We start from the raw sequence: 144,179 nt of genomic DNA, 5'->3' as shown, positions 1-144,179 counted from the left end.
GATACCGGCTGCCAACTAGACATGGAGCCATTGATCACTACCCGCTGAGCCCAACAATCTAGCCAACTTTCTACCCACCTTATAGTGCATTCATCCAGCCCATACTTCTTTAACTTGCTGACAAGAATACTGGGAGACCGTGTCGAAAGCTTTGCTAAAGTCAAGAAACAATACATCCACTGCTTTCCCTTCATCCACAGAACCAGTAATCTCATCAGAGAAGGCGATTAGATTAGTCAGACATGACCTTCCCTTGGTGAATCCATGCTGACAGTTCCTGATCACTTTCCTCTCATGTAAGTGCTTCAGGATAGATTCCTTGAGGACCTGCTCCATGATTTTTCCGGGGACTGAGGTGAGGCTGACTGGCCTGTAGTTCCCAGGATCCTCCTTCTTCCCTTTTTTAAAGATTGGCACTACATTAGCCTTTTTCCAGTCATCCGGGACTTCCCCCGTTCGTCACAAGTTTTGAAAGATAATGGCCAATGGCTCTGCAATCACAGCCGCCAATTCCTTCAGCACTCTCGGATGCAACACATCCGGCCCCATGGACTTGTGCACGTCCAGCTTTTCTAAATAGTCCCTTACCACCTCTTTCTCCACAGAGGGCTGGCCAGCTACTCCCCATGCTGTGTTGCCCAGTCTGGGAGCTGACCTTGTTCGTGAAGACAGAGGCAAAGAAAGCATTGAGTACATTAGCTTTTTCCACATCCTCTGTGACTAGGTTGCCTCCCTCATTCAGTAAGGGGCCCACACTTTCCTTGGCTTTCTTCTTGTTGCCAACATACCTGAAGAAACCCTTCTTGTTACTCTTGACATCTCTTGCTAGCTGCAACTCCAGGTGTGATTTGGCCCTCCTGATTTCATTCCTACATGCCCAAGCAATATTTTTATACTCTTCCCTGGTCATCTGTCCAATCTTCCACTTCTTGTAAGCTTCTTTTTTATATTTAAGATCTGCAAGGATTTCACCGTTAAGCCAAGCTGGTCTCCTGCCATATTTACTATTCTTTCTACACATCGGGATGGTTTGTCCCTGTAACCTCAATAGGGATTCCTTGAAATACAGCCAGCTCTCCTGGACTCCTTTCCCCCTCATATTATTCCCCCAGGGGATCCTACCCATCAGTTCCCTGAGGGAGTCAAAGTCTGCTTTCCTGAAGTCCAGGGTCCGTATTCTGGTACTTACCTTTCTTCCCTGTGTCAGGATCCTGAACTCGACCAACTCATGGTCACTGCCTCCCAGATTCCCATCCCACTCAATGAATTGTCAATAATTAGTATATGCTAGTTAACTTTTATTGCTCTGTCCATTTGCAAAGGCAGTTTTGGTCCAGTCCCATTAAATATTACACAGTCTTCAGAACAATGAAGGCTGTGACAAAGATACTGCAGAAGCTCTAACTAGCATACCTCAGCTGACAGACAGAGGCACTTGTCTTTTGCGTTTCAGGGGATGACTCTATACATCTTTTATTTTTATGACACCTTTTATGATTGGGCATTTATTTAAATATCTAGAGGTGCATCCATCCCCAGGTCATTAGTGATCAAAAGCTGTTGCCATCTTGGTGTCAGACCAGCTCTCAATGGAAGTGTTCGCACCATAAAAAAAACACCAGCACTATGAACACCAACTGGAAAGCTTGGTGTCAGTCTCCAGAGAGAGGCCATGGCATGAAGAGATCCTTGAGAATGAGCCACCCTCCACATTTAGAGGCAATTGGGCAGGGGTAGGGGCGGGGCGGGGAGGAAGGATGTCTACAGGAAGGCTGTATTGCTGTCGCACATGCTGTAGCTGTTCTGAAGATAAACAGAAAACTAGTTTCCTGGGCCCTCAGCCCACCACCACTGTCTGCCTGTCTCTTGACATATTACAACAGGATTAAAGCGGTGCTGTACTTGGAATCTAACTGTATGCCCACAACAGGGTCAGCATCCTGGAAGTCCATTTACAGGGACACAGTTAGGCCCCACCCAAAGTTTGACTGGATCTCCTGACTTGGCTATAGTTGTATTTTAGATGGGGCCTTAAGAGAAGATGCTTTAAGTTGCTGTGCTCATTAGGTTTGTGCATTAGCAGAAAGGCCTGTTACAGTTTCCAGAGGGCTCAGCTCTTTTATTTAGCGTCATGTGGAGGCCAGCCTTCTCCTGTGGCCTACAGGACAGGCTATTTTGGCAGCAACTGCAGTCTGAAGCCCATGATCCTATTAGAATGACATCACTTGGGATGTCAAGCAGTCACCTGTGTTCAGTTATATTACCTGAGCCATTTGTAAAGGAAATCAAGCCTTGACAGAGGCATCTCTATTACTGTGGCAACAGTGTTGCCAGCTGGAATGAATGGGGCTAACCTGTGTGTGTGTGTGTGTGTGTGTGTGTGTGTGTGTGTGTGTGAGAGTGAGAGAGTGAGAGAGAGACACACACGGAGCGAGCATGAGCATGTGTGTTTGTGAAGTCATATTTAGATAGACTTGAGACATGCTGGAGGAACAGTGCGGGGTGGTTGTTAAAGTTGTCCGAGGTGTAAAGGCCGCCCTCCAGAGAAGAATGCAGGGCTCAGTGAACACTGAGCAGAACAGAGACTTGCTTACTGCAGCTGAGAGAAACTCTGGGTTCAACAGCCAGAATGAAAATATAACTGATGTACCCACGCTCATTTTTTGTTGTCACCACCACCACCAGGGCAGAGTCGGAATGTTTGCTTTAGCTCTGCCCATGCCATACCTGGCCAGTGGTGACAGCCAGACATTTTCCAGAACTGACATGAGTTCCCAGCACTAAATTTACACAGAAAAATTGTGTTGAGGGGGGAGGGGGAAGAGGGCTGAAAAGGATAAATTAATTAATTAAATAAATAAATAAATAACTCCACCGTATTTCTCTGTGTTCCTGAACAGGGTAAGGAAAGAAAACTTTTTGTTTCCAGTCTTTTTTAATTGTCTTATGAACCTGACAGAGCTTTTCAGGCATGCATGGTACCGCCCTTTACCAGACTTGGAGTCTAGGGAGCGCAGTTTCATAACCTAACTACTACATTTGAGCCATCACTTTTGTTCTTTGTTCTCGAGTCTTTGTTTGCCTGGGTACTGCAGCAAGCAAGCGCCTTTGTTTCTCCCCAAAAGGTCTTGTCTTGTCAGGGCCGGGGGGAGGAGCAGCAGAGTAAAAATAGACAAAAACAGGACCATAGATTCGACTGGGAAAACAAATAAATATGTCGCTAGGCCTGGAAGCTTGTCAGATAATCACTGTTAACTCCTTGAGTGGGAGCCTAAACTACCTGATGCCTGTGCGTTTATTAATATTTTGTGGCAAGGAACAACAAAAAGGAGAAATCTTCTCCAAAGCACAGAGGTGCTGATGGCTGGCGAGTTTCACAGGCATGTCCCCATATCTGCGGCTGCCCCTCACGCTCCCCTTCTGCCATCCTCAATCCCCACTTTGGAGGCAGTACACAATAATAGCCGGTCTTTCTCTTCTCTAGCAAACATAGATCTCACCATGACAAGAGCTTGTTAATCCACATGCTTCAGGGCAAAAGCTGATCACCAAAAACTGCCAGGGGAACAAGATCCCCTCATTCTCCCATCACACCAACAAGAGCCATCTTCTGTATTTGGTATAGTATTGGGACATGATGGCTATTCCAATGGACCAGAGGCTGTAACTGCAATGCATGTGGGAGACCCACTAATGTCAACTGGAGCCGTGTGGAGGAGTTCCGGTCAGATATTAGCTTGCTGCAGCAGGTGCTCTCTCCCCCCACAAAAGGGTCCAATTCTTACTATTCTACAGAGACTAATATCCCTTGGCAGCCTGTGTGAAGTACTTTGCATTGGGAGAGGTGACGATTTGGTTCCCATGGGCCCCTGGGACAGCAGCAGCCTGCTTCAGTTCTTTGGCACCTCTAGTGACCTCTTTGGCTGAACAAGGAATAATGCTGAACTCCAGAGATTGTCCTATGGACCCCATTTCAGCCAGAGGACATTGGCTGGCAGAAGAGGGAGAAAGTGAGAAGACTCTTCTCCAGAGGACGCTTCTATGAACAGTCAGGCTACTCACTCTCTGTGTCATGGAGGTATTTGATATGTGGGATTTTTAAAAGATTTTTAAAGGGACTTTGTCAAATTTAAAATCATGATGGGTCACAGCGTATTACCTTTTCTTGGGCAAATGGTCCCACTGGCTTCAATGGGACTATTCACATGAGCTAGAGGTGCTCATCTGAACAAGGGCTGCAGACTCAGGCCCACAGGTGTTGGGGTTTTTTTCTTTTACGCAAATGCTCCTACCTGTAACTAAGAGCATCTTCAGATTGTTAAAACTGAGGGAATTTTAAACAGCTAGTTTATGTTTCACCAGTTACACTGGTTGCTTCCTTTGTGGGGTTTTTTCAGCTCCAAAATTGAAAATAAACTCCTCAGTTTCACTTTTGTTTGTAGTTTAGTTCCCAGTCCAACCTCAACTTCCCATGCACTAACGTATTAGTTGTTTGGGATACAAAACTGCCTATGAATGTTTATTTTAAAACTTCTTTCCAGTGGATTTTATTATTGGGTTTTACAGAAATATTTTTATGGGTCTTGTGTTTTGTAAAAGCTTATTTTTGCAAAGCCTAAATTTTAGACCTAATTTGACATAACTATGTCCCTTTTGTTTTATTAATTAAATAGCCAGACTAGAACAGTCCCATAGTTCATTCAGCCCAGTGTCCTGCCTCTGACAGTGGCTAATGCCTTAACTGTCAGAGGAAGATGTACGTCTCATATTGAGCAATTAGGAAGCACCCCCATTTTTAGTTTGTATGTATAACTTGATTATTCTAACTCCTACTAAGCTAAGTAAAATTTCTCCAAAGAGTCAGAGAAATCATAGAACTGGAAGGGACCTCAAGAAGTCATCTAGTCTAGTCCCCTGCACTCAAGGCAGGACTAAGTATTATCTAGACCATCCCTGAAAACGTGTGTGTCCAACCAGCTCTTAAAAATCTCCAATGATGAAGATTCCACAACCTCCCTAGGCAATGTATTCCAGTGCTGGACAGTTAGGAAGTTTTTCCTAATGTCCAACCTAAACCGCCCTAGCTACAATTTAAGCCCATTGCTTCTTGTCCTGTCCTCAGAGGTTAAGAATAACAATTTTTCTCCCTCCTCCTTGTATCAACCTTTTATGTACTTGAAAACTGTTATCTTGTCCCCTCTCAGTCTTCTCTTCTTCAGACTAAACAAACCCAGTTTTTTCAATCTTCCCTGATAGGTCATGTTTTCTAGACCTTTAATCACTTTTGTTGCTCTTCTCTGGACTTTCTTCAGTTTGTCCACATCTTTCCTGAAATGTGGTGCCCAGAACTGGACAAAATACTCCAGTTGAGGCATAATCAGTACAGAATAGAGTAGAAGAATTACTTCTCGTGTCTTACTTACAGTACTCCTGCTAATACATCCCAGAACAACGTTTGCTTTTTTTGCAACAGCATTACACTGTTGACTCATATTTAGTTTGTGAACCACAATGACCCGCAGATCCCTTTCCACAATGACTTCCTGGGCAGTCATTTCCCATTTTGTATGTGTGCAACTGATTGTTCCTTCCTAAGCGGAGTACTTTGCATTTGTCCTTATTGAATTTCATCCTATTTACTTTAGACCATTTCGAATTTTAATCCTATCCTCCAAAGTACTTGCAACCCCTCCCAGCTTGGTATCATCCACAAATTTTATAAGTGTACTCTCTATGCCATTGTCTAAATCATTGATGAAGATATTGAACAGAATCAGGCCCAGAACCGATCCCTGCGGGACCCCACTTATTATGTCCTTCCAGCATGACTGTGAACCACTGATGACTACTCTCTGGGGATGATTTTCCAACCAGCTATGCACCCACCTGATAGTAGCGCATCATACAGCTTTTGCAGTGGCTTTCCAAAGCTGTTTGTGATAGCAACAACCAGCTCCTCTGCACAGCTTTGTGGTATCCAGACTAATTAAATACAGGTGCAAGCTAAAACACTGGTTACAACAATCTGTCACCTTACATTGTTGCCAGGCATATCTAGGCAACAGATATACAGCAACTCATATGGACTCCAAGTTAGCCCATGTTCATACACTCAGCTAATTAACCTGCTTAGTAATGGCATTAACAGGTTGCACAAATCATCTAATCATCAGTGTAAAATATTTCTGTACTGCCACAAGGCAAGTTTTTTTCTGACCCCAGTTGTGATTAACTTATGCCTTGAGCCAGGAGAAATGAGAAGCCTTGTAATTTTATCTTGTAACTGCACATGCTATTCTTATGCACATCCGTGTCCTAAGCCCTTTTTATATCTCACTAGGCAAGTCACACATGACAGAATGTCTTAGGAGTTATTAAAAGCTTTGCCAAGTTCAGACCCTTCTATTCCTCTCACATTCTAGGCTCTGTTTTCTTTTCCTCTGACTTCCTTCTAATTGAAAGCAGCTTTAGCCCTGGAAGACAGTTCTGAAAGGGCAGGAATAATTGTGTGTGCCTGTACCAGAAAGGCTCATTGGTGCCAGTTGGCAAAGGGTTCACTGCTCTGTGTCAGCAACTCTTCTCAGGCCTGACAAACTCACTACACCTAACACATAGTATTTATCTATAAAGAGCCACATGAGATCTTAAGTGAAAGCCAGGATCACGCTGATCATTAATGTCATTGTGAAATGTATGTCCTGATGGAATTTAAAAGGTTATGTCTGTGCACTGAAAATATGGCCTTATAGCGGGTGTCAAGGTGGTACTCCACAGCAGAGGTGAAAAACTGGTCTCCTGCCAGACCAGGGAGCTGACTTCCAGCTAAGCACAAGCAAGTCTCTATCTCATTGGTGGGGGGAGCAGTAAGAAGGTGACTCAGTCTTGGGCACCCTGAGAAGCCAACAGAGTGCTCCAGGACACTGTACTGTCACCAATGGGAGAAAACAGAAGGTCCTTGACATTTCTGGTGGAATCCCCCTTGTCATAGTTTGGTGGCTGTGGCCCCTGCATCCTCATGTCCCCCCAGCCCGTGCCCAGACACAGTTCCCGCTGTCCCTCTTTTTCTCCCCGCTCTCATCTTATTTCCATGTTGTCTGAGTTTCTTTCTCCAATTTTTGGCTCTTTTTCTTGTTTTGCTCCCCATCCTCCACCTACTGCTTCTAGCCCCACTCTCCTGCTCACCTGGGGCCATATGCTGCTAGGCTTACCAACTTTCTAGTCCCACAAAACTGAACACCCTCGCCCCGCCCTTTCCCCTAGGTCCCGCTCCTTCCCCACCCTTTCCCTGAGGTCCCGCCCCTGCTCACTACATTCCCCCTCCCTTGGTGGCTAGCTCTCCCCCACCCTCACTCACTTTCACTGGGCTGGGGCTGGGGCAGGGGGTTGGCGTGCGGGAGGGGATGAGGGCTCTAACTGGGGGTGTGGGCTCTGGGGTGGGGCCAGAAATGAGGGGTTCAGGGTGTGGGAGGAGGCTCCAGGCTGGGGCAGGGAGTTGGGGTGCAGAAGGGGGTGAGGGCTCTGGCTGGGGGTGCGGGCTCTGGGGTGGGGCTGGGGATGAGGGGTTTGGAGTGCATGAGGGGGTTCCAAGCTGGGGGGGGGCAGAGGGATTTGGATTGTGGGAGGGGCTGCAGTTGAGGCAGGGGGTTGGGGTGTGGGAGGTGATGAGGGCTCTGGGGTGGGGCCGGGGATGAGGGGTTTGGGGTGCAGGAGGGTGCTCCAGGCTTGGGGGGCTCAGGGCTGGGGCAGGTGGTTGGGGCTCAGGGTTGGGGTATGGGCTTATCTTGGGCGGCTCCCAATCAGCGGCACAGTGGGGGGGCTAGGGCAGGCTGCCTACCTGTCCTGGCACCACGCAGCACATGCCCCGGAAGCAGCCAGCAGGTCTGGGTCCTAGGCAGGGGGCCAGGAGACTCCACACAGTGCTCTTGCCCACAGGGACCGCCCACCCCAGCTCCCATTGGACTGCAGAGCCAGTACACGGGGTGGGGGCAGCGCACGGAGCCCCGTGGTCCCCCTGCTTAGGAGCTGGACCTGCTGGCCGCTTCCAGGGCACAGCATGGTGCCAGCCAGGACAGGTAGGGAATAGCCTGCCTTAGCACCGCAGCACCGCCGACCGGACTTTTAACCAACCCAGATTGAAAACCGGACACCTGCCCACCATGCCCACCATGGACTATCCAACAGCGGCTCCATGGGGAGGTCAACATGCACATGCTCCTGTGACTGGGCTGAGGGTTGAAGTGAAGCAAAGTTTGGGCTGGCAGATTGAGCCTGAGCCTTGTACCCTTGAGGTGATGCTGTTGGCCACAGTGCTAGGTACTGTCACAGAGTAACACATCCCTGTGCTGCAGACAGACACAATTACTAGATAAATCTCACACCTGCAGACACCTGCAGAGGTAGGACAAGAAAACTGACCTTCAACTCCAAAAGCAGAGGTCTGTACATTTAGTCCCCTAAGTGACCTACTAATATTGTTAGTTATTTATGGGCCAGCCACCAGAAGACACCATGTCTCTCCCCCCTGGTGTACATCAGAGCAGGAGCAAGGCCTGCAACTTAACCCACATGATAGGGCATGGTCACAACGGGCATGGATTAGATCCAGTATCAATCAGCTTTCCTCAGCCCTCACTGCTGCTTTTCTGCCCTTCCCCCCATAAGTCCCACACAGACCTGCAGGCACAGCCTGTCCCACATCCAGCTCCGCATCCAGCTCCTGAGGGTTCCTCTCGGCATGCAGCCTCTCAGTGGTTCTTGACTAGCTGTGAGGCTGCTGCTTCCCCACAGAGTCTGGCCACCTCCTGGGTCAGGCTCCTTCCCCTGACCTGGCTAAGGAAAGGGATATGCAGTGAGGAGGGAGCAGATGGGAGTTGTAGTTCCTTGCTTAGCAGATCCATCACACATCAATGGCCCAGTGTTATAGGTGTGCACTGCACATTCTGCTCACTAAAAGCAGAGGTTCCCTCACATCCAGGTCACTCTGGCCCCGATTCCACCGAAACCAAGGGGAGGAGTTTTGCCATTGACTTTGACAGGACTGAGATTTGGCCCGATTAGTCAGTTCCACTGTAAAATCACTGAACCCCAAATTCACTCAGCTCCCATGGACTTCATTTAACTCCCCCACAGCTTTCACTTTCTATTCCACCAAGGTTTCCCCTTGGGGCAGAGGCCTGTGTACAGCAAAACCATCCTCAAGAAGCCACCACTAAACCGGCATCAACCTTGCACATCCTCTCCCTTTAAAATGATGCCCTGACCCAACCCCCAGATGTTGTCAGCAAGTGGAGCGCATGCCAATTCCAGCCCTAACTTGTAGCTTTCGGAGATGGCTCTTTTTTCGTTTCAGACGATGTTGGTTTAACTCTCGCATACATCACTGACAGGCCTTTAAACAAGAAATATTTGTATGTTTTTTGGGGAAAAAATGCATGAGAATAAAGGGCCTCCAAGCTTTCTGAATTCCCACAGACCATCCAGAGCTAACCATAGGGCTTCAGCAGTTGCCTTTGGAGGGATCATTTCCCTTAGGATCAGAACCTGAAAAAAATCACTCCTAACCTCAGCACAACCTATTTATTGGCAGTACATGGGGGAGTTGGTATCTGAGAGAGAGACGAGGCTTTGGCTTTAGGGCGTATGCTTCTAAAGAAGCCAAAAGCTGCATCTGGATGGCATGGGAAAGGTGGAGCAGGGAGTGGGGAGGAGAGGAAGAAGGTAAGAGAAGAAAAAACATTGTTGTTTTTTTCCTTCTCTTGCACTTTCAGATGTTCAATGGCTGTTCATTTTCTGCCCCCTCACCCGCGTGTGGGATCTTTAGTCCTCCCTGCAGCAAATACCTTGGGCAGGTAGCGTAAGCCTCAGCAGACTGCAGTTCCAAGAGCATCTAAAGCTCTTTTTTCTTTCCATATCTGCCTCCGTTTGGTTCACTCCTGAAACATCTTATTTTAAAGTCAAGATTACAAATAGAACATATCGGTCGTTCTCATAATTAAAGCTATTGTAGGCCACCCACAAGGAGTTACCTCCCTTCAGGAGATCTGCTAGAGTGGAAACAATCACGCCAGCACCATGCAGAGCCAGTCACAGGAGAACTTTCTTTCCCACTCCCTTTTTATAATGCACAGATATAATGCTGGTGACAGGTGCTGCACGGACAGTGCCAGAGAGTAATGTCCTTTTGTTAGCCCGAGAGTTCCTCTTTGCTAAGGAGAGACACACATCGCGTTCTTTCACCCTCCCTCCCTCAGACCTTAATTTTGTTCCTTCTTATTTTCTTTTGAAAAGGAAGGATCTTGTTGCTTTCTGTGTTAATAGAATATTATATAGAAATCTATAATAATATATAAAGAAATACAGTATATTTCTAGTTATCCAAAAGTAATCCTACTTACCCAGATCCACAGTATGTTGCCCACATTGGCTGAGACACTTCCATTTATCCACATGCCCAGTTTTGGATCTCCCCCAGGCCTGTCAGATAAACAGCAGTGTAACAAGAGGGGAATTCAGAGATTCCAAGTCTACCATTCAAATCAGCATTCAAAGCACATTAGTGAGGCAGTGTGATCTAACGGAGAAGACAAATTGAACTGGGAATCAGGAGACCTAGTTTTTCCCCCCAGCTTTACCACTGGTCTGCTGTGTGACCTGGGGCAAGTCGTTTAACCTCGCTGAACCTCTGTGTCACTTTCCACTCTTTGTCTGAGATTGTAAGCGCTTAGGGGCAAGGCCTCTCACTGTGTGTTTGTACAGCATCTAGCACAATGGGGTTCTGATCTCACTTAGGGCCTCTAGGCATTACTGGAATAAATTACAGGAGACAGGACAAAGCACTAGAAAATTAAAAGCATCAATTGTGTCCTGGCAAAGGTGGCAGGGTTATGGAATAGCTCGGTGGTGCCCAACCTTATTACCCAGGAGGGCCACATAAATCTAAACGCAACCTTGAGTGGGCCAAACAGATTCTACCTATTTTAATAAGCTTTAAAGTCACCTGTATTGATTTATATTTATATTTTAAACTGAAGCCTGAGCCCCACTGGCCGGGACTGACAGCTGGAGTCCAGCTGCCTCGGGTTGACAGCCAGAGCCCCATGAAATACTCTGGTGGGCTGTGTACAACCCATGGGCCCTAGGTTGGGCACCCCTGGATGAGATGATGCAAGAGGCTGATAGATACCTCCTCAGTTGTTTTCTCCAGTCCTTCCCATGATGGAATTTCCGCACACGCCTCTTAAGAAATTGCTCCATAATGAGCACAACTTTTAAAATGTTTCTTCTGGGTCCAACCTGACCTTCCACATTTCCCCATCACTAACGGAAACCTACCTCAACTTGCATTCCCTGGGCCCTTGCTAGGAACTTACACCAAATATTGTCCGGAGTTGACGTTTGTGTTCCACAACCCTGTTATTTGTTCCCCCTCCCCTCTACAGGGCTGGTTTCTGACTGGGATCAGAAGCAGAAGGGCCATGACACTACCAGGAAGGCTGAAATTTTCATTTTTAATACTTTTTTGACCCAAAAAAACCCATCAAATTTCTGGAGGAAGTGTCAGGTTTTAATTACATTTTTTCAGATATTTCCATAGCTTTGTTTCTGTTTTCAGTAGTCTGGTTGTTGTGGGAGGCAGCCGCCATTTTGTGTTCAGTTCAGAACTAGCCTGACCCACTGGTGAGAGATACCATGCTCTTATGGAAATGTTGGTTCTTTTTCCTTGACTTAAAATTAAACAGTCAGATAGACAGACAGTAGGGCCCAGTTCCTCAAAGGGGTTTAGGCATCTAACTCCCACTGAAATCAATGGGAGTTAGGCACCTAAATACCTTTGAGGACCTGGGTCTAGCTACCTGCTGAATGAGTGAGGGCCTGTGTGTGTAAACACCAGTTCACAGCCCCATGCCTCTCTAGTGGCCCTCAATTGAAGCACTTACAGTATACCCTTGTTGCCAAGAAAGCCAATGGCATTTTGGGCTGTATAAGTAGGGACATTGCCAGCAGATCGAGGGACGTGATCATTCACCTCTATTTGACATTGGTGAGGCCTCATCTGGAGCACTGTGTCCAGTTTTAGGCCCCACACTACAAGAAGGATGTGAAAAAATTGGAACGCGTCCAGCAGAGTGCAACAAAAATGATTAGGGGACTGGAACACATGACTTATGAGGAGAGGCTGAGGGAACTGGGATTGTTTAGTCTGCGGAAGAGAAGAATGAGGGGGGATTTGAAAGCTGCTTTCAACTACCTGAAAGGGGGTTCCAAAAAGGATAGAGCTAGACTGTTCTCAGTGGTAGCAGATGAGAGAACAAGGAGTAATGGTCTCAAGTTGCAGTGGGGGAGGTTTAGGTTGGATATTAGGAAAAACTTTTTCACTAGGAGGGTGGTGAAACACTGGAATGCGTTACCTAGGGAGGTGGTGGAATCTCCTTCCTGAGAAGTTTTTAAGGTCAGGCTTGACAAAGCCCTGGCTGGGATGATTTAATTGGGGATTGGTCCTGCTTTGAGCAGGGGGTTGGACTAGATGAGGTCCTTTACAACCCTGATATTCTATGATTCTATGAAGATTAAAGAACATCTTGTAGGTTCATGTGAGACCGGGAAGTCCAATCATCTCCGTTCACAAGAGTCACTGGCATGCCACATGTACTTAGATACTGTAAAGCTGTGTAAGGAGAATACCACTGTGGAGCCCACGGGTATCCCATGGGTAAAGGTCTGTGACAGGGTGAACTCACCCTGCACTGGACAGGGAAGGGTTAATTCCTCACTGTGGACAGGGAAGGGTTAATTCCTCACCACACCCCCACATCCTACCGGGCATGTTCCAGGTGTAGCAGCAGTATAAGAGGGAGCAGCCCGGCTCAATCTGGGCTGACCTCTGGAGAGGAATGATGCTCCTTGCTGGCTTCTGCCCAGAAACCACTGGAGCCCTGGGCCGGAGAAGCCAGAGGCGCCGAGGCCCACACGGACACCCACCTACCTGCGGACACCTCAGGGAGGTCCGAGCTACAAGGAATTGCACCGGCCAAAGAACCCAGAGACACCGAAGATGCCCAGATCACAGACTGGAGTGACAACGTAGGAAGTAGCCCGGGCGGGATAAGCCATTGTCCCAAGGCCAGTCAGCGTCTTGCGGAGGGATCCCCACCGAACCAGTGGTGGGCTCACTCGCCACTGCAAGAGCCCTGGGCTGGGATCCAATGGAGCATGGAGGGCCCGGGTCCCCCTACCTGGCCGCCACCCCACTTCCCCCCGGGTGGCAGCCCACACCTCCCGCCCCCCAAGCGGCCACTAGACCCTATAGCCCCGCCCAGAGGGCTACCCTACTGACTCTTTTCAAAGTAGCAGCCATGTTAGTCTGTATTCACAAAAAGAAAAGGAGGACTTGTGGCACCTTAGAGACTAACAAATTTATTTGAGCATAAGCTTTCGTGAGCTACAGCTCATTCATCGGATGCATTCCACATACTGACTCTGGCAGCTAGGCCATGTAACTGTGCCTAGAAGGTGACCCTATTGGCTCCAGCTGCTAGGCCATACAGCCCCACCTGGAGGGCAACTTTATAGACTCTGGCTGCTAGGCCATACAGCCATGCCTGGAGCGGTATCTCCATTGACTCGGGCCGCTAGACCTGGCTGCCAGTGAACCTAGTGGATCATTGATGACTCTGGCCACCAGCCCTTACTGCTCTGTAGCCTCGGAATATCTCTATTGACTTTGGCCATTGGACCTTCTGCCTTGCAAACCCCAGGGTACCCCTATGGACTCTGGCCGCTAGGCCTTGCTACCTGGCAGAGAAGGGCTACCCCCCTCCCCCCCCACGTCCCCGGACATGGGTCATGTGCCCCTATTGTCCTGTGGAGCAAGGCGATTCCATAGACTCCAGCCAGTGGGCCTTAAAGCCCTGCAGATCAGGCATCTCTATGGACTCCTGCCCTTAGGTCTCATGGCCTGGAGATTGAGGGCAGCTTGAAGGACAGGGTGAACTCAGGACAATTGCTTCTTTTGATGCAGTGAAGTACGTTCACAAAACCTGTGATGCAAAAATAGTCCACCTGAGGGTGGAGGGAGAAGTGTAAGTCTGAAGATAAAACCTGCCTGTAGAAAATAGACACACCCACACACATCAGCAGGTTGCTCAGACAATAAAGAAGACTAAAATAACCCCACCTTGTAAATCTGTGGAGCCTGGTGTTCAGAGAGCTCTGCACCAGCTGGGATCGCTCAGCCCGGCAGTGTCTGGGCTGCAAGCATAGTGCCTCAGTGCATCTTGAGCTAGGAAAAGGTGAGAGCGCAGCTGCGGCAGCCACTTGTCCTACGGGAAGGTCTCATACTTTCCTGCACCAGGTGTTGCCAAAGTGCAGCTCACAAGCGAAATGCACCCTGTGTTCTACATGTGGCCGCCACAGCTTTGTCATGAAATATGGCCTGTGGGAGACGACAGGTCCTGACCTGCAGTACTGCCAACTCCAGGGGTTTAAACAAAAATTTGGAGTTTGGCTTAAAAAACCCAACGTTAGAAAAACTTTTGGGGCTCTATTTGATTTCTGGTTTGAGCCCTTAGGCATCTCATTACAAGCTTTTTCTAGCCTTCATGACTGTAGAGAACTTCCTTTTTTAAAGAAAATGAAAGATGAGAGTCTCACACAGTCACATGACTCCAGGCCCTGGGGCTTTAAGAAACACACCAAATAAATAGAGTGTGCTTTGCAATAAAATGGTGAGGGCTGGCACCACTGACACCACAATGCTTCAGCAGGACTGGAACAGATGAGGCTGTGCTCTGCTCCATATGATGTAGCCAGCAGGCTTCTGGGAAGCTGCCAGCATCACCATCAGTTGGGCAAAACAGCCTAGCTGCAGGGGAAGGACACCACCCTCCAGACTACTCAGAAGTGACCTTGACAAGCCCCAGGTCAGAGCCAGATTCAGCCCGTTACAGACTGGAGGATGAGTTTGCCCAAGTAGCAGCCGCCCATCATTTTGATCTACCCTTATTTTGCTACTGATGGGCTAGAAAGATCCACACATCACACAAACAGCATTTCAGAGACTAGAGAAAGTCAGGCTTCCAATCTGAGGCTGGACTAGAGTGCAGAGTCACAAAAGGAGGGAATACAAGTTATGAGCGCAAGAGGGTCACTCCGACCCCCATGTCTCAGATGGCTGTGGTAGCTCTACCAAGCTAGGTATTGCACAGTAGACAGCAAGCTCCAGATAGAGTGGACGTTCTTGCTCTCTCTATTGCCTCCAACTGGTACAGCACAGCAAAACAGCATCACCTCCCAAAGTACGGCACATGTGTGCTCATCACAGCTCTAGCAGGAAGCCAGGCAGGATGGGGGTGGAGGTTGGTTTTGTACTAGGCAGAAGCTCTCTAGGGAAGCAGGAAGGTGCTCTCGGGATAATATCTATTCTAGTACAGTGCCTTGTTCAGAAGCAACTGTGAGTCCTTAAAAAGAAAAGGAGGACTTGTGGCACCTTAGAGACTAACCAATTTATTTGAGCATAAGCTTTCATGAGCTACAGCTCACTTCATTGGATGAGTCCTTGTCACTATCACATGACACCTTCCATTGTGGCCTCTGAGGCCAACTAATGTGCTTAAATTGAGTGGAAGGGAGCACCTCTATGGGCAGGAGGACAGCTTAGTATTGTTAGTCACTCAGGCCCAAATCCTCAGAGGTATTCAGGCTCCTAACGCCCATAGAAATCAATGGGAATTAAGCATCTAACGACCCTGGAGGATCTGGGCCTCAGCTCTTGGTCTCTTACAGAGCACTTAGCAGCTGTAATCACATTTGGCCATTACTACCCTAGTCAGGATATGAGCTGGGGCCTTGACAGTTCCACCCTCCAATGCCAGCCCCTAAACCATCCATCCCCATCCCTTTATTTTATAGGGACTTAAAATACCAAACTCATGCTCTCTCTCTTTGGAGGTTCACTCCTCTTAGCTGGCCACTCCAAAGGTGCTCTCTGGGCAATCCTAGCCCACTAGAGACTGCACTCAAACCTGATATAGGGGGAGGGAAAGAACAGAATGGCGGTTGATGAGAGGGGAATGTGGAACATAGAAGGGAGAGCTGCTGACTAGATAGAGAATAGGAAAGTGGGAAGAGAAGGTGGGAGAAAGGCAATATACCGTTAGAATGAGAAATTCAGCCTCTCCCTTCCCCGAACTGGCAAGGGCCATCTGCCACTTTCCAGATATCTGAGAGCTTGTGTATAGCAGGTGTGGTTCATGCATTTCTGAGGAGGCTAGGACTCCTTTTAGTCCAGAACTATGAGTTTATCTCAGCCAGGTGAATTCCATCATCATTTCTTTCAGCCCAGGGCCCAGAGTAAGGGATGAATGTTTCAGATCACAATGCCTTGGTAGATATTTTTCATAGATTAATAGGAATGAAGCATTGCCATCTCTTGGCTTTACTGTGCAACAGCAGACATCTGGGAAGAGGTGTGCTTTAAGCCAGCAGGGATTATGGCTCACTGAAAACACATCATGGGTCAAAAATGCCATAGGCTGGTGGACGTTTGATTCTATTGCAGATGGAACAAAATGCCCAAGTCTATCCTACTCAGTTGGGAAAGTGATTATTTTTAACATGTGCTTTTGTAGGGTTTTTGCAGGGGGAGGCGGCGGAGGGTGGGGGGACGGAAATGGCGAAGAGTGCCAAGCCTCCCCCAAGCCTCTGGTCTGCTGTGAGTGTTCTATCTCATCAGCCCAGTCATAAGAGGCTCAGGCCCACTGTCTGCCCCTTCCTGGATTGTCGACAGACCCAAACAAGCTGTCGCATAGGTGGACTAAGGTTCTGTTCCTTTGGCGGGCTTCTGTTAAGCTGCAGCCCCAACTAGGCTTACAGGCTAAAGTGGTTTCAGAGTAACAGCCGTGTTAGTCTGTATTCGCAAAAAGAAAAGGAGTACTTGTGGCACCTTAGAGACTAACCAATTTATTTGAGCATGAGCTTTCGTGAGCTATAGCTCACTTCATCGGATGCATACCGTGGAAACTGCAGCAGACTTTATATATACACAGAGAATATGAAACAATACCTCCTCCCACCCCACTGTCCTGCTGGTAATAGCTTATCTAAAGTGATCAACAGGTTAGGCCATTTCCAGCACGAATCCAGGTTTTCTCACCCTCCACCCCCCCACACAAATTCACTCTCCTGCTGGTGATAGCCCATCCAAAGTGACAACTCTTTACACAATGTGCATGATAATCAAGTTAGGCCATTTCCTGCACAAATCCAGGTTCTCTCACTCCCTCACCCCCCTCCAAAAACCCACCCCCATACACACACAAACTCACTCTCCTGCTGGTAATAGCTCATCCAAACTGACCACTCTCCAAGTTTAAATCCAAGTTAAACCAGAACATCTGGGGGGGGGGGTAGGAAAAAACAAGAGGAAATAGGCTACCTTGCATAATGACTTAGCCACTCCCAGTCTCTATTTAAGCCTAAATTAATAGTATCCAATTTGCAAATGAATTCCAATTCAGCAGTTTCTCGCTGGAGTCTGGATTTGAAGTTTTTTTGTTTTAAGATAGCGACCTTCATGTCTGTGATTGCGTGACCAGAGAGATTGAAGTGTTCTCCGACTGGTTTATGAATGTTATAATTCTTGACATCTGATTTGTGTCCATTTATTCTTTTACGTAGAGACTGTCCAGTTTGACCAATGTACATGGCAGAGGGGCATTGCTGGCACATGATGGCATATATCACATTGGTGGATGTGCAGGTGAACGAGCCTCTGATAGTGTGGCTGATGTTATTAGGCCCTGTGATGGTGTCCCCTGAATAGATATGTGGGCACAATTGGCAACGGGCTTTGTTGCAAGGATAAGTTCCTGGGTTAGTGGTTCTGTTGTGTGGTATGTGGTTGTTGGTGAGTATTTGCTTCAGGTTGCGGGGCTGTCTGTAGGCAAGGACTGGCCTGTCTCCCAAGATTTGTGAGAGTGTTGGGTCATCCTTTAGGATAGGTTGTAGATCCTTAATAATGCGTTGGAGGGGTTTTAGTTGGGGGCTGAAGGTGACGGCTAGTGGCGTTCTGTTATTTTCTTTGTTAGAGCCAGAAGAGTTCCCAGAAGTTACTTACTACAGGACAGGCCTATCAATCTGTTTCTTTACTTCTGCAGGTGGGTATTGTAGTTGTAAGAAAGCTTGACAGAGTTCTTGTAGGTGTTTGTCTCTGTCTGAGGGGTTGGAGCAAATGCGGTTGTATCGCAGAGCTTGGCTGTAGACGATGGATTGTGTGGTGTGGTCAGGGTGAAAGCTGGAGGCATGCAGGTAGGAATAGCGGTCAGTAGGTTTCCGGTATAGGGTGGTGCTTATGTGACCATTGTTTATTAGCACTGTAGTGTCCAGGAAGTGGATCTCTTGTGTGGACTGGACCAGGCTGAGGTTGGTGGTGGGATGGAAATTGTTGAAATCATGGTGGAATTCCTCAAGGGCTTCTTTTCCATGGGTCCAGATGATGAAGATGTCATCAATATAGCACAAGTAGAGTAGGGGCTTTAGGGGACGAGAGCTGAGGAAGCGTTGTTCTAAATCAGCCATAAAAATGTTGGCATACTGTGGGGCCATGCGGGTACCCATAGCAGTGCCGCTGATCTGAAGGTATACATTGTCCCCAAATGTGAAATAGTTATGGGTAAGGACAAAGTCACAAAGTTCAGCCACCAGGTTTGCCGTGACATTATCGGCGATAGTGTTCCTGACGGCTTGTAGTCCATCTTTGTGTGGAATGTTGGTGTAGAGGGCTTCTACATCCATAGTGGCCAGGATGGTGTTATCAGGAAGATCACCGATGGATTGAAGTTTCCTCAGGAAGTCAGTGGTGTCTCGAAGGTAGCTGGGAGTGCTGGTAGCGTAGGGCCTGAGGAGGGAGTCTACATAGCCAGACAATCCTGCTGTCAGGGTGCCAATGCCTGAAATGATGGGGCGCCCAGGATTTCCAGGTTTATGGAGTAGTCTCACTAAAGGTTAGTCAGCAGCATCAGGCCCACCCTTCAGGCAGGGGCCAGCAGGCAGCAGTCACCCAAGGACCTCTTTCCTTTAGCCAGCCATCTTACCAGAAGCAGAAAACTAGTGGTCTAGTCCCCCACCAACTTTGCTGTTTCCCCCTCTTTTTCAGCTCCTCCCTCCATTTCTGTGTGACAGGGTGGGGCCACCTGTGCCCCCATTAACCCTGTGTTACCCAGTGTGCGGTTTATATACTCCAACACAGGGGGGAGTTGTGAAATGTGTCATGATAGCTCGGCACATTATTAGGAGGCCAGGGGAAGGAATACCACACTTGGCTCAAAACCAAAGAGCATAACTGTAGTGTTACCCCCATGCTGGTCACACATGCCAGGAACCAAAAGGTTAAATAATAAGGCTTTGCCAAGCTTGCTAAAGTCCTCGTATGGAAGGTGCCTTAGGAGCCCTAATCCCTCCGCTAAACAGTTAAGTGTCCTCCCTGCTTTACAGATCACAAAATGGAGACACAAAGGTTAAGGCCCTGTCCCATGTCGCCAAATGGCAGAGTCAGGAATAGCGCTCAGATCTCCCAACGCCTATGCTGACGCTGTCCGCTTGGTTTTAAACATCCTACCAGCACCTTAATGAAAAGGTCTGAATATTAAAATAATCTGAAAAACCCCTATATACCACATGTCTAAGGGTGTTTTCTTCCTGGCCGTGGCTGAAGGCTTTTGGTTGGGGCCACCACCCAAATCTGCTCAGACCCGCACCTTACCCCCATCCCTTTCTCTGTGCATGCGTGTGCCTAGGAGCAGCCAGCACTCAGCCCTTCTGAAAAGCCAAGTCAAGGCCCAGCGCTTTCCGATGGCAGCGTGACGCCCACATTCAAGGCACTACTGAAAAGCCATCAGAGTTCCCATCTCCCCACTCCAGCCACGCCCCAAAGAGAGAGGGGTTTCTGGGATAAGACTGATTACAGGCTGCACAATGCCATTCCTCACCAGGTACAGCAGCTGCACTGGAGACACAAGTGACTGATGACATTTCATCGAACAGTGGCTTGAGTGAAAGCATTAAAGGCACTGTAACCCACGCCTCAACCAAGGCACGAGGTGCCTCTATGCCACAATGCTTCGACCATCATGTCTACACATCAGCCCCTGAGGAATTTGCAGTGTTACACACCTTCTTGACAACTGTTTGAAATAGGCCATCCTGATTATCACTACAAACGTTTTTTTTCTCCTGCTGATAATAGCCCACCTTAATTGATTAGTCTCCATACAGTTGGTATGGCAACACCCATTTTTTTCATCTTCTCTGTGTATATATATCTTCCACTGCATTCATCCAATGAAGTGAGCTGTAGCTCACAAAAGCTTTTGCCCAAATAAATTTGTTAGTCTCTAAGGTACCACAAGTACTCCTTGTTTTTTTAGCATGAGATGCTGGAGCAGCTGGTTCCTCCATGGGTAATTACAAGTGACAAGGTAAACGTCACCTTGTCAGCTTCAATATCCAAGTAAGATGCTGCTGACCAAGAGAGTCAGGGGCTCTCTAGGCTATTCTACACTCTCAGCTTTCAGTTAGCCTGACTCAAGGCTCAGACAAGGCAGACCACTACAGATAAGCCCTGCATTTCCACGGGGAGGGGGGAGAGTGATTAACACATCCTAGTTATATCACTTAGCGCATCACTCACATTCTCACAAGATTTTAACATATATCACATGCTAACCTGCTATCTTCTCCCCCTTCTCTCTTACACTCTGAGTGAGTGCCTGGTGCCAGCCTCAGGCCTGTTCAAGAGCTGGGAGGAGAGGGTTAAAAAAGCATTTGTTTCAGCTTTCTAACTAGGGAGGGGGGCTAAGAGAGACTGTAAAATTTGCCTGTTAGTGGAAATGTAGAGCAATACCCTCAGTTTGCAGGAACGTACTCGATAAGTCTTCCCAAAAAGAAAAGGAGTACTTGTGGCACCTTAGAGACTAACCAATTTATTTGAGCATGAGCTTTCGTGAGCTACGGCTCACTTCATCGGATGCATACCGTGGAAACTGCAGAAGACATTATATACACACAGAGACCATGAAACAATACCTCCTCCCACCCCACTGTCCTGCTGGTAATAGCTTATCTAAAATGATCATCAAGTTGGGCCATTTCCAGCACAAATCCAGATTTTCTCACCCTCAGAGTGAGTTTGGGGGGGGGCGGCGGAGGGTGAGAAAACCTGGATTTGTGTTGGAAATGGCCCAACTTGATGATCACTTTAGATAAGCTATTACCAGCAGGACAGTGGGATGGGAGGAGGTATTGTTTCATGGTCTCTGTGTGTATATAATGTCTTCTGCAGTTTCCACGGTATGCATCCGATGAAGTGAGCCGTAGCTCACGAAAGCTCATGCTCAAATAAATTGGTTAGTCTCTAAGGTGCCACAAGTACTCCTTTTCTTTTTGCGAATACAGACTAACATGGCTGTTACTCTGAAACCTGAGATAAGTCTTCCAGTATACTAGCCCAGAATTTAACAAGGTGTATGAAGTGTTCAGGCAGGTTGGAGATTTGAGACTCAGAGGGCTGGAACGTCCATTTGGAGAATGCAGCAGATCAAGGCAGACTACAGGTAGGCATGTTTTCTGCCCTGCCCTGCTCTAAACTGAAGCGTGGGCGTCAGATTTGTACGTAGCACTTTGCATTTTCAACTCCCGGTAAAGCTGCCAGCATTACCAATCCGACCTGAATCAACTCCTCCCCTCCTTCAAAACAATCATGATGGAAAAAAATCTCTCACAATGTAGTAAAACATAGATTTACGGTGTTTTATTTGCCATCTGGTTTGAGCCTTTAGGGTGCTCTTCACGTCCATTTCCAAGCTCCTCTCTACAACTATGAGGTCTAGAAAGTTTTTTTTTTAAATGAAAGCCGAGATTCTCACCTGTCTCCAGGAGCTACGGTTATAAATAGAGCATCAAATATCCCCAGACTTGCGATAAAGAGTTGGCAATACTGATATATTAGTAATTCTCAGGGTCTACATGATGTAGTTAAGTATTGTTATACCAGAGTTCACTCTATGGTGTGTTACACATAGTCTTACAAGTTTCTTCTTAGCATGCAAGCAAGTTTGCAGTTGGAATAGAATGCTGTGTTAATTTTCTGATACAATTTCTTTTGGGGACCTTGGCAACCAGCAAGGGAGTTTGAGCTCTCAGTCTTTTGAACTCAGTCCTTAAGGCAGAATTGCTTCCAGGGAACTGAGTATTGGTGTTTTGGCCAAGAGTCCTAAAAGGCAACAGCCTGCATGCTGTTTATGATCAACTCTATTCAAAGACTGGTGTATATCAAACAAGTTCTACTAAGGATACACCCAGACTCTACATCACTGATTTCTCCTCCAATGGGAACACTTGGCAGAGCAACAGTATTTTTACCACCATTGCCTAGATGGGGAAAGAGAAGGGGTAAGGGCTTTGTGTAAGGGCATTGCGATCTCCTAATGGATTGAGGTTGGAGCTAGGAGTCAGCAGATTGGGCAATCATCCTACTTCTGATGCTGACCGCCTGGGAGACCCTGATCACTGGTGCCTCATCTACATAGAGAGGCTAGTTCTGCTTACCTACTGCAAATCGGTTGTGTGTGTATGTACAGAGGGGAAGTGAGAAGACAGACTGATGTGAACATGTTAGAGTATGTGGCCTACAAAGGAACGCTTGGTTATCCATGGTTTCTCCTTGTCCAAAGCAGAGATCAGAGACAAGGGTATAAAGAGGGGCTTGACAGGAGCCGCAACACATTGGGAAACAGCTTGAGTGGCGGTTTCTTTGATTAGGATCTTTCCAGACAAGCAATACTGGGAGGTTGTGAGTGCAGTACCCATTGTCCCTGACCGTGGGCAAATGAAAGCTCTACTCCCCACAACCACAGACATCTGGCAGCCAAGATCCCTACCGGTTTGGCTTTGGTTTGCCTCCCAGATGAAGTCTGATTTCCGTTTCATGTAAGTTCTCCCCCACCCACCCCTAGTTTAGGATCCGATTCTCCTCTTACTTACACCCAGTTTTACTCCTGGTACAGGTGTATCCAGGGACAGAATCAGGCCCTTAATGAGCGGGTGCTCACAGCAGGACAGGTCCCCTTGAGTTACTCCAAGGTTTGATGACCTGGAATGAACTCTTCCTTTGCAACCAAACATAGCTGGTTTTCATATGCCTTTATTTGGAAGTTATAGGCTCTTTACAGGCACTGTGCGTTGGTGTTTCAGTACAGTTCAGATTTACTATGCATCACCCAATGACTGAGGGGGGCAGGGCGGGAGGAATACCTCACAGCAACAGTTCCAGCCTCCAGGTAGGCATAAGACATCTGGGGAAACAATGTGCTTCTTTCGAAGCCACGAAGCAAGGAATTGGGTTTACAAAACAGACTTTAAAATAATATACATATACAGGAGCAATGCAAAGCTAAACTGCAGCTAAAATTGGTACATATCTAGGCTGCTGCTCAAAGCCCTTTCCCCAAAGCTGGAAAAGGACATTTTAAAAACTAAAAAGACAGGGTTTTTTTTTTAAAAAAAAAAGATTCCATGCATTAAGTCGTAGTGTTTTGTGCAATTAAGAAGGAATGAAAATAAATATAACTTAAAAACCTTTTCCATGACACTAATGGAATAGGGGCAAGTTCGTAAGGCACTTCCACAGGGGCTACTCTATGCAGCATAGGAAACCTGGGCAAAAAGCTGAACAGTGCAACCATTTACAACTATATGCTCAGAACTACAGACCTGTGCCTGGTGAGATATGAACTGAGAAAGTCTGACGAGATTTTAATCTCCACGAGAGAGACTTGTGCACGGCTAGGGAACAACAGATGGCTGAGTGGGCCCCTCCCCTCCCCACACACACCTAGCGCCGCAGTGAGGGTACCTTCCTGACGCAGGAAAGTTGCACCCATCTAACTATTGCAGAGCGGGCTGATAGCATCGCTGTTGGGGAAAGAGATGAGACAATGGTCTTTCGGAGTTGGGGGTGGGGAGGAGAAAGGTTCATAACTTCTGCCAGACTCCTGGCTAGCTTGTATTATTCATGGAACAAAAGCTGCAGGATTGTTCATGACCCAAGCTCAATACTGTCCTTATGTCCTAAGTTCTGGAGAACTCCAAGCTCTCCAGGAAGAGCAAGAGGCACCAACAGCCTTCCCCTCCCACATCAATAGCTGACCTTTAGCAAGCTAGCTCTGCTAAAAGCATGCTGCTTAGTTCAAATGTTCCAGGAAGTTAAAAATTAGCCTCCACCCTAAATAGAGAACTGGTTGTTTTCACAAGCCTTGAAGCAGAAAGGCCACGTATACATCCAATTTAGGCAGAGCCAATTAGGGAACAATTTGTGAAAACCAGAGCTGGATTTAGTGAGCTACATGGGTAACTGGGGGGGGGGGGGGGGGGAATTGCCTTAAATCCCTTTGTCTTACCCAGTAAAACTGAGGTGATAACCTTGAGAGCTGCCTCCCTGCCCTAACCTCCTCCATATACCCCTGTAGATATGAGAGCTCTCAACGCACACCACTAGGGGTAGGTTGTTTGCGCATATGAAAGAACCTTTTTAGACCAATTAATGCAATTCTGTTTGAGATGTAGCCAGGACTGGTTCTAAAAGAACCCATAAGTACGCCTGGCATTTGCTAATCGTAAGGGCTCGTAACAAGGATACTACAAAAGACGCTCAAAGGCATTGAAAAGTACTGGAGACCGCTCCCCCTGTGAACTCCCTTCTGACCCAGATTTACCAGGGGTTCCCATCCCCTTTTGCACACCTGGCAGTATTAACCTTACACAGCACGGAGGACTGCTTATCTGATTATTGCTAGGAAATACCCACCAACACTGAAGCCTTTTTAAAGTTTCATAATGGTCCCATAGCCACTTTTGCTCTCCTTCAGCCTCATCTGAGGCTTCAAGCCACATGGTAGGCCACCATCCCAGCTTAGGAGGGTTGGCAGTTGCTCCTATAATGGGAGCAGGATCGCTGGAGACAGAAGAGTAATCTCTTCCTTGTTGTCTAGGTTCAGACTATTGGTTCCACAGCATTCTCAGCCAGTGCTGGCCTACAAGGTCTGAGCATCAGCCTCAGATCGTCACGTGCCAGCACACTGCCCTACTGCTAAATTGCTCAAAGGCAATTTCAATTCGAAGACAGGCCGATGGTAAACATCTACAGCTGACAACGCCAGCCCACCTCAGTGGTTAGAGGGAAGCTCATCAACCAGCACTAAACAGGTTAGTAAGAGCCACAGTTATACTACGCTTAGTTATTGACAAGAACAGACTTTGCAATTCCAATGGCCACTCAAAAATAACGGAACAATCACAAGTGGGTAACAAGGTTGCTCGAAGAGAGAGAGAGAGAAACCTAGATCTCCTAAGGAGTCTACACCTCTAGCTTCCTAGGACGAAGGATGTTATTAAATGTAACTAAACCTCTCCCAACCTGGTGTCCCTGCCTTCACCTTCTCCAGAACACTTAAAATGGCAATCTAAAAGCTATGGAGTCTTGCCGGCTTGGAGGATGGTGTGTTACCAGCACCAGCCACTAGAGGGCAGATGCTCCTCACAGATGAATACGTTCTGTCATTCGCTTAGCTGGAAGGGCTTTAATTACACAGTTCAGGAGCAACATAACTCAGGGTTCGGACACCATCTTCGTTCAACTGGAGGGCATGTCAGCTGCACAACTGCTCACTACATAAGTTCTTGTTAAAGAGAGATGGACTAAGAACCAGAAATGCTATGGAAAGAGCATGCGTTCGCCTAGCCAACCAGACCACAGCTGCTTGCTGCTCAGGCACCCGCGATGAGCAACACGATCTGCTCCCATCTACTGAGCAAAGCCAAGGCTTCAAGTTCAGCGTTTGTTCTGGCAGGCGATCTACATATGTACAAAAACTAAAAACCACCTTAAATAGGGAAGTGATAGCTTTAACATGGGCGGGGGGCTGGAAAGTGTCTTGTAGTGCAGTTCAGAAGAGTCAGTTTGAGGGGCGGGATGCTGGGTAGTGGTGGAATTGGACATATGGCTTTAATGCAGGTCCTCGCTCTGTGACAGTTCCATTAGGATCTTAATGAGGTTGTCCAGCCCCCAGAGGTAGCCATCCTCTCTGTTCCCTTCCACCCATGGCACGTTGTGCTGGAGGAATTGTCCCTCTGGCAGTGGTGTGGTTTTCCCGAAGTCGATCATCCAGACTTTGGCCTGTTCCTTTTGGTCGTGAATGAAGAGGAGGGAGCTCCCAATTACCTGCAGAGAGAAAAGACCCCAGTAGTCATGCTTCCAGTTTTAGACAGACACATATGCCAGTCAGGGTATAGCTGCTTTTGCGGTCCCACTCCCATTATCTAAAATTGCACCTGCAATATTTTACGCTCCAGTTTTTGCATGTGCAAAAACTTGGATTTGTGCACACCAGCTGCATTTGCACATGCAAATCAAACATCTAAACTCCCTGATTTACTCACAAGGCACGGATTTTGTGCATGCAAGGAGCTTTGCCGAAGAGAGGAGCATGAAACTTTGGGCATATAAAATTGCAGCTGCAAACTTCAGAAGCCAAGTGGAGGTTCGGGGGGGTAGGGGGAGGGAGTGGGAAGACATAGGGCTTGTCTTCATGGGGACCCTCAGGAAAGTTAAGACTAAAGGTATGAAGTTAATGAACATCAGTTAAAGCACATAAAAGCACTGAGTGAACGCTGCCATTCAGAAGTAAAGTGGCCTTACTGGACCTTAATCCTCCTATTTCTAGAGTCTTCAAAGGAGGATAAAGATACAGCAAACGTAGGCCACTTTAAACGAGAGCATCTGCTCAGGAATTCATGTGCCTTCACTTACACCCATTAACGTCATACTTGCATTTGATCTGTCTTAATTTTGGGGTGTCCCTGCATAGCCAAGCCCTTTGCATCAGCATTTAGAATAAAGCTCTTCACAAGCCAAGTTCCTTATGGATGATCAATGCCTGGAATTAAGCTACACTCACTGGGTCTGCATCCTTTGCTATACAAACACTGCCTCAGCAATTGTGCTTAAATTCTTGAATACAAGTTACACACAGACAAAATGTTCCCTCCCTGGCTGATGCTTCATCCAGTAACACTCAGAAGAGAGCCTGGGATAGGTTTCACCAAGGCTCATGGCCCCTGTCAGTCTACCAGGAGGTGACAGGACAGTAGGGTAACAGCCATCCCTTCCGTGAGCTGCTGCCACCACTACAAGGGGCTGTTTCACACTGTGATAAGCCTGTAGACAATGACACCCTGTCCGTCCCCAGTGCGTGCACATGCACCTCTCCCACTGAATCCAACAAGCGTTTGGGAGGGCATCCGTGTGTAGAGTTTGGCTGTGTATTACTTTAAGAAAGCTTTCCTGAAGAAGGTAATCCTTCTGCTGCAGCTTCCCCTCCTGGAGGAATCCCTACCAGGACAGCCAAGGAGAAGGTGGAACAGAGCTCACACAAACTCATGCAGAGAAGGGCCCCCTTTGCACTTCTCCTTCCTTTAATACCTGGCCTTATTTCCAGTTTGGCCCGGTGCTGAATATCCACAGAGCTCACTGACTCCAGTGGGAGCTGTGGGTGCTCAGCGCCTCTGAAGAGCCTGTGATATTTGCTTCCCCTGCTGGGCCAAGACAGCCCAGGTATGCGGACTTTCAGATCCCACTGCCTGGCCTGCCTAAGGTGTTCCCCAAGGTTCTTACCCGGTGCTGGGTTTGAGTCAGTCTTTGCATCAATACTGTGTTTCAGTTGTGCACATGGATGCCTGGATCACATTTCATAATCCTCACTGCATAGTTTTGCCTCACATAGCTTCTGCTTCCCCAGTTAAAAAAGAATTCAGTCAGCGCATAGGCCTCAATTCAGGAAAACACTCAAGTAAGCTTCCCACACAGAAGCCTTTTACAGAGTCAGGGCCATAATAATGTCTCCCAGGTACAGTAGTTTGATGGACTCTATACTGATTTGCACTATTGCTATTCATGGTAGCAACGGTTAGCGCAACCCCTACAGGAGCAGCGAAAGTGGGCACTTCAGCTAGCCCCTCGAATAAGGGCCTAGGAATGCAGATGAGACTTGGAAGCTAGCAGAGAAAGACTCAGCCAATTGTAGGAAGCCGTTCTTGAACCATGAAAGGGACTGAAGAGCAATTTGTTAGCTGGAAGGGATCCTAACAGGAGAAATTAGACTAACAAGACCATCTGACCAGTCACCAGACTGGTCAGAAGATGTTCCATGTTAATCACCAGTTCAAGACAGCATGGGGGAAGTGCTGGAGCCTAGCCCGTCCCCTGAAGCAGTCCCCAGGAAAGAATAGTGATGTAGCTCTAGAAGAATTCAACCAATGTCAGCATTTCAAAACAGAAGTGCTACCGTGTTTGAAGCATCACCCATTTTAGGTCTGCCTATAGAAAAAAAGTTTTTAAATGGAAGCATGTAGCGTTTGCACAAGTTGTTATAAATTTACATTTGTGAGGAGGCTTTCTCCCTCAGTGCATTGGAGCTTTCCCAGAGACAGACAGGTCTGGGAATGAATGCACGTCGGAAGCACTCCTTTCCACTCTGATAGCCCCCCTTTGCCCTGAAGGACCAGTTTCGCTTTAAAGAAATTACTCCTGCATAACTGCTTCATTCTCATCTCTTTGGTAACTGAGTTCTGAAAAAGCCTGCTCTTCCCACTCTCCAGAGGAGAACCCCAGCAACAGAACTCAGCAAAATTCGGAGTTTCTATCCCATGGAAAATGCTGACTTTTCAATATTTATTTTAGTCCCAAACCAGACTGAAAAGTTGTTATTTTGAAGTTTCCTGTGGAATGGAAATTCCAAAAGATTTCCATTTGGAAATGTCAAAATGCTTTGTTTCAACATTGGCTCGAAAAACAAAACAACCCCTCCTCCCCCCAACCCTGACATTGCTGCAATCTAAATGTTTAATTTTGGTTTGTTGAACTGACCCAAAATCCTTTGTTTCGAGTAATTTCAACATTTCAATTGCCCTGAGACCTGTGATTTAGGCACAAAAACATGTAGGGAAAAATATGGAAACTATTTTCTGACAGAAAGTAATTCTGACAGAAGATCCCTGACCAGCTCTTCCCAGCAAGCTCTATAAGTGCTGTTTTGAGATACCTCAAAGGATGCTGGAGAGTATCTGGAAGCATGTTTGAATAGCTCATGATGATGGATGCCAACCATTATCTGGAATTTGCACTTATGTAGACTTTAGTACATATATATATGATAGAATAGCTAGAAATATTCCTGAAGTCATATATAAGCATAAGCATTCTGAACAAACGTTTAAACATGAGCTCCTGGACTAATAAAAATTGATGGTCATACAATTTAAAGATAGCTGTCACTTAGTGTCAGATGTGACAAGGTTATATCAAAGTCGTAAGTCATATGATCTCCCTGCAGGTACTAAGCAGACAAACCTATGAAAATACACATTTGAGAATAAACTCAAGTTTTAGAAATGTATGAGTTCTAATATTGACTATATCCCTTTCTTGGACAGAAACTACACAGTACACATAGAGACAGATCTAGCTAAGCATCATCTCAAGGGAGAAAGGCAAGTTTTACCTCATGGCATTTAAAGAATGGCGATGTCTCCAGGGTTTCACGGATCCCCTTCAACCGATTAAGGTAACCGTTCTGGAATGATAAAGAAAATAAGCTATAAGCACTACTGCGAATTCCAGTCTTTTCAAGCAGGCCATTGGTAAGACTTAGAGAGGGGTGTGTTAGACTAGTAACCTAGCGAATTTCTGGAATCCTTCAAAATCCCCTTGCTAATCACACCAATGTTCCTGGTCTAATCCAAAAAGCAGGCTAAATTATAAATATTCAAATACATACAGTACTGGCTAACTGTGCTTCCAGCCCCTCTTCTAAGAGGAGTCAAATCAACTGCTCAAACTCTGGCTCTGGTGGGAGGTTGCAGAGGGGTGGACTTCAGGAGGTTAGCAGTTTGACTGATTAGATTCACCTCTCATTAGCCCTAGCCTTAAACAGTGTCAAAGTGGTTTGAAAGGACTCCCAAGTCAGTCTGCGTACATAGGAGCAATTTGGCCAAACCAGAGCTGGGCAGCGTCATTTACAGAACCGAGAATAAACCCCAGTTAGCTAACATCAAAGTAAACAGGCAGGTATGAAATTGGCAGTGCTAAGAGTCAGGTCATTTAGAGTCATTCGCTAGTAGGCTTTATATGGTAGGGCCTAAAACGGAGCTAGTTTATCAAATTGCATATTTCACCCAGTCTATGTAAAACATTTATAGCTAACCAGCTAGTTCACCTAGCAATGCGCAGCAGCACCATTTGGCATGTGGAGGATACATGGGTTTGCAGCGCTCAGGCCCAGGAGAGGGATGGCTACAGACAAGATGTTCCCCTCCCCTCCCCCCCCCCCCCCCCCAGCGCCCCTGGATGGCTGGGACACTGGGCACCCTTACAGCCTGCATTATGAGGCAGCCCACAGTATAGGAAGGAAATCTTCTCCAGCCAAGCATCCAGAGATCAGAGGTAAGAGAACAAATGGAAAGGTCCGGTCTTTCTTCACCAGCCCCAGCCAGTACTGATGGGAGCCTGCAGCCTCTTCTCCATCTCTACAGCAGACTTCCCCTCCCCTGGTTTAGCCGACCAAGCCTACCCTTCCGCGTCTGTCCTCCAGCAGTGGATGGTTTCGTAATCCTACTAGCTGCCTGATATAATCAGTTGCCTAGCGCGAAGTCTGAGTGTCGCCATTACAGCGAACAGCGTGTTCTCTCCTAGCCTCTGCTTACCCCTGCACCATCTCCAGGCTAGGAAGTGGTCTCTACTTTGCCCTTTTGGTGCTATTTTCCAATAGGCTCGGCACAGCAGCAGCAAGGTTAATTCTGTGGTCCTTGACATTAGGCAATGCACCAGCAAGGCAAGAGTCTAGAGGAGGAAGGAGCCCATCCTCGCACCTGGCAGGCATTTGGGCAATGTCGTCCTAATGCAACTGCTGACTCACCAAAATGTTACGGTTTCCTTTAGTGAATTCTCTGAAGGCCTCTGTGACCTGTTCCTTTGTTCTTGTCTTCTTGAAATCCCGGTTCACTGAGCCATCTTCTTTCTTAAAAAGGGAGAGAAATCCAGACACATTGTCATGAGAGCGGGCAGTTAGAGGTGACTTATGTTTGAAATGCTGCTGGGCATGTCATGAACCAGAATGCAGACTGGCCTCCTTGAGGGCAAGGGGACAGGTGGCCAAGATTCAAGTAAGTGCCATGAAATAATAATAAATAATACCTACTCTTCCATAGTGCTTTTCAGCTCAAAGTGCTTTACAGCAGGAAGTAATATCACTATCCCTATTTTACAGATGGGAAAACAGAGGTACTGAGAAGTCACACAGCAGGGCCAGTGACAGAGCCAGGATTTGAACCCAGGTCTCCCGAGTTCCAGTCTAGTGCTCTATTCTCTAGGGGGTGACAGTCCTCTGCTTATGGAGGGTCAGATGCAGTGGCTATTTGCCTTACTGAAGATGTCAGAAGATAGACTGACCTGCCATTCAGCTCTTGCAGCCAACTTCAGTATTGCCCATTACTTAATAAAGAATCTTATCAGAAACTGCCCAGTGTCACAGAGACCTGCCAAGGCCACTAACGACATGGGCAAGTTACTGTCCAGGGACATAGCACTGACTGACCCCAAACGCAGGTCCTAGAAGTAAGTACCACTCATTTTTTTGCCATGTAGTTCCTGAATTTCTTCTCCCTGCTTTCTCTGACCAGAATGTTTAATAGCCAGTGGCTGCCTCTTATTGTATTCTTGCATCAAGAAGAAGCAAGCGTAAAAGTTGTGCTAGAAAACATCTGAGGATGGAGGGAAGGGAAAGGTAGACATTTCCCAGAAGGGGACACAAAAATCCCTGGGTAGCCAGTCTGATTTGAAACACTAGGGCAGCTTTTGGATGGGAAGGCATAATGCAGGCTGCAGCAGTTCACACATAGGCCCTGGGCATACCCGCTTTACTCCCTACTGAAAACTGCAAAAAATGGTGAGTCTGCAGGAAACCCAGGTCTCCAGCCCATTGATAATGGCCAAGAGTCGTAAAAAACGCCTGCCTGTCGGCTGTTTATGATCACCTCTATGTTCAAGGACCGGGTCACGCAGTGTAAAAACTCAGCAAGTTGTGCACACTCTTCCCTCCCGCTCCAGTTGAGCAGCATTGCTATCTGAACATCTCACCTGCTCAGGCTGCACCCAGCCTAGCCCTCAAAGGGACCCAGCACACCCTCCCAGCTGAACCGGCCTGCTTTCATCTGCTCCTGCTCAGCAGAGGAAACAGCCAAATGGCTCAAGGCCAGATTCCCATCACTTGGCAGCGAGCGGTACTTCGCTCCAGGAAGGGTCCCCTTGAAGTCAGCTACTCCACATGAGCAAGGATGTCAGAATCTGCCCTGGAAGGATTTATTTAAGCATCACTGTCAGACGAAGATCCACAGTGGAGGCTTTGTGACCTATGTAGGTTGACCATAGATTGAAGAGTCAGGTCAGGTCTATCATTAAATATCTTCTCTCCTCCCAAAAGCCACAGAGCAGGCAATAAAAGGAATTGCAAGAAAAAAAAAAGATGCAGTGGTCATGAATAGGCATCTCTAGCTTTTACCCTTGACCTAAACAAAGTCTGATGTAGTGAAGAGGTAAGCGTTAGGCCTTTTCTCCTTAAATTTCTCACCATTGCTAGGAATGGTGCAGCTCCACAGTGGTAGGAGGTAGACAGATTGCCAGCATGTTTCTCATTCGGTCATCTAGGCCTGTTCTGAGTGAGGTGGCTGTGGGGCACCCATGGCTGAGCTACTCTATTGAGATTATGGAATCCTCATCACTGGAGGCTTTTAAGAACAGGTTGGACAAATACCTGTGAGGGATGGTCTCAGTATACTAGGTCCTGCCTCCGTGCAGGGAGCTGGACTAGATGGCCTCTCAAAGTCCCTTCCAGCCCTACATTTCTGTGTTCTATCAATAGCAATGGTGGGAAATTTTAAGAGAAAAGACATAGCCCAAGAGATTACATCCCAGGATTAGAGTTAACCACGGTTAAGTGCTCAATTTAATGGAGCTCTGTGCACAGCATGACAGAAATAGCAAGAAGCCTCTGCTCCAAGGAGCTTACAGGCTACCAGGCAGCACAGATACATGCAATGCCAGACTGACAGTAAGGCAAATGTCAGATGTCAGGCACCAGCAGTGAATCAGCACAATACCCTTGCATGTCTGCGTCAGCACACTTCCCAGTAGAACTTTGTCCCAAAAAGGCACTCTTCTCCTACTATTCTGTTCCCAAAGGTCTTAGGGAAGGAAGTATGCGAACATCTGGAAGTCAAAAGATTGGGGTTCCATTCCTGCTCTTCCATGGACTTCCTATGGGATCTTTGCCAAGTCACTTAACCTGTCTCTGCTTCCATCCCTTAGCTACAAAATGGGGGTGATGAAGAGTCTCCCAAACAAATTAAGAAAGCTATTGTGATGCTAAATCACTTTGAGAGCCTCAGATGCTGTAGAAATGAAGAGCATAGATCAGGTTCTTTCATCGTTTGTTCAGATTCTATAAACCACTGGGTAACCAGAATTCCCTTTGGGACCCGCACTTCCTGGATGTAGAGGCTAGTTTTAAAGTGTGTCCTATACACACAGCTTTGTTTCCATAGTCTAGCGCTCCATGAAGGATGACTTGTTTGCCCACAACACTCTGAAAGGATGGGAGCCGGAAAGACATCCTGTTATGCTGGGGAAGATGAAGTAAGAATGAAGAACTGGATCAGAGGATGAGGGAAGGAACAGAGTACAATGAATATCCTGTCCTGTAGCTTTAGATGTCCTTATAAAGTCTTCCCAGGGGCGTTCCGAGTATTCAACTGAGCACCATTCCCACAGAGTAAGGTACTGACTGCGGACAAGACAGTAAACTCTGAAATCAATCAGAAATGGCAGGTGAAATATGTGTGTGTACAATGCATGAATTGTTGGGGTGTGTAGACTGATCACGTAAATCAGTGTGCCAAATTTAGTCAGTAAATGATATGCAAATGTAACCCAAGATTATGCACATTATGTAAATGGCCTTAAGCAATAGTAAAACCTATAACTAAAGATGATGAACAATCTCTCTTGCTAAAGTATGCTCAGTGGAGTGGATCTGTGCGATGTTCCACCTGTGCAGGAAAACTGCTGTTTGTGTGCGTGCAATTGGGAGCCATTTATAATGCATAAAGCCCTCTGTGGTTTGGGACATGACAGCCTGAGATCATCTCAGGGCCTGTGCACCGTTGCAGGTGGCCAAGATCAGAAAAGTCATGCTGACAGAATGTGTGTTCTCAGAGAGTGGGGAAGTACCTTCAGAGGACGTTTGCTTGCTCAGCAACTTGCTCACTCTTGTTTTCCAGAGGGAGAGTTCCCTGGCTACTATGCATCAGTCATATGAGCCCTTATACCAAGGTTTGGAAACCTCCCCCCACCCTGCCCCTTGGAGATGACAGATACCAACCTGGAGAAGGGCTATCACACTAGTTTCACATGTAAACTCCAGTACAGCCTTGCACAAAGCACTCAAGAAGGGAGGTGTATGATTATGAGTGAAGTCTTACATGCAGCAAGAAATAAATGGAACTGTGGATGGGCTTTGAGATAAGGCATTAGCTCAGTTTCAGAAAAGCCAGCTACAATATTTATAATGCTGCTCCTATAATTACTCCCCTCCTGAAGTTTTCTCTGAGCTGCCAGGCACTGCTGTGGTGTTTTCAATAGGCTTGACATTTACAGGTGTTTTAGCCCCAGGGAGTTAATCTTTACAAAGAAGAAATATAGAGCTGGTTGACGGGCCACAGCAACTGGGCTTTCCCTGCCAGCACCCCCACTTTAGCACCAGTTTTAGCCTACAGTAACTTTCGCGTTAAGGCTAACTTCTTCTGTGAAATCCTAGAACTTGCAGTCAGCAAGATAGGGTTGCCACGTTCTTTCTTGAAGGGTGTTTGGGTGGGATTTTCAGGAGCCTAAGGAAGTTAAGTCAATGGAGTTTGTGTGACTATATAAATGTGTATACATCAATACAGCAGTGCACTATGCAGAGCATATCCTTCTGAGAGTGACTAATGCCTCAGGGTAGTTTTAACTACCAGTAGAAATGGGATCCATCTTGAGGTTTACCCTGGTTATTTTGGTAAAATCTGGCATTCCTAGCCTTTTCAATGCAGGAAAGCACCACTGTCCCCACTGTACAGACAGAGAAATGCAGAGCCAGTAAGTGACTTACGGTCACCCAGCAAGCTGGGGACGGAGCTAAGAATGGGACAGGAACTGGGTTCCCAAGTCCCAGTCTTGTGGTCTGCCTACTAGACTCCGTTGCCTTCCTTTTGAAACTTGATACATTGACTAAGGGTATGTCTTCACTACCCGCTGGATCGGCGGGCAGCGATTGATCCAGCGGGGTTCGATTTATCGTGTCTAGTCCTGTACCTGAGCACCACAAGAAGCACAGGCAGAGTCCACGGGGGAGAGGCAGCAGTTGACTCACTGCGGTGAAGACACCACAGTAAGTCCATCTAAGTACGTCGACTTCAGCTATGTTATTCACGTAGCTGACGTTGCGTAACTTAGATCAATCCCCCACCCCCTAGTGTAGACCAGGGCTCTCTTCATGCAAATCTCCACCCCACAACACTCGGCCTATTGATACTGGCACACAGTTCTCAGTTACTTCAGTGGGAGCTGCTCGTGCCGATCGGAAAACAAGATTTAGCACAAGATCTTCTGTATCAAGATATCCACTACAGACAACTTAAAGACAATCCTAACAATCCTGTTTTTCCAGGAAGATGTCCATAGTGAGAAAGTAGGGAGGGAAAAAACAAGAACTGTCTCTCAGTAAAACTTTCCTAAGTTTCCCCATGAGGCTTCGATAGCAGCTTCAAGATACTGAATGCCTGTTCTGAGCAGGGGATGCTTATCCAGCTATGAAACAAGCAAAGTAATACAATTCAGCAACATTTGCTCTGTGTAACACTTCAGCTTATAGGCAGGGGAAAAGATCTATGCCAGTAACCAAAGCGAAATATCAGTGCTATAGATTGGAGGGGGGGCGAAATCTAGGAACTGAGGAATTAAGGAGTATTACAGTAATTAGAGGCAAAAGACTCAATTAGATGAGTCCATCCCCTTGCGGTATTTCTATATATAATCCTTTAGACCACGCATGCAGCCCAGAAAACTATGAACAGACAAATACACTTGATCTTAGCAAGAGGACAGAGAGAAGCAACAGACGAATCACCATGTACAAGATTTAGTCCTAATTGATCCAGCTACTTTTTAGTTTTAGTCGGGGGGTGAAAGTAACTGAGGCGACTTACCGGTACAGGGCGGGGCAGCTCCAGCCTCCAGAAGGGGCAGGGCCTCAGGTGGAAGGGGCGGGGCTGGGCGATCAGCATCCCCCAGCCAGCCCTTCCAGTCCGGCTGGCCTGTGCCACCCAGGGCTCCCGTGTTGATTTAAAGGGCCGGGGCTCTGCACACCGCTGCTGCTACAGCGGCAGTGGCGTCCGGAGCCCCAGGCCCTTTTAAATCGCCAGCCCCAGGGCAGCTGCTCCCTTTGCGCCCCCTCCCCCGCCCGTCGGCGGCTGGGGGGGCCAAAAGGGGTAGGATCATTAAAGCGCCAATGGGGGGGGGGGGGCAGCAACATTAAAGCGCTGCAGCGGCAAAGGACCATCCCTGTCCCTTTTGCTTCCCCTGTCGGCAGCCCTGCCGGTACGGACCCTACCAGCAGGGCCGCCGACAGGGGAGGCAAAAGGGGCAGGGACATTAAAGCGCTCCCACGGCAACGCTTTAATGTGGGCTGGGTACGGGCTGGTGCGGCTTCTTCCCGGTACGCAGGACCGGCCCCTACCAGCTCACATTCACCCCTGGTTTTAGATTCATAACGTGCACCAGCCAAAGAGTGACAGTTACAGCAATGGGAAATGGGTGAAGGGTTGTTCAGATTAAGGGCTGATATAGGGAACTGTCTGAGTGGGTGGAGGGAGCAAAGAGGAGGGGATTTAGTGGTGTTTTGAAGAGGGCTGGGAAAATCAGTCAAATGGGACAGTTCTCCACAGCCAGTAAGAATCAGCCTCCAATAGAACTGGAGAGGAAGGGGGAAACTGAGCAGTGGTCAGAACTGGTGGAACAGATGAGGGAGTGTGAATTATGGCAAGACGATAAAGGTTTTGCAGGGGGAAGGTAGCCACTGGTGGAGGCCTCTCAGGAGAGCAACTATGCTGCAGCACACCAACCATGCTGAAAAAATGATTATTCTTACTTTAGCCCCTTTCAGCAAGTCCCTGAGTTACACAGACAGATACAAATGCAATACCGCCCGCTGGTCATGAATCTTGTTGCATCAATTCAACCTCAGAAAGGCCCACTCTTCTCACAATGGGATCGCCTTCATTGCTCGGCATTTGTCCAATAAAAAACATTTGCTAGGAGCATGGGTTGAAGTGGTCCAGTCACAGCAGTTCAATAAGAAGGTGCTTTTCAATGGGGCACCGTCTTTGCACCAGAATGTATGCTTGCATTTAGCCCCCCACTTTCCAAGTCTCTCAACCTTGTGGTTGTGAAGCCCTCCCTAACGTAAATGGATGCAGTGACGCCTGCCCAGTTATGCAGACAGCCTGAAACAGCAGCTGTGAGAATGCTGACTGAGTTTTAAATCCGATGCCTAGTGACAATACAAATAATCTCTATGTCAGCCATTTTCCCGTTGATCAAAGAGTGTTAAGAAAACAGGGCTGTGATTACGAGGATCTCCACAGAATACTGAAGGAGCAGCTGGGGTTGCGGGTGTCAGTTGGAGCGAGTGCCATTACTCGTTTTAACCACCACTTACCATTTGTTTTAACCTCAGCTTGTTTTAATCCGTCTGACCACTGGTTAGTGGATCTGAACTCTTAATCCCTTCTGCCCTTCTCCCCAGTTCAAAGCAGGGTTTCCTTCATTTTAATTCAGTTCTACAGCTATTGGATGTTTATCTCTAGTAAAGGGTTTGAAAGCGCCTAAGACCCATTAACTTGCAATGAGACTTATGTTTCTAAGGCCTGATCTACACCTAAAAATGTGATCAATCTAGCGGCATCGCTAAAGGCTGTGAAAAATTTTGTGCCCTGTGCCACATAGTTAGAGTGACATAACCCCCACCGTAGAACTCTTCCATTAGCCTAGCTACCACCTTTTCGGAGAGGTGGATTACCTACACTGATTACCTACCCCTTCTGTTGAGGTAGGACGCATCTACACTACGGTGCTACGGCGGCACAGCTGCAGTGCTTTAGGGGTCCCGCTGTAGTGTGGACATACCCTCGGTCACTTAGGGCTTGTCTTCACTGCAAAGTTGTAACTTGTTCCCCATTCACACATACAAACCCTTCACTCGAGTGTGGTGCTTGTAAATCAAGTTGGCTGGCCCATAAGGGGGCTCAGGCTGCAGCTCGAGTTAGCACAACTCATTAGCTGCTCACATGACCATCCTGTAGTGTGGATGAAGGCTAGTTCCACTTATGTGCCACTAGTCCTCCAATGCCTTCCCATAATTCCTCTCCCCCACCCAACCGTCCTCATGAAGGGACAGACAAGCTCCTCCACAATTCACTGGGAGATAATTCATAGAGTGGCTCTGCTTAACTGCAGTGCCAAGAACTGTGGGACGGCCCCCAGAATTCTTAGACCCACACACGAGTGAGTGCAGCACCTGAGTGGACAGAGCAGCTCGCATGCTATTTTGCAGGGTGGCTGCTCTCACTCAAGCTAGGCTAAAATTGAGAGAAGTAACTCAAGCGTAGATAACTCAAGTTAATTCTGCAGTGAAGACACGTCCTTCAGCACTTTTGCAAGAGTTACCCATTGTGTTTAAATGAGAGACAGAGCATCCTGTTACGTGGGAGAAGAATCTCCATAGCCCCTGATAATGATCATGCCTTGATACTGCAATCTGAGATGGGCACAAACTAAAACCCACATTCTGGTTTGGATCAAGGTTTCAGCTCAGAACTTTAGCATGACCATTCCAGACACCAAAACAGACACCCTGAGCTTTGGTAAAGTTCAGCTCCATTTAGGCTTTTGCTTCCCTCCATTATAGAGACTGGCTCATGTACTAAAAGGATTGGATCATGTTTTTGTCTGGGGGAGAGGGGAGGAGAGGAACAATCTACTACAGTTGTAATTTCATAGATGCAATTAGGATCCCAGCCTCTGCATTCCAAGAAGTGCTGCAAAGTCAATTAGACAAGCTGCCTCTAGAGGGCAATTTTAAGCTGCTAGGATGTTACACAGCAGCTATTACTCTAGGGCCTGGTCTACACTTACAAGTTGGGTCCACATAACTACGGCACTCAGGGACGTGAAAAATCCACACTCCTGAGCGCCGTAGTTAAGCCGAACTAAGCCCCAGCATAGACACAGCTATGGCGATGGAAGAATTCTTCTGTCAATCTAGCTACTGCTATTTGGGAAGGTGGATTACCCACATAGACAGAAAAAATCTCTTCCATCACTATAGGAAGGGTCTACACTACGGCGCTCCTGTGGCAAAGCTACATGGCCTAGCTTTTCAGTAGTTAGAGCTGCTAGCTCTCTAGTGCCATCAGGGACGGTGGCAGTCAGTGAAACATGAGTCAAATGTGCAGAGCTTTTACAGAGGACTTATTTGTCATGCAGACTTTCCCCAGTTTACTTGTGCCTTTATCACAACATTTCACTCCTCTCTTCTACAACCATATCTCGAGAGACTGGAAGGGGAAGGAGCACAAACAAATGCTGCTTTGAATTTTCAGGTCACAGAGGTGGATCACGATTTTTTAAAAAATATCTCTAAAGTTTGGAACGGGCTCAGTTCTCTGTTAGTGGGGCAAGTTAGGACCCAAAAGTTTAGTCAAAGCTTTGCCTGCTGTTTTGGGTGGAAAGTGCAGTTTTCCAAGGTTCCCCTCAGAAGCCATAAGATGGCATAGGACATCTTGAAATGCCATGAGCCTGGTTCAGAGAGATTGTTCTGTGTGCACATTTAACCAAGATTGGCTACAGAAATTTCATGCTACTAATAGGGATTGTAGGAACTTAATACTTCTCCCAGGCTAGTTTTCCCAAGAATCCTGCCAGTGACCAGTGTTATTGCATGGAGATGGGTCAAGCAGACTCACCTTTATCCCCTCGATTCTGAATCCCAGTGTTGCTGTAGAACTAATGGTCTCCCTCCACTGCATGTATCGGGGCTTGGTTACTGCATGCAGGGCATTCTCCTCCTCGGTTGGGGCATTGGGATCTACTTCAATCATCTTCTGATACATGTCCTTCCGCAGGTTTGGCTTCTTTCTAGCCTTTGTTAGCTCTTCCTCCAAATACGTTCTGCAAAGGAGGCAGAAAGATTATTAGCAGTTGACGTTAATAGCACTGAGGAGGGATGGCACTCCTTACTAAGGGACTGATCCCCCAATATAGTCTGTAACAGGAAGTCCAAGTGCCTTCAACTCCCATTGGCTTCACTTGGAAGCGAAGGCACTCAAGGTCCTCACAGGACTAAGACCTAAAAAGGCAGTGTCATACGGGCAATTTCAAAGAACAAGAACCCCCAACACCTGGGGTTGCAATAAATGTGTATACAGGCCTCCCATGCCCAGGAGCCTCAGGTCATGTAACTCATGAACAGGTTCTGCAAACAAAAACTCAACATTAGCAACCTGAGACGCGGTACAGGAAAAGTCCATCTGCTACCTTCAGTTACACCAAGAAAGCAGATACTAAAGGCAAATGCAGCATACACAGAAAAGCTTTTTTATTTCCAGCACACCTGCCATCATTCAGAGCTCAGCCCACAGACAGACATTACAATTCAGGAGCAACCCCAAAATGGTCCAATTTATAACATGTTCCAAGGGCTGGCTCAGTAGGAGCTGCTCTGCCATTTGCAGAGAGGGGCCAAGAGAAACACAAGACACTTGTACTACAGTAGTGCCTAGAGGCTACAGTCAGAATCAGAGCCCTGCTGTGTCAGGCACTGCATAGTTAGCAACAGTCCTTGCCCCAGAAAGCATGTACCTGAGATAACAGAAGATATCCAGGGAGTAGCTGCCTATAGAGAAATGTGAAGACATTAACCTACATAAGACTTGTTTAACTGATCCTGCACAGTTTAGTACCCCAACCTTTCACCCTGTTGCAAATACTTCAGACATTCTGAATTTACTCAGGATTCAAAATTAATATGGCTAAAATCAGATTAGTTCCTCCACTCAGCCTATCCTTGGGGCCCCACAGTTCCCTCCTGACAGGTATGCGTGAGCTATGGGGACTGAGGCAGGCCAGTAATAACTCTGCCAGATCTATTCCAACACAGCTACCCTCCTCTCACTGCGAAATATCTAACAGGACTCCGGTACATTAGATGGTGTCATCTTCTCATCAATGGGTAGAGTTGACATAACTGAGAGGTAACTCTATGGGGATTTGCTGAAGCAAGTCAAAGATATCAGGGAAACAGATGACCATGTTCGGTCCTGGATAAATACTGGATAAGCTTAGGATGCCGCTGATGTGGTATTTAAGAGCTGTAGGTTTTCTCCACCAACGGACCGGTCCTGTGAGGTAGAAAGCACCTCTCCTGCACAGTGCCATGTCCAAGTCCTGCCACATCTTCCTCTCCCTCATTCCAAAGATCAGCCTTCAGCTAAAACTGTCTGGGCCCTAGGGTGACCAGACAGCAAATGTGAAAAATCGGGACAGGGGGTGGGGGGTAATAGGAGTCAATATAAGAAAAAAGACCCAAAAATCAGGACTGTCCCTTTAAAATCGGGACATCTGGTCACCCTACTGGGCCCTCACCACTCCAGTTACTGTAACCTCTTCTGAGGACCCCCACAACACCCCCTCCAGCACATACAGAAACTCAGTCAGTGGGATCATTTTCCATGACCACTGATCTGGCCACTGCGCAACTGCATCAGGTTTTTGCAATCACCTTCAAGGCCCTACTTCCACTCAAGCCTCAGACCCTTAACGTGCACCAAATCAGTGTCATCAACGACAGGGGGGAGGATTTCTCTCTCACCCAACCCTTCTCCTCTGGAATAAGTTAGGAGCAGATTACTCAAGGTTTGTCTTGGATAACCAGTTTGGAACGCTGAGCAAACCTAAACAAGGAGTTATTCTCCCGAGCTAAATGAAGCTTTCAAAATGTGCTCTGTCAACAGACCATGTGCCATGGAAACTGGCACAATTCAAAAAGAGAGAGAGAGAAGTTTCTACATCCCAACATTTGACTGTTAACAGCATCTGATGTTCCCTTTGAGAATCAGCTGACATGCTTTGATTTTTGTTGAAGTCTGTCTTGTGCTTTTTGGTACATGACCCTTCCCCCTCACCACACACCACGTTGTGCTGCAGCAAACAGGGTATTAAACAGGATGTTTTCATACAAAGCTGTTTCAAGATAGCTTAGTTCATCTGGCATTAGTCTGTTTCAGTTGGACTATCAAGGAGGCATAACCCTGTTCCCACTCCTGTAAAATGCAGAGCAGAGTGAAGAGGTGTAACTTTGAACAGGTCTGTAGGATTCATAGTGGAAAACAATGAGACAACTGGGAGGGGCTGGAGTGTGTGTTCCTCCCTTGGACATATATGTCCTTTTCCATAGATTTTATTGTTCTGGGTCCCATTTATCTGAAATTCTGTTCTCTGAAGAAGACATACAGAGTGTTTATTACCCTTGCTGTGGATTTTGGCCAGTCATCTCACAGTGATAACTGTGATAAATCGGGGAATTGGCAACAAAGTCTTACAGCTGTTTTCAGTCAGCCTCCAGACAGATGTAAGCTGCCACTTCCTAGAGAAACCCGCGGGTGGAGAAAGGGCAGGCGCCTCTAGGACAGGGTGAAAATGCTGAGATAGGATCTGCTCAGTCACAAGCAACAGCTAAGACCTGCCTTTGGATAAGTCCCTCTCAGAGCAAACACTTTTGCCATCATCTGTTGAACTAACAAGATCTGCTAAGGAATAAACTCTGTGCAGGGTTTGGCTTCTCCGCTGCTCTTTACGAAGGCCCTGTTGTCACAGTTCACAGCACTGGTTTGGGCTCTACAGGTGGGCTTGGAAGGATTTGATTTTTATCTGCAAATGTCCAGTTTCACTGTACACACACACACACGCGCAAAGTGACACAAAAAATCTTTCCATCGATGATCAACAACATTTATAGCTCGGCCAAGTAAAAAAACTGCCGCTTGAGAACTTACTAAAGTCTGATTTAAGGATATTTACTTCACATATTTTGACGTGTGATGTTGACAATTTGTGTTTTAATGGTTATGAAGGTTGAACTTTCTGTATCTTAATGTCTATTATCATGAAATAATTATTTCTAACACCTCCATTGTTGCTCCCACCCCCCGCCCCAGCCCCAGAATTTCCCACCTCTGTGAAAATTTAAATAGCTAACAATAGAAAAAATGCTTACAAATACACATTGGTGATATTATCTATCGAAATTATAAATACATACAAATCAAATTCTACCCCTTCCTCTGGTAGCAGAGACATTCAATAACCTTCACCATTTGCTGCTTCCTAAACAGAGGACTTGTTCATGATATCTGGCCTTAATCTTCCAACTCATGGTTCCCCCATCCTTCCCCCCAGGACTTGACCCAATGGTAAGTTTCACTCTAGAAACACATGTGAATCAGTATTTCACAAGCTATAATCCTCAAAGCCCACTTGAAGTAGTAAAGATTCTAAAAAAATCATTTAACCTACCCGTGAAAATGCATCTTGTTCTGGGGCAGCCATTTAAGAGTTTAGGAGAGCAGATGGAAAGCCACCCAGTTGAAATGCAGCGGGAAATCAGGAAGGCAGAATGTAATTACCACAATGTGAATCTGGCCAGAACACAGAGGTTATTCATAAAGTCCAACCATATCTAATAGCTACAAGGGATCAAAACCTTGATTTTACATCTCCAGAATAGCAGAACAGGGCCTTCTAACACAATTGTAGGAAAATTGCTTTGACACTGACTGAGCAAAAGCATCATCTACTGAAATTCCACTCCCTATAGCAGAGGTGGGCAAACTTTTTGGACCAAGGGCCACATCAGGATATGGAAATTGTATGGCAGGCCATGAATGTTCATGAAATTGCAGGCTCTGGGGTGGGGCCAGAAATGAGGAGTGCAGGGTGCGGGAGGGGGCTCCGGGCTGGGACAGGTGGGGTGGGGTGCAGCGGGGGAGGAGGAGGGCTCCAGATGGTGGTGCAGGCTCTGGGGTGGACTCGGGGATGATGGGTTTGGGGTGCAGGAGGGTGCTCCAGGTTGGGACCACAGGTTCGGAGGGCAGGAGGGAGATCAGGGCTGGGGAAGGAGGTTGGGGTACAGGGGTGTGTGGCTCAGGGGTGCAGGCTCCGGGAGGCACTTACCTCAAGCAGCTCCCAAAAGCAGCAGCATGTCCCCCTCTGGCTCTTACATGGAGGTGCAGCCAGGCGGCTCTGCTGCGTGCTGCCCCATCTGCAGGCACCGCCCCTGCATCTCCCATTGGCCGTGGTTCCCAGCCAATGGGAGCTGCGGAGGTGGTGCTTAGGGCAGGGGCAGCATGTGGAGCAGAGCCCCCTGGCTGCCCCTATGCGTAGGAGCCGGAGGGAGGTCATGCCGCTGCTTCCGGGAGCCGCGCAGAGCGGCCCCCGACCTTGTGCCCTGGCTGGAGCGCCGGAGCGGGGCAAGCCCCAGACCCCGCTCCCCAGCGGGAGCTCGAGGGCTGGATTAAAATGGCTGGTGGGCCGGATGCGACCTGTGGGCCATAGTTTGCCCACCTCTGCCCTATAGCATGGTTTTTTGAAGTCTCTCTGCCAGCTACTGTCTCAGTTCAATCCTGTTTTGTACTGGGATCCTGTCAGAGTCGAAGTAGTTTGGTATGGCAGATTGGATACACCAGCAAGACACAATGAAGCAAATAACCCTGCTGTATCCCTTCACATCCAAAGACCAGTTACAACAAAGCTATTCTCTTAGGTAGCTAAGGACTAGCTCTCTGCAGATGGGCCATGCTTTCTTTCTGTTTTGTCTATGCCTAGGAAGTGGTGCTCAATGGGTGCTTTACTTCCACATCTCAAGTAGAACGCAAGGGGGCGTGTGCTAGACAGAATATGTGGGACGGGGTTTATGCCTATTTCTCATGGGACCTTGCTAGGCTAGCTTATATCTGTTTCAGAACCAAGGCATCTGATCACATGGCAGGACATTACCAGAGCCTCCTCTCTTTTAAAACCTCACCTGAAACGAAGTGGCGAAGGGCTGTGGCTTCAGTTAGCATGTGACTTTTGGGTGGGAGGAGGGAGTGAACAGTATGGTCTGAAATACTCCCCCTCCGAGCATAGTGAGGAGTCCAGAGTCTCTTAATCTGTGGATACCCTTCCCTCCCCCTCTCAGTCTCCCCTAGGCTTTATCCATCACTTTATCCTGTGCCCCAACGAATTTGATTTTAGGTTGAAGGTAACTGGAGGAGGCCACTGCCTTCCAAAGCAAGGCAGTATTGCTTCTCACTTGGAAAGAAGAAGGGTGGTAAGGCGTAAACAAGCAGTCTCTTCCTGCACCCACAACACTGCATGGTTTGAGAGTAGCAGCTGTGTTAGTCTGTATCCGCAAAAAGAAAAGGAGTACTTGTGGCACCTTAGAGACTAACAAATTTATTTGAGCATAAACTTTCATGAGCTATAGCTCACTTCATCAGATGCATGCAGTAGGGAGTACACTATCTTCACAGCACTGCTAGAGTGGGAAAACCCACAGCTCCTGCTTGGCTGGGAATAGCCAACAGCTCAGCTCAGAGGAATGCTTTAACCTTCTGTGGTGCAACATATTTGAGGAGATAAGCCTGAACCAAAATCCCATTTCTGACAAGCCAGAGTATATGTCTCAATCCTTTGGTTTGGACCCTTGCTATCTAGATTCTGAAATCCTCTGCTAGCCACTGAACATTGTAAACTTCATGTAGCTGCAATTATGGGTATAAGCCTTATTTTGTATTGTGGTAACACCTAGGGACCCTGAGCAGCTATTGTGTTAGGAGCTGTACACAGCTGGAAGTAGACAGTTCTCTCTTTATTTTGCTAGCATGTGGAGGCCGCAGTCAGCAAGCCAGGTCCAGTGCAGATGCAGCCACAGCACCGCAGCTGCCTAGCCACTGTGGAGATACTGACCCAGAGGCATTAAGAGTTGAAAATGCAATTTGCTTTCCTCATTGAGCCTCCATTGGTAAGCTTTAGTGTGCACCTTTTTGCACCATTATGTATATTTTAACACAAATGCTGTTTTGACTCCACTGTATTGCAGATCTCCCCTGAAAGTCAAGCTCTAGCTACCTGCTCGGCAATCACATACAGATGATTTTGCCTAATTCCACCCACTGATAACAGTGTGGCAAAGGGATATACAGCCCCTTTCACAACTTCCTGCACTGCTGTAGCCTCCTGGCTTGTCAACGACACCAGCACAGACCAGGCTTACAGGTCTTACTGCCAGTGCAAGCAAATTTTAAGGAAATGATCTTCCGTAACCTCCTTGACGAGGATGTGCTCTTTTGGGCAAAGCATTGGTTAACCCTGCTCAGAATATTTTTCTACTTGTTCATGCAGTAACTTGAACTTCATTCCCCTTCTGTGAAGCAGAGGCCAAGCAAAACAGTGCAGCAGAACAGCCTGCCTCCTTTCAGAGATACAAAGAACAGCACACAGGCAGAGATACTAGGACAGTGGGTTTTCTTGTGGGGGCGTGTGAACAAGATTTAATTAAAAAGAAAAGGAGTACTTGTGGCACCTTAGAGACTAACCAATTTATTTGAGTATAAGCTTTCGTGAGCTACAGCTCACTTCATCGGATGCATACTGTGGAAAGTGTAGAAGATCTTGTTATACACACAAAGCATGAAAAAATACCTCCCCCCACCCCACTCTCCTGCTGGTAATAGCTTATCTAAAGTGATCACTCTCCTTACAATGTGTATGATAATCAAGTTGGGCCATTTCCAGCACAAATCCAGGTTTTCTTCCCCCCCCCCCCCCCCACACACACACACAAACCCACTCTCCTGCTGGTAATAGCTTATCTAAAGTGACCACTCTCCTTACAATGTGTATGATAATCAAGGTGGGCCATTTCCAGCACAAATCCAGGGTTTAATAAGAACGTCTGGGGGAGGGGGGTAGGAAAAAACAAGGGGAAATAGGTTACCTTGCATAATAACTTAGCCACTCCCAGTCTCTATTCAAGCCTAAGTTAATTGTGTCCAATTTGCAAATGAATTCCAATTCAACAGTTAATTGTCAGCCCAGGGGACAGACCCACTCCCCATTTCCTTCAAGTTACACTTCAACCCATGCCGGGGGGAGGGGGGATGCCTCTAGCTTGGAGACTGCCAGCATTCCATTACCTGCATTCCTCCCCCACCCCCTCTGGAGGGGAGTATGGGTTTTGTGTCTGACAGTCTGACATGCCAGTTCATGTTTCACATCAGGAGTTCAAAAGGGGAAGAAGAAGAAGAAGGAAAAAAATAAATTCCTCTCTTCCCTCAGCTTTTCCAGAAAGCATAAGCATCTCTACCACATCTAAGCTTTAAGCTTGTCCTTCACGGGGATCTAAAATCCAAGCTGGTTAGTGGTTTATATCTGGCCTGAATCTGCATACTGGCTTTAGGTTTCAACATAAAAACTTAAGAACCCGATCCTGCAATGCTTGCCCATGTGTAATCCTTACTCATTCAAATAATCCCATTGAAGTCAACAGGACTAGTTCCATGATTAAGGTCTGCATAGCTAAGTGTTTGCAGGATTGAATTTTAATAGTTCGTATATGGGTTCCAAGAAAGACTAGTTTCAGAGTAACAGCCATGTTAGTCTGTATTCGCAAAAAGAAAAGGAGTACTTGTGGCACCATAGAGACTAACCAATTTATTTGAGCATAAGCTTTCGTGAGCTACAGCTCACTTCATCGGATGCATACTGTGGAAACTGCAGAAGACATTATGTACACAGAGACCATGAAACAATACCTCCTCCCACCCCACTCTCCTGCTGGTAATACTTTTCTTTTTAAGAAAGACTAGGATACTTATGCTCACTCTTTGTGAAAGGCTTCAGGATTCACTGATGAAGGACAGAGTAGAATATTACATACTCATTTCAGAGGAGCAGCCGTGTTAGTCTGTATTCGCAAAAAGAAAAGGAGCACTTGTGGCACCTTAGAGACTAACCAATTTATTTGAGCATGAGCTTTCATGAGCTACAGCTCACTTCATCGGATGCACTGTATCCCAAAGAGCATGCAAGAGCAAGTGAGAAGTAAGGGAAAGGATTAAAAGCTGTTTGAACTCAGATCTAAAGTGGAGAGTCTCAGGCAGAGATACAAGAAGGCTGACAGCTAGCACCAAGGCCTTCGCTGCAGCTTGAATGGGCTATAGCCACACATGGAGTACACATACGCCCCCATGTTTTCATTGGGGCATCTCCCAGCACATGAGCTGTCCTGATAGACCTTGTCTCAGCACGCTAGAATATACTTTGATAGTGTAAAACATTAGGTGGTAAATGCTGTTCTTCCTTCAGAGAGGGGTGCAACTCCCTGGTGCTCTTCACCACAGAGCCAGAGGTGGGTGTGCAACAGCACTGCTTGTGTTTTAGTCTAGGTGTGTGATGTCCAAGAAATGCTACCCCTGCCTGGACTTAAGGCAGCTTGTGGTGGGAGCTCCCAAGCAGGGCTCTCTCACTGTGTCTCACCTCTTTTTAAAGCTGCTTCATTCAAGGATCTCTATTCTGACCCCTATACAACTCCTGAAATGTGCCCCCCCCCCCCTTAGATCAGTGCCCCTTGTGGCTGAGAGAGCAGGGCAAGGTACTGTCTCAAAAGTGCCACCCCCAGACCCCTGGAACAGAAATGGGCTACTAGTGCAGACTGATGCAACAGCCCCCTGCAGCGCCAAGCAATCCACTTTCACAGTACACTACAGTCACCAGCATGTGACTGCAGGAGTCTGTTCCACCATTTCCCAGCCCAGGTTTCCTCTTGTGTCTCCCACCCACACCCGCTTGGCTTCCCTCTCTAGAGCCCTGGGCAATAGTCATCCATGGCCAAGTGAGCCTGTCAGAGTAGCCAGTTTGCTCTGGATAGTCTTTACTCGGGTATTATGTTGCTTTAAGCACTGGATTTGGATTCTTGAACTCAGGCTGCTCCTTTCTACTCAGTTACAAGCCAATGCACCTAGCAGCACTAACCTGACTCCCATCTTGCAGTCCATAACGCAGGGAGAGTCAAATTCAGCCAGCAGGTCTTCCATCTGATTGTACCGCTCCCCATCCTTCACCACGTCTCCATGGTAGGCAGGAACAAAGGGCTTAAGGACATCGTTCATCAAGCGGTCCAAGCACCGCTGCTCAGATTCACAGTGCTTCTTGAGTATCCTGCCATTGGCTGCAGCCTTGAAGCTACCTGAGAGACAAAAGGCAACACAGTGCTTACTCGGGTGCAGACCCTTCACAGAGGAAAGCAGGCAGATAGTCATGAAGCCTCAAGCCCCTGCTGACATCCCCACCCAGAACAATCAAGGCATAATGAACTGCTACTGAGTGTTACATAAGAAAAGGAGGACTTGTGGCACCTTAGAGACTAACCAATTTATTTGAGCATGAGCTTTCGTGAGCTACAGCTCACTTCATCGGATGCATCAGTATCAAAAGTTAACAGGATCTGACATGACAGACCTCAAGTGAGAGTCAAAGCTATATGTACTACTCTTACTACTCATTTGGGGGGACTCTATCACTCCTTTCCCGGCCCCCGAACCACTGCCTCTAATCATGGTAGCTTCCAGGGCCTGATGAAGGAGAGTAACAGCCCCACACATGGCTAAGCGGCAGAGTTTGAACTTGGAACCTTCATCAGCCGAGCACAAACCTCTACTGCTTGAGTGACAGGAGTAACTCCAGCATCGGGCAGCAGGGATAACACTACACTTCACAAGCATGCCCACACTGGGATCTCCATCTCCACATGATGCAATGTAGCATTTAGATCAGTCCCTCCCTCAAGGCCCTGCTTCCCCAGAGCCAGATTCAAGGTGAGCACTTAATGAGTGTCACAGAGACAATTGAGGCCAACACAGCTGATTAACTGAACAATCAGGAGACTTCCCAAATCTTCATTAGTCTCACACCACGGAGGGTTCCCTTGATGACACGGCACAGCTCAACCTTCCATACCTGCATGCCCTGCTAGTTGAATCCAAGGATACTTTTTCTTGAAGGACATAACAAAGGGGGACCACTGCACCATATTTTTGATCTTCCGCCATGACTTGCTCTAAGGAAACAGAGAAAGGCATATAGTGGGTCAATTTTTTGCTGTTCATAAAGCTGGCTCAGAGAGCAAGTTTGTGGATTTTGGGGACCAGGGAAAAGAAAGACAACACTAAAGGGTGGAAGAGAAAGGAGCACAGGGAACACTGTTCCTCACCTTTCTCTTCTGCTCCTGTGCCAGGCTGGGCTAGTAGCAAATAAGTCACTGGATCTCAATTATCAATTCACATTGGCATAAATCAAGAGCAACTCCATTGAAGTGAATGGAATTTTAGTTTTACACTGATGAAAGCAGAATCAGGCCGACTGGCTCAGGAGAGTACCCATCTGCATTACGTACAGGAGAGTCACCTGCTATCCTCTCTCTATCTCTTAAATTTCCCCTTTAGGAGAGGACAGGCTGTCAGCTCATTTCTGGAGTGCACCCTGGACAGCTCATGAGTTAGAATTCTAGGAGTCCTAATAAGATTTTGCAGGTATGCCAGCTTTTGTCAGGCTGGCAAAACTCCACTTCAGATCCACAAGCGAGAAGCCTATTTTTGTTCCCACTGGAAGACAGCTGCTTTGGTCATTAAGTACTGAGTCCGTGAGTGTCTGATTGACGAGCCAAACCCAAGGAGTCAGCACATTTGAGAAAACAGTTCGCTTCTGACATATGGTATTTGTTGTTAGATAGATTTATTAGTATAAATACTTGTGTGAACCAAGGCGGGGCTGTACTCAAACATAGGAAAGCCTCTTTCAAAGACGCAGTCTTTCCTGAAGAAAGTTGTTTTCCCTAGATTGTTCTGATGGAACACACAGCTAGTAAGAGGCAGAGATATTTCTTATCTCAATACCAGAAGGCTGTGCAAACAATCTGTGCAGGCTATATACAACAACAACAATGGAAAAATGCCTAATTGCACAAGATGAGACGACCAGTGCTTTTGTCCTGGCGTCTCGGGAGCAATTGAGTTCAGCTTGGAAGTGCACATTAAAGTTACCTTCATTTGCTCAACCTTAAAAATGCACGTAGGAGAGCAGCTAGCTCATTCTCTACAGTCTGGAGAACCAAGTTTCATTCCCTATCGGTCTGCAAGGGGTGAACGAGCAATCCAACATCCCCAGTCCTTAGGGCATTTACTTGGGGTGAAGTCACAGGCCAGAGCCAGGCACCTAATATTGTAGCCAATGCATTTAGGGAGAGGGAATTGATCTGGGTACAGAAAACTGGTAAAAGTTTTTAATTTCCTAAGCCATCCTGCTGAAAGTCACCGTTGTATGAGTTTGGACCACTGCACACATCAAGGTTGCTAAGAGCAGCTGTATGAAGTCTTAGCAACAGAGAAACACAGATGTGGGGTGGCCACTTATCTGAAGCTCTGAACTCAGTTTTGAGACAGCAGGTTCTCTTACTATCTTGATGTGATTTTATAGAGTGCAGGGCCATTGGCATTAGAAGTATTAACATTAAACCACAAGAAGCATGCACTAGATTATGCCATTTAAGCATGGACCCAAGGAAGGGGGAGTGTGAATCTGCTTTGCCTCCAGGGGTAGCCATATGCAAGAGAGAACAGGCTGCATCAGATTTTAGACTGACCTTACAAAGGGAGTAAGGGTGAGGTAGGGCCAGGTACCCTTAGAATCACAGAATCATAGACTTTAAGGTCAGAAGGGACCATTATGATTGTCTAGTCTGACCTCCTGCACAATGCAGACCACAGAATCTCTTCCACCTGTAACAAACCTGTAATCTCTCCCACTCGTGTAACAAACCCCTAACCTATGTCTGAGCTATTGAAGTCCTCAAATCGTGGTTTAAAGACTTCGAGGTGCAGAGAATCCTCCAGCAATTGACGTGTATCCCACGCTGCAGAGGAAGGCGAAAAACCCCCAGGGCCTCTTCCAATCTGCCCTGGAGGAAAATTCCTTTCTGAACCCAAATATGGCGATCAGCTAAACCCTGAGCATGTGAGCAAGATTCACCAGCCAGACACCCAGGAAAGCATTCTCTGTAGTTTCAGAGTAACAGCCGTGTTAGTCTGTATTCGCAAAAAGAAAAGGAGTACTTGTGGCACCTTAGAGACTAACCAATTTATTTGAGCATGAGCTTTCGTGAGCCACAGCTCACTTCAGATCCCACCCCCTCTCACATCCCAACACAGGCAATTGGGCATATTTACCACTAATAGTCAAAGATCAATTAATTGCCAAAACTAGGCTATCCCATCATACCATCCCCTCCATAAACTTATCAAGCTTAGTCTTGAAGCCACCACTGCTTCCCTTGGAAGGCTGTTTCAGAACTTCACTCTGATGGTTAGAAACCTTCGTCTAATTTCAAGTCTAAACTTCCTGATGGCCAGTTTATATACGTTGTTCTTGTGTCCACACTGGTACTGAGCTTAAATAATTCCTCTCCCTCCCTGATATTTATCCCTCTGATATATTTATAGAGAGCAATCCTATCTCCCCATAGCCTTCTTTTGGTTAAGCTAAACAAGCCAAGCTCTTTGAGTGTCCCTTGTGGGACATAGTGAGAGAGCAGTCCCTGCACTCCATGGGGTGTCAGGCTCTTGTATGGGATGCACAATGGAGGGAGGGGACAGGGAGGAGGACAGGGAGATGGGTGTACCATCTCTCCTGCCAGAGTGCATGGATTGGTCACTAACCCTCCAAGTAGTTATTGGGGAATCAGGGGTGTCAGTCTGGTCCTGGGCTTGTTTATAAACCAAACGTTTGTCAAGGAAGCTTCCAAACCATTAAGATCACCAGGGTCCTTGGTCTCTTTTACACTTTGCTGTTCAGGATTTAATTATTCAAGCTGCAACTTTGTCAGGTTGGATCAAGAATGCAGAAGGCAGCTCCCTACTTGACATGTGGATGAATGCTTTCTTTCCAAGTAAAATGCCAGAAGCTGTGTGCTTTGGCTGTTCTTTGTTCTCTCTTGGCAGAGTGCACAGGGGCTTTCCCCCTCCTTTTGTTTTCAAAATAGTAACATTGAGTTCTGATTGTCACTGATTGATTGATTGATTGATTGATTTAAAAAAGGACTCCAGTCTGCAAGTTAGGCTTCAGATCAATGCGACCCAACTTGTCTAAAATAAAAGGGGGAATCCTCCCACCAAGGCAGAAACATAAGTCACTCAGTCCCAGGATACAAGCCAAGGCAATGATTGTTCTCGAGCCAAGATTTTGTTTTTCGGTGCTTAGAGGTTTATAGCAAAAGCCTTGATGGATTTCAAAGCATGAGCTAAACGATGCCAAGTGACTCCTGGAGTATCCCAATGCCTTCCCCAGCAGAGGCTTTGAGAGATATCCAGATAAGTCTTGCTCTGTCAATTCTGTCTGATTTCTTCCCTTACACCAGAACAGAAGGCCTTATTAGCAAAGAAAATAGAGTTCTCACAACTCTGGGATGGGCTAAACCCCTGCCCCGGCAACTGTTTAACCTGTTGTGCTAACTAGCGGGCACTGAACCGACAGAGTGCACTTTCTATTCAGTTAAGCAAGATAGGGACCTAATGGCCAGCTGAACCAGGGTCCAGTGTTGCCTGTCCTCAGCATGTCTACAAAGCACAGCACATTCCCGCTACTTTACATCCCCAGGAAATGGTTCAGATGCAAATCTAGGACAGGTGTTTGCAAGCCACACTTAAGTGCACAACCTGTTTTTAGAGTTACTGCTTTTCCAGCAGGCTTGCACATACTAAACAGTACCTCAAACCCTGCCAAGCAGTCAGACCCTTCATCCAATCAAGGAGGTGCCACGATGGGGGGAAGAACCTAAAGTGTTACTGAGTGGCCTTGTACTTCAGGGGCGGAGATGTTTACTTGGAGCGGCTGTGCAGAGGATTTTGAGTAGAGTGGCAATGTTTGTATCAAGCTGCAGAAGTCAGCTCTTGTTAAATTCAGATGACCTTGGTGAAGCAGGAGTATACTTGTGTGCCTATTGTTAGGATATAGATATTCAGGCCTGTCTATAAAGGCCTATACTCTTAAGAATTTAGGTGTATTCTTATCACTTAGCTAGTTACAGAGATATAAAAGAAAGAATCAAAATCACTGTCTGCTGGTGTAAGGGCCTTCTCTTACTGTGACAGTCTGAGGCCCTGTTCTCAGGCTAACATCTCTGCCTAAGCAGCAGAGGCAGCCATAAGCTGGGAAGCGACCGGTCACATCCTCACATTCCAAACTAGTCACATTGAAATAAGGCAATATGGAGCTGTTGGAAAGGTGATTTGATCTATCACCTCCAGAGAAAGGGAAGAGCCTAGAGGATATAAAAGGAAGTTTAGTTTGATAGTTTTCTGTTTGGTAAGAACTCACTTATCAATAGACACAGCTGGGAAACCCTTATGTCTTTATAGATGTAGTTGTGAAATCCTCACTTCTGTATTGTTTTGTTATTATAGTTCCCACTTTGCTATTGTTTATTTGCATGGTCTCTGTCTGGTTCTGTGATTGTTTCTGTCTTCTGTATAATTAATTTTGCTGGGTGTAAACTAATTAAGATGGTGGGATATAATTAGTTAAATAATCATGTTACAATACGTTAGGATTGGTTAGTTAAATTTCAGTAAAATGATAGGTTTAGGTAAAGCTATACAAGTTTTACTATATAGTCTGCAGTCAATCAGGAAGCAAGGGGGAAATGGGAACGGAATGGGGTGGGAAAATTGGAATCATGTTTTGCTGGGGGGGGGGGAATGGAAACAGGGACACAGGTAAGGCTCTGTGGTGTCAGAGCTGGGAAGGGGAACACGAAGGAAGGAAACTGGAATCATGCTTGCTGGAAGTTCACCCCAATAAACATCGAATTGTTTGCACCTTTAGACTTTGGGTATTGTTGCTCTCTGTTCACGTGAGAAGGACCAGGGAAGTAAGCGGGTGAAGGAATAAGCCCCCGAACATCTGTGACTTGCTAGAGTTTTCTATGGGGATATTTGGGAAATTTCAGGCCATGATTTGCAGTGTTTCTAGTGTGTGGAAATAAGCAGCCTGTTATAGCTTCAGCTTATCAAATACCATGTGACGTACCCAATGTCACAGTCCACCCCACTCCTCAGGAGCCATTTCTACCTGGTTTCTCAGAGGCAGAAATTCACTTGAGGTCTCCCAGTGGTGACAAGGGCAGTGTAAGAACCTATACAGAGTAGAATAGAAAGGTGAAGTGACTTGTCAAGTCCCCAAAAGAACTAAGAGCTAGAAGGTGAACTCAGGAGTTCCTAACTCCCAGTCCTGTGCTCGGACCCCTAGAGCAACCTCTTTAGTTTACATCCTTAATAAGTCTTTGCATTCTGCTATCAGGTTGGTGCTGGTTCTCCCTCATCTTCCTCAGGTATTTTCCAAACACCATACATTAGCCCACCATGCCTCTCTCTTGGTGGATAGTTCTACCAAGGAATAGTCGTTTGGATCGTTTCAAGCATATCCTCAAGACTAGAGAAGACAGGGTGTGCTTAGTCTCTATTCCTTTGGGAGCCATCTTTATTTTATATTTGGCCTGTGATAAGCACTTCCCAGCTTTACAAGGAAAAGTTTGCTTCACCAATAGAGATCTCTTGTGCCATCAGCCCAAGGCCTACAGTGTATTATTCGCAGCCCAGGATGCCAGAGCAGTTTGTTTTGCTGGCTAGCTCACACAGAGCTCATTTGATTGGTTAGGTGAAAAACAAGTGTTTGGCTTCTCTGTTACTGTAGTGGTTAACAAGTAAGAATTTTTGCCAGGGACAACTGCCCTGCTGAACTGGGGAGCTGCCTGACACTTCTGTCCACTGTAAAATGAGATCTAACATCTCCTGGAGGAGACACGGATTATTTTACTCTGTCAAGATTCACTGTGACCACAAACCTTTCCATGGCCCCAGAAACCACAAACTTTCCCACTCGGGGGGTTACTCTCCCAGCCCACTCTTCACCGCACAGCTTTCCCCTTCCCTATTCCAATCTCCCACATGGCTCCAGGCTTCTCTGCCTAGGTACACAGCGTCCTCATCCAAAACACATCCTGACACAAGGGGGGCTCCAGGCCCTTGGAGTGCCCAAGCATTCCCCCCAACACACACACACACTCCTGCTGGCACCCGCGAATGGGAACACAGCAGTCCAGGCAACAAGGTTTTTTAAACAGGCCCTTTGGTGAGGCGTTCCGTGGAAGAGCATCACCTCCAAGCTTTAACGTAACTGTTTGTTTGTACTTCAAGAACTTATTCTGAGCTAGGTATCAGATCAAGCCTACAGTTACCTGTGTAGGTCAGACGGCGTATGTAGTTACTAGGGGAGTGTTACTTGCAGGTGGTTGCACAGATATTCAGAGTAAATTATTCTTTGGACCACTGGGAACCGGCCTATTTGGAAGACTCATGTGGTGTTATAGCGTAGTGAAGTGTCAGTTGGTCCACAAGATGGTGGTTTTGGTGAAGTTATGCATGTGTCTGACCATTTCAGGAAGGCTTGTATGCACTGCAGTCAATGACACTACGCATGGTTAAAATGAAGCACATGTTTAAGTTCTTTGCATGATCGGGGTCTATGACATGCACAGCGATGCTGCATGTATGGTGTCCTTAGGTGAGGTTTGGAAGAGCCAGTTCTCCAGTTAATGGTGCAAGGGTTAATTTAATATAACTTTGCAGCACCACTAGAGAGTGCATAAGTGGGGCAGCTAGGGAAGGTGTGATAAATGTAGTGTTCTCTCGGGGCATCTAATCTGTTTTAACAGCAGCAGCAAATGCAGAGGGATTAGCTATTTTGTGCTAAACTATTCAGCAGCGATGAAAAAATATTCAGTGAAGAGCCCCCTGGGGCAGGCTAAGACACTTATGTGGCAGTGAGGCTAAATATTACAGCTATAGAAGTAAACTCTGTAGACTTACTTCTGCAAGAACTCTTAGTAGCTGCAGATTCGCTACATCTTCCTCTGTCCCAATAAGGGAGTAGCTACTGACTAACTTTCGTCTGTGCATCTTTGGACGTTAGTTTGGGGCCAGTCCGGCTAAGTGCCCTACATGGGGAGGAGAGGCAGCTCAATGCCTTGCAGGGTCAGACGTTTAATTCTAGTGCTCCCTTTTGGCATATGGGGGAGGAAGGTAGAGAAAACACTGTTTTATCTACTGTGTTTACGTTACTTATCGGGAGGCTGAGACAGGCTGTGGGTTTCCCCTATCTGTCAACAGAGCTTCTATGGAAAAACCAGACAAGAACTCAGTGCCAACCCAGAAGTTTAGAGGAAATATTTTGATTCATTAAAATAAACAAAATGTGACTGATGAGATTGAGGTTTGCTGTATATTTGCACTATCGCAGATGGCTCTCTTTTAAACAGGTGGGGCATGACTGGTCAAAGGAGTTGCACCTTCTGAGACCTTCCTTCCCTCTCCCTTTCCTGGTACAGATTTTGAAGGGGTTTAATTGATATTATTTCCCTTACAGATTGCTTTGTGAGTGACTTCCCCTTACTCTGTACTGAGCCAGAGATCTGTGGCAACCAGGTTAATTAGCTGCAATTATGGCATCCAACAGTTTTATAGGGCCAATTGTTCCTGCAAATTGCTTGAGTCAGGCTTGTACTGAATTATTTCTTTATTGTTATTTAATACGAGCACATTATGTTAGCCAAGACTGAAGTCTACCTCAGGCTTGGAAGAGGATGAGCGTCCTGGGGCACCTTCAGTCAGTGATTACTCCGTATCCTAAAAACAACGTCACTCCAGTTAGAACTTGAAAGAGTCTGGAGTCAGAACAGACTGAGGGAGATGTCAAGAGGCAGTCTTTGGAGGAGGCTGTGATCCACAGTCCAGTGCAGTGGTGTTGAGCAGCCGCTGTTTCCACTCACTTCATTGGAGCTATAGATGCTCAGCTCTTCTGAAAACTCAGGCCCTAATTATATTGCATTCATATTGGAAAGAGTGAATGGATAAGGGGAGTCAAGGGCAGAGGCAGGGATAGAACCCAGGTTCCTAACTCCACTTCCAGACACTCCCTCCCCATTTAGGATTTGACAGTTTACCCTCTAGGTTTTCATTTTCACAAGTAGACACGGCAGGAGGGTGTGAACTTGAGTAACTTCTAAACTTGAGTAACTTCTAAAATCCATGCAAGAAACTGGTACTGAGTTTTACGTTTGCTGGGCAAGCAAGCTAACTAGTTCCTAGACAGAGCTTGGCAAACGTATGAACAGGATTACATACAGTCGTGCTGCCAGCCAGAGCAGAGGCCTGGACTCAGTGATCCAGGAGGCCCCTTCCAGTCCTACGTCCCTGTGTGCGGCACGTTAACAGTCAACAATCCCCAGCATTTATTGAAAAACTGTCCATGGCCACCCATGCATTTAATGAAGTCCTTAAAATGACCACTGCAAGCCATTCACTTCTCGTGCAATGCTTGAAAGACTGCAGTGTCTGCAAAACCTACCGAGAACTCTGTCCCCTGCACTCCCTTCACCCACCCCCACCACCCTCCCAGTCCCTTAGGCTTGCTAGGAGTCACAGTGTGCAATGTTCAAAATACCCTCAAGGGATTGGTGCACACCTGCAGTGCAGCAAGTCTCTCTGCCCCATAGACTTAAAGTGAAAGCATCAGTCCCACAAAAAAGGGAACTCTAGCCACAGGGGTTGCTTGGTTGCACTGTGACAAGTCACACAAAGTTCAGTGTCTTTCAGCAGAACCTGGGAGTGCTTTTGGGACAGGTGGGGAGCGGGGAGAGGAGGGTTCAGTTAACCACATTTCAGGTTTAAAGGTTAGCAATTTGCTTCCAGAACCTACTGTCTTGTCTCACAATAGAGAAAGGCAGATTTTGCACGACACTCAGCAGAGTACTAAAAAACGGAGAGAGTGTTTGCCCACAATGTTCACGGTATGTCAGCCTGTTCTGAGGCCATGGTACACGCAGCCAAGGGAAAAAGAGGCCATTTAGTTTTCCATGTTTAAAAGAATGAATGTGTTTTCTTTCAGTCTTTAAAAAATAGTTAAGGTTTCCCTAGTGATGATTGTTTCCCTTCATGAGGGAAAACCTTTTACCTCCTGAAGCGATAAGAAGGACAGCTTTATTCATTGTATAAGATGCTGATGTGCCGATTGCCACAGCACAACCTGTATGCAAGCCCGGGCAGGCAGATGCTTCCGGCTGAATAGCTCATTTCTGCAACCAACTTTGCAAACCTGTCTTCAGAGCACTGGAATGTTCTGGCACACCAGTGAGCAAAACAGTGCTGATCTAAAGAGACTTTAAATAGAAGACCTGAAGGAACCTGTAACAGAGCTCAGTTGTGCTCCCTCCTTTCAGAGTGGAGAATTTGCTATTCCTTCTTCCCAATTGCAGGGAAAGAAGAGAGACAGTGATCTTATGACTTCTCTGATTCCATCATCAGACCATTCCTACTCTCCATCGGCTTCCATATTGGACATCCAGTTGGTCCAATCAGCAACTTTGCTGTCCGCTGCCACTGTGAGAGCCACAAAAAGAGCCAACACCCTCACCTCACTGGAAAAGAAAAGGCAATGAACTGTCCTTGAGATCTTCAGCAGTTGACACTCCGTATTATACCCATTGTCCCGCATCTAGGAACCCCCCATTCCTGTGTCTCTTGCTGGTATAGATGCACTGGCTTGAGACGGGTTTATTTGCTAGAGCACTAGCTCTAACATAATGGACATAATAACATAAAGGAAAGGCTTTGGATCTTTTTTTTGTCTAGTCAAATAAGCATTTAATTTATGCATATGAGGGATTCAACCTCAGCAGTTCTTTCAAAATCTGGTCCTAAGCAAATGCCAGTCCAGTTCTTACACTGCAAGCATCACTATGGTATATGCAAAGCAAAGATACTCTTATGACTAGTGCCCAATTTTGCACAAAGGATGGTCAGTGGTTAAGGCATTGGCCTGGGACTCTGGAAACCCAGGTTCAAATCGCTGTTCCACCACAGACTCCCTGTATGACCTTGGGCAAGTCACCCTACGCCTCATTTCCCCCTCTGTAACAGGGAGATGATAGCTGAGCCCGACCTTACAGGGTTGATGTGGGGACAAATACATTAAAGATTGCGAAGTGATCAGATACTATGGTACAGTACCTAGGATAGATCTCACCACATCTCCCAGAGAGTCCATCATCACACACAGAGACTTGGTACTGCATGGATATGGTAGTGTGTGTATTATTTCTGTGAAGTTAGACGCTATGCTTTTTCAGAATCAGTATAATTCTACATAACAAGGGCTTGTTCACCCTGTCAAGCTGTCCTACAGGGCCAATGAGCTTGAGTACCAACCTTAGAGCAGCCTGTTAAGAGCCAGGACACAAACCCCAAATTGGTTATGAGTTCTATACTCAGATTTTTCCAACCAATCATCAAGTGTAAACTCCTCAGGCACTATAAGAGCCTTAAAATGGAGTCACAGACAGTCCCCTTGGGTACTATGATCTGTCTCGCCACCCAGGTGAGTCTGCTTTTGTGATAAATGGTCCCTTACACCACTAATCACAGCAATATTTAGGTTACTTCCAGTGCCAAAGGATCAGTCACTTACCCTAGGTCAATTGCACCTTAGATCTCACACCAAAGACACTTCTAGCCAATACAGATTTATTAATAGGAAAAAGAAACAAGCAAGTTATTTACAAGGTTAAAGCAGGTAAACATACATACACAAATGAGTTACAATCTTAAATATCCAAAGTAATAGAAGTGTCTATGCTAAGCAAGCTCTATGTGGCTAAGCACTAGGGATCTTTTGCTTATGCCTAGTAATCCTGGCCCCCCAGAGTCCAAGCAGCATAAAGATACAGCTCCTCCTTGTTAGGTGTTTTTATTCCCTTCCCCCTTCTGCACTGAGCTGCAAACTTAGCGGATGGGAGGAATTCACTTGCAAGACTCAGCTTCATAGGGGTGGGGACGAGGGCGGTAGAGTAAACAACTAGTCTTTTATCCTCTAATATTCCACTCTAGTCAGTCTGGTGTCGATAGGCCTTCCTTGTCAGGCAGGACATCACACCATCTATTGCAGACCAGCTTTTCACACTAACTAATGTCTCCCTCCTGTCTGGTGATTTACACCGTTACAAAGGCTTATAATGCAAATGCTCAGATATTACTTTACAATCTGGGATACAGATTGTCTAAGAGAGATTAATGCAGCAGCAACTCACAAATATTCAATGAAGTCCAAACATATTCTGATAATTCTAATATCTGTTTGAACAATGCTAACACATAGGTGAGCCAGACTGATTTCATCTATGGATTTGTCAGTGTTCAACTGAGGCGTGGAGATCTTGACATGATCTAGCACCTGATCTCCCAGCATCACAACCCCAACACAAAAATGGCATAGGAAGGAGTGTCACCGAGGCTCCTGAATACACCTCAGGGTCCCCCTATCCTTGACAAGGCAGCAATAACTAACTTTTCTTTTCCCTTCATATGGATGATCTCCCTGTCAAACTCCTGTAGAACTCGACTCCAGCATAATAGTCTCAAATTGGTCCCTTTGGCTCAGTGCAATCATATTAGCCGTGAGTGGCCCATTAGAACCTTACGTTTTCTATTATACAGAGAAGGCTTAAGTTGCATAATAGCCCAAACTATGGCATAGCACCCCACTTGATGACAGCACAGTTCTGTTCAGTGCGGGAGGAGGGTTAGTTTTTTACTCAAGGCAATGAGATGCCTCTTCCCCCCACCCCATCCTACATTAGCACTGTACCTAACCAATCTTAGAAGCATCAGTTCACAGCACAAAGGGTTTGCTGAAATCAAGGCTGACCAAAACTGGCTCTTTAAGGACATAAAAGAGGCTTTGTCTAAAGCCCTTTTCACAGGCCCGGCTTCCCCTTTTTTTAAGGTCTGTTATGGAGGCCAGAACATCGCTAAACCCCTTTACAAACCTTCGGCAACAGTTGGCCAGATTGATAAAGGATTAGACTTGCTTCTTGGTTTGTGGGGCAGGCCAATTCCAAATGGCTTCTGATTTAAAGGATCAGGGCAAACAAACCCACTGCCCACCCAGTGCCCTAAATAAAGATAGCCCCCTTCTTGCATGACCTTGGCTTCTTGCATTATCTCAGACACCTTGACAGCGAGGTTGGCTTCTCTAAGCCTCTATAATTCAATTCCTGCATGGTTCTGATGGTCTTGCCTAGAGTCATTAACAAAAAGGCAATTCGTCTACACAGGCCATGCCAAAGGTCTGTAAACCCTGCAGCTCCTTATTGACAAACCTCTGTAACGTAACCCCTGCATAAATTAACCCAAAAGGCATAATCTTAAACTCATATAAGCCAGATTCCTCTACGAAAGCAGATTTTTCCGGTGCATCAGCATATAAGGTCATTTGCCTATATAAAGTAGTCAAATCCAGAGTACTTATAAATTTTCACCCCCACAATACATCTAGTAAATCCTCTATCCAGGAGGATAAGGGGTAAGGATAAGGCTAGGTGATGATATTCACCCATCTAAAATCAACAGAAAATCTCACGATTGTATCCCTTTTTAGGTGCCATCATAATAGGAGATGCACAGGGGCTTTCTGATTTAGAGATCACTCATGTCTAGCATGCTCTCCACTTCCTCCTGAATTTTTCTTTGCATTTCACCTTTAGCGTGGTCTGCTCTGCTAGGAGCAGGGTGCGGCCCATTAGTTTTAATGGAATGCACTATTTTGTTAGTTAAACCTGGTCGGTTGGAAAATACCTGCCTGTGGTATTTCAGGAGGGCCAACATTTCCTGCTTTTGGGTTGGGTTCAAACCCTTCCAAATCTTGATGCTCTAAGGAAGAGATTTGCTCTGGACTCTCCCTGACCAAATCAAATAAAGGGGCAGTAAATGTTTCCTCATCAGCACAACAAATCATATTCACCACCATCTCTTTCTTATATGGTAAGATTTCAGTCATTTGACATGTACTATCTGCACAGCTCCCACCCACGCCAGGGGGTGTCGTTACATCCTAAGTGATCTCATTCTCTCTATCACCTCAAAAGGTCCTTCCCAACAATCATGCATCTTGTTTTTCATCACTAAAATCAACACTAGCACCAAGTCACACATATCGAAAGACCTTTCTCCAGGATGCCTGGCAGACCAAGCTTTCCGAGACACCTGACTCAATTCAAGGTGCTGATGCACTAAGTCTATTGAAGCTCTTACGTTCTCTTTAAAACAAGTGACATGCTCCCCTACATTAAGGTGTTCCCTCACCTGTCTCCCATGAAGGAGGTCAAAGGGGGCAAACCCTGTAAACTCTTTGGGTATACTCCTGTATGCAAATAACAAATAAGGGAGTGACATGTTCCACTCATTCTCTTCCCAGGTAACAAACATCTTCAGCATAGACTTCAATGTCCCATTGAATCTTTCTACCAGACTGTTAATCTCTGGATGATAGATGGTGGCCTTTATATGCCTCGCTCCACACAACTCCCATAACTTTTTGAAAACTACAGACATGAAATTTACACCACGGTCGGATAAGGTTTCCCTGCTAAAAACAGTGATTAGGGCAGTAGCCATAGCTTCAGCTTCTATATTAGCTAGTGCTGTGGATTCAGGGTAGCTAGTGTCCACCACAACCAGTATATACTTCTTTCCATTCCTAAAAGGATTGGGTAGTGGTCCCATGATAACTAGAGACACTGGCAAACACCTCCTTAAGGATGGACAAAAGTTGCAAAGGTGCCTTGCAGGGTCCCTTTAACCTCTTATGCTTCTGACATAAGAAGATTCTAACACTTTTTTACTGTCTCAAACACATGAGGCCAAGAGAAATTCTGTTGGAGCCTATCACAGGTTCTTTCCACTCCTAAGTGTCAGGCAAAGGGCAATCACTTGGAGCTAAGATCAAGTCTAGTAACTGTTCCTAAGATCAAGTGTAAGTAGTCTCTTAGCCTATCCAAGGCTGTGATTAAGTGCCGTGTTTTTGGTCTTTTGGCCTCGAAATGAAAACCTTGTCTGTTTCTCTTGGACCTTGAAGTTGAAGAAAAAAAAAAAAAAAAAAAAGACTCGCCTTCATGCTGGGGGAGAGGGGGTCTTTTGTCTTCTTCAGTGTTCAACTCTACTCAGTCTGGTATCGATGAGCCGTCCCGGCCAGGCAGGACATAACACAGCCTGTTGGAGACCAGCGTTTCACACTAATTCATGTCTCTCTCCTGTCTGGTGATTTACACCGTTACAAAGGTTTACAGTGCAAATGCTCAAATAGTACTTTACAAGATGGGATACTGGTGTTATCAGTGAGATTAATGCAGCAACTCACGGATATTCAGCAGAGGCTACACACAATTTTATGATTGTAATATCTATTTTAACAGGGCTAAGGTGAACCAGACTGTTTTCAGCGATGTATTTGTCAGTGGTCAGCTGAGACATGGGGACCTTGGCATGAGCTGGCTTGTCAGTGTCACACTGACACTGGTTTGTCAGTGTCACACAAGATATAAGCCGCTCCCATTAACCTCAGTGGGAGTGGTCTCCATCTGGAGGAGGAGGAACAGCCTCTCCATGAGCCCACCCTCCCAGATCTTTACTCCTAACACAGCACCGTGCTCTGCCTTCTTAGCTATTCCTGCTGACCTATGAAGGCTGCTGCAGTAGCCCTGAAGCTATTTGTGGAATCTAGTAACATCTGTTTAGATCACTTAAAAATATTCCAGCATATTGGGGGATGGCAGCATGCAAGGCAACTAGACTCGTTCTTCATGCCGCCCATGCAGGAAAGAAGAAAACAGGCTGAAAAAAATGCAGCCATGAGAGGATGAGTTCTCTGGTATAACTAAAGATTAGAAGGAGATATAGCAGTTGAGGGAGCAGGCAGAGTATATACATTATCCTCAGCATTTCTGTTACTGCGTGTTTACAGTCCAAGCCTCTGCTTCCTCGCTGTAAAATGAGAACAACGATGCTTCCCGCATTTACAAAGCACTTTGAGTACGTCAACACAGCCTTTTGGAACCCCTCGGAGCAAGCCCTGAGGCCAGCCTGGGTTGACAGGCTTGTGCTAGCGTGCTAAAAATCGCTGTGTGGCCAGCACTTTGAAGCTGGGGCTCGGCCTCGGAAGGCCGCCCCACGCCGCTGGCTTCAGCGCCTACACCGCAGCCCGAGCCGCAACTTCACAGTGCTGTCTGCACAGCTATTATTAGAGTGGTAGCATGACCCCCTAGCCCAAGTCTGTCAGGTGGGGTTGACGGGCTCACTCCCATGGGTTCCCAACACCGTGTAGACGTGCCCTTTGAGATCCACGGATGGGGAGCATCACGGAAGGGCTAGATATGATTGAATTTTACAGACAACCAGTCTCAATCTTAGGTTTTTCACACTATAGTGATAAAGCCTCAATACTTCCCCACTTCATAGTAGGAGAAACAGAAGCAGAGAAGTTATTTACCCAGGGCTTTACAGAAAGTTGAGGGCAAAGCAGGGATTAGAACTCAGAATTTACTGAGCCGCAGACCCATGAGTACATCTCCATTATATATTTCCTCCCGAGAGAGCCCTTTCTTTAAAGTAACAGCTGAAAACTTCCTAATATGGATTAGTCATAACTGGCCTTCCAGTAAAGCTGGTTGAATTATTAATTGAAAAAGAGTTAGACAAGTTTAGCCTATTTCTGTTTGGGAACCAATCCAGATTTCAGTGAATGTATTTGTCATTCATTAAGTATACACTAATTCCTTTGGCCAGGCAGTTCTCAGCCCGAGAGTCAGAGTAGTTCATGAACAGCCACTCGCTATTTTAGGCGGCCATCCACATACTGAAGTCACATGGTTTTTCTGCTCCCTCAATGGATGGCAAGCTTTAAACTATTTGAACTCTATCAATCATAAATACCCTTGCTGGCAGACAGAACTCCACACTCCAAGCAGCTATCCCCCCAAAAATCCGGGAGACCTGCAGCCCATTGGTGTGAAGTGCTCATGAATAGTAAGCAAGGCACAGAGCAGCTATTCACTTCAGACAGCTCCGTTTTCCACACTTGACAAATGCAACACATTCTCCTGGGGCCCGACCCAACACCACTCATGCTAATGGAATCTATGCCCTGGACTTTGATGAAGCAGCATTAGGGCTCTGAAGACTTGTTTGATTTCTTTACAACAGCAGCCCTGTGCACTACATCCCCTGTTTCTCCATCTCCAAGTTTGACTTCAGCTCAGCAACTGCCTCTGCTGTAGTCTTTCTAGCTTGGCATTAAAAAGCATGAGCCAGAGACTAGTGCTGATCCACAGAACAGCCTGAAAGTGCTGAAGCAATATTGATTTCCCCATTTCCCATTGTCATTTTATCTGCCCCGCAAGGGTACTTCTTACCCCCCCAGCCTCATGCAAATCAACCAGTAACTCAACCCCTGGCCACTCGGCTAGTATAGACTCTGAACTGGAATTACAGTGGGTTCCCATCTGAGTTTTGAGAACAGAACTCATCCCTTCTTGCTGGGGAAATGGTTATTTCAGCTCCAGTCACATCTGTGACTAGAATATCTGAACGAAAACATCCAGCTGGTATGCAATTTCAATAGCCCAAAAAGAGTCTTAAGGGCTGCAGTTTGAAAGCCATATGATATTCAGCTCTTAAAAAGCCACCCGGAAAGTTTCTAGGTGGGTGGCAACTCCAACAGAGAACAGGTTCACGGTAAGAAGCCTACCTGGAGTACGAGAGACACCTGTGCACTTGGAGGCGAGATAGCTAGCAACATGGTCAGCTGTGGGGAAATGCTCGATGTTACTGCTTTGTACTGTACATGTGGACACTGCTGCCATGACCAGGAGAAAGCATACAGGTGTTTATCAAGTGTACAAGTGATCACAGTAAATGAAATGATAAGAGAGTCAGAAGTACATCTTAAGACATTTTGTATGTCTCTCTCATTTTGTAGCAGGTGGATTTTAATGGGCTAGTTTGTTTAACCCAAAAGACTACTACTTTACAGATTCCTTAGCGATATTTGGTCATTACCATGGAAGATGAGAGAGCCAGTAGGCAGAAGAGTAGGACTTGGAGTTCTGTGCTGGCTTCATATTCACTTCTGGGTGCAGTTCAAAGTGTTGCCTACTAGCTATAAAGGCATAAGTGGCTGGGAATTTAGGTAGTAGGAGAAACTCTCTCCCTGTGTATCACCATAGCAGTTATCCCTGGTACTGAAGTCCCCAAGGTAGGGCATTCTTGGTGGATTGCCGTCAACTTTGGAGCTTACTCCTAGTCCCAGGCCTAAATTGGGCAATTTTTAAGGCATGATGATACAAGATGTCTGTTTAGTCTGGCGCTGCAAAAGGTAGAGATGATGTTGGCCATTGGAGGAGCTGACTGATTTGTAGCATGTTGATTAGCATGATAAAATAGTGAATAGTATTCAAGAAGTTTGTAAATAAGTGGTGTATTGTTTTCCCTATGCTTGGTGGTGGTTTTAACAACGTTATTAAATTACTTAACTTTGCTTTAAAGCTACTTACATGCTATTGAGTGCAAAAGCTCCAAATCCTACTGAAATAGCCGCAAAATCAAAACCTTCTAGAAACCGTTTGGAAGGCATACTCAACAAGAGAATTGTTGTTACAATGCACTCCGGAACCCCACAACAACTCAAAATGGAAGTACAATATTTTGATTTAAAAATATATTTACATTCAAGATATTTTGTGCAGTTCATCCCCATTTAACCAGGCAAGTCCATTACACTATTTGCCTTTAGCTAAATTTCATTCTATAAAGTACATATAATTCCCAAACAGACTGAGAAATACCGAACAAGTGTTTTCAATGATTCACGCTTTTTTGGGGAAAAGGGAACTTTTACAGCATTTGCTCTGCTGTGAATCACAAGTTTACTTTAATCACATTTGCTTAGAACAAGCAGTTCAGTCACAAGGCCATGTGTTCACCCACATGCATTGAGTACTTGGAGTGTAAGAAACGCATTTTTAAGAGACGCGGATTATGAATTTCACAGACATGACTGAACCCTATGAATAAGTAATGCCGAAGGGCCCTGACCTCTCAATTCCCTTCAAGTCAACTTAGCTCTTTGGTTTATATTTGGAGTTATGAGTTCATGTTTGGACAGCACTTTGAAGATTTAAAGTGCTATTTAAAGTTTAATTGTTTCTCCCACATAGGAATAGCAACAGCAAATGCTTTGACAAGTGGAGTTAAAACTCTCCACTTCCATGGTAGCTTCTGTAAATCAGAGCCTCTGCCCAACAGCTATTTTGTAACTCAAAGTAGTGGTCTTATAAGAACAGGGCACATGGGAGAGATGAGGGATCACCTCTTGACCAGGGTTTGAGCAGATCAGTCTTTGGCACCCCTGGGGGCAGTCTTGGGGCAGGCAGTTAGAACCAATTGTAATGTTGGTTGCAACGTAGACATCTGTCCGCTAGAAAGAACTCATTTTAGATCAGTTTCCATAAGAGTTGCCTTTCACATTCACGCCTAACCAGGGCTGAATTTGAACCTGAGGCCAGGTGAAGGATTCTGTTACATTGCCTATCCTCTCGCTTTCCAGCTGTATTTTGTGCTGAACAGAAAAAATGCACAAAGCATATCAGACACTCCCTTTTATGAACAGCCATTTATACAGACTCTTCTTTTCAGTACACATTAATCAGAAACTGCATTTGTAGTCATGTGGTATCAAAGTCCTAGCATATCAGAATTTGTATTTTTCCATAAGCCATTTAATTACAGGGTTTGAAGGGCTGACATCTCACATGGTTTGCCAGTAACTACCATAGCACCCCCAGTTTACATGTACAGCAACTTCACATTACTGGGGCTAGATCCTGAGCTAGTGTAAGCTATCATATCTCCACTCATTTGAGTTACCTCAGTTTACACCAGCTGAGGATCTGGAGCTCATGGTCATTTTTATATAAACCTATTTGCTCCCAAAGCCTTTTATACCAGCACATTCTTGGAAGTGGGTTTAGTTAACTCAGTGGAGAGAGTTGTTAGAGGAACTTAGTTGAAGAGTCAGAAGGACTGATCCTCCATCAGCTCCGTATGTTGGGTGGACACCAGGGATCTTTGGGACTAGAGTGGAGAGACATTTCCATGAGTGGCAGACACACCAAGTGCTCCTTGAGCTACAAAAGCAGAAACACTTATGTAGAGTCATATCAGAAGTGGTCAGATCTCAGGGACAGCCTCGTATCAGTTTGTTCTTTGTTTAATTTATCCTTTAGAGCTGAAGATGTCCCTCAAACACACACACAGAGGACATTTGTTTATTTGGGAGTCTTCAAAATGTCACATCCAGGGTTAAGACTAGAATCCTTGATCCAGTTTACTGTATGGAACAGCGACTGTTCAAATGGGCATGTTGCTCAGCATACACATTAGTATTATAGAAATCAATGGCAAAAAGCTACATTAACAGGTTCAGGTTGCTTGGTGGTAGGTTGCCCCCTTACAAAATGCTGAGCTAAGCAAAACTCAAACTTCTGAAAACCTGGAATTGCCCAGTTAAGGTTGCCCTTGCAACCTTCACTCTGCCCTCTTTCAGCAATGCTCCAGTATGCCCTGCTAACACACATACCTTTACTCTGACAACTCCATAGCTGATGAAGTGTACAAGATCTTCACCTCCTTTTATAACCCATTTTCTCTCACCCACAGGACTCCATCTAACACTGTTAAAGGACCAAAAAAAGTGGGGGGCGGGGGAAGTTATCCACATCACCTTCCCTCTCCTCCCCTGCAGCTGGCAGAATGGGAATTATCTGAATACACTCCAGGTGCAGTCAGTGTGTTAGGTGTACCTATTCTAAATGGTGGAGACAATAGTTGGGCCTCCTGGGTAAAGGTTTCAGAGTGGTAGCCATGTTAGTCTGTATTCGCAAAAAGAACGAGGAGTACTTGTGGCACCTTAGAGACTAACAAATTTATTTGAGCTTAAGCTTCTGTGGGCAAAAACCCACTTCAAGCTTATGCTCAAATAAATTTGTTCTACTACTACATGCCACAAGAGGCCACAGCAATGGTTCCCTTAACCCACCCAGGAATATTGTTAATCTATCCAACTATATTCTTAGCCCAGCAGAAGAATCTGTCCTATCTCAGGGCCTCTCCTTCTGCCCCTCCACCCCCACGAACATGATACAGTTTTGTGGTGACCTAGAATCCTATTTTCGACGCCTCCAACTCAAGGAACATTTCCAGCACACCTCTGAACAATACACTAATCCACAGAGATCTTCCTACCAACACTACAAAAAGAAGGATTCTGGGTGGACTCCTCCTGAAGGTCGAAACAACAGAATGGACTTCTACATAGAGTGCTTCCGCCGACGTGCACAGGCTGAAATTGTGGAAAAGCAGCATCACTTGCCCCATAACCTCAGCCGTGCAGAACACAATGCCATCCACAGCCTCAGAAACAACTCTGACATCATAATCAAAAAGGCTGACAAAGGAGGTGCTGTCGTCATCATGAATAGGTCAGAATATGAACAAGAGGCTGCTAGGCAGCTCTCCAACACCACTTTCTACAAGCCATTACCCTCTGATCCCACTGAGGTTTACCAAAAGAAACTACAGCATTTGTTCAGAAAAACTCCCTGAAAAAGCACAAGAACAAATCCGCACAGACACACCCCTGGAGCCCCAACCTGGGGTATTCTATCTGCTACCCAAGATCCATAAACCTGGAAATCCTGGAAGCCCCATCATCTCACGTATTGGCACCCTGACAGCAGGATTGTCTGGCTATGTAGACTCCCTCCTCAGGTCCTACGCTACCAGCACTCCCAGCTATCTTCGAGACACCACTGACTTCCTGAGGGAAACTACAATTCATCGGTGATCTTCCTGAAAACACCATCCTGGCCACTATGGATGCAGAAGCCCTCTACACCAACATTCCACACAAAGATGGACTACAAGCCGTCAGGAACAGTATCCCCGATAATGTCACGGCAAACCTGGTGACTAAACTTTGTGACTTTGTCCTCACCCATAACTATTTCACATTTGGGGACAATGTATACCTTCAAATCAGCGGCACTGCTATGGGTACCCGCATGGCCCCACAGTATGCCAACATTTTTATGGCTGACTTAGAACAACGCTTCCTCAGCTCTTGTCCCCTAATGCCCCTACTCTACTTGCGCTATATTGATGACATCTTCATCATCTGGACCCATGGAAAAGAAGCCCTTGAGGAATTCCACCATGATTTCAACAATTTCCATCAACCTCAGCCTGGACTAGTCATAGAATCATAGAATCATAGAATATCAGGGTTGGAAGGGACCTCAGGAGGTCATCTAGTCCAACCCCCTGCTCAAAGCAGGACCAATCCCCAATCAAATCATCCCAGCCAGGGCTTTGTCAAGCCTGACCTTAAAAACTTCTCAGGAAGGAGATTCCACCACCTCCCTAGGTAACGCATTCCAGTGTTTCACCACCCTCCTAGTGAAAAAGATTTTCCTAATATCCAACCTAAACCTCCCCCACTGCAACTTGAGACCATTACTCCTTGTTCTCTCATCTGCTACCACTGAAAACAGTCTAGGTCCATCCTCCTTGGAACCCCCTTTCAGGCAGTTGAAAGCAGCTTTCAAATCCCCCCTCATTCTTCTCTTCTGTAGACTAAACAATCCCAGTTCCCTCAGCCGCTCCTCATAACTCATGTGTTCCAGTCCCCTAATCATTTTTGTTGCCCTCCGCTGGACTCTTTCCAATTTTTCCACATCCTTCTTGTAGTGTGGGGCCCAAAACTGGACACAGTACTCCAGATGAGGCCTCACCAATGTTGAATAGAGGGGAACGATCACGTCCCTCGATCTGCTGGCAATGCCCCTTCTTATACATCCCAAAATGCCATTGGCCTTCTTGGCAACAAGGGCACACTGTTGACTCATATCCAGCTTCTCGTCCACTGTAACCCCTAGGTCCTTTTCTGCAGAACTGCTGCCTAGCCATTCGGTCCCTAGTCTGTAGTGGTGCATGGGATTCTTCCGTCCTAAGTGCAGGACTCTGCATTTGTCCTTGTTGAACCTCATCAGATTTCTTTTGGCCCAATCCTCCAATTTGTCTAGATCACTCTGTGTCCTATCCCTACCCTCCAGAGTATCTACCTCTCCTCCCAGTTTAGTGTCATCTGCAAACTTGCTGAGGGTGCAATCCACACCATCCTCCAGATCATTTATGAAGATATTGAACAAAACTGGCCCCAGGACCGACCCTTGGGGCACTCCACTTGATACTGGCTGCCAACTAGACATGGAGCCATTGTTCACTACCCATTGAGCCCAACAATCTAGCGAACTTTCTACCCACCTTATAGTCCATTCATCCAGCCCATACTTCTTTAACTTGCTGGCAAGAATACTGTGGGAGACAGTGTCAAAAGCTTTGCTAAAGTCAAGGAACAACATGTCCACTGCTTTCCCTTCATCCACAGAACCAGTTATCTTGTCATAGAAGGCAATTAGATTAGTCAGGCATGATTTGCCCTTGGTAAATCCATGCTGACTGTTCCTGATCACTTTCCTCTCCTCTAAGTGCTTCAAAATTGATTCCTTGAGGACCTGCTCCATGATTTTTCCAGGGACTGAAAAGAGATCCACACAAGAGATCCACTTCCTGGACACTACGGTGCTAATAAGCAATGGTCACATAAACACCACCCTATACCGGAAACCTACTGATCGTTATTCCTACCTACATGCCTCCAGCTTTCACCCAGACCACACCACACGATCCATCGTCTACAGCCAAGCTCTACGATACAACTGCATTTGCTCCAACCCCTCAGACAGAGACAAACACCTACAAGATCTCTATCAAGCATTCTTACAACTACAATACCCACCTGCTGAAGTGAAGAAACAAACTGACAGAGCCAGAAGAGTACCCAGAAGTCACCTACTACAGGACAGGCCCAACAATGAAAATAACAGAACGCCACTAGCCATCACCTTCAGCCCCCAACTAAAACCTCTCCAACGCATCATCAAGGATCTACAACCTATCCTGAAGGACAACCCATCACTCTCACAAATCTTGGGAGACAGGCCAGTCCTTGCTTACAGACAGCCCCCCAACCTGAAGCAAATACTCACCAGCAACCACAAACCACATAACAAAACCACTAACCCAGGAACCTATCCTTGCAACAAAGCCCGTTGCCAACTGTGTCCACGTATCTATTCAGGGGACACCATCATAGGGCCTAATCACATCAGCCACACTTTCAGAGGCTCATTCACCTGCACATCTACCAATGTGATATATGCCATCATGTGCCAGCAATGTCCCTCTGCCATGTACATTGGTCAAACCGGACAGTCTCTACGTAAAAGAATAAATAGACACAAATCAGACGTCAAGAATTATAACATTCATAAACCAATCGGAGAACACTTCAATCTCTCTGGTCACTCGATTACAGACCTAAAAGTCGCAATATTACAATAAAAAGACTTCAAAAACAGACTCCAACGAGAGACTGCTGAATTGGAATTAATTTGCAAACTGGATACAATTAACTTAGGCTTGAATAGAGACTGGGAGTGGATGGGTCATTGCACAAAGTAAAACTATTTCGCCATGTTTATTCCCCCACCCCCCACTGTTCCTCAGACGTTCTTGTTAACTGCTAGAAATGGCCCACCTTGGTTATCACTACAAAAGGTTCCCCACCCACCCACCCCACTCTCCTGCTGGTAATAGCTCATCTTAAGTGATCACTCTCCTTACAGTGTGTATGATAACACCCATTTTTTCATGTTCTGTGTGTATATAAATCTCCTCACTGTGTTTTCCACTGAATGCATCCGATGAAGTGAGCTGTAGCTCACGAAAGCTTATGCTCAAATAAATTGGTTAGTCTCTAAGGTGCCACACGTACTCCTTTTCTTTTTATCCACTCTTTAGTACCTCTCAGTTAAACAGTACAAGGTAAAATAAGGAAACTCTTTTTTTTTTTTTTTTGGGGGGGGGGTCTGTAACTTGGGAACCCCTAGTCACTTGATACCAAATTTGGATCACTAATGCTACTACTCTGTGCTTCCATGAGGCACACCAAACTTCCAAGCAATTTGGGTAACCGTTCAGACTTTAAAGCATTTACAAGAGTCGAGCTTTAAATCATATAAAATGTCAGGAATGGAAACCCTCTAGCCCTGTTTCTGTCTGGGCACATGCACCGTGTAAAACATGTACATTTTCTTAAATAGCGTTCTCAGTTTGGGTGCCCCAGAGATTTAATGGGGGCAATGCACTACCTTGTCTAAAACTCTACAGATGGACTATTTTGATTCACATCACATCAATAGTTTGATCTCTAGCTCTGCGCAAAACACCCATCTAGAAACTTTCTGAAAAATGGGTATTTTTTCAGGGCTTCTATTACTGCAATCCCTAGCTCAAATGACCCCAAGTTTCAGTCTCTAGTCCTACCCTGCACCCTCCTGAGACACTCCAAATTTCAAAGGACTCTGAATAAGCACCTCAATTTTAGAGGACTTAGAAAGATCAACCTTTAAACAGAGGTCATGTGGAAACCCTACCTCTAGTGGAGAAGTGTCATGACCACATGGGAAGACATCCACACAAATAGGCAAGTAAAACAGTTATCCTTGCTGAACAAGGGGAGGGCAGTAATGATATTCAGATGTGGTCAGAGAGCTGTGGTTTCCCTTTAAATTGACAAATATGGCAGATGAGTAGGCAGCACACAGCCGTGGGGAAGGCAGGAGGGGCAGGGCTGGGAGAGGAAATTGAGACAAGCCAAGATGATTCTCGAGTTGCTGGCAAATTGGCAAGAGGGTTTCCTGTACTTCTCTTACTTTGCCTTTCAAGGCAACCTGTCTGCTTTGGGTTGTCAATTCCAACTACTCAGCTAGGCTCCAATGCATTTTAAATACAGTGACGAGCCCACAGATTCTGGTCTCCATGGAGCAAAAAGGAACACTGTCAAAACTGACCAACCCAAAACATAACTAAAATTGTTCTGAACACCGATGACTAGTTTCAGCTGAACCCACACTGATGCACAGAGATATAGCCAAAAAGACAATCGGAGAACTTAACCCTAAACATGTAAGGAACTTTAAAGAAAATCACTCTGTATGCAGCTTCTATGTAAGAGAGTAGAATCTAAAGGGCTGCCCATAACCACCACCCAAAAACTCTTCCCCAAAAAAGCCACTGATTCCTGTATGCAGTGTCCCAGCAAGGCCAGGTGAAGGGGACAATGATAAGTACTTCAGCACGTTCAGGTTAAAAAAAAAAAAAGACTGAGAAAACTCAGAAAGGAATTTACTGCTTTAACTCATGTTTACACTGTTCCACTGGGTGCTAAGGAGGAAGTGGTTTCTGTAACCCAAAGGGGAAATGCTCATCTGAAACAGGAAAATGGAACTTTCTTTTGAGCATTAATAATGGAAAACTGTCTGCAGGGCTGCTTACATAACTGCTGGCCAGTGCGAAGAGAAGATTACAGGAAAATGTTACCATTCTGGAGTAAGCCCATTATGGATCACCTTTAATAAAGATTCTGCTGGGGCCAGATTCTGTCCTTAGTGACACCTGTGCAACCTTACTGATGTAGGAGTACATGAAGCTAGGATGTAGCACTGCAATTGGAATTTGGATCAAGTGCTGCTATTTCTTTGGTGTAGATCTGGAGTAACTCCACTGGCTTCAAATTTACATAAGTGTAAGAGAGCAGTATGGATATTGACAGAACTAAGGGCCAAGTTACAGACTAGAATCCAGCCCACTCTCCCATAGTTGCTTTGACTCTGCTGGAAGAAAGAAATTTGTGGCTCTTGGCCTACAGGTATAGCAGGAGAGTGATGCAGATGCAGAAAGCTATGTTTCATCTATTAGGAATGAGGTGGGGAACGTTTAATCATCTTCTCCACTTTTCTCCTTATCTACTCTTATTTTTTTCACGTGTCTCAGCAACAAATATTGGAGTGAAACTTTAGGCCTGATCAGGTATTTTTAAAAGAGATTCCTTCTAAAATAAGCAGCTGATCAACATGTACTGAGTAGGGTCTGAGTGAAAGGGGCTAGCAGTCATCACTGGAATGCTCTGCCAAACAGAGAGCCACCTTGTAGATCAGTCAGTGAGAGAGCAGAGTGTTGACCGTGGAAAGGGCTGAACACACAGCGGCTGCTCCGCAGTGCGGATGGTGAGACTTCTCTTTCGTTAAAGAGAACAGAACATAGCAAGCTTTGAATACTGACTATTCACTTAAGCTTGGCCAAAACTAGAGCGCCAGTTTCAGCAAATGAAGTGACAAGTTATTTTCACCATTTCCAAAAGTTAAATATGATTTACACACCCTCAAACCTTTCTGCTTGTTCTGAGGAGCTACAAGAGTATTCGGGGGAACTTAACATGTATGGTTCAGGTGTTCTCTTACAAAATAACAAAGGGCATTTTTGCCACTTAAAACACAAGACATGACTGACCTTAGACTACTTAAAAACAGGGATGTCTCCCATCTCCAACAGAAATTCCAATGTCTCAAAGCAGCCATTACTTCTGGGACTATGGTACACCAGCCAAGAAGCCAGAGTTCTTGGAGTGAAGGAGTCATTAAAGTTAGGAGAAGCTTCTGCCAGTACTGGAATTCATCCATTTATTATATGAAACCTCGTCAGCGGCAGTGAGTTGTCCCATCTCTGTTCACCCCCTGACGAGATGCTGGAATGGAGACCTCTCCCTCTGCAAAGGCAGCTGCTGCCTGGCACACTTTCCAGTTAGATATCATTGTATGGACAGATGGGAAGGAAAACAGGGATTGGATGACTTTATACTCTCTGTGCTCACAGCCAGTAACGATGACTGTCTCTAACCAGTACAAGAACAGCATTCTTAGCTTTCTGTGGTTTCAGACACAAAGTGATACAAGATTGCTTTTAGGGGTGCATGTGAAGGAATAGTTATCCCCAATAAAAATGTTAATTTCAATGTTTTGGAACAAGAGAGAGAGGATTAGACTAAAGTATATTAAGCAATTTGGGGAAGGACCCTGTCTTTTGTACAGCACCTGGCACAATGAAGGTCTGATCCTTACTGGAAGCACCTAAAGGCCACAACCATTATTGGATCTGCATTCTGCCTGGGACACACTGCCTACATGGAGACAATGTGAAAGAGCCCAAATATTAGTAAGAGGCAAACAAAACTTACAATGCATGGCCAAACCAGAACTGGACTTTGTTTCTCTACTCCAAACTGAAACAAGAGATTCGATGCTGTCAGAAAGCCCATACTTGATGGGCAAAGTTCCCCTTTCAGAGGGCAACCCTGCTTATGTCTCTATACAGCCAAGGGATTTTACAACTGCAGTTGGAGCATTTTTTGGAGGCTCATAATAGCTTCTAAAAGGCACCCTCACTGTTTCCAGCTTCCTGTTGCATAAACTTTACTACAAGACAATATAAATAAGTCTTCAATATTTGTTTATGTTTGATGCTGTACGGCAGGACCTGTGTTATTAGCCTGAAAATAGGAAGTGCTGTCGCAGCTTTGAAGAAGCAGAGTGTTTTTCCTATATTGATATTAGCACAGTGGCCAAGTGCCAGCCCTTCTGTTCTGCTTGAAGGCTGGTGAAATTCTTTGTGAAGCTCATAAATTACTGCTTTGTTAGCACACAGCAGGCTACTGTGATACCAGAAAGCCCTGGTATTTCCCTGTTCTCAGCCACCACACTGGGAGGGGGCGGGGGATGCTCAATGTTGCACTTCATCACTGTACTGAAACTGACAGGCAAGCCTGCCTATTAAAGAGTAGTGTAGTGGTTAGTTGCTAAGATACCACATGACGTGCAACCAGACTTTGCTTCTTCATTTTTCCATTACACTGTGTTGGTTGGAGCTTGCAGAACAGGAGGAGTCTCTCTCAAGGGAGCTAACTAGAGATCAGCAAGAGATGTGAGAGCCTGCAGGGCATACCACATGAATTTACATTACATTTAAATTAGAAGGTATAACAGAGCCAGAAACTGTTCCAGTTCGTACTAGAAGATAATGGGGGCTCCAGTTATTGTCTGCACACACACCGTCACTACACATTGAGTACCAGTAAACACTAAACACTAAATTGACCAGTGTCAAGATGAGGTGCTAACATAACGGACGTAACCCACACTCCCAACTTGGCTTTTTACAGTGTCTGGAAGGGCAAGTTATGACTAATACTGGGATGAAGTGGAACGGGAGGGCGGCAAAATACAAGTAGTGGAGTTAGACACTGTGACGCTGGTCCCTACATTTGACTGTAGGCAGTTAGCCAGGGTGCATCAGCTGACCTCAAAGGTCGGGAAAACGACTAAGGAGAGCAATTATCTGAAGCAAAGTCAACCCTAGCCATACAGAACTTTAGAAACATAGATGGCTAGATTCTGTGCTGTGCCTCTCAGGGTACAGACCACAGGACTCTGAATCCAAGAGGATTCGGCTTTAAGCTGCCTTTGCACTTCCTGAGGTATGGGCTGCTCCAGAACTGGTGCAGTTCCTGGCACAATCAGATCAAGCCCAAGGGCTACATTTGCTTGCAGGAAGAGCTGGGCAGAAAACCATCCTGAGAAAACCTTTGTGATTTTGAATTTTTTTCCCCTGTTTGCATCAGGATGAAACCAAGACCTTTCTAAGTTTCACCAAAAAAAAAAAAGCAGACCTGACCCCCACCCCAGGGTTAGGGGACTCACCCGGGAAGTGGGGTCTCCCACATCCCAAGCGAGCACTCTTGGCTTGCTCTGGAAGAGAGATGGATGGACAAACAAGCATACACCCTTACATCCCACACCTGAGACCTTTCCCAACTAAAGTTTTATCCAAGTCCTGACCAGCTCTACTTACAGACACCCACGTGACTGCCTGTGTGCTCCTCTAAAGAGGAGCCAAAGCACCAACTGATTCAGCCACTCCCCCCCCTCCACTCATCTGCTTCCTTCCCAACCCCAGTCATGCCCCCCCATGCCACGATTCATGCAAAAGGATGCCATAGAGCTGGTTAAGTCAACCCCTGTATTGAGGAATTCCCCAGGAGGCCAGAGCAGTGTAAGGAGCTGCAGTGAGAAACAGAATCTGTTCCTAATTGCCTTAGATTGTGCCCAGAAACAAGCTGTCCCTTATCAGTTCATTGTCTGGTTGTCAACTCTTCAAGGCAAGGGCACTTTCTTCCGGCGTTTGCTCTACCAGGATAGAAGTAAGACAGGGAGCCGAAAGGAGTCTCCGGTTCACTGTTGTGCTATTCTCTGTATAGTAAGCAACAGCTGCAGCCAGCACCCACTGTAGCTTCCAAGGTTTCAGAGTAACAGCCGTGTTAGTCTGTATTCGCAAAAAGAAAAGGAGTACTTGTGGCACCTTAGAGATGAACAAATTTATCTGAGCCTATATATTTATATAAGCTGTAGCTCACGAAAGCTTATGCTCAAATAAATTTGTTCGTCTCTAAAGTGCCACAAGTCCTCCTTTTCTTTTTTTGTAGCTTCTAAGATATCTGAATGTGTCCTACATAACAGGTAGGAAAAACAAGACTATTTATCCAGGCTGTTTTCACAGCCTATGATGTTTTAACATACTTCAAGCAAGGACACTAGAACTAGAGGTGCTGGGGGAGGGTGGTAGCAGGACCCCCTGGCTTGAAGTAATAATAACAAACCATGCATTTGGTTGCTTTGTTCCCTGGTCTTTCGCACCCCCACGATAAAAACTGTTCCAGAGCCCGATGGCAAGAGAATGTTACCTGCTAAACTAGCTTCCCTTCCCTCCTCTGATCTTCCCTAGCAAATCCCTGTCTGAAAGGAGGGCAGCCCTTTTCCAGAGCTGGTTTAAAGAAAGCAGCAGTTCTGCACATTTAAAATGTTTGGAAGTATTCGGCCTTCTACACTTTTCTAAAGAGAGAGGCAAAACCACAGCCACACCACACATCCTGAGAGGAGAGTATATAGCTTATTGGATCTTGGTGCTCATGAAGCAAAGAGCCAGAGCCAAGCATAACACATGCAGAGACAGTCCAGGCTTCCCCAGAACACAACCAGTGCAATTCAGACATTAGTTCTGGACTGCTACCAGAGATTGCAGTTTTAGTGAACAAGTGTTTACTAGGAACTAGGCTGAAACCATCACTCATTTGTGGCCCAAGCCAGCTCTGAATCCAAGGGCCAAGCTCATCCATTGTGTAAAGCCACTGGCTACAGTAATCCGATGCATCCGATGAAGGGAGCTGTAGCTCAAATAAATTCGTTAGTCTCTAAGGTGCCACAAGTCCTCCTTTCCTTTTTGCGGATACAGACTAACACGGCTGCTACTCTGAAACCTGGCTACAGTAAGTTACACAAGATATTAGTTTGCTCCAAGCCTCTAGAAATGGACAGCTTGCTACGCTACCGAGCCAGTATTCTGATGAGCATGGGCAATTCTAAATTATTCTTCATTTACAACGAACAGTCACTCACCTGCTCTAAGTACAACTGAAAATCCAAGAGGCTGGAGAATGCCCCCTTAAAGTCACAGTCTTGCACTTCTCCCTTTGGTACAGTTTCATCAGATTTGGCCTAGAGTTATTCCTTCCTCTCTAGCCCAGAAGAGCTGCTGTACTGTCATAAATAACACGACCCGCACCTCCATACGGCCCACAGCCTGGAAGCGGTAAATGCCATCATTGCTGCAGCAGACTTTTTGCTCTGCAGATTTAATTCGCCCTGTTACTTTTAGATAAAACAGAACTATGATGAGAGCCCAGCTGAGACTGGAATGCCGTTGCACTAGGCACTGTACAAACACAGTCAGAAAATCCTCCCTCCTGTCCCTAAGACAGACAAATGGTGGGAGAACAAAAGTATTAATTCAACAATCCTGAGTTACAGTGTAAAGAAACAGCCCTTTCTGCAGAACACGGGGCATTTTAGGTCTGTGACTCCAGAAAGGCCACTTAATCTGATAGACATTTGGGCCAAGATTTCCAGGAGTAACCAGTAATTTGGGGTGTCCAACTCGACACCTTAAGCACCCACCCTCTTTAAAGTGAGGCTGATTAGCTCTTTCTGAAGATCTGGCCCTTTAAGATCTCACAGTGGGTACCCAAAAATTCAGACAGCTACAAAGTCACTAGTTATTTTTGAACATTTGTCCCAAAAGGGTTTATTGTCTGCACTGTGAACAACATGGTTGTACTGTCACATTATAGCATCGGCCATGATTGGAGCAATCATATATGGGATGTTATAACCTGGTGATATATCTAACAACAGAGGGTTAGATAAAACACATCCTTCTAAAGAATGAGAATCAGGTATTTACAGGAAAGAAGTTCCACCGACTCTTGTCACATGTAAAAGTAGTAGATTTTAAAAGCTACAAATGGAAAGCTGCATTTGCATTTTTTGCATGACACTGATTTGAATCCTCTGTATAAACATCAAGACTCCTTGCATAAAAAAACAGGAAGCTAATGGCAAAAAAGCCCTTTTCCCCCACCATTATACCTGAAAAGATTATGTTCCCTTGAGAAATTCTGCTTTCTTCCTCCCAGATCAGACAATGATATTCAAACAGCAACGGGCCAATGGAGGCCAAATGATGTTGCTACCTGGTAGCATAAATAAGATGCATTGTCAATTAATGATAGCAGCCTAGGCAACTGTCCCCAGATATCATACACCACAAAAAAGTCAAGTATCTTAACCCCCTACTCAAAGTTGAGCAATAGTAGGACAAAGTCAAGAACAGGAGGAACCTGATCATTGTTTAATTCAGTTCTCTTGGATGAACGGGAATGATAGAGCGAGACAGACATATTGCTCTAAGTATTAGACCAGAATAATACTTGTTTTAGAGGTAAGCATGCTGACCATTTCCTAGGCCAGAGACACTGGAGTTGTCCAGGTGTTCTTTTAGTTACTGATAGCTGACTTGGTATACAAAGAAGAACTGCCACATGCATTGCCCATGTAGGACAACTGCAATTTATGTAGCAGTAATTTCTATTCAGAGGAAAATAGACACATATGCAAATTTCATGGCTACATATATTTGTGATTAAAAGTGGTGTGTAAATGCATATGCAAGTTAGGTGCAGCCCTCAAACAACCTGGCTATCGACTAACATGTCCCAGAGTGTTGCAAAGTTTGGACACCCCTAGTGTGGAGTTACCAAGAAGTATGGAATGCAAGGACCTCTCCCTCTGAAAGCCTTAGGGAAATGTAGCAATCCCCCATCCTCAGCAAAATGGCACCAATGGCGTTAAATAGAGCCATGAGCAATGGGACCAGAGTTAAAACCCAAGGAGTCATGAGCTAAAGTCGGAATATTTTTTAAACTTGAATATTGGTGCCTAGATACTGAGGTGATGGATGCCCTAGAAAGGCATAAAACAGGGTTTATAACATGAGTAAATGTTTGCTTAACATGGTCCAGACATCTTATAGGCACTTTATATACTATTGTGGAAGGACTAGAACAGATACCTTCCTGTCACATACAATGGCATAGGGGATAAGGTGTCAGCAGATGCCAGAACTCTCATCCAATTCAGTCTATAAGTGGCTGTATGACTTCCATGTAGTTAAGTTCAATCACACTGGAAGGTAGATGTGTATGTGTCAGAAATGGTGTCTTGCTAATGAACTGAGGTATCCAAAATAGCCAGGGTGTTGGAAGTACTAATGAAAAAGGTGTTGGATTTAGAGTTGTGTTTGAGGTGTTAATTTGTGCTGTACACCCTGTAGATCACAGAGAACTGTTAGAGAGACTATTCAATGGGAACTGGTTGACTTCAGAGAGACTGCTAACTAAGAAAGGTTTCAGAGTAACAGCCGTGTTAGTCTGTATTCGCAAAAAGAAAAGGAGTACTTGTGGCACCTTAGAGACTAACCAATTTATTTGAGCATGAGCTTTCGTGAGCTACAGCTCACTTCATCGGATGCATACCGTGGAAACTGCAGCAGACTTTATATACACACAGAGACCATGAAACAATACCTCCTCCCACCCCACTGTCCTGCTGGTAATAGCTTATCTAAAGTGATCATCAAGTTGGACCATTTCCAGCACAAATCCAGGTTTTCTCACCCTCTGCCCCCCCCCCTCCAAACTCACTCTCCTGCTGGTAATAGCCCATCCAAAGTGACCACTCTCTTCACAATGACAGGTTTCAGAGTAACAGCCGTGTTAGTCTGTATTCGCAAAAAGAAAAGGAGTACTTGTGGCACCTTAGAGACTAACCAATTTATTTGAGCATGAGCTTTCGTGAGCTACAGCTCACTTCATCGGATGCATACCGTGGAAACTGCAGCAGATATTATATACACATAGAGATCATGAAACTATACCTCCTCCCACCCCACTGTCCTGCTGGTAATAGCTTATCTAAAGTGATCATCAAGTTGGGCCATTTCCAGCACAAATCCAGGTTTTCTCACCCTCCACCCCCCTACACACAAACTCACTCTCCTGCTGGTAATAGCCCATCCAAAGTGACAACTCTCTTCACAATGTGCATGATAATCAAGGTGGGCCATTTCCTGCACAAATCCAGGTTCTCTCACCCCCTCACCCCCCTCCAAAAACCACACACACAAACTCACTCCCCTGCTGGTAATAGCTTATCCAAAGTGACCACTCTCCCTACAATGTGCATGATAATCAAGGTGGGCCATTTCCAGCACAAATCCAGGTTTTCTCACAGGTTTTTGGAGGGGGGTGAGGGAGTGAGAGAACCTGGATTTGTGCAGGAAATGGCCCACCTTGATTATCATGCACACTGTGAAGAGAGTTGTCACTTTGGATGGGCTATTACCAGCAGGAGAGTGAGTTTGTGTGTAGGGGGATGGAGGGTGAGAAAACCTGGATTTGTGCTGGAAATGGCCCAACTTGATGATCACTTTAGATAAGCAATTACTAGCAGGACAGTGGGGTGGGAGGAGGTATTGTTTCATGATCTCTGTGTGTATATAATATCTGCTGCAGTTTCTACAGTATGCATCCGATGAAGTGAGCTGTAGCTCACGAAAGCTCATGCTCAAATAAATTGGTTAGTCTCTAAGTTGCCACAAGTACTCCTTTTCTCTTCACAATGTGTATGATAATCAAGGTGGGCCATTTCCTGCACAAATCCAGGTTCTCTCACTCCCTCACCCCCCTCCAAAAACCTGTGAGAAAACCTGGATTTGTGCTGGAAGTGGCCCACCTTGATTATCATGCACATTGTAGGGAGAGTGGTCACTTTGGATAAGCTATTACCAGCAGGAGAGTGAGTTTGTGTGTGTGGTTTTTGGAGGGGGGTGAGGGAGTGAGAGAACCTGGATTTGTGCAAGAAATGGCCCACCTTGATTATCATACACATTGTGAAGAGAGTGGTCACTTTGGATGAGCTATTACCAGCAGGAGAGTGAGTTTTGGGGGGGGCGGAGGGTGAGAAAACCTGGATTTGTGCTGGAAATGGCCCAACTTGATGATCACTTTAGATAAGCTATTACCAGCAGGACAGTGGGGTGGGAGGAGGTATTGTTTCATGGTCTCTGTGTGTATATAATGTCTTCTGCAGTTTCCACGGTATGCATCCGATGAAGTGAGCTGTAGCTCACGAAAGCTCATGCTCAAATAAATTGGTTAGTCTCTAAGGTGCCACAAGTACTCCTTTTCTTTTTTCTAACTAAGAAAGGGTCATCTGTAACATCTGGAAAAGAAGCAGCACTGTAGCAAACAGTTAACAGAATTAGAAATAAACTGCTCATGTAGAAGGGATGGAGATGTTCATGTACAGTTCGAACTGCTTCCAAGGATAGGAACAGAAGTGTTAACAGAATCAAGACTGGACAAAATCACCAGGGAAACTGCTGCAGTATTTTTGCTACACAGTAATAAGAGCTGGGATTTGGGATTAACACTAGAATTCACTCAGGAGAAAGTGTTCTTTTTTGCAAATGGAAAGTTTTGGAGAGAGCGACACAGGTAATGCTATAGGGTGGAATAAACATTGGCTTTTCCTTCACAACCCTGCTGCTTCCCTAGATAGGAAGGGGTACAATATCCAAATAAGTTACCTAGCTGAAGTAACTGATATTGAGACCTGGGTTTAATGAGTCAGTTCTAGGTCTGTTTGGTTCTGCTTCCTACGCCTTCCAACTGGAGTCAATTAAAAACATGTATTCAGACGGGTCTGCCCTTTACATGTAGGCTCTGCTCTGCAATCCAGTTGATTCCCAGCATTGCGCTGGGAGTCATGAGACCTGGGCTGTATTCCCAGACTGGCATGGAGCCCTGAGCTATTCACTTAACTGTTCTGCCTCAGTTATCCCATTGCAAAGAATAGTACTTATTTATTTACCTCTGTGCGCTGCTTTGAGCTCTAGGAGTAAAGAAGGCTGTATACGTGCAAAATATTATATAGAGCAAGATTCTCAACTGCACCAGAGAGCACTACTAGCCAATATCCGTTCAGAGAGTTAACAGGTTATTGTCACTGAAATAGCCACCTCTAAGGTTGACAGATCAACAGGGAAGCCATACTTTGAAATCCTTCAGGGACAGAGCCCCACATATGACTGCAGCCTTTATTTTTTGGGAGCAGAGTTCAGTATCCATCTAGTCTTGTATCCCATTCCAAAAGTGATTAGTATCAGCTGTTTAAAAGGAAGGTGCAAAACACCTTGCAGTAGATAGGTATATAAGAGTGTGCCCATGAGGAGAATTTTGTCCTGACACTCTTTAGATAGTGATTGGCTTATTCCCTGAAACAGGAGTTTATATTCTTTCCAGAACTCTGTTGTTATTTTTTTTCCTGGGAGTTTGCTCAGTCGTTGCTGTAACTAACCTGAAGTTGTGGTCTTGACACAGGAAACACTTGCTGAAGTTTTCTGGCTTGTGCTGTGCAGGAGGTCAGACTAGATGATCACAATGGCCCCCTTCTGGCCTTAAACTCTAGCTTCTTTTCTGAGTGACCTGTCATAGCGTTCTGTTTGTGGGACATCAGTGTTTGTTTGTAGATACTACTGTTGTTTGTTACTTGAATTACAGTACTATCTACAAGCTCCAACCAAGACTGGGGCACCACTGTGCATTGCACCAGATGCCAGTTCCTGCCCCAACCAGCTCATCTAAATAGACAAAACAGTAAGAACTATCCCCACTTTATGCTGGAAACTCAGAAACAGATTAAATGACTTGCCCAGGGTCATCCTGGCAGTCTGCTTCTTGGTTCTGCTACAGACCCATTTCTCCCTACTCCATCTTACAATTGCCTGTAACTGTAACACATGCAATTCAGGCAGGCTGATGTCTGAACGACTCCCAGATTCCCACTCTGTCCATATCCATATGCAGACAGCATGTGCTGCATTATCACTTTGGCACACTCTTTCCTTCCTTGGCGAGACAGACCAAAGCTAAACTTTTCCATTGAGATGGATAAACAGAAAGACTTTGCCTATTCCCCTGTAGGGAAGTTTAGCCCAGAAAGTCACATGAACACAGCTGCATGCAGGATGAAGTACTAACATGCCTTCAGCTACTGGACATGTATGAAAGCTTTCTGTAAGAGATCAGCCAATAAGCCACCATATTTCGGGCCAAGTTCTGCCCTATGGGTGTGACTCCATCAATAGGAGTTCTGCCCTTTTGTATTAAGGCCTAGTCTGAGCCCTTCTCAAGTGTACAGTGAATATTTTGTCAGTAAAGCCCCCATTTTATACCTCACCCCTCCAACCTAGTTTCCATCACCCCAAAAGTCTCCTCCTGAAGTGCTACATTGCTTTCATATACTGACCCATATAGATTGTGCCCAAGAGCCCTGGGATATTATAAGATTGGTACATAAATTCCAGGGATGCTGAAACGATATAGTGGGGGTGCTGAGAGCCATTGAACCAAACAGTAAACCCTGGATATAATGTAAACCACTTCATGCCAGGGGTGCAGCAGCACCCTGAGCACCCTTAGTTCCAGCACCTATAATAAATTCTATTTATGGGATAGACCACCCCCCTCGCCAAGCCTTCTGGAACTAATGCCAGAAGTCCTCCAAACACAGATATTTCGATATTTCACAGGATGTACGAGCAAAAAGTGCGTGGTTTGTCTTAAAGGGAGAACCCCCACACCCCAGGGATTTACTGACAGTCATTTTTGGCTCTTATTGCAATAAATCCATTCAGCAGTTTGTCAAAATACCAGGAGAGAGAACGCTGAGCCAAGCCTGTCCAGGAAAAAAAAAAAAAAAAAAGAGTGCGTCCTCTGACCAGATTTTAGTTTTCCAATTCTGTTTAGAGGCAATAAATGTGGTAGCACAGACCAATGAGAGCACTGGTTAATTGTACATAAGTCTTTAACCCCATGTAATTCAAAGCCCTGCACAGTTTCTCTCCCTCCCCCAAAGTAAGCACTGGTCTATTCTGCTAAAAGCTTCCAGAAATAAGAGTAAACCTACATGCAGCCCCCTTCAGACTTCAAAGAACTTGGTAAATGTTAACAAGTTAGTCCTCATCAACCTAAGACAAGTACAGCGCATATCACCCCTGTTTTATGGATGGGGAAATGAAGACAGACGGTGCGTCTCCACAGCAAGCAGCAGTGAGTCTGAGAGCCCAGGTCGACAGACTCAGGCTTGCGGGGTTCAGGCTACCGGCTGAAAATAACTGCGTAGAGGTTGTGGCTTGGGCTAGAGCTCTGGAGCTCCAAATCCCTCCCTAGGTTTCAGAACCCATGCGTCAGGAGACAATATCTGGCGCAGGGAGCCAGATCCAGCTCTGAGGAACAGGAGCTGCCACTGCAGGGTGAGCACAGGGCAGGTTTGCTCTCCAGCCCTTCCCCACCTCCACCCTCAGAGCCTCCCCTCCACACTACTGTGGTGCCAGGGCAAAGGGTGCTGCTGGTAGTGGCTGGTGCCCCTTGGCAGTTCCATATTGTGCACCCATTGAATCAGGAGGCTCCTCCCTCCCCCTACAATAAACTGTAGTCAGTTATCGTGGATTGTGTAATCTAGCCCAGTGAGAGAGACTCATCTTGAGCAGCAGCACGAGCAGCCATCTGGTAACGTACATGAGGATCCAGAATAGCTAGAGCATGGACATTTGTAAGAAGCATCTCCAGAGCGTTTGTGAATGCAATCAAGTTTGAAGCAGGCTACTGCAGGTTCATGGATGCAGTCTGAATTCCGAACAAGGCTAAGTGTGAATATTTGTGTGCATCGAGTCAGACAGGTTATACAATTACTCTGCAGCACATTGGTGACCGATACATTTTTGAAATTTCAACAGGAAGGATTCCCCTTTTGTGTCCTCTTCATCCCCTCCTCAGTTATTTCAGTTCAATAGTTATTGTGGAGACACAGTTTATATAATGTAACTGGTGCCACCCTGACTCATCAGTGGGGATAAAACCCTTAGAGAGACCAGACTGAATAACAGGTTTCTGATTAAGGGACACAAACAATAGCAGCATCTCTGTGAAAGACACAGGAAGCTTTTCGGCTAACAGGCTGCAGAAAGACATCATGGCTGCTGTTTCTTCACAAAGAGAGTTCTTGGACGTTAGAAAGGTACAGTACACAAGACAACACTTTCAGTTTCAGGAGCCTGTGGCAACTCCTTTAGCTGGGAGTAAGTACCAGACTCTCACCCTCGATGCAAACCACAAACAGAGGGAGACATGAGCATATGCACTTAGCCAATAGCCAGCAGATTCTATTTGCATGAAGAAATAAAGTTGTGCAGAACTGTATACCCACACCACGTGTATCTTGTTACAGATTAGCTAGTGTTAGAGAATCACTGACAAGGATCCTGAAGCCAGGATTTGACCTCACTGTTCTGGTGTGGGTTTGCCTCTGTCTTTTAAGCCTTCCTTTCCACTGCTGAGATTTAACATCTGCTATTTCTGTGGGACCCCCCAGAAACTTCTTAGCAGCAGTTTAACAGACAGCTGTTTAGCACAGTGAGGGTTTTAAACTACAAGACAGCCACGTTAATTTTAGCTCCATTCCGCAGACTAGTGGGAGAAGTGGGAAAGGGAGAATTGGCCACCAGTTAAGGAGTATTTTAAAGAACACTAGAGTAAGAAATGGAGAAGTGTTTAGAATTTTAATTCAATTAAAACAGCATTATATCAATCCACAAACAGTGGGTGACGTCCTGGTCCCATTGAAGTCAATGAGAATTTTGCTACTGACTAAAACAGGGTCACGTTTCAGCCAGTAGTTTTAGATTTAAACTTAGTCTAGATCTGTTTCTTTCAAATTAACCTTCACTTTCACATACACGCTGCCAACACAGAAAGACATTGGCTGGTTTGGAAAGGCCCCTTTGTTCATTTATCAGAACCACACTTAGTTTATAACTTTTAGCTATATAGAAGGAATATTCAAGGCTCAAGCAGTTCAGCCAACAGCTAAGCAATCAGCAGACGAAATCCATGGCAAACAAAGCTATAGCTTCTTTGGGAGGGGGAGAAGCTTTTTCTTAAATCATTCCTCATGGCCAAGAGTCTTCTTTATTGTTTCTCTAACTTGAAGTTTACTTTAGCATCTTTAATAATTGATAACAATAAGCACTATTATGAGTGTATTTGATTATCAGCTGCAAAACAGCAGCCACAATAGCACTAAGGCTCTTGAATCCAACTTTCAAGACAAGTACAATCTCTACCCCCAGAAGTTTTGACAGTTCTAGAAACAATTGACCATATAAACAATACTTTGATGTTATCGCTTTTGGCCATCAGGAAATAGTCCGCTGGTTTCCCCCTTTGGGCTGTATGGTATTAGCATCCGCCCCACCGCCCAAGAATTTTTAACCAAAACTTTGGTGTATTGTGAGGCATGTGTCTGCACAGACCCAGCTGTGAGCTTTGTTGGTATAGTGCAGCTGAAAGAAGATCTTGATTAGCAAGCAACTCTCTAGTTAATATCTCCTCCTCCACCCCTTAACAGCAACACACCTGCAGAAATCATTAGATTGCTGAGCTATTTAGTGAAACAAAAATTCTTATCGTAGACAATAAAAAATGTGCAACTGGACCACACATAAAAGCACCTCCCCTACAAAGACATTAGATTAGATTAGATTAGATGCTAGCACTGCCAAGTACTTTAGAGCTGGGATAAACTGGCAATCAGTATTTTGATTCTCTCATACTGAGGCTGTATTTTCCATTGTGGGCATTCTCCTTCTTCCTTCTTTTCAAGTGGGGTAAAGGCTTGTCTACACTTGAAAATTAATTTGGATTAAGGGGGTAAATTTGAAGTGCCAGAGCTATTCCTGCACATCTCAACGTGTGGACACTCTTTTTCTGCAATAAGAATAGTTATTCTTGAACATTCTGAATTATTCCTGAATCACTATTGCCGAACAAATTCATGCATAGAGCAGCACCAAGAGGTGTTTGGCTACCACAGTGATGAGAAAAGTATCAGTGCCAGGACTGCTAGACAGTGGCCTTGGAGAAACCTTTTCTGCCACAGCAGGTTCATCCTATCCTCACAAAGCCACACAGTCATCCTCTGGCTTCAGTTTGTTTCTTGCCCCCTACACAGTAAGGTTCTTCTAGGCCTGGTAGGGATTCAGGGCCCAGACAACAGCACGTTCAAAGATTTAGCCCCTTATAGTGATGAAAAGCTGTATTTTTCCATTCTATGTTGTTCCTCCCCAAGCCTACAAGTCACACCGGAGGTTGACTCCTGCTGCAGAGGACACAGCACTAGATCTAGATATACTCTGATTCAATCAGAAATTAACTCAAGGAAGCCCTATAGCTTGTGTTGCACAGGAAGTAAGACCTAGAGGATCACATTTGTCCCTTCTAGCCTTATGAATCTCCAGCAAGAATGTCACTGGTTTCACCCCTTCTGGAGGAGCCCGGGACTACCCCAAGCCCTGATCTCAGACAAAGGAGAATATTGCTCCCTTCACAGTAAACTGCATCTGCCTCCTTAATCACTGTGGCAAAGGGTCATTTCTCTGCCCTCCTCCTCGAGTAACCAACTCCTATCAGCCCTTGACTTTCCCTTTGACTTTGGGGTTCCCTTGCTCTTTGCCCTTGCTGCCAGTGGGACAGTCACACACTATCACTGTCAAGACGGGCTTCATTTCCCTCGTGGCTTTTTCCACTGTTTAGCTGCTAGGGATGGGCAAATGGAACCCCAAATTTCCCAGACAGCGGACATACCAGCTATGTAAATATGGCTGAATATTTCTGACCGATTTCCATGCAGTGACTGACAGTGGCCATCAGGAGCTAGGAGAACTGATTAGGATAGAAGGCAAATCTCTCTCTCCACTGCCTCTTACCTTGGCCTGGTCTGGTGGGCAATGTACCATTGGGCCTACCAGCCAGCTCTCCAAAACACAGGGGAAAAGAGATGGGGAGTAAAAGGCTATTAGCCTCCTGCAGAAGATGACTACAGCTGGAATGAGGAGGGAAGCTCGTGGCCTGCTGGAGAAGGGAAGCATTAGGAAAGGGCTGCAGGTCTGGGACCATGGGTGGCTGTTACTTGGATCAGATAATGTTCATACTGTGGGGATGGAAAGCTAGGACATTCCTCTGCTATATGGCACCTGAATGCACTGCAGAATGCACCCCCTGCTCAGCTGAATCCATGCACGTGGCCATTTATTTTCTACTGAGCTACTACCCTACCTAGCTGCCCCCAAAAGGCCCTCAATCAGTACAAAGGCTTTTCACAACGATGGTTCAGCTAATCTCAGCCGCTACCAAGGGGGAAAAAAATCTCTGGTTCTCATGCTGGTAAAACCCCAAATGAGGTCGATGTGGAGGAGGAGGTGAAAGGACTGTGCAAGATCTGTGCACCAAGCAAGCAGTGATAATGGTGCCAATGCTAACCTGTAACAGGAGCAAGCAAAGGAGCTGCAGGGTTGTTGCTCAGAGTGTGTGACAAAGATTCTTTTTTTTTTTTTTTTTTAAGAAAGTCTTTTTTATCATGAGTGATTAAATCATATCGGGGAAACAGCTTTGCCTCCTTATGAATGAGTATGTCATGAATCTGTATACAGAAAATAGCCAGAAGCAGTCACACAGCCCTGCGGATGGGATTAAAGTACAATACACTAAGGGACAGATTTTTAAAAGGTACCGAGCATCCTCTCCATCTATTGATTTCAGTGGGAACAGTGGGTGCTCAGCACTCCTGATGATCAGACCCTTATCTTCCTTTGTAATGCTGCCCTTGAGCAGTCAGACCCATATTTCTTTTGTTTACATGAATCTCATTCTCCTCTCGTATTTACGTAATATAGAGAGCACCATCCACCATAGTATCTAGATGCTGTTGAGCACCTGCCACTCCCCAGTAACTTGTCCTGATGACTCCCTACCTTAGACCAAAATCCCCATGCCAGTTGCTCCGCTCCATTGCTGCTGTCTCTCCCTTGAGCCCCTTGCACAGGTATCCAGCCTTCCATGGCACTTCCTGTATCCAGCAGCAGCCCAGAATATGGAGTGCCACGGGGGAAAGCACCACCAGCTGCGTGTCCCTCCTTTGCTCACACCCGGCCCGTAGTGCTCTGAAAACTGGTCCAGACTGTGTGCCAAAAGGTTCGTGCTTCTCAGGGGGCATTTCATTAAGCTATAGGACGGTTTTCAAGGAGGTTTCCTGGATCTACTGTAAATGGCTATTGCTATTAATCAATTTTACTGCTTAGTCACCTCTGTCCTTCCAACCTGTGCCAAGTTAGAACTGTTATTTCACAGCACGTACTGTACTGAGTAGCCAGTTCCTGTAAACTGTCTGCTCCACTACAAACTGAATCACACATTGTTTTCTGAATTCTCTCGTTCTCTGTTTGACTGAAAGGAACTGGCTTTACAGTCACTTACAAATGAGAAATAGGAAAAAAAGAGTTAAATGTCATTTTAAGGGCTAGTATATGTGACTGAATGTGCTCCTGGGAAACTGGAGAGTTAGCCGGGGGGTGAGCACAGGACTGTGCTCCAGGACTCTAATCCCAGCACTGACACTGTCTGTAGCTCATACAGGCCAACATTTTCCCAAGTGGCCACTAATTTGGAATAGCTCAAATTCCAGGTGTTCAGTCGGTGGTACACACTCAATTCCAGCTGAAATCAATCGCAGCTGCACATCACCTCCAACAAATCAGGCCCTGTGTGTCTCTAGTTAGGTACAAAAAATAGAGATACCCCAAATCAGTGGACACTTTAGAAAATGTTGACCTGAACTTCTATGCCTTGATTTCCCCAGCTGTAAAATGGGAGAAATTGATGCTCGCTTAAATTGTCCAACAAGGATGATGTAAGGTAGTTAACGTTTAGTTAGTGCTGTTAACATTGGGAACAGAATCATGCTCTAACCATGTGTATGGTACTGGCACAATTTTTCTACCACTTGGTAATGTGCTGCCAATATTTTAATACAAGTTTTCAATCAAAATGTCTCCACCTTGGCCTGTGATAATCCCCATGTATCAGGGTTTACATGCTCATGGAGAGGAGGAACAAGAGATTGAAGGGGTCTGCTCATTTGTTTTCTCATGTAAACAAAAGTGTTTACTCATAACTGTAATTAAGAAGAGAGGCATCACCACAGGGCAAACAAACTTACATCAAGCTGTATGTCACCGGAAAAGCTTATACTTTGTTCCTTTAGAAAAAAAAAAAAATCTGCAAAGCATATCAATAGTATAATGGAGTGTTTGACTTGTGTGATTTGTAAGTGGGGTTGGGGGAAAACTGAAGATCTTATTGGGGGACCCTGGGGGATCCTTCCCTGGAAATTAAAAAAATCCAAGTTTTCTGCGTATTAGTATTGTGGTAGAGCTAAGTGTAACCAGGAATCTGTGCCACACTGGTGCATTTCAGAGGCAATGTATTTGCTCTTCAAAAGCATTTTTATGAATTTCCAGAGACAAAAATCAATTCTGGTAGATCCAGTGGGGGGTGATTGTCAGTGGCTGGGAAATCACTTTAATTTAGGGATGGAATTTTAACAAGGAGTACCTGGGAGCCCCCAAGGACCTCCTCCAACAAATCACTGGTGCCACTGATTTGTTGTCTATATCTGAGGCATCAACTCACTGGGGAAAGCAATTCTCAGAAAAAAATCCAAATCCAGGAAAGCTGTGCTAGATTCCTGCTAGCAACAGCCATGTTTAACACAATGGTGGTTAGCAAACACCTGACTTCCATGTGTACAAGAACTAAAAGTGCTATGTATCAGTGCAGTTTTTTATTGCTTCTTTCTTTGACCCTGGTGGGTGAGGAATGGTGTGATGTCAGTTCCTTTACACAGTACTCCTGACAGTTCCCATCCACTCCCCAGCTATCAATGATGAAGTTAGGCTGAAGGAACAGCTTAGTTGAATGTCTGTGCCAGACAAACCCTCAGCCTGAGATATGCATTGCTATAATCATGGGGTTAGTAAGCAAGTCCTATCACATCTCTGCTGGAAACTAGATATTGGCCCAAGCTCCAAAGTTAGGGTCCCGGTGAGAACTTTTCCAAAGTCATATGTGCACTGTTGTCTTAGTCCATTATAGAAACAGTGGCCAGTTACCAAATGTGGATCAAGTCCCAAACTTCCTCAAAGTTTGGGGTTGTTTGGACCCAGGTGTTTAGTTCAGCCCACTAAAGAGATACGAGCCAGCTGCCAAATGGGGATTTGGAATTGAATTTCCCCCAAAGAATGTTTGGAACCTATAGCTCCTCCTGCTTTTGGCAGGTTTGCTCAGATGCACTGTCGGCTCTTTGGCAAATAGTCCATGTTTTCCTTAAACATGTTCATATGACCACTTTCCCCACTATGCCTGTTGGCCCAGCTAGCCCACATCTTCCAAATCTTGCTGAGACAAAAGGCCCTACGATGGGTGTCTGGTTTGTAATGAAACATGAAGGCAGGACATTCTGCCTGGCTGTGGGTTCTTTAATGAAAGCCTCATACACTGTTGCTAACCACTGGGCTGACCCAAGACTGGCTATTTGAATGTGGAGGCTTTTTTGTTTTGTCGGTATAAGCTAATAGATCTGGACTGTCAGTTTAAACATTCGCCAGATCTTTCCAGCACCCACAGGGAACAGCTGTTTTCCCTTTGGCCTCAGTTATTACAGAATCCTGGGATGCTTGTCATTTTAATTTTTAAAAAAAAGCAAAAGCAAAGTTCACAGTGGTCCAAATCCTGGAGTCCTCATTCATTTTCTGCTTAGTCCTTACTCAGACAAAACTCCCAGGGACTTCAATGGGAGTCTTGCTTGAGTAAGGACTGAGGGGAAAAATTATGAGGATTTCAAGATTTGGTCCACTGGGTACTAACAGTGCCCACACTGCACTTAGGAACTGGTCAGAACATTCAACTCAATGGGCCAGCAGCTGGTGTATGTGTGAGAAAGAGACACATCCTCCTCTGTGCCTGAGCCAAAAGGAATATGGGTTTGTTATAGACACCCTCCCATCCCATACTACTTTCTAGCCTGACCTGTTAGCTAAAGCTATAGCGACTCATGCTTTTAGCTCTGGAGGTTGCTAGTTCAATTCCTTGTGTTGGCCAAAATGGTGACAATCACATATTTGTGTATATGTGTCTGTCCCGGTTAGTATGTGGTGGTATATGCATTCTACAACGTGTATACCATTTGTATGCATGTGTGTGTGCTAGTCAGTCTCCTATCTATTGCTCCTGCAGCATATTAGCCAGCTGTGTGAGGAAAGAGAGGCCGTGCCATGAAAGAACATTGATCTCCTGTAACAGAAAGCAATGTTCTGTTTCATTTTTTCATACCCTCTCATTCCACCTCAAGTTGTTTACAATTAACCACACTCATAAAAGGCTCTTCCGCCAGCATGTTACTGCATTTCAGGTCAGTTCAAAAAGGCTGCAAGAGAAATGCAAATCCGAAGAGGAAACCCGTACACCCCAGTTTCTGGTTTGCATAGAGATGTTTTTATCAGTTCTAACGTGCTTGCCTTGGCAAGCTGCCCTCAGAAGGAGGAAATGTTGTAGAGCCCTGTCTTCTCTTGCATTAGAGGGTATGGGTATGCTACCCTCCCCTTGCATGCCAGCCAATGGATGCATTTTCTTTCATACACTGTTGTAATGTGCACACTTACTCCCAGTGATGTAGAAAGCTAATGCAGTTCCTGTCAGTAGTAGATCCCTGGAAAGAAAAGGGACTTAACCCACTGGCCTCTGCTGCAATTATTTTTTGGAAGTGGCTCCTGAAAAGAAGGGAGGCATAGAGCCAGAGCTAGCCAGAGCACAAGCTGATGGAGATGATAATTGTGACCAGTTGTACAGACTCCCAACCCCAGCTAGGCACAGAAGGGGTTAAACCCCGGCTGTGGAGTGAGTACCTGCCTCACCTTGGAAAAAGTGCAGGGCTGCCTATCATTGTGGGACTGTAGGGTTGCCAACCATCCAGGATTGGCCTGGAGTCTTCAGGAATTAAAGATTAATCTTTAATTAAAGATTATGTCATGTGATGAAATCTCCAGGAATACATCCAACCCCAATTGGCAACCCTAGGTGGGAGGGCTAGGGGACAGTAGGGAGCAGGAAATAAAGGAGGCAGCAATCAGAGACGAGCTCTGTGATACAGGCAAAATGGGTGAATGTGCATGAGTAGCAAAAGGTTTGGTAAGTGATTGTGTGGGCGGGTCTGACTGCAGGTTGGTGGGGGTCGGTGGGAGGGGTGGCAAGTTGCTGGGGTTGCCCAGGTAGCAGAGCTCCAAGTTCTGACGTTTCTGGCTGTCTTCCTGATGGGAAGAAATAGAATCTCTCTCCAATCACAGAAGAGAATTTAGGTAGGAAGCCCTGGAATGCAGGGTGAAACAGAGGCCTTCTGGGCTGCTTTGGGGGCTACTCCTGGTGAGAGGGGGCGAGACCCGTTTGGCAGGAATGGGTTTTGCTGGACCCCGGAAGCATAAGTTTGCCTGAACCCTGTTAAAGAGGAAGACCGTGTAGTATGAACTTAAATTTCATTTCCCGAGACCATGGATCTCTGATAGCCGTAGGGCCATACTGCAGGCACTATTTTATATCCACTGTTCCAAGGTGCTGGGCAGATTACCCCAAGCTAGGAGAACGGCAGTGAGGTAAGGTAGCAAACACAGGGAACTCCTGTGCCCTGAGAGCAGAAGGCGCTGTTGCTGTAACCCTTCTTTGTCTAACTGTCCAATATAATCTATGCTGCCCTCTGCGACTCCTTATTGCTCTGCTCATCACTGGCAGGCTCTGAGGGGCCTGACCCATTCTGCCACTTGATTACCCTGGCACACAATACCAACACACTCACAGAGGTGTGGAATAAATGAGTTAATGTTTGAAAAGCACTGAGTGGTATTACTGAGCTGTAAAGTCCTGCTCATGTCCCCCAGGCCTGGCCCACAACATGCAGTTGTTCCAATCCAGGCATCTCCTGACTGCCAACTTCAACTGTGTGGAGACGTGAATGAAAAAATAAAGCCAAGTCCCTTGGTTGAGACTCACCAAACACATTTTCTCTTGTTCCCTGCAGCAGGATTTGAACCCAAGGAGTTGGGAGGGTAACGTTGTACAGTGTACAGACTAGCTCAGGCCCCAGTCCAGCAAAGCTTGCACTTTGTAGTATATGGGGAGCCCCACTGAAGTCACACATGCTTAAGTGCTTTCTTGGACCAGGGCTTTACTGTAGAAGCTAAGCAATTGTAGTAGCATGACTGTCAGGACTGGGTTACTATAAAAAAAATTCAAATATGACCAATACTAATGGACAAATAGCCAGTCTCACTTGACCTTCCCTAGGGAACAGCCAAGCAGTCATAACTCAGTACAGCTTTTGAAAGGGGCCCTGAAATATCTTGGCATGAAGAAGCACTGTACATATTGACACGACAGTTGTTGTGATTGACCCACACTTTACTCACATGATCACTGAACACAGCACTTATTCTCTCTGAACTTTGTTGACCAAGCCATCCTACCCTTCCCACACCCACCCCAGCCCTGTTGGCTTTCTTCTTTGGAAGTTAAAGTACTCAGTTAAACCAATGAGGCTTTAAATAACACACCAAGACTATGAAAATCAGCTTTGCTGAAATGTCAGGCTACTGATTAGTCAGAATCAATAGACACACACCAAGTTAATTTCATTTGAATATGCTATAGTAGTATGACTGCTTGGACAGTGCACAAATAATCATTTCCATTTAAGCCACTCCTTAGACCTAACCACAATTAGCCCCATATAAGTACATTTCAGGTCTGATTCATTCCTTCTTGCTTAATAAAATTAATTTAAAAAATACCTCCCATACATCAAATGTCTTTCCCCCTCCCCTTCCCCAACAGAGGCAAGCTGTGCACTTTATACCAAATGTCAGATCACTTTGTTTTTTCCATGTTTCTCTTATTTTCTGTTGTGATAAAGCATCACTGTGGCACAGCCTCTCTAGTCACAACGGCAGGAAAAGGGTGGGGTTTTGTAACTGAACTGAGCAGTTACTTATTTATGTAAGTTGGAGACTCTGGGCCAGATCCTCAGCCAGTGCAAACTGGGGGAGCTCCACTGGAGTTAATGAAATGATGGCCATTTACATCAGCAGAAGATCTGTCCTCCAGAGCATATCAATGCAGACCCATTCAAGCCACCTCTTCTATGCTGACGGTCACAAAATAATCATTCCAATAACGCCGTAAACCCTATAGGATGCCTCCATGAGCACACAGCTTTCTACGCTGGATCAGACCATTGGTTTGTCAAGGCCAGAATTCTGCTTCCTGCCGTATCTAACACCTACCAGCCTGGCCTGCTTAGTTGGTAATCCATGATACTCTTACTCTCAGGGAGTCCCACTTTGTATCACTCTAGCAGTATAAAGGGCCCTTAAAGTGGGCATAAATTACAGTTACTTTAAGGCCCCTTTACACTGCCAGAGTGAAGTAAAGGCACCTTAATGTAAATGAGAATCAGACTCATAATCTTTGTCAGCAGTTGTGCCATGCTATCCCTGCAGTGTGGAAATTCTGAACTGAAACATGACATGATTACAAATCATAGCCTGCATAACTATAAAGGTAAAGTTCAGAGATGCTGCTACTCTTTTTTTAAAATCCAGCCAGTTTTTGACTCTATGACAGCCTGCAGCAGTGAGTTCCACAGGCTGGCTATACACAAAACAAAGAAGTGTTTTCTGTCAGAGGTCTAAACTTACTCACTTTCAATTTAATTGAGCGGCCCTTTTTCTTGTACTACGGGGCAGGGTAAGTAGGAAGAAAGTACTGATTAGTTTTCACAATAAACCTTAAATATTTCATTCAAGCCCCATTTCAGACTTCTTTCCAGGCTAAATTGTAATCCTACTTCTTGCAATCTCTCCCATGTAAATCCTACATTGGCTCTAATCATCTTCATTATCTGGACCTTTTCAATTTCAGCCCAGGGGTTGCAATGTACGGGTGGACGGAGAAAGCCAGGTTTCAATCAAAATAAACTTGAAATACCATTGCAAAGATCACACACATGTCTTGTGGGTTTGGTGGTCTCCCTAAAATGTAACCATCCACCAGGGTGACATCTCAAATCCCAAATCTGAGATGATTTATTTAAACATTTAATGGTGACAGTGGAAAGAGAGAGGGGGCAGCCTTTGCGTTTCTCCCTGTGGGTATTGCAAGGAGATGGCAAAGGTACTTTACAGTCTCAGAGGTTACCACATGCCCCTGGGATACCCAATGCCTGCCTGCATATCTGCCAGAATGTGAGCACATGGAAGAGAACTAAAGTGTAGCTAAGATCTGTTTAGAATAAGTTACTATATACAAATAATGTCTTATTAGCTTATCAGCTCCCTGGGCCTGATTCTCCATTGCTCAGCACCTTTTGTTTGCACTGGTGTAGAATAAGTGTGAACCACTACCAAATCACAATGGAAATGATTGACACTCATTGTTCATTACTGTCAATGACTATACCAGGTATACCAATGGAGAATCAAACACTCTGTGTCTAAGTCATTTACTGACAAATATGGCTTTATACAGTTAGCCATGCATTGCCCAACTCAGCAAGCTGGACTCTATACAGCCTAGTGCATCATATCAACAAAATTGTCAGCTGAGGACTGTCTATCTGATGCCCCTGTATTACAGGGATTGACGTAAGAGGCAGAAAGAATACAACTAGTGTCTAGAGTTTGCAAAGTTCAGCAATTAGAAGTCCGCTCTTGACTTCTAAACTGATCGTCTTTCTTCTGGAATTCTTGAGAAGGAATAAATATGGAGAACACACGACTTCATGTTATTAATTTTTCTGTCTCACTGCTCTTCAAGCTAGGGGATATGCTACCTCGTGAGAACGAGGTACCTTGGAAAAAGGACTAAGCAAAGGATGCTATCGTTTATCTGAACCCAGGCATGACATCTGTTTGGCAATGGCACAGTCACTAGATTTGAAAGCAATCAGCTTCCACTTAAATAATAAGTGATGCATGTTCAACAAAGCTCCAGTAGTGTGGGAAGCTTTCAGAAATTACAACCACAGTGAAAAATTTGCTGCTTACTTGTGTGTATTTTCAGATGCATTTATATTTTTCCTCAAGTTAATGGGGAAGATTGAATTAAGGTTTAATTAGGTTCCTCATAATTCGGCCCGTTTCCCCTCTCAGTGTGCTACCAACTTCCAATGACAGAAGGATATTCTCAGATTTTAATCCATGTGTATTGATGGCATCAAATTTGCAGGGACAGATTTAAGGATAAGTGCCCACTGGGCAAAGGAACAGGGGACTGGGGCCTAATTGTAGAATCTGGGATTGGGAGCTGGTCAGAGAGAGCCGTGCGGAGCAGAGCAAAGCTGCAGGGAGACAGACTGGCCAAAGCAAGTGGGAAGCTGCAGTTCCCTATCCCAAGCCTGGACTGTGATTGGGCCACAAAATCCCCTCCTCTCTCTCCTGCAGTAGGACTCATTGCTGTCCCTCCAGCTCACAGGATTCTCCCACAAGCCCAGGGGTGGGCTAGTAGCTCAGAAATTATCAGCAGCCCTCAAAAGTGTAGCACACCTCCCCCTCCCTTTACCAGAACCTTTTTTGAAGGATTGAGTATATTAAACCCATGTGTACTAGTAAACCAAGGGCAGTTCAGGTGCAATCGTAGGACCTGCTCAAATGATATGGGCCAGATTTTTCAGAGTTAGAGGTGCACAGATATTTGTATGTGCTTAGCTTGTGCATCCAAATCTCAGACGTGTGCATGCTGAAGCAGGTATTCACATGTCTAGGCGGTCAGTTATACAGCTCCATGCATGGATGACTTTGTGCACAGAAAATCCAATGCCATTTGTGTACATTAATTTATTGTAACCTTTTGATACCAGCTGTCATTAAATAATTTTAAAATCCAACTGTCTTGGCCTCCGTTGTTGCTGTTCTCCCTGGGTAACTTTCTCTGGGTATAATCTTGTGCAGTAGTTCTGCCCTACTCTACTCATGTTTTCCAGTGTCTATTTCCCTTCAATTGAATTTCTTATTCCCCTTCCTCCCTTTCTGTCCCTTTCCATCCATGAAATCCCCTCCTTGTTCACTCTTCTAGGCAATCACTTCCTCAGTTGCTCACTCTTTGTCTACATTCCCCTCACTCCCTTCCCCCTCCACAGCCTACTCACCCTTGTCACTCAGGTACTGCCATAAACACACATACACACCCCCACACGCTGACTGGGCCCAATCACACAGATGCCTTGACTGAACTTGCCTGCCCGCTCAAACATGCAAACCTAAAGCACCCACTCACTTCCCCTCCCTTCCCCCAACTACACACCCTGCACCCACTCACTCTCTGCCCCCTCCCACAGCCCCACACCCACTCACTCACTGCCCTCCACAGCTCACTCACTGTTCCCCTACAGTCCTACACCCGCTCACTCACTGCCCCCCCGCAGCCCTACACCCGCTCACTCACTGCCCCCCCGCAGCCCTACACCCGCTCACTCACTGCCCTTCACAACGCTACACCTGCTCACACACGGCCTTCCACAGTCCTACACCCACTCACTCACTGCCCCCCACAGACCTACACCCACTCACTCACTGACCCCCACAGCCCTACACCTGCTAACTCACTGCCCCCCTGCAGCCCTACACCTGCTCACTCACTGCCCTCCTTAGAGTCCTACACCCACTCACTCACTGCCCTCGCTCACTCACCCACTTACACTCCTACACCCACTCTCTCTGCTGTGTTCCCTAACAGCCATATACCCACTCTCTCACTGACCCCCCCCCAGCCCTACAGCTGTTCACTCATTGCCTTCCCCATACACCCACTCTCTCACTGCCTCCCCACAGTGATACCCCTCCTCTCTGCGCCCCTACCCATGCACACTGCTATCCCTGGAGCCTCCGAGGGGCTGAGTGAAGGAATTGCTAGAGAACATCTGCAAAAACAGCATATTGGCCTATGAAGGGGAGAGCTGCAGCCAGGATTCACGGGACCCACCATTAGTAGCAGCAGATTCCCAAATGGCTTAATGGTTCCCCCTGCATTCTGTCTGCACTCCCTGCTGGCTCGCCCTTTTTACTTCCCTTCTCAACCTTCCCTTCCCCTCAGCTCCCCTCTTGCTGCACATCTGCCCCCTTGGCCCTCCCTGCTGATCTCCTTCTTTCCCATCCCAGATTGCACTCTCTCTTTCCAGAGCTGCCCCAGCTCTCCTGTTGCAGGTTTCTCCATTCCATCCTCTGTGTTGACCCATTTTCCCCAGGCTCCCTACTTAGCACTGCAACCCTTTGCTGCAACTAACAGGCAGGGGCCCATTTAACATTTGTCTACTTACTACATCACTGTTGCCCAATCTATAGATTATGTATTAATTATTTATACATTATAATTAATTAAATTGATTACTTAAAAATTCTGTGCCAAAGGTCATAGACCCAAAGTCTTATGCTAACTGCTGAAGCTAATGTCTTACACCTTCCATTAAACCCTCCCTTGCACTTCTGCCATATACAGTCCTGTAAAGACCTATTTAAATGCACTGTCTTAATCTGCTATCAGGACTATGTTCTGGGGTCCATGGAAAGTAGCATTGGCCCCATAACAATGTAACCTGATGAATTCAAAGGTTATGGATCTAGACCATTCTCTCCTGCTAACCTGAACTACATGGTACAAGGAGGTCTAACATGTAACCTGAGAAGTGTCTCCGCATCCTTTTTTTAAACATTGGCTGCCCTCTAACGTTTAATTTTGGGGGCTCATTCCGTATCTATCTATTCCTGCAGGACCATTCAAATGCCATGTAAATGATTTGGCGTCAATACAGAACCATATTGTCAAGGAACACATCACAGTTCTTTGGCCTTCTACTGAACTTAATATTGATTCTGCTTTCACTGAAGTACATGGGGAATTTTGACAGTCATTTAAAGGAAAGCAAGACTGGGTCCTTTTTCATGACATCATCACATTGGGTCATTACATTGTGACACAACGAGACAGTGCTCTGGGACAAACAATAAAAGGTGGCAAGTACAGCTGGTCAAAAAATGTCCATTGAAACTGTTTTTTGACAGAAAATTGGGTTATTAACTAAAATGTGTGTGTGCTGTGTCTGCTTTCCACTGAAAATTTTGCTTTTTTTATTGAAAAAACAAACACCTGAAAACTGAAATATTTCAATCTAGAAATACTGCTGTGGTGCCATATAGGAGTTGTAGTTGTAGTTCCCAATTCTGCTCTACACGCCTCCTAGTACCAAGAGGGGAGACCATAGTGTATCATGGGAGATGTAGTCTGACCAGGGATCCCAGGTTATAGAGAAGAATGGGATCATGAGGCACCCAAACTACAACTTCCATGTGGCACTGTGCTCAGCACTTCCAAATCAAAATACTTCAATTTTAGGCTAAAACATTTTGGTTTTAGGCCAACAGTCTTCAGGTTAGGATGAATATTGGGTGTATTCAAATCTCCACTGGAAAAAAAAAATCAGTGGATTTTTTTTTCCAATTTTTTTCAAACCAACTCTAGTGGAAACTCTTTCTGGAGTGCACAAAAGGGCCACAAAAAACAATTCAATGCCAAAGGCTCATTGATGCTAGGAACCAACTGAACGGATGAGCCATGAAAAAGGTTGATGAATGTTTAAAGCCAAACATGATAAAACCTTGGAGAACACATTGTAAAGAAAAGTTCAGCCCCCAAGTGATGAGCAAGATGGGATCTAAAAGGTTTCTAACATCTCTGATTTCTATAAGAAAGATGAAAGAGAAAGAGTCAGGGAGAGGGAGGAATGGAAAGAAGGGAAAGAGAAAAAGGAGTGAGATAGACAAAGGAATGTGAAGGGCGAAGATGATCAGAGAAAGGACAGTAGATGTATTTCAAATACTTTTTTCAAAGTCCTACGCAATAAATAAATCAACCTGTGGTGGATGGGTACTTTCAACATTTCTGGTTTCATTTAAAAGTTGAACTGAGGGGATGGGTCATTCTGTTCTCAACTTGTAAAAGATGAAAGCAACTGCAGGTGTCACTAAGGTATATGGCCAGCCCCAGCTTCATTATTAAGAACAGGGGGAAAGAATTCAGTTATATTGCATCCCTCTACTAGTAGCAAAATGGCATCTCTCTATTCTATCTCTCCCTCTCTTTCCCCCTGCCCCAGTGAACCTAGGTTCTCTAGTCTAGAGCACTGCAATTGACAACAGACACAAGAGAATCCATCAAAAAGCTATGTTCCCACCTTTGTTATATTACATGGGGCCTTCGTCCTCTATAGTGACCAACTGATCTGGGCCTCATTTAACCACATGGATGGCAATGGGAGTCTTTCCAGAAAAAATCCAGTTGCAAGACTCTCAGTGCCTTCAGTGGGCTTTGGATCAGGCCCAAAGTACATCATGTAAACAATCAATAAGCAATGCTCCATTTGACTATAGAGACCCCCTTAACAGTAAAAAACCTGCTCTGGTTTGGGAAAAGGAAACGACAGTAATTTCAAAATAGCCTGCTGCACTTTTACAAACCATCTCAAACCATTTTTTTCCATTGATCTGATGATACTGGTTACTCAAACAGCTTCTCAAACTACTTCCTGTTCCACAGGAGAGCTCAGCAATTATGTTGAGAGAGAGAGAGAGAAAGAGAGAGAGAAAATGCTGAATTCTAACTTCATTTTGAAATGACCGGAAATAGCTAAGGAGGAGAGTTCTTATTTCTGGTCTACAAATGTGTCTGTGAATTTACTGGTGAAGAAAGATGCTGGATTGATAGCCCTGAAGTCTAAGCTCCTCTAGTATATCTCAGGCAACCTTCCCTTATGCAGCCCTGCCAAGGCACCTCATCCCCAAACTAGAGACATTACTCTAGGAATAAGGAGATAGTTCAGTTTTCATAGCCCACTCCACCCTTGGTCTTTCTCTGCTGAGACTGTCAAAGGCAGCTCAATCATGTCAGCTGTGATGGTGGATTTTGTGTTGTGGTCATCTGTCCAGACTAGCACCTGGACTGGCGCCATCTGCTCTCATCACATAAACCATCAATCCTCATTTGGTTTTTACAGATCAAACTGGGGAGTCTTTATTCAATCAAAATTTCCACTGAAGTTAATGAGAGATTTGACTACATAAGGATTTCAGTGTCAGAAACAGTGACGGGGTGGTCATGCCTAGTGGTTAGAGCCAGGAGTCAGACCCAGAATCAGGAGTCCAAAGCAAAGTAGGATCAAGGCAAGAGTAGGGTTGAGAACAAGGCCGGAGCAAGATGAAGGCTGGAGCAGGACTAGGAACTGGTCTGGAGCAGGCTAAGGTTTGTGGAATCTGTTATCACTATCAGGCAGAGGAGAGTTCCACGCCATGAAGTGATGCTGAGCAGACTGAAGTGCTGTTTGTCTTGTGAGGCTTTATACCCCCCCGAGTACTAGCCCAGCTCCAGGCTTGTGGATTGGCTGGAGCCTAGCACAAGAATGACTCATGACCTTAAAGAGCAAGGTGGGCAAGGTAATATCTTTTATTGGACTAACTTCTGTGGGTGAGAGAAACAAGCTGGTACCCACCCCCTCACAGGGTCCCCAGAGCTCAGGCTCCACCCCGAGCCCAAATGTATACACAGCAATTCTACAGCCCCTCAGCCTGAGCCCTGCAAGCCTGAGTCAGCTGACCCAAGGCAACCGCAGGTATTTAATTGCTATGTAGACGTACCCCTGAGTCTGCTTTCTGTTTCTGGATCAATAGAGGAACAAGATATTTTAATTTATTTTTATATACTTTTCTTGGTTATTGATGTTATCTTTTTCTTGTTATTAGAGGGCATGTCTACGTGTTTACAACCCCACAGCCCAAGCACCGTGAGCCCAAGTCAGCTGACACAGGCAAGACATGAGTGTTAAATTGCAATGTAAACATACCCTTAATGTTCAGGTTGTTCCACAGCTGAACGCATCGAGTTTTGGGCACGAGGCAACTCAGAGACATTTCCTATTTCTCATTAACATGAACACCCTGAACCAACCCACCTAACCCTCCATTTTCATGCCTTTCATACACTGGGCCATATTCATCCCTGGTATAAGCCCTCTGTACTTAGTGCACCTATACCAGAGATAAATTTGGCCCAATGTCATTACGGTGCTTCAACATGAAGTGAAATAATGTTCTATAATCCCAGTTACCCAAGCATGGATAGTTGGAGGTTCATATAACTCAGGGGAGCCAGTCAGTAGGCTTTGCAGTCTGTGGTCTTCTGAGTCAACTTCTCTCAGTGGCAGAAGACAGATTGCTCAGTAAAGAGCATGGGCCAAATTTGGCAGTCAGAGGTGTGGGTGCTTGTTCTATCGAGGTCAACAGGAACTGTGTATGCATCTGAAGACAGATTCAGATTCAGCCCTACAGTCTACAGGGAGCTACACACGCTATATATGAGCCAATATATTTCTAGATTGAGTGTGAAATTTGAGGCTGTTAATTACCCAGTATGAAATTTAGTATATTTTGAGGGTTGGAAGGGATTAGCAGGTATTTTCAGAAGTATGGAATTTTCAGGGGTATTATACCTAACATGTAAGGCTTGTGCAGCCATGCTTTGAAGATGGTAAGTGTTATCACAGTGTTAGTATTTGCCAGTGTTCACTTCTGACATCCTCAGTCTGCTCAATAAATGTTGTCACTTAGTAATAGTGTTCATTATTTGTTTTGTAACGTGTGTTTTGTTACAGCCGGCTAAACTGTTTAAACTGGCTTGCCATTTAATTCCCAAATAAGTTATTTCATTGCATAGTGTAGATGGTAAATGTTATGCAATCATATATTTTTGGACACTATCCAGTAAACTTATTTCCCAAGTTAATTTTATATCCTGGAAATGTTCTAATTGTGTTTATTAGGCAGTGCTAATCTATCCATGCGCTGCTGACCTGCAAAAGAACACATGCATGTAATATAGAATGGGTACGATTTTCTTCATAGTTCTACTAGTGCAAATCCGTCAAAGTCAGCATAACAGATGGTGTACCTGAGAACATAATTTGGTCCATTGACTTTAAAGGTGTTACACCTAATGTTGATTACTTTGATTTGTGGATTATTACAACTAAAAATTTCAAGAGGCTCTAGAAAGATATTGAAAAGGAAAGGAGAAAGAAAGTCCTTATCTTAGAATGTAGCAAGGATGTATGCCCATCCATTATTAATGAAAGAGGCAAACAATACAGGTTTTCAATTCAAGTGGAAAAAATATTTCAATCCATTTAACCATCCAAAGTCCTCTAGTACAGTTAGAAAACAGAGCCATAAGAATCTGTCCAATGCCTTTGTAGCATTAAATTGTATGGCAGTTATAGGATGTTTAGATAACCCTGCTTGATATTTTCTGAGTATTGTCAGCGCCTCATCTTGCCTGTAAATAAAACTGTGCTTGATCTTCAGAGATCATTGTGCAGGTGCAATTGTTTAGTTTGAAAGTCAAGATTTTTGCTAAAATCTTGCAATCTGCATCAAGGAGAGATATTGGCCAACAACCTCTGTGCTGGTTTCCTGTGTTTGGATTAATATAATTAGAGCTGCTTTCCTATCTCCTGGTAGCTGCTGGCATCAAAGAGCTCTGAATGCACCTTTATCAGTATCTGGCCCACCTATGAGGTTTTATGCACAGATTGCTCGCTCTCTCTCACTGAGAATCCTGTGCTATTCTATCAGGATATTAAACATATTCAGAGCAGAGTTAGTGTAGTGTAGTGGGTGCAGTGTAAAAATACATTCATTCTGTTTACCCTATACCTTGCACCCCTGGGTAGCACCATTAAAATTGCACCATTAAAACGCACAGTCAACCTGGAACTCGTTGCCAGGAAAAGTTGTGAAGGCCAAAAGTATGACTGGCTTCAAAAAAGAATTAGATAAGTTCATGGCGTATAGGTCCTTAAGTGGCTAATAGCCAGAATGGTCAGGGAATGCAACCCCTTGCCCTGGGTGTCCCTAGGCCTCTGACTGTCAGAAGCTAGGACTGGCGGAGAGAGGAGGGATCACTCGATAATTTCCCTGTTCTGTTCATTCCCTCTGGGGCACCTGCATTGGCCACTGTCGGAACACAGGATATTGGGCTAGGTGGACGATTGGTCTGACCCAATATGGCCATTTTTATGTTCTTAAGGAAAGATTTCGATTTTAAAGATTTTATGTGAAAATCAACTTGAAATCCATCTAGCCTTTGGTCTAGGATTTGTTTGGTGCTAGTTCTTCTGTTAACCATATTTGTCCACCTATCTCCATATTTTGTCCAAGAGATAATGTTGTGTAAGTTCCACATAGTTATCAGAGTCAGGCTGATTCCACTATCTCTGCCCCCAGGCGCATGTACCAACAGGAAGGCAGGCTGTTTTACTGAGCATTGGGGCATGCAGCTGGGGGTTTCTTTATCTTGTTTGTTTTTATTATTGTCAGCAAAGTCTGCTTAGTAGGCAGGTGTGGCTTGCTTTATGGCCTTTCACCCCAGTCAGTGGAATTCTTGGCAGACAGAAGAAGCCATTTCAACTGTAGTGTTGCCAACTCTTGAGATTTAATCAGGAGTCTCATTATATTTGGTGTTTTCCATAAATTCCCAGATGATTAGTTGAGAATCTCAGCTTTTATTTTTTTTTAAAAAGCAAAGTTTCTGGCCCTCATGGCTATGGATAAAAAGCCTGAAAATGTGACCCTATGTCCAACCTAAAGGCTCAAAACCCCCAAAACAAATAAAATGAACCCCATAATTATTATTTCTTTTTAAAATCTCATGAGTTTTTAGGCCTGACTTGTGATTTTTGAAAGACTTTGGGTTGGCAAGACTGCAATCGTAATGCTGCTGTCTAGAGAGCTACAGAGCTGTTACTGGGCTGAGCCACGAAGCTTGGCAAAACGTTGGCCTTGATTATGCTGCAGCCCTTTAATGTAGAATCCACCCCTATGAAGGGGCCAGTCCTGCGTGTTCCCTTCCTCCCACTTAATGGGATCCCTGAGATAGCATAGAGCTAGCACAATTTACTAGCCCATCATTGCCTCCCACTACCAACATGGAGGCATGTCAGCACTAGGGTCACTGCCAGAATGCTACTGGACTCTGCTATTCTCAGTTGCTTCATTGGTTCCTTTGTTTGGTGCTCTGGCTCACCTATGAGGTTTATGCACAGATGCATACTGAATATTGCGCTAGTCTATCAGGATACTTAAAATATTCAGAGCAGGGTTAGTGTAGTGTAGTGGGTGCAGTGTAAAATCACCTGCAACCTGGCCACACTATACCTTGCACCCACCATTAAAATTGCACTGGTGCACAAAAATGCTTACAAACTTTCCCAGTAGAGACAGTCCCAAGTACATTACTGCAGAGAGGGTTATTTTACTGATTTATATCAAGTAAAGGCTGCTGCTAAAACCTTAACATTACCACACAATAGCCTCCTGTTTCTTCTATTTGCCCAAATCCCCCTGAAAAGATGAGTCTAGGGGGCCAGATCTCAGCTGGTATAAATCCCCTTCCCTGCATTGATGTCACCAAGTGATTTACACCAGGTGAGGGAACAGCCCAACCCGTACAAGTAGTGCAGAAAGGGCAGCAGTGATGAGAGAGCTCTGTGACACTTCTTCATATAGCACATGCGTGTGCTCATGTCTCTCTCTCTTTCTTTGTAGCTGGAACCTATGCAGTTTATACAAGCCATGGTGAAGTTGCAGCTAGCTGCCTGCCACTGAGTTTCCCCTTTCCTGAATCTGTTGAATGAGTCTAGTGTGAAGCTCTGGAGGAGTGAAAGTCTGCCACTCAGCCCTACAAATTCAGGCCTAGCCCTACAAATTCAGGCCTTTCTGAAGATTTTCAGATCAGATTTCAGGGCCCCCGTGAGTTTAGGTTATTTTTCTAAATGAGCCACGGCAGTGCACCTTCCAGAGAAGCTGCCACGCCAGTTATGTAAAGCCCTTGCTGCTCCTATTCATTTGATACCACAGGTTTCAGTTTGAATCACAGCAAAGTGTGGTTGACCTCAGATTAAACTATAGACCTTGTTCATGCCATTAGAGCTAAATAAGGGTTTGTCAGCACTGCCATGAGGCACCTCTGTCTTGCTCAGGGTTTGTCGCGAACTCTGGGCCAGAGACAAGGGGACAGATTCTGTGCTGCCCCTCTTAAGAATCACAGCACAGAAGACACAGCCCAGGAGACTGGGGATAGGGGTGCAAACATGGCTCTGCTACATCACCTCTAATTCTGGGCAACTCCAGGCTCTGCAGCCTAGAATAACCAGAGCACTTTGTGCTTGGCCATTCCCCCAACACACAGACACCACCCTCCCGCCCAGTTATGCCTCCAACTTCTTCCTCTGCAGGGGGCTGCACAGGAGGGCAGCACAGAGCTGCCTATATCAGCCCTACACCAACCCACACTGGGGAAATTCCCCAAGAAGCCATTCTAGCCCCTTGATGCCTCCAGAGCATATACAGATTGTGGCCCCACAAATACATCTTCAATTTAAAACCAGCCCCCTCAGGGGAATTGGGTGGCAGGAAGGGGGCCTGGGCCTGCTCCCACAGAAGTAATTGAAAATGTTGCCATTGACTTCAATGGAAACTTAATCGGGCCCCAGGTTTGTAATGAGATCCAGAGGCTTGATTCTCCACAGCCAGGAACCTTGTGAAGTAATTTACACCAGTGCAACATGAGTGTAAATGCAACCATTCTGATTTGATAGGGTTTTACTCCCACCCCATACCAGGATTGCCAATTTTGGCTGGACATATTCCTGGAGGTTTCATCACATGACATAATCTTTAATTAAAGATTAATCTTTAATTCCTGGAGGGTTGGCAACCCTACAGCCTGTACTCACTTTTTAGCAGGTAAAGAAACAGGCTGAACCACTTCCAAGAGGCTGATCCTGCAAGGTCTCAATACCTGATCACACACTTTGGATCTGGATCCAGATTTAAACTGCTGTAAAGATCTGGTGCCCAATTTATCAGTTCTGGCCAAGATATGCTCAGTGGCAAAATTGAGAGGGAAGGCAAAGGTGGCTTTATGCTACCTTTCTGCTTCTCATTTATTCTTGGCCCAGCCTTTGGCATAAATCAGAGAAGCTTTAGGGCTACTCTGACTTACTCTCTGGGCTGCCTCTGACTCCAACAGCTATTCCATCAGCTGAGAGTAAGAGAAGCACAGCAGTGATTGGCCATGCCCTCTCTCCTGAAGGCACATGACTGAGGGAATTACAGAGAGGTTGGCATAAAACTGTTATTCTGGCTCTATGCCACCTGGTGAAATCCCTCTGCTGTCTCCAGTAGCCGGTTCCACATTGGCTACTCTTCATTCTGTGGGTAGTTCTACTCTGGCTTTCAGAAGTTTACCTTGCATAGAGTGTCTACACACAAAGTTGTATCTTTTTAGCTAAATCAATTTAACTTCACACTTCTTGTTAAACTGGCGCAACTTCTGCGTGCAGACCAGGCCTTTGAGATCCTTGCATTAAAAGCTTTATATAGGGACTGACAAAGATAAATTCTCTAGGGTGAATGTTCAAATTGGTATGTGCAGATTTAGTAGCATCCTTTGTCGAAGGGCACAACAGCATTACAGCAAAGGTCCAAAAGATTTTAGTAAACACACTGTGAGATGCGCTGTTTGGTGCCATTTCCATGAAATATTGCTGTGATCTTGAATAATGAGACTGGCTCAGATGGAGAGAACTGCTCCAGTGGGAGGCACTTAAAGGAAAGTGAACTGTAGCACATCACTTATTTCTAAGTTTGGATAGAGTTGAGAGGAGACATATGCTGAAATGAAGGGAAAGTTTGGGCAATGAACAGTCCTTAAACCTTTCATGTACTGAGCATTTTGTTTAAAGGAGCACCGTGCTTGCACGCTGGAAGACCCGAGTTCAGATGGTGAGTTAGGCAAAAATTTTCAGCCAAAACTTTTTTTTTTTGGGTGAGAGGGAGGCAAATAATGCAGATTTGGGGGAACCAAAACTCATGTTGAATTTTCCAAATTGTTTCAGTCAAAAAAAGAAACAAACAAAACAATCCAAATGACTTTTCATTTCAAATTATATTTCAATTTTGTTTTTAAATATTTAGTTTATCCCAAAAGGTTTTTTTTTCCAACTTTTCGGTTTTCCAAAAATGTTCTTAAAAAATTGTTTCATGTTGACTTGAAACAATTTCGGTTTTATTTTTTGGAATGGCCAGCAAACCAAAAAGTCAGTTATTTGCACAGCTCTTTCCAAATGCCCATGCACCCCTCAAGTGAAAATAAGTCTGTCTAATGGGTCTTTTATTCCTAGTCCCCTTTTGTGCCCGTCCCCAAACTCATGGCAGTTGAGCCATGCCCTGCTCCAGAGAAGCCCAGGGCTCAGGTAGCTCAGACACTGCTGTCTGTACACCGGCAACTCCAGACTGATGTATGGGAGAAGGCTGCACAGTGGCTGCCTGGCTCAGGGCTAAGCTATTAAACCCCTCCAGCCCGGTCTTGGCTGGCAAACAGGGTGTGTTTTTCAATCATGTTAGCTCAGTCAAGTTAGCTTAACCCCTTTTGGCTCCCCCCTTTTGGGTATGTCTACACAGCAAAGGGGCGGGGGTGCTTGCAGCTGGGGTAGGCCTACCTGCATTAGCTTGAATCTAGCGAGCTCAAATAACAATAGCAGTGAAGAAGCGGTGACATAGACTCTGGTACAGTATGCACCCACGGCTGCACTGAAGCCTCTGCCGCCATGTTTTCGCTTCTACTGATAGCTGCGCTAGCTAGCGTGGGTTTGCCTACCTGAGCTGCAATCATACCCTCAATTGCAATGTAGATATACCCTCAGGTCTGGTCTACACTCCAGAGTTAGGGCAACGCACGGCAGCTTACGTTGACCTAAGTATGGAAGGGTCTACACTTAAATTTCGCTCCTGCTGACATGACTGCCTCGCTACACCGCCACCATAACTCCATCTCCACGAGCGGCGTAGAGTCACGGTCAATGTAATTAGGTCGAAGCAGTGTCAGTGTAGACACTGTGTTGCTTACACGGACTGTTACTGGCTTTCAGGACCCGTCCCATAATGCCCCACACTGACAGTATAATCAGTACAAGCGTCCCAAGTGAGGACGCACATCACCGCCACGGGAGCAAAGTGTAGACATGCACAAGTGATGTAATTACTGCGGCGGCTGTATGCCAATGTAAGTTAGCTTGACTTAATTTTGTAGTGTAGACATGGCCTTAGATTAGGCCTTGGGAAGATGCACCAATATAGTGTAAGGAGTTGATATAAATTGATACAGTTAAGCCAGGCCAATCCCTGTGTAGCCCTCTGACTGCAGTTTAAACGTGACTTTTTTCTGGTTTAGTTTGTGGGCAGTTTACATTTAAAATGCTGCATCGGTGCAGCTGTACCGATGCAGCCGTACCGATGCAGCCGCATCACTGTAGCACTTAAGTGAAGACACTCCTACACTGGGAGAGAGCTCTCCTGTCGGCATAGTTAATCCACCTCCCCAAGAGGCAGTAGCTATGTTCATAGGAGAAGCTCTCCCGCTGACATAGCACTGTCTACACTGGAGGGGTTGGTTAGGTCGGCATAACTATGTCACTCAAGGTATGGATTTTTCACACCCCTGAGCAATGTAGTTATACCGACATAGGTCTGTTGTGTAGACCTGACCTAAGTCAACTGAGAGCAGGTTTAAGCTAGGCTGAAACAAGTCATTCTGAAATCCAAATAGATGTGTCCATAGAGGTGCTTGGACCTGTGTAACTATATTGACTTAAAAACAGATATAAATAAGCCAGTGTAATTTTCCCATGTAGACAAGGCACAAAACAAGACCAGCCAGCAGAGCTTCAGATGTTTTTGCTAGCTTCTTATTGCATGCTAAAGAGGCTTTTCAATTGTGTTTAACTCAACTGAAAAGCAGCGTTGTGAGCACTAGGTTCACTTTGTTAGTTTTGCAAATGAGTGAGGTTCATCTCAGCTCTGTTAAAAACACAGGCGAAAAAAACCTAAGCTTTGCCAAGTAGAAAGAGGGCAAAACTGATTGGGAATAAAATTGTATTTACAAGTCCCTAGGAGAAAATTACAAACAATGGAACTGGGGAAAAAGTACTTGACAGTGTTTTGTCAAATCATAGGTTTTACATATATTGTGCAGCTTTTAAAATGTTACAATAATTTAGGCAGGTGCAAGTCAATTTCTGAAATCTCTTTTCTCTATTTGTTCTCTTCCTTTTTATCTTCACCCTGCCCTCTGATAGCAAGGGGTGTCCCTGCAGCTCAAGCCTAGCATGATGGGCCTTTAGCACTATGGCAATACATCGCTGAAGCGATAATAATTAACAATTTTCCTGTAGCTGCTTAAACACACTAGCAATTGCATTCCCTAGTACCTCCTCGTACTGTGACCACAAGCCTTGCTTTGAATGCATGAACAGTCATGACAGCCAGTGATTGTCCCAAGCTGCAATATGAGATATGTATTTTGAACATCACTCATAGGTGAGGGGTACTTGGAGCTGGATTTTTTGGCTTGGTCCATTATAAAAGTAGGGGTTGCCTCTGTAATTCAGCACCAGATCATGTTGAGGTTCCAAATCAGGGCCTGGTTTTACTGTCACTTCCATTGTTGTAAATCAGATGTAACTCTATGGATGTCTATGAGCCTGATTCAGCATTGACATGCACCTTGGGCAGTCATTTGCACCAGTGCAAAATGAGTGCACAGTAGGTGTAAAATGTTACCATTTGCATTTGGGAGAATTTAGCACCCCCCTTGCATTCACTCTGCACTGGTATTAATGACTACAGAAGGGGCATAGCATGGCATGGCATGGTATAAAACTGGTGCGAGAGAAAAATCAGGTCCACTGTTTCAAAGTTCAGACAGTTGTGTGAATCAGGGGAGCTTATTTGGGCTTGTCTCTAATTACATCCCTTGCTCAGCACATTTGAACTTGTCCCCAGTAAGGATTTAGTTGGAATTTCTTATTTAAGTTCTATGCCAACCTGCCATTGGATTTTCCACTTGACATTATTAAAAGATTATGTTGTTTGTCTCATTATCATTTATCCATCCTGTTAGGTTTCCCATTCTGGTCAGACTAGAGAAGATTAAAAGAATAAATAAAGATGCAATCATAATTCAGGCTCTGTCCCTATTATTGTTTAAAATTATTACTTGGGATATGTAAATTTTGCTAACTCTTAGAATCTGGAATTTATTAAAGGAAGCATTAGGCATTACAACATATCATTGGATTAGACGGTCCTGATTCAGCTACAGCTGTGGAAGAAATACATAACAGGAGATCCTGCAGAATTATACATATTCAGACTTAGGTCATCAATTGCCATAGAGAAGATAAAAACAAATGTAGCTGAGCCTGGAAAGAATGCTGCTAAAATGGAAGAACATTTAATGTGAGTGGTTTAGGATGCAATAACTTTGACTCTAATTTAACAAAATCCACCAGCATAAAACATACCAACAGAGATTGCAGATTTATCTTTCTGGTCTGCAGATCACTGGGAAAGTCAGCCTGTCTCTCCCCCCCCTTGGCACACAGCTTCAGGTCTGAACACTCTACAGTGTGTTAAATATAAACTGCCAGTGATAGAAACTACATTATAATTTCCATATAGGGTTCCAAATGGACACCCCAGTAAAACCCATCCCACTCACAATAAGCCCCCCATGCCAGGGCTTGTGGGATGGACCTTGTAAGACAGCTATGATTGTCCTATACTCTCCTTGCAATGGGGGAATTCTCCTCTGGCCACCTAATGGCCAAGCCATGTACAAGGACTGTAGAAGGAGGGAGACTCCTCCCACAGTGCCTTGATCTCGTCTCTTTTTTGGTGTGGGCATCGACCCCTTTGCCATGGTATCCAAGTGCCTCTTTAACAGTTTGGGGGGTGGGGGAAGCGTGTTACTTGGTTCTGTTATGTCTTCCTGCATATGCATTGTCTAAGCAAGGACAAAGGCAGGGCAAACAGTTCAGGTTTTCTGAATCTGAATTCTCAGGAAAACGGCCAAGTGAGGGGGCTGACGGGGCAAGCTCATGCTTACTAAGGCAGGTGAAGATGCTGGGCCAAATCCTGTGTTGACTTCCGCTCTGCGCAACTCCATTAATAAAACCTGCCCCATTACTGACACCATGCAAAGGTGAGAGAGTCAGAGCTGCCACATGGTCTTTGCAGTCCTGACAACAAGCTACTCCTGTTATTGTTGGGTCTGATAGGCCAGTCTTTTATGCAGGCCAAGCACACCCACTCAGGCTGATGGGAGTTTTCCTTCAGTAAGGACTGCCGGATAAGGCCCGCTGTGTTTGGTAACATCTAAGGGCCTGGTTTCAAGAGGTCCAGAGCACCCACTACTCCAGCAGAAGTCGAGGGGTGAAATCCTGGGCAAAACTTCTATTGGCTTCAGTGGGGCCAGGACTTCACCCAATGGCAATCGTAGGTGCTCAACACTTTGAAAATTAGACCTCAAGGGCAGAGAGCAGCTAAAAGTATACTTCAAATCCAACTCCAGAGACTATGTTTGTCTTTTCTGGGAGATAAGGGATGCTTTCCCATTGCTTAAAGTCCCCAATCGTACTGATTGTTAATGCCGTTCCCATTCTGTAGTGCTCCTCAGACTCAGACTACCGTACTATTTACAAGAAAGAAGTTTCAAGCAGCAAGTACAGACATAGAATCTCAGGGTTGGAAGGGACCTCAGGAGATCATCTAGTCCAACCCGCTGCTCAAAGCAGGACCAATCCCCAATTTTTGCCCCAGATCCCTAAATGGCCCCCTCAAGGATTGAACTCACTACCCTAGCTTTAGCAAGCTAATGCTCAAACCACTGAGCTATCCCTCCCCCTACTTCTCCCAAAATCATCTCTGTGTTTTGATCAGCAACAAATCTTAGATCTGAAAGAAAGGACTGAATGTTTCTTTAGAAGACTGTCTCCTTTTCCCTGTGTAATAATAAAAAATGTTTTTACTATAAAATCTTCTTTTCTTTCATAACAGAAATGTATGATAGCATCGAAAATAACCTTTGTAGCCGGAGGAAGAATGATAACATGAGTCTGAACAACATTCAGATGTTTCAGATTTTAATTGTGCACATCTACAAAAAACTACATGAGGACAGAAAGCACTGGTGCTCACCAGTAATCGTACCTTGCACTTTTCTAGAGCCTTTTGTCTGAGGATCTCAAAGAGCTTTGCAAACATCCATTAAAGTCACACTGCAGCCCTGTGTGCTAGGTAAATAGTGTCACACACATATTGTAGAAGGGAAAAGGTACACAGAAGTTGGGATCTACATATTCAAAACTAATTTGGGGTGCCTCCATTTATGGTGCCCAACTTGACACTGGGAGCCTAATTTTCAGAGTTTCTGAATACCCGCAGGACAGTTGAAGCCAATAGGAATTGCTGGGTGCTCAGCACTATTGAAAATCAGGCTACTTATTTAGTTGCCTAAATAGAGATTTAAGAACCTAACTGTAGGCACCCACATTTGAAGCTCATGGACATAATACTTAAATAGCTTCTTGAATTACTCGTAACCACTGTGCAGGCTGTGGAGAGAAAAGTGCTTTTACCTAATTTGGCTGGCATAGGGTACAATTTTCAAAAGCACCTAGTGCTATTTTCAAAAATGACTTAGGCACTTATGAGCCTAAATGTCACTAAAAATCAATAGAGCTTAGTTTCCTAAGTGTTTAGATCACTTTTGAAAATGGGAATTAGGTTCCTAAGTCACTCAGGCACTTCTGAAAATGTCACCCATATTTTATTTTTGCAGTGTTTATTAAATATTAACATATTTCTTAGGAAGCTTTAGCTGGGTTCCATCTAATAAAAACAGATAGAATAACTTCAGTTATTCAGTAATAACCAGTTCACTTACTGGTATGGATAAAAAGTGAGCTCTAATTATCGTACACGACTAATCTTAGCTGAAGTGAGCTTTAATACCAGAAATAGGTGCCAACATACTCAAGAAGTGCCACGCAATGATTGAAAGTGAGTGCTGAGCTCATGCTATCTTTTCATGTAAATCTGTCCTAACTTGTTATAGAAATAACATGGAAAACATGACACAGGTCCTGGCTGCAGTTTGGTTGTTTTTAATCACTTTATGGTTCTGTAAAGATGTAGACAAAACTGTGAAAAGTCTCCACAAATTTAGTGAGCTTAAATGTTGGGGTATCCAATCTGAGTCATTTCACAGATGCTAGGTACCTACAACTCCAACAGGCATCAGTGGGATATGTGGGTGGCTGGCCTGCAGTGTGTCAAGCTGGGCACCCAAAATGAGTGGACTGTTTTGAAAAGCTGGTTCCTAATCATCCTTCGGGCACCAGGGGTCACAAAACTGTGCAACACAGAATTCGAATCCCAAATAAAGAGATCTTGGAAACCTCCCCAGCTTTCTTTTATGAATGTTTTCAGCCTGGAATTGCTCAAAACCACCAGAGTGAATGAATGTGCTGGTAAACACATGCCTATAATAAAAGGGTGTAATATGTGCCATATAATCCCTATGCTATAGGACATGGAGGGAGGTGAATGCAGTAAAAATCCTCCTCCACTGGCTCAAAAACTGCTGAAGAGAAGGGAGCCAAAATGGTATCATCCACCTTCTTATAGAAGCGCTTCCACCGCACCACAATGCATTTGGGGGTATGCAGGGTGAGAGAACAAGGCCAGATGGGAACCGTGTGGCAGGGGGCTCTGCATAGCATCATCCCCAGCAAGCCCTGTGAGGAAATACTTGCTATTACACAGCTACTTCCTCATTAAAATGACATATCGGATGGGAATGAAAACATGGAATTTGATTGATTTATTTTATGGGAGCAAATCAGGAGTGCTTCTGTCAGACAATGCTTTGGAACACCCTAGAGAGAAGGCAAGGGGTCTGCCTGGTGCCTGGCTGGAGCTTGGCACAGCTACATTGTCTCATGTCAGAAATATTTTACAGTCACTGCCAGTCAGGCACACAAATAAATATATTCCCCTTGCTGCAGTAATCACATATGCACTTTCCAAAAGCTCTCACTATTTAGCTCACGTTAATGGAAACTCCATACTTCTAGGCCAGTGGCGATTACACGATGCTTGTTGAGAGAGCCAGAGTTCTTGAACTTGCTGCAAGTTTTGTGATTGCAACACTTCAGGGTTCAGAGTCCCTCAGTTTCTGCACTAGTGCCGGGGAAGGCTAGGAAGAAGAATGCTTAAGGCAGTGGGGGGCAAACTTTTTGGCCTGAGGGCCGCATCGGGTTTCTGAAATTTTACGGAGGGCCGGTTGAGGGAGGCTGTGCGTCCCCAAACAGCCAGGCGTGGCCCGGCCCCCACCCACTGACAGCCCCCCCAGGACTTCTGCCCCATCCAACCCTCCCATTCCCTGACGGCCCCCTGCCCTCTGTCCCCTGACCTCCCCCAGACCCCCCACCCCATCCAACCACCCCTTCTCCTTGACCGCCCCTGGTCACCCCACCCCTAAGTTCCCCTGCTACCCCATCCAACCCCCCTCCTTCCTGACTGCCCCCCCCCGGATCCCCTGCCCCATCCACCCCCCCACTCCCTGTCCCCTGACTGCCCCTTCTGCCCCATCCAACCCCTCCTCTCCTTCCTGACTGCCCCCCGGGACCCCTGCTCCCATTCAATCACCTATTCCCCACCCTCTGACCGCCCCGACCCCTATCCACACCCCCGCCCCCTGACCACCCCCCCGAACTCCCCTGCCCTCTTATCCAACCTCCCCCCCCACCCCCTTACCACACTGCCTGGAGCACTGGTGGCTGGCGGCGTGGCTGCACCAGGACAGGCAGCCGCACCGCACAGCACAGAGCACCGGGTCAGGCCAGGCTCTGCAGCTGCACTGCCCCAGGAGCTCGCAGCCCCACTGCCCAGAGCATTGCACCAGCGAAGCAGTGAGCTGAGGCTGCAGGGGAGGGAGGATAGCAGGGGAGGGGCCGGGAACTAGCCTCCCGGGCCAGGAGCTCAGGAGCCAGACAGGATGGTCCCGATGTGGCCCGCGGGCCGTAGTTTGCCCACCTCTGGCTTAAGGGCATCTTATGCTACTTTTTCTGGGAGGGGTGGGGGGTGGGTTTAAAGCCTTTGTTTTCTTAAGGGAAATAGTTACAGGATGTTCTGACAAACTAAGTGTTGCTTCTCTCCGGCTGCTGAGTTATTGAGGAATCAAGGATTTTGCTTGGATAGCAGCGACTCACCATAGTGATCAGATAGTAAGCAATAACACGTTGCACCAGTCTTTTGCTTAAGAGTCAGAGTGGAGAATTAACCAGCTAAGGGGGCCAGGTCACCTGCTGCAAGACATGAGTAATTCCACTGACTGCAGCAGGAGATACTCAGATCCTGTGGCAGGAGAATAGGGCTCCTGTCGGAAAGAAACACGTGCAGGGCCATATTCTCCACTGAAGGCAATGGGAGTTACATCTACCCTGTGACAGGAGGATCAGGTGCCTAATGAGGGTGAAATCCTCTGCAGGGGTCTGATCATCCACTCTGCTGTATCTGTGCAGCTGCATTGTCTCCAATGGGGAGTTGAATGGGCACAGCTGCTGGGATAGTAAGCCCCTCTCCCCACCTCCTAAGCAAAGAGCCTATGTGACAAAAGAAAGGAATCCTTCCCAATATGCAAAGCACTGGCATGTCTATGGGGTGGCTGCTAGGCAACCCCCAGACTGGAGTAGCAGCTGGGTTGCAGGTCATGTGGACCCACTGGCCACACTCCCTCTCCTTCCCCAGCCTGCCCACAGTCGCACTGCCGGCCCAGAAACTCTGTGGAGCACACTGGGTTTCAGATTCCCCTGGACAGGGTCTTCCTCCTACATTGCTTAAGAAGTGCAATCACTCTGCTGCCTTTCGAGCCTTGCAAGCTGGCACAAATGGGGGTGGGGTTTCCCCCAAGCAACTATCTGCAGCCCAGTAAAAACCACAGTGCCTGAAACCCGCGCACAGTTTACACTTTATTTAAACCTTGGGAGGAGTTACTATAAAAAAAGGTCTAATTTGCTTATTGTCATTTCACTGAGAATCACTAACACACTCCTTAATAATATTTTCTATCTCAATCTTCTCTAACACCATTCATCCTGCAGGGCCCCACTGCATTTTACATACAGGCAGTTTACTGAGTAGACTGAAACAGGAGAGGTAGGTCTCTCCTCATCAGTTGGGCGGGGGGGGGGGGGAGTGGCAAAGAGATCTGTGGAGGTACCTAACTATAGAGTTATACAGAAAATATCATTCCTAAATGTGTTGTGTCTCTAAAGGAGGTGGCTAACCTATCCACATTCTTCATGCTAAAAAACTTAATGTTCCCAATCATTCGCAGGATTATTGTCTGATTAGCTGGCCTGATAGTGGAGATTGCAAAATACACTTAGACAGCAGCATATCTGCAACATCAACACAGGATGAGTTCTGAAGTCCAGCTGAAGGAAGTTGCCTGCCCCACCATACAAAGAACACAAAGAGGAACAACAATAGACAGCCGGACATCCCAGATAGCTTTTCTAGCCAGATAGACACCAGAAAGGAAGGGCAGAAGTGAGCCTGTTGTTTACTGAATCTGTAAACACCCAGCATGAAGCATACAACCCCCGAACATACCTCCAGTGAGAACCACTTTCCGGTTGCTCATTGCTACCTCCTTTTCAGGTGCTGTAACCTTTCCCACCCACACAAATATCACTAATTGCAGATGCACATACTCAGGCCCAGCTGGTATAATTCAACACAATGCCACTGATGAGCTCAACTGATTTACATCAGCTGAGGATTTGGCCACCAGGGTTTATCTTGTCAGAAAAATGTTAGTATCATCTGTAGTCGGAATTCCTTATGCATGTTCCTTTGCTGTATATTTCATTTCCAGACAGTTACACTTTGTCGAATAGAAATTGGTAAACCCATGAAAACAAATGTGTGTACAACCAGAGACCATTCAAGTGGCCCTTTTCTGTTGTCATTATGGATTCTCAAATGTTTGCAGTGCGAACACAGAGTTGGGGGTTGGGCATGTTTAGTTAATCAAGGATCTGCACAAAACAACACCGGATTACCAGACATTTGCTCATAATCCTGGTGAGAAGTTCACTATAAATGGCAAAGCAGGGGATCAAAGCCACAGTGGAACTTCATGCTATAGTAGGGAATCCCCACGGAGGCTGCAACCCAGCAACTATTATGGGGATTAGCCAAGCAAAAAGAAATGCTGGCTAACCTCCCCCAGATTTTCAGGAGACTCTTTGGGCCAGATTCTGGTCTCACTTAGAGTGGAGTAATCCCACTGAAGTCAATCGAGTTACTCTGGTGTTCCACCAGATTTAGATCAGAATCTGACCCTTTGATAATACAAATTAATCTTACCTATGCTAGCAAACTCACTGCTAGACCACTGGGCCTGACCAAAGTCCGCTGAAGTCAATAGGGGTCTTTCCATTGACTTCAAAGAGCTTTGAATCAGACCCATTGTCAGCAGTGAGTCCTGCTGAAACAGCTTAGAAAACCACTTGTCCACAAGTAAGGATGAAACAAAGCTTTTTTTGCCACTTTTGCACAGAAATTAGTTTTGAGACTCAAGGAAGCTGGTTTTGTCCCGTTCACACTAGCACTCAACTGTCTGCAGCACAGGTTCAGCAGGACTTATTGCTGATCACAGTTGTCAGTGATGGACAATGATTACTAAAACTAATATGCACAGAACAAAAATTTGTCAGCTAGAGGAATATCACAAAACAAGGAGCCCAGAGAGTGATTAAAGGATCTAAATATGTCAAACTATTTGAAAACATTAAGAGTTACAGCATTTGCCAACAGTGTTTCTGCCCAGCTGCTTCTCTGCCCTCCACAGAATTGGGCCTGGATCCTTGCTATGAGAAGAAAAAAGCAGCCAAAAAAAGGTGTTTTTCATTTATGTTTCAGCCTGATAGTTGTTCACAAACCACATAGTATCCTTTTTTGAGGGCTTGATCCTTCTATTCAGTTTATGTTCTACTGTACTCATACCACTGCCGTCAACAGGAGTTTCACTACCATATGCCTAAGGCTGTTTAAACATAATGGACCGAATCATGAGGAATGCTCCAGATCTCGCATTAGAGTTAGAGAGCCCTCACATCTCCCATTAGAGTTCATGAGAGTTGTGGGCGCTTTCAGGATTTGACAGTTTAAAGGCTTTGGTCCTAAATGTTAAAGCAATTAGTGGATCAAGTCCCAGCTACATTAAAGACCAAATTTCGATCTCTGAAACACTGTGACGTTGCTCCTCTGGGACAATTCACCTCACAAAGCACCTCACGAAGCATGTGAGAGCTAAGGAAAAAGCATGCTTTGTCCAGAGGATCCAACAATCTTTTAGAGAAGATCAGGTGAATCCAGAGTCTGACCATCTTTAGGAAATGCTGCAAAACCTTCCTCTTTGAAAAGACCTTTCCACCCTCGCAAGAATGACACTCACAACACTCGCACCTCCCCCTTACCCAAAAAATCCCAAGCAACCCCAAACCAACCAAATAAACCCCAAAATAAACCAACCTCAAATAAATATATAAAATAAATTAATAACAAATGTTAAATGCTACTCTGAGCAAAGTTTTTACTCCAAAAATGGAGACATGCCAGAGAGTCCATGAAATGTATTAGAGATTTCATTATTGCTATTCACTTTACGTGAAAGGTGTGCAAATGCCACATTGGTGGGCAGCAGGATGGATAGATAGATAAATAGATAGATAGATAGAAATTCTGAAGAGGAAATGTGCAAGTGAATCAGGGCAAACTCCTCAAAAGCCATTGAAGTTACACTAGTGTAAAACTGGTGCCGGTGAGAAGAACCACATCATAGTCTGAAATTAAAAGAATAATAAATAGTTCTACGTAAATTCTCTGCAACCAGGCTTGCAGTCCTTGGTTAGGAGTTTTGCCTAAGTACTACAGGACTGGGCATTCCATTGGGTTGTGCAAGATCTCTCCTAAAAGCAGTTGATGACCATCAACATACTGTTACCAGTGATGGGTTTTGTGTGTGTGTGTGAGAGAGAGAGAGAGAGAGAGAGAAAGAGAAAGTTTCTCTTAAATGACTGCAAGCATCTTCTAAACACCTACCAATCAATATAATCTCAGCCAGGACAGAAAGAGTTTGACTCTGGCTTTGTCTATCTTCAGAGTTTAATAAGCACACAGGCTTTGTGGTTAATAATGATGGCTAATGAGGCAGCACCCCAGTTGAGATAAAGAAGGGCAACTGGCAGGTCTTTTACGATAATTGCCAGGGTGATGATGCATTAGAAGAGTGGTTCCCAAAGGATCTGGGGCAACAGTATCCATTTACCAGACCTCAGCTACCCCAGTCAGTGGGCCCTGCCTGTCATTTACCTGTCCGCAGCCTAACGCAGTCTGGCATGGTGAGCAGCCAAGTTCTAGGATGGGGGAGCGAGGACACAGGAGAAGCTAGTGGGTGGGCTACGGTTAGGAAGGCTGGCCCTGGTCCCAGGCCCAGCATTGAGAGAAGGAGCCATGGTGGAGTCTGGGGTACCAGTACTAGAGCCAACACTGGGGACCACAACCCCGGGGAAGCTGCTTTGGGCTGGACTTACCACTCTGGGTTTGTGCTGGTCCAGGGTCTGCAGGAAGGGCGGGGCCTGATCCAAGGTGCGCTCGGGGTCGCTGGAGATGTCCTCCTCGGACTCTTCCCAGGATGAGGAGAAACCAGTGGAAGACGCCGAAGAGGAAGACAGCTTCCTGATGGGCACGTTCACTTGGGGGCTCTCCCCGGCCTCCTCCTCCTGACCCCCTAGGTCAGTAATGATGACAGCAGGGATGCTGCTTCCGCAGCAGCCCTCCCCCAGGGGTTTCCCCTTTTGTTCTGTGGATGCCACTGTCACCAGCAGCTGATGGTCTCCAGGGTGGTCCTGCTGCAGCCGGGCACAGGCTTGATCCACTGCTCCCAAGGAGCTCCCAGGCACTGGGCGCAGCTCCTCCGCAGAGCCAGCCCAGGCCAGCAGACTCCTGAGCTCCTCCCAGCAGCCAGTCCTGGGGGGGCAATGCTGCTCTTCACCCCTCCCTTGCTCCGGGGCAGTTGAAGTGTCCAAGCCCCTTGATCCACAGTTCTTGCTCCCCTCCTCTGTTGATGCAGAACCCTGAGTTTCTAGGGACACTCTGTCCTGCTCCATGATCCCTGAGCCCTGCGCGCTGTGGGTCCCCTCTCCTCGCTCCATCACCCCTGAGCCCTGCGTGCTGTGGGTCCCAACTCCTTGCTCCATCACCCCAGAGCCCTGTGTGCTGTGGGTCCCAGCTCCTGGCTTCATCATCCCAGAGCCCTGCATGCTGTGGGTCCCCGCTCCTGGCTCCAACACCCCTGAGCTCTGCGCTCCACTGGACTCGCTCCTCCTCTCCAATTCTTCCGAGCCCTGCGCTGTGTGAACCCTCTTCCTGCTCTCCATCACTTCTGAGTTCTGCGCTCCACTGCTCCCCCTCTCCATCACTTCTGAGTTCTGTGCCCTAGAGGACCCGCTCCACTTCCCCCTCTCCTCTGGTCCCTCCTGTTGGCAGGATCCTCTCCACTTCCCCCTCTCCTCCGGTCCCTCCTGTTCGCAGGACCCGCTCCTCTTTTCCGTCTCCTCCGCTCCCAGCGCCCTGGGCACCCCACCGCCCCTCTCCATCTCCTCTGTACAACGTGCTCCAAGAGTGCTGCTCCCCCTCTCCGTCTCCCTGGCAATCTGCGCCCCACAGAGCCCACCCCCCCTCTCCGTCTCTCCGGAAACCTGCGCTCTGGTGGGCTCATGCCCCCTCTCCATCTCTCCGGGATCCTGCGCTACGCGGCCCCAAATCCCCCTCTCCACCTCCGGCCAGGGAAAGGGGCTTCTCGGGTCCTTGTCCTCCTCCTTCCTGGGCGCTTCCTGTGGGGCTCCGCCGGGGGGCCGGCTGCGGCGGGGCGGGATGGGGGACGGCGATCTCCTGCCCAGCCGCGGGCTCTTGAGGTGCAGGGTGGCGGAGCTGTGCGCCTGGATGTGCGCCTCGAAGAGCCCCACTCTCTGGTTCACCTGCACGTTCTGCAGCTCCCGCTGGCGGGGCCGCGCCAGCTCTTCCCTTCCCAGCCAGCTCGGGCTGCTGGGCAGCCTGCCGCCCCCGGGAGTCCCGGCGCTCCCCGGCTCCTCTGGCGGCGGCTGCTCCCCCTGGGGAAAGAGGAAGGCCGAGCTCCTCCGGGGGCAGCTGGGGCTCCCAGCGCCCGGGCTGAGCGTGGCCAGCGGGCAGCAGCTGCCGTGCCGCTCCGGGACCTGCAGCACCTGCCCCAAGGGGGGAGGCGTCTTGCTCCGGCTACCGCCGCTCTTCACCTCGTTGCTGCTATTCATCATCACCAGGCTATTGAGCGCATAGCAGTACACAGCCATAGTACTGAGCCCGGGCGCTCGCGGGGGAAGCCGCCTCCTCCTTCTCCTCCTGGGTCAGCCTCTGCCGGGCAGCCGGGGTCCTCCCTGGGCCGGGGGCAGCACCATCGCCTGGGAAGCCGCAGGGGGGCAGAGGAGCTGGCCTGGCCCTTGCCCAAAGCTCCATAAACAAATCAGCTGGAGAGGAGAGAGAGAGAGCCATGAGCCTGGAGCAACAGCGCTATGGGAATGGGACAAGGCACAGACTCGGCCCGTGAGCAAGGGTAAGTGACTGTGGTGTGGTGTGCTTTGCTGTGGCCCTCCGTGTGCTAGGAGTCGATTATGTACATATGTATCTACTGCCTCTGTGTGTGTGTATGCCTCAGGGCCTGAATCCACTTACTGTGTATGTGTGTCTCACTCTATCTGAGTGTATCCCCACGTGTGTCTATTTGCTCAGTCCCTGTGCATATCTGTAGCTTTGTGTGTGTTAGGTGTGTCTCTCTGCAAGGCATGGAGTATGCCAAATATACCTATGTATACTACTTCAGGTGTGTATTTGTATGTCTCTTCATCTGGTTACATCTGTTCCTGTCTACTTCATTGTTTGGAGGGGTTTCTGGCTGACTCTGTACAACTTCTGCCTGTGTATTTCTACTGCCTTGTGCATGTGTTATCTGCATTTGTGTGTACGCTACATCTATTCACATTAGCTGATCAAAATTCTTCTGTCAAAACTGATTTTCAATGGAAAACTGGAACTTCAACTAAACAAAATCTGTCACAGAAATGTCTGCTTTCTGTGGAAAAATTCAACTTTTTGTTAAAAACACACACTTCTTGTAGTTCACCTGCCTCATGGCTCCTATCTCCTCTTGGCTCCCTCTCCATCCACACTACATCTCTCAGGATGGACTGGCTCAGCAAGTGGGCAAACTATTGTGTCTCAGGGGAGGCGCAGCCTGGCCAAGGAGCCCAGCCTATAGAAGAGAATGGGGGCATGAAGCACTCAAACTACAACTCCCATACAGCACCACAAGAGAATTTCTAAATAACAATTTTCAAGTTTTGACTAAAAGATTTTGGCTTAAATATGCGTAAGTACTGGTGTGCCTCTTTGTCTATGCTGTGGGTATGTGTGTATATGTCTGTCCCCGTATGACATGAAGATCAAATTAGGTTCTCCTTAGAGAATGTGTTTCTTTTCAGTGTAAGTGTGGATAGGTCTATATGCCTTTGTGTGGTTTTGTTTACTATGCATCTATGTCTGCTGTTGGCTCTCTGTGTTTGTGTGCATCTGCATGGCTTTGTGCAGTTTCATGTATGTTAGATCTTGATGTGTTTACCCTGTGTCTGTCCCCACTGTGTGGTATAAGATTGTGTATGCATCTCTTGAATTAGTCTTACATATACTCTTGGGCACGCATGTCTAGTTTGTGTTCCCTGTATAGACATCTGGATGGGTGTGTGCTGCAGCTCTGTGTGCTTTTGTGTGCTTTTGTGTGTATCTGATTCTTCCTGCGTGGGTGACCCTCTGTCCATGTGTCTTCATCTGTTTATATTAGCTTGGTGCCTCTCTTTGTACATGTATGTTTGTATGTATAGCTAGAATTACGGCCTTCTTTTCCCTTTGGAGCATTTGAATTCTATGTATGAAAGATATGCATGAGTGTGTTGTGTGTAAGTGTCAATGTTTATTTATACGCACGTGTGCATACGCAAGCTGTAGATGTAAATGTACTGTGTGCAACTGTATGTCCATGTATATTTCTGTGTGTCCTTGTGACTCTATCTGCTAAATGCCTTTGTCTTGCGTATTAATATTAATTAAAAGGCATCTATTCGCTCCGGGGTATAATTTGCAGCGGTGTGCGTGTACAGCGGGGTATACAGGTGCCTATGCATCTCTAGAATTACAGCCTGCTGCTCGCACTGGCTCACGTTGTGACAATGTGCAAACGGGTGAGTGTCCAGGTGTGTGCAGATATCGTGTGTGTGTACATGCCCATCTCTCTCGGAGCGTTCAGGAGAAATACATTTGAACGCCCCTATCCTGCTCTGTAGTGGGAGAGCAAACCGAGAGCCTTTCATACTCAACTCCTGGCCGGAGATGCACTGTAAGGCGGACGGCTGAGTGGTTTTGCTGACAGCTTGCTTTCTCCTCCCTGGAGAGAACTCCGGAGCGCACACGAGCCTATCTGTATTTTTCTTGTAACCAGTTCACAGGTTTCACAGAAAATGATCTAACTGCCTTTTGCCACCACCATCTTTTCAAACAGGCATTTGCTGCTACCGCTCCGCTTGCCCGAAAAGGCAGGTATTTTGCTCCTGCCTGCAGCATAATACACGAGCTAATGCCAGGGGGTGAAAATACTACAGTTACTCACTAAAGAGTGGAGAAGGCAGCTTGAAATGGCATTTGCATGGAGGCACGTTTGAGAAACATTGTGAAACGTGTGCGACTTTTTTTTTTCCATGATCCAACCCCCCTGCCCTGCTGTTCTTCCCAGATAAAGAAAAATCCGCTTAATCGAGAGAAAGCCAAGGGGAAAAAATCGAATTAAACAGTCCACCCTTACCTGGTAGATCAGGGACTCATGCAGACTTCACAGTCCTGTTAGTTCACATCCCCTTGAAACACCCGCAGGAACTGAGACCCACACAAAATGCTCCAGAAATCATTTCCTCATCCAGATCAGGATTTTAAAATGTAGCCGTCTATATTCTATAGGAGAGGGGTTTTAAAAAATGGGCTAGTTTCTTTTTTGTTGCCTCGTGGGGGCTTGCCTTCACCGGTCTGTTGTTTTGCTAATTGATGATCCTTTCCCCGCCAACCGCGCGATCAGCCTTGTCCCTTTCAGCTTTGCAGTTTCTTGAATGTTTGTTCAATGTGCGATTAAAAGCGAGCGAGCGGGCGAGCGAGGAGGGGCGGGGAGTAGGAAGGCAGGAAGGAAGTTGTGAGCCTGTCTGGGGTTGAACTCAGCGGAACAAGTTTCATTTTTTTCTTCTTCTTTTTTTTTTTTTTTTCCTTTCCTTTCTATTGCTTGGCAGGACCGCGGGAGGGAAACACTAAAAAAAAAAAAAAAAAGTTTCCATTGTTAACTAGCAAAAAAAAAAAAGGTTTCTACTTCTGTGGGTTAAAGATACACGATCCATTTTCCAACCTCAGCTTGATCTTGCTATGTATATCACTTGCTGCACTATTTTAAACCCTCAACTTCAGTTCCTTTTTCACAAAGAAGATCCCTGGGTCATTGCCTAACCCACACATGGGCTGCTGTTTGCATCTAATACACACCCTGCTGAGCTTCCAAAGCTCAGAAGGCAGTCCTAGGACAGATACCAGAAATAGTAATATTGTAAGAAGCTTCAGAACAAGGTGGGTTCAAATTAATTCTCTAACCTAAGTAGCATATTTTATAACCGTAGCTTTCAGGATTCTAATGCCAGTACTTGGAGGGTTAAATGCACCTCTGTGCAGAGGGCCTGCTCATGGCCAGTGTGTTTAAGGCCATTTCAGTTCTACCTACATCCTGTTTTGGAGCCTTAAGTGGTGCCTAGGGTTGTGTTGTAGTGTCCTTCGGCACAGGGGTACATTTCTCCCAAAGTGAGGACGTGACTTGGACTGGATGCTCCCCTGCCCCTTGTTGGTTATTTGCATCCGTACAAAGAGGGTGCAAACCACTACCTTTCCAATGGGGTACCTACTTTGCCCTGATGGAAATGACTAAAGACGCAGGGCAATGGAGAATCAGAATCCTTAGGGTAGATCCTCCGCTGATGTAAACTATCATAGCTCTGCAGTAACTTCACTTAGCTTAGGATCTGCCCCCTCTATTTCTGTAGGATTGCATCCTAAAGGTGGGTCTAAAAGGAATCATGGAATATCAGGGTTGGAGGGGACCTCAGGAATCATGGAATATCAGGGTTGGAGGGGACCTCAGGAGGTCATAGAATATAGAATATCAGGGTTGGAAGGAACCTCAGGAGGTCATCTAGTCCAACCCCCTGCTCAAAGCAGGGCAAATCCCCAATTTTTGCCCCCATCCCTAAATGGCCCCCTGAAGGATTAAACTCACAACCCTGGGTTTAGCAGGCCAATGATCAAACCACTGAGCTATCCCTCCCTCGAAAGCTGTGGTTCCTGATGGGAGATATGTGATACAGCTATCCCACACAGCTCCTGCAGGGCTTAAGCACAACTCCCATTTCGCAGCAAGAACGGGCTCTTGGCTGTGAAAAGGGGTGATATTTAAAATCAAGATAGCCATCTCAAATTAGCTATCTCAATATAAAATCCGTAAGGGAGGCAAGGCACTGCAGTTTTTACCCTTGTGTAGCTAAGATAATGCCGGCTGGTGGTTATAGGGTTGACCTCAACTAGCTACACTGAGGTAAAAACAACCCATGTCTTGTCTCTGCTAGGATTTTATACTGAGATAGCTATCTCGATGTAAAACCATACCTCATTTTTGCAGTAAAGACATAGCCTCTGGAGTGAACAGGGGCAGAAAGTTCTTTGAACCTGCAGAAGGAGGTGTGGATTGCCAATCTCATAGACACACAGATAGACAGAGTGAGCACATTTTTGTTTTTCTATTTCAAGAAATCTTATTTAGTGCTCTGTGCAGGAAAAGAGAGTATTAGAATCTTTCCACAAAAAGAGCAACTTTTTCTGCAGTGTCTGAGCTCAGAGGGGCCTAGTCTTCCAAGGACTTAAGCATATGGGTAACACTACTCACATAACCAGATACATTGAGTTCAATGTGAGTAAAGTTACTCCTGTGTAAGAGTTTGCAGGTCTGACCATTCGTGTCTCCCAGTCTATGCAATGTGTGTGTGTGTGTGGAAAATTTGATCTTAATCATACATTCAGAAATGCATGAAGATTTGTAGGTGTTCCCCTTAAAAAAATCGGAAGTATTCTACAATGGCATATTCACATGTGTGTTGCTATGTAGCCATACAGCTGTGTGTGCATAGTTTAGACTACTACTTAGGGCTTATTTAGACTAAGGATTTTGCACAAATGTAACCACATTAGTGTACCTACACTAGTAGAAAGCTCTAATGTAGACCCACTGCCCTGGTGCAAAATGTGGCTTGCCTCTGTGTGACCTACCCCAGGATAAGTTGCCAGGGTAAGTCACATGAGTTCAAGCCCTATTTTGCACCCATGCAGCACATCTACACTGTGAGTTTGCATTAGTGCAGCTACATTTATACAAAAATCCCCAATGTAGACAGCCTAAGAGTACTGTAATATTATTTTAAAGAGTCAGAAAATCTGACCTCCAGATCTAAATTTCTTCTGAATATATACATCATATACATCACTCTTTTAATCATACAGGGAGTGGTTAATAAAAATTTAAAGAAACAACAAATCCCTCTTAGCAACAAATCCCTTTTCGTGATGTTTAGATAAGGCAAGGAAATTATAGTTTCTAGACCTGGAATCACATAGGGGGGCCATCATCATATGATGAAGAGCAGATAAAGTTCAGTGCACTAGTTTTCCCATCAAGTAATCTGCAGAAGATAGGCCTATGGTGTACATCAGTTAGACTAAGTGGCAATCACAAATCTAACCAGGTCACAAAGGTAGACTATTTGGTCCTATGGAGTCATATTCTTGCTATGTAAAAACATGAAGGGGTGGGGAAATAATATTTCTTTCATAAGATGGATGATCAGTTCTATTATTATTATTTTATTATTTTATTACTGTAGTACATAGGAGCCCCAGTCATGGACCAAAATCCCATTGTGCTTGGTGCTGCACAAACACAGAATAAAAAGACATTCTCTGTTCCAAGGAGCTTGCAGTCTAAATATAGTAAAAGTAAAATTCTTAAACAACCACAAAAAGCCTAAGTCAGTGGCAAACCTACTTCAGTGGAAGTAGGACCGGGGTCCAAATCCTTCACATCTAAGTTTATACCCCCTGCTTCAAAATAAAAGCATTGTACTGCAGGGGAGACACTGAATGGACTGAGAGGATAACATACAAGCACCTGAACCTACAAACCGTTACCCATGCCAATAGTCCTTACTCACATGGAACATTGCCATTGAAATTAACAGGACTACTCACCTGAAGAAAGATTTGCAGACTCCAGACCTATATATTTAGGAAGCAGAGTGGAGACAAATAATGAAAGCAGGCCATAGAACTGAAGGTGTATAAAAGACTCCCACTGACAGAGGATAGGAATATTTTAGGAAGAGAAACTTCATGATTCTCAAAGTTAATGATAATGTAGTATTTTTTATGTACAGTGCAGTGATCAGTGAATTATACATAGGTTCTAAAGAAGAGTACACTGTAAAAGTCAGCAAAACTGATACAACCCTCCCCCCCCGTCTATTTATATATCATCCTATCTAATAATAATAACAATCCCAAAGTATCCTCATTCCTAATGGAATTCTGACCCACTTTTGTTACAAGATCCATCTCTGTTAAATAACCAATCTCTGTGTCTCTTGAGTGGTTGCTTAAGAAAGTTTTCACTGTGTATTAAAAATGAATTTTCAAAACAGGTGTGCTTGTCACTGTTTAGCTATCTCTGCAACTATGAATGGTGTTTACAGCCTCCCAGTGGCAGATATTTTATTGATTCTTCCCAGCAGAAAGACCAGTTGTATACCAATAGGAAATATGAGTATGTAAATAAATGTGGAGTAATTCCACAGAAATCAACAGACTTACCCCACATTTACCTCCCTGTAACTGAGAATGAATTTGGCTAATATTTTATTTAAAAAAAAAAAAACACACATGACCTAACAGGAAATACAAGCCAAAATTAATGTTGAGGGTTGGCAACTCTTCATGAAGCATGAGCCTTCCTGTCACAAGAATGATACACTTCTGATCATTCCAGGGAGGTAGAGTGGGTTGGTGGGTGACACAAACGAATGGGAATAAGGGTCTAGAGTGTTATTCAGTTGTAGTCCAGTCTCCTTTGCATTGCTTCAGTGGCTTAAAGGGGTCAGAAAGCAGACACCTCTGCCCAGCTGAGAATTTCTCTGGCATGGGACAGCTCTTAGCTGGGTCATAGCTGGCTTACCAGATGACCAGGCCAACATCTTCCCCCTCATGCATGTATTTGGCTCCCAGCATGGGGAGAATATTAATGTGGGAAGAGGGCATGGCTGGAACATTGCGCTCCAGCTCTTGCTCAACAGGCATATGGGCCCAGATCTTCAAAGATATTTAGGTGCCTAACTCCCATTGGCTTCAGTGGGAGTTAGGTACCTAAATAGCTCTTAGAATTTAGAGCTGCCTCTAGGCTCCACTAACCTACACTGGGACTCAGCTCAGTGTAGAATCACTGTGAGAATCAAGGAGTCAGTTGTGGCTGTTTGAGAGCTGCCCCCTCTCTGCTGTGCCACATAGAAGCTCAGTGAAGCAGAGAATCTGATGCAAGGATTTCTAGGTTCTGTTCTTGGCACCACTGCTGACTTGCAGCTTGATCTGGGGGATGTTATTTTTTAAAATATCTTTCTGCCTTAGTTTACCTGTCTGTGAAACAGATATAATAATATCTACTGTGCCTCACAGGGGTGTTTATGGCTCTATATCACTTGATGTTTGTTGCGTACTGTGAGATCCCTCGATGAAACAAGCTATGTGCAAAGTATTAGTAGTAGTACTCTAAGAACATGGGGCTGGATGGTGTGTTCTAACTCTTGTAGCAGGGGGTTGGTGGACTCTGAAAGAACTCAAGTGCTTTGATAGTTCTGTTTGAAAGGTATTATACAAGAGCTAAGGAACAGAAATTATGTATAGACATACACATGCAGAGAGACAGGGTAAAAGAAATTCTGTGCTAGGCTTAGGCACCCATCAGAGATCTGAGACATTATTGTTCTGTTGGGCACAGAACATTCATGCAGAGGGTACCTTCATTGTTTCATTAGGTAACATACTAAAATGTTTCAGAGTAACAGCCGTGTTAGTCTGTATTCGCAAAAAGAAAAGGAGTACTTGTGGCACCTTGGAGACGAACCAATTTATTTGAGCATGAGCTTTCTGATGAAGTGAGCTGTAGCTCACGAAAGCTCATGCTCAAATAAATTGGTTCGTCTCTAAGGTGCCACAAATCCTAAAATGTGTGTGTGATTGTGAAGACACACTGGTTTTAGGCTCGTGTAATTCCATTGAGTTCTGTAGAGTTGTTCCTTATTTAGCCTAATGTGAGAAAAGAATCAGGCCTAGGTCTGTAGTATGTGTGTGTGTCATAAACACATTTTACTGTTCTGCAATAGATTAGCAAGTTGACCCATAGTTCCTACTTACTATTAATAATAACGTATACAGCTGTATATCTGTGGTGTGTCCTATGAGTCAGCATTAAGGTTTTCTTTCTTGCACAGGCCTTCCAAAGAGCATTACAAAAACACAATAAACCATGCATATTTTTTATGTTATTAAAAAAAGGATGCAAATGGAATATATCTCATTCATTATTTCTAAAGCTACGAACGTTGTACAAAAGTGCCTGGAAGAGGGTTTAAAACGCCAACTGTTCAAATACTATTTCAGTGCCTGGAAAGGTTTTTCCTGTTCATCGGTCACAATTATTCCATTGGACTGTGACCATGTAACCATAATTGGACAGCTTTGCATTTGTTTTAGATAATTTTTATTATGGCAGGAAAAAGGCAAGCTGTTTTTTTTTAAGAGTCTGCAACATGTCATGTGAGGTTTTTTTCACCCCAGCTGGCTTGGTTGCTCTCTCTGTTTTTGTGAAATATGATGGATCTATCTTACATGACATGGCTGAGATAATCCACAGTACCTTTTTAGGGATGAGCTGAACAGGAAATCACAGGAAATGTTGTCAAAGTTTCCATTCTCTGTAATGCATGGCCTCTGCTTTTGGAGAGAAAGAAAAAGGGGGAGGGGGAAGAATTTAGGAAGATTTGGTTTATAATTTTAGATCCCACAGTGGGAGATGGACATTTAATGCATGTAATTAAAAATAAAGCACCAAGAATCCATGTGGGAATCTATCGTTACATACAGCTGAGGGTCTGTGGCATAATACATTTTAAGGATTTACCAAAATATTTGTAATAAAGCACGCACCCCAAAAAGAACAGCTATTCCTCACACTCTTTTGCGTCTGTGAAAGGAAAAATGTCCAGATTTGACTCTGCACAGCAGATTTTAATAAACTGGCAGCTCATGGGTGATTATTAATAATTTTGAAAACTAAGGTAATAAAGCTAAGAAAATATCCTTAAATGAGGTTGCTGGACAGCAGTGTATTTTTTTCTGTATACAGTGCTTCTCATTGCCAAGCAACAAATTGCAAAGGCCAATGGACCTCTGATCCTGAAAGACAACTTGGACTACAGCACTCATGAAAACCACCAGTCCTTAATGTAAAAGCAATTGGCTCACGCAAGAACATCTTCCCCAGCTCGAGTGAAATCCATATTCTCGTTCAAGCAGGAAAGGTCACTGCTTTTCCCTGAAAAACCAGAGATGGGCAAAACCTCTATGAAAATAATAACATATACACCCTGTAGCGTGGGGGCGTGGTCTCCCTCCCTCACGGACGGGGAGAGAACCGCAACCACGCCTTGGTGGGAGGAACTGGGACACCCGCAGCCATCCTGCCAGAAGCAGAGGAGTGGGGCAGGAACTGGAAATATAAAAGGCAAGCCCTCCAGCTCAGTTGGGGCAGAGCTGCCAGAGGAGCAGGACATCTCTCTCCCACTCCTGGAGCCCGGACCTGATGGAGGCTGCTACAGTGCCAGAGACCCAGAGGGACTGCCAGAGCTGCCAGACACCGGGGACACCGAGGCACTGTTGGGGCTGCCACTAGCCATTTACCCGAGCGAAACCGATGACAACCCCTGAACCCCCTGACTGGGAGTGTAGGAAGGAGCCCATGGAAGCCAAATAGGGTTCGGCCATGTTACTGACTGCAGGCTGACCAGCATGTTGCGGCCAGTTTTCCCCGCTGACCCAGTGGTGGACCACTCTGTCGCTGTTAGGGCCTTGGGCTGGGATGCAGTGGAGCAGGTGGGCCTGTGTCCCCCTGCCCCTTGCCACCCCACCCCTGGGGGTGGTAGCCTCCCCACCTTTAGGCCAGGAGACCTGCATTGGTCTGACACCCACCCGAGCTAGGACTCCAGATGGTTTTTCTGGCTCTCCCCGTCTCCTGCCAGAGAGCTAATCCCTCCCTAGACTGCTGTGTTGCTCTGCCTGACTGCAGGCCAGAGCCCTTAATTGATTATGGTTCCACCCTTATTGATGGCTCCGGGCCTATAGACTTACTGCTATCCTGCCCGACTGCGGGCCACAAGCGCTAACTGTGTGCTGTCCCGCTCTGGCTGAGGGCCAGGGGCTCACAGACCCAATTGCTGCCCAGCCTGGACGGCGGCTTGGGCCTATGAATGGTCAGCTAATTCCCCCCTGAACAGAGTCGCTCTAGGACTGTAAGAGGGTGTGGCCTCCCTTCCTGACAGACAGGAAGAGAACCGCGACTGCCTTACACACATACACACTTACGCACATGTACACATGCAGTCAAATATGGGATGGGAGTGCACAGAAGCTCTCACCCTGAGCAAACACTCACTCAGCGTGTACATTCACACAGACATGCACACGTGCATACACGCCTAGTCTGAGTAAACACAGTGTAAACACACCATCACAGTATGAACACATTCATATGTTCTACCCCTTGCTCCACTACCGGGGGGCGTGTTAGAGTGGGAACCTGTGCGTGCGTTCACACATAAACACACACACACAGGTGCACACACCTGCACGTTTCCACCCTCCTCTAGAATTGGAAGGGCTGGCAATCTCTAGAGGGCGCTTCCTCTCATGAGATTTCCAACCCAGTGCTGCAGATTCACAAGATTCGGCTCATTTTGAGAAGGTGGAGTGCTTGTTGTAGTGTTTAGCATGGGACTGGGAGTTAGAGAGTCTATTCCCAGCTCGACCGCTGACTAACGCTGTGCCTTTAGGCAAATCGTTTAGGCCAGAGGTGGCCAACCTGTGGCTCCGGAGCAGCATGCGGCTCTTCAGAAGTTAATATGCGGCTCCTTGTATAGGCACCGACTCTGGGGCTGGATCTACAGGCACCAACTTTCCAGTGTGCCAGGGGGTGCTCACTGCTCAACCCCTGGCTCTGCCACAGGCCCTGCCCCCACTCCACCCCTTCCCACACCCTCCTCCGAGCCTCCTGCACACCACAAACCAGCTGATCGGGAGGCACGGGGGCGGGGGAAGGGGAGGTGCTGATTGCGGGGCTGCCGGTGGGCGGGAGGTGCTGGGAGTGGTGGGGTGGGGGGCGGGAGCAGGGAGGAGCTGATGCAGGGCTGCTGACATATTACTGTGGCTCTTTGGCAATGTACATTGGTAAATTATGGCTCCTTCTCAGGCTCAGGTTGGCCACCCCTGGTTTAGGCCAAAATTTTCTAATCCAGCTCCCTAAAGGTAGGCACCTAAATCCATATTTAGGTGCCTAAATAAGTAGCCAAATTTTCAGGGATGTGGCGCACCCACAATTCTCACTGAAGTCAATGGCTTTTCACCGGGGATGAATCTGGCCCATGGTGCAATTTTGCTTCCCTGCTTCAGCAAATGCTGCATGATTATTTATTTTTCCTTTTAAAAATGCAAAGAAGTTTTTACATTCTGGGCAGATCATAATAATGAGCTGCTTGAACCGAAATGTCTAGAGAGTAATTACAACCAGCAAAGGTGAAGCTCTGGCCCAGGAGTAAACATTAGCTACCCATTTCCACAGCCTGCTGAATCAGACTCGAAGCAGGTGGTCAGATTAGACCTATTGGGCTCTGAAACACTAAACTCATTTCTGCCTCGCTCCTGCAGGATGGGAATTACTTCTCTGGCACCTCTTGGAGAACTCCAGGGAAGATTGGAGTGGGGTTTGCCGTTAGAGAACAATACAAAAACCTGGGTCGGGGGAGAAGTTTGGTTCCTGATCCCACAGCAGAATTCTTGTGCTTTCTTCATTCTTTGCTCTGCCTTTATCCTTTGCTGTCTTCCTGACACACCCCTTCATCTGGACCAGATTCTCCTCCGCCACCGCAGTGTGATTCCCTTTAATGTCCATGAGAGTTGTGATAGTGAGCCAGGGAGAATTTGGCTCTCTGAAGTCTATATGCTGCTGCATTAGTATTGGGCCAAATCCTGAGGCCAGTCAGTTGGCTCTCCTTTATTGTCATGTAGGGGAATCTCTCCTGCTAACTCAGAGGACACTCAAGCTGGTTCAGTGAAGGCTGTGAAGCAGATGTTCAGCCATTCTGTGGTTGCAAGTTCATGCAAATAAGCTCTTTGCACCCCTTCTGATTGTGTCTCCATGGATCCGGATCCCCACAATCTTGCATGCAGGAAATGTGGGGGGTTCTGCTGCCTGGGGATAACAGGAGACTCACTTGGGCTGTCTGGTGAGGGGGAAGGGGAGACTGGATGGAGCTCAGTGTGACCCCCACCCCATATATAGTGCTTGTGGAGGAGGAGACTGGGTGAGCGATAGGGGCTACGCTGCCCCCACTCTCATTGCCAAGGTGGAACAGAATCCTTTGGTCCCAAAAGGCCCCTTTGCCAGCTGACTGCTCCATTATTACAGCTGGCACAAATGCTGCCATTCCCATACCCTGATCTGCAGGTGCCTCCAGGAGGTGGCAGAGGGATTGATTTGCAAATGCTGAGACTTGCACCCACAGCCATAGAACCCAAGACCAGTTTTAAACGTCGGCCCTTTAATCTCCACCCACAGCCAAGTGAGGCTCTGTTCTTAAGGTCGGGCTCCTCAGAAACAGGAGAGGGAGACCTGGACAGAGCACCACAGATTAATGATACAAGAGTTTCATTTGACAAAGGATTTGGGTTTTGCCAATTTCATGACATTTTCTCCTTTCACTAATAACACCTCCCACACTACCCAGATTGTGCAGCTCCAGAGAAATGTTGGATCTGCTTACTGAGAGCAAGCAAGGAGAGATTATGCACAGATCACTTGTGAGCCTGTGGGCAGCTTGGTCCCATACAGGCCAAGGAGGAGGACAGAACAACATATACCAGCCAACACTGACCCTTCCCCCTCCAAACTCCAAGCAGAGTGAGAGACTTAGCTGAAAGGAGCCACAGAAATGCCTCGGAAAAGTCCATTTTGATAGCAGAGACCACCAATGTCCTGAGACACCAGTCTTTTGGGCGGGGGTTGTTGGCAGACATATTGAATCAGAACTGGGATCCACTCCCCAGCCATGCGCCCAAATTTCTGCATGCCTCCGCTGAGTAATTCTTGGAGTGGACATTGAGTCCACTTTATGAAGAAATCTTGTTTCCTTCTGTTTTATGTATTTGACATTTCCCCAAAAGAACAAAATGTTGGAATAACGAATTACTTCCCCTCCCCGCCACATCTGTCATTAGGAGAAAGTTTACTTTACAGCTCTTGGTACATGTTGCAAATGGGGTGGATGGGGCTGAACAAAGACGTACAGTAATCAGTAAAAGAGGTGGCATTTGAGTTATAAGCGGGGATTGTCACCAGGGAATTACCATTTGTATTGTTTGGAAAGGAGATCTGTCGGAAGAGCATAGCAGACTGTACATAAAACCCAGGCAGCTGCACTGGTGACTGACGGGGTGGCACTTTCTCTGTGAGCCAGTGAGAAATCAGTGGATGATGCTAGTAGTGAGAACTGTCTTGTTGAAGGTGCAGAGCCTCATTCCCCTGTCACTCACATGAGTGTTAAGGGGGAACAGCTCTACTGAAGGTATAAGTGAGAGGAGAATCAGGCCTGCTGACTTTTTCATGGGACTTAAAAAAAGGGGTGAACTTCTAGCCGCACTGAAGTAAAGGGAAATTAATGGGACCAGCATTTCATGAAAGTCTTGCCCATTTAAGACCACCAGCACTTTCCCCAAGACTAAGGCATTGACCTCAGCATCTTCACCTAATCCCAGCTGAGACATTTACAATTGCCTAATGACATCATCACTGGGATTTCAAAATGGCACATTATTCTTCACATTCCCCACCTAAAAGGGCCTTCAGGTAGTTGAGTGTTGTTGTTGCATTCTCCCCCTTCCCCCAAAAGGATGAGAAGTGATCACTGTACATAGGGGTTGTAAAGGTCTTTGGGATCCTCTGGAATGAGGGGGAGCTCTGACCCAGGAAAACATGTGATTCATGAAGACGATGTTAGTGGGGCTGTGGAACGGCTCCAGGGGGCGTCTGCTTGAGGCCCATCTTGCTCCCTGCTTCAGATCTCTCACTGAAGCCCCTTCCTTGTAAAGGATTTTACTTTGCTCTTATGTCATCACGCCCATCTCCTTATTCTCAAAGTGTTGCTCTGGTTTTGAGAATTATTCTGACAACCCGACTCGCCAGTGGTGTAAATCAGAAGTAATATCCCTGCAATCAAAGGAATTATACCGAGGTAAAATGGAGGCAAATGAGAGGAGAATCAGGCCTCAAGCATTCAAAATTAAACCAGCAAGGATGGAGAGGGATGGCTGGCTACCCTAACAGAAGGAATTTCACTCACCCCAACACTTGATAGGCTCTTCTCTCCTATCCCTTTACAAGTGCAGTTAGTCCTCCCACTAGTTGAATACACACTCTTCCATGTCCCAAGTTAATTTCTGGTACACGATTAGTTTACAGCTATGTTTAAAATACTTTATTTTAGCTGAACGAAGGAACCGAAGGCCTTGCTGGCCTCTGGCCAGGCTGATTCTTCAAACAAAGATGCAAAGCCCACCGCCCTGTGGTTCCGCCATTAGTTTCCTTTCTGGAAAAATTAAATCTTCACTGGCAGGAATCAGGGCAGGAATTTTAGTACCTGCATTTGGAAACTCCACATTCCTGGCAAAGAAAAAAAAACCCAACACATTGGTGCTAACATTAGAGCTGTTGACCTATGTGCCACCAAGAGGTTAATAGCCCAAAAAAGAAGACAGAGCTTAGGGTTAGGGGAACTTTAAGAACCACAAGGTTCAGAACCTAAGTTTAAGTCAAAAAATGGGATGGGTTAGGGTTAGAAATGGTGCCAACCATTAACAGAGTAGTTCATTCTCAGTAATTAGTAATGGCCTGGGACAATTATAAAAGTAGCCAGGGTAAGGGTGCTTTTTCCACATCATGTTGTCCCGGCTTATGGTACCCAGAAGTTTCTTGAAGGCACAATAACAACTGGAAACAAGTACTAACTTTGCATTCTTACCAGAAGCATGTATTTGCAGAGCTCTCTGTGAGAATCTAAAATGATGGGAGATGTAAATAAAATAATGACTGAGACTTGAAGTGTCTCATTGATACAAACACTTCAGAAGCCTTCCTCAGACTTTAAAAACAGCCTTAATATTTATTGCAAAAGAGGGAGTGTCCCTCCAAATGAGCAAATGTTGCACACAAGTTTGCCACTGCATCACACAGAGGGACCAGATCTTCAGTTACATCAAGGGAAATTTGGAGACAATGGAATTCTTCTGCTCTGAGACCAGTATAACTGACATCAGAATCTCTCCGAGAAACTGTTGCTCGTGCACTAGACTGGAGTTGTCGCTAAAGACTATTTACTATTTAGAAGCCAAAAAGAATGAAGATCAATGGAGATTGATTATTTAAAGACAGCAGTTCCATCTATGTGGAAACAGGACAGTGTTTCAGTGGATCACATTTTAGCCATTTTAGGAAGACAGTTATGATGCCCTTTGTACTCATGACAGGGAAGAGGCACTAACAGATACACATTAGTTGGATGCATTTGCCTGGCAATTGTCTACAAGTTGGGTCTCTCCTGATATCACAAGATGGGAGGTGTCTAGGGTCACTGGTACAACTCGCTTTCCATAATAAACCTGATGTTTAACTCCTATGCTAACTTCACCAAAACTAAGCCCAGTTTTTCATCCCTGATCTCATGACAGAAAGGCCTTTTTTCAAAGGAGGGGTCAGTCAGCCCAGGCATTTGTCTGAAAGGGTATCTTGGAAAAGGTAGGATGAGATTAGCACTTTGTGAGGAGTTTCTTAATTTTTTCCCCAAACCCTGTCTCAACAATGGATGAGCTAGAAACCCTCCATCTGGTTTAATAGGTTAAACCTGTCATCCTCATTGAGGAAAGGTGCCTTTGATATTTTTTTAAGAAGTCTGATGGGATAATTTTGGAAAAATTCAGATGGTTTTATTTCTCCTAACTTTCAAACATTTTAAATTTAGGTACAAAATACCAACAAAATAAACCTAACGGGATCTTTTGGGATAAAATATCACTTGGTTACATGCAAACCAAAATAGATTAGTTATCACAGCACTCACTTTTCCAAACCGTTACAGAGGGATGGGATTACAGTGAAATATTTTACCTTAATAAACCTAAACATTAACAGTTATTGAAACTTTTTCAATTCGTAAGTGTAATTAAGTTATTACAATAATTGGGATGAGGCTGTAATAGCCCCGTACAGATCTAATTAATCCATTTCATACTGGGGTCAACAGGAAAAATCTATTCCACTAGAAGGAACCCAGGAGACCTAGTCCCTAAAATTTAAACAAATGCCATTCTCCTCATCAGCCAGAAATCTTTTATCTTATCCATTAAATCAGAGCTGTTGTTGAATGCCAGACACACTTGCTTTGGTTGATTCTCTGTTCCATGTAGTAACTGTCTGGTCAGCAAAGAAATCCCACAGTACAGTATTTGTCTGACGTCTGAGGAGAGCAAAGTCAAATACCACTCCTCCTGCTCTGACATGTCCAACAATCGAGCAGAATGCGTGATTTGGTGGGGCACCAGCATTGAGCAACACACTGACCTGAGTTATGGTGGTGTACGAAATGAGTGTGCTAGACCTCTAATTCATTTTGATGGCACTTAGAATCATAGAATATCAGGGTTGGAAGGGACCTCAAGAGGTCATCTAGTCCAACCCCCTGCTCAAAGCAGGACCAATCCCCAATTTTTGCCCCAGATCCCTAAAT

At 45.8% G+C, this 144,179-nt stretch overlaps 1 protein-coding gene across 1 annotated transcript; it reads right to left on the bottom strand.

The window, feature by feature from the left end:
- Positions 1-25,613: 25,613 nt before the first annotated feature.
- ITPKB (inositol-trisphosphate 3-kinase B) lies at positions 25,614-130,202 on the bottom strand. Its single transcript, XM_077813669.1, has 8 exons — positions 129,758-130,202; positions 125,409-127,376; positions 50,306-50,405; positions 49,322-49,535; positions 40,216-40,420; positions 31,020-31,121; positions 29,607-29,678; positions 25,614-26,269 (listed from the first exon to the last, which is right to left on the bottom strand). Exons 2-8 carry the CDS (start codon positions 127,200-127,202, stop codon positions 26,054-26,056), a joined length of 2,703 nt encoding a protein of 900 aa, XP_077669795.1. The 5' UTR covers positions 127,203-127,376; positions 129,758-130,202; the 3' UTR covers positions 25,614-26,053.
- Positions 130,203-144,179: the final 13,977 nt, after the last annotated feature.

The sequence above is a fragment of the Eretmochelys imbricata genome, chromosome 3 (assembly GCF_965152235.1).
Source record: "Eretmochelys imbricata isolate rEreImb1 chromosome 3, rEreImb1.hap1, whole genome shotgun sequence".
In the NCBI taxonomy this organism is placed as follows: Eukaryota; Metazoa; Chordata; order Testudines; family Cheloniidae; genus Eretmochelys; species Eretmochelys imbricata.
This window is presented reverse-complemented; position numbering and strand designations above follow the sequence as displayed.

What these genes read in the sequence shown, in the direction of transcription:
- ITPKB (XM_077813669.1), bottom strand. Translation starts at nt 127,202, where the DNA reads ATGGCTGTGTACTGCTATGCGCTCAATAGCCTGGTGATGATGAATAGC. An exon ending in TCAACTAGCAGGGCATGCAG is followed by an intron (nt 49,536 to 50,305) that starts GTATGGAAGGTT and finishes TTTGTCTCTCAG; the next exon opens with GTAGCTTCAAGGCTGCAGCC. An exon ending in AAGGAAACCGTAACATTTTG is followed by an intron (nt 29,679 to 31,019) that starts GTGAGTCAGCAG and finishes TTATCATTCCAG; the next exon opens with AACGGTTACCTTAATCGGTT.